The sequence below is a fragment of the Eleutherodactylus coqui genome, chromosome 5 (genome assembly GCF_035609145.1).
Source record: "Eleutherodactylus coqui strain aEleCoq1 chromosome 5, aEleCoq1.hap1, whole genome shotgun sequence".
Taxonomy (NCBI): domain Eukaryota; kingdom Metazoa; phylum Chordata; class Amphibia; order Anura; family Eleutherodactylidae; genus Eleutherodactylus; species Eleutherodactylus coqui.
Genome location: NC_089841.1, coordinates 188,446,174 through 188,590,352, shown reverse-complemented (window position 1 = coordinate 188,590,352; position 144,179 = coordinate 188,446,174).

Sequence of the window (144,179 nt, the reverse complement as noted above, 5' to 3'; positions counted from 1 at the left end):
AACACTTGGTGGATTATTCGGTCTGGCCCTGCCTCTACCCCTGGCCACCGCACTGCCTCTTGCAACCTGCCCTGCTGCTGCCCGTGCCTCCCCCTCTGAAGACCTGTCCTGTGTAGGCGTTGCACACCAGGTGGGGTCAGTCACCTCATCGTCCTGCTGCTCTTCCTCCGAATCCTCTGTGCGCTGCTCCCTCGGACTTACTGCCCTTGCTACTACCTCACTGCAAGACAACTGTGTCTCATCGTCATCGTCCTCCTCACCCACAGAAAGTTCTTGAGACAGTTGGTGGAAGTCCCCAGCCTCTTCCCCCGGACCCCGGGAACTTTCGAATGGTTGGGCATCAGTGACGATAAACTCCTCTGGTGGGAGAGGAACCACTGCTGCCCAATCTGAGCAGGGGCCCGAGAACAGTTCCTGGGAGTGTTCCCGCTCCTGAGCATGTGTCATTGTAGTGGAGTGAGGAGGCTGGGAGGAAGGAGGAGCAGCAGACAGAGGATTCGGATTTGCAGCAGTGGACAGCGCAGAACTGTGGCTGGACGATAGGTTGCTCGAAGCACTTTCTGCCATCCAGGACAGGACCTGCTCACACTGCTCATTTTCTAATAAAGGTCTCCCGCGTGGACCCATTAATTGGGCGATGAATGTGGGGACGCCAGAAACGTGCCTCTCTCCTAATCGCGCAGCAGTCGGCTGCGACACACCTGGATCAGGAGCTCGGCCTGTGCCCACACCCTGACTTGGCCTACGCGTCCTCGGCCACGTCCACGTCCACGTCCTCTAGGCTTACCCCTACCCCTCAACATGCTGTATTACCAGTGATTTGATTTCCCAGGCAGGAAATGAATTGGCGCAAGCCTGCAGGCCAAATATAATGTTTTCGCTTTTTTGCAAAGGGAAGGACCCACTGCGTATATTCAATGAACAATAACTTTTAGAACTGTAGTGTGGCCCTGAAAAAGTCACACACAACTTTAGTGTAGCAGAGTTATTAACTCTAGCAGAGCAGGTATTTGCCAGTCAGGAAAGACAATGGCGCAAGCCTGCAGTAAACCGTAGCTGGTTTCGTCTGATTTTTGTACGTTGTCCACGCAGCACACACGTACACGGAGACCTTAGGACTGACACAGGCAGGCCAAATATAATTTCTTTTCGCTTTTTTGCAAAGGGAAGGACCCACTGCGTATATTCAATGAACAATAACTGTCTTCTGGCCCTGCCTACACAATTCTGTCCCTGTAGTATCAATGGAGGGTGCAATGCTCTGCACAGACGATTTTTAGAAAAAATAAAATATGCAACACTGCTAACAGCAGCCAGCACAGTACTGCACACGCTTAAATTTGGCCCTAGAAAGGACCGTTGAGGTTCTTGAAGGCTACACTCACTCCTAACACTCTCCCTGCCTATGCACCACTTCTGTCCCTAATGCCGGGTGCAATGCTCTGCACTGCCGATTTTGAGAAAAAAAAAAAACACTGCTAGCAGCAGCCTGCACACAGGTAGATGTGGCCCTAAGAAGGACCTTTGGGGTCCTTGAAGCCTACACTGACTCCTAACGCTCTCCCTACAGCAGCACCAGCACGATAGTACTTTCCCTCAGCTAACTCACAAGGCATGTGTGGCGAGCCGCGGGAGGGGCCGACTTTTATACTCGGGTGACATCTGATCGCCCCAGCCACTCACAGCAGGGGGGTGGTATAGGGCTTGAACGTCACAGGGGGAAGTTGTAATGCCTTCCCTGTCTTTCAATTGGCCAGAAAAGCGCGCTAACGTCTCAGAGAGGAAACTGAAAGTAACCGGAACACCGCGTGGTACTCGTTACGAGTAACGAGCATCCCGAACACCCTAATATTCGCACGAATATCAAGCTCGGACGAGTACGTTCGCTCATCTCTATTGTTTTTCCATTTTTATGAAGTTCACTGTATAGGATAAATATAATAATATTATAGTACTGATCATTGCGTATGAGTTGATACCAAATTTTTCCAACAATAAATAACCTTTATTAAAAAAAATTGTGTTTTTGTAGTTTTGCTTTTTAAGGGAAGGCGTTTGTATGTGAAAATATATATTTTTATAACACAGTTGTTCTTCCCACAAGAGGACTTAAAGATGCAATTGTTTGATCATTCACGTAATATAGTGTATGATCTGTCACGTTCATCACTGATAGTCCAGCCTGTTACTGTCAATGCAGAGGTCATTATTTGACCTCTGGTTGCCATAGCAACCATCTTGCCCCTCCTGTGATCAAACTTTGTAGAAGGTGATGGGGTGAAAGAGGGGGCCCTCTCCCTTTCCATACCCTCTAGATGCTGTTGTCTGCATAGTCAGTGGCATCTAAAGGGCTGAGTTTGCCAGAATCGAAGCTAAGCTCCATCCTGGTGGTTGCAGCAGGACCATAGTTGTAACTAACAGCCGAAATTCTACTTTGATTACTGAGGGCTCAGCTTCTTGGAAAGGGTTAAAGAAAAAAAAGTATATGCAAAAACCATAATCTACATGATGCATTGTATTCTTGTCTATTTACAACATATCTGTTGATATTGTAGCTCTACCCTATCTTTAAATATTACAGGACGAGTGCTGCCCCCTAGTGAGGAAATGAGGAATCTTTCTACCAGTTTATGTCACACTCAAGCATTGTCTTCTATCAGTGTGTATCTCTTGCACAGTAATATCTGGCCATGTCCTCAGGTTTCACGTCGTTCATTTGTAGATGTAACATGTTATTACTGTTATCTCTGGAGATTGTGAATCGGCCTTTAACAGAATCATGATAGTGTGTGCCGGATCCATCCCTAAAAATTATTGCCACCCACTGTAATCTTCCGTCAGGACTCTCTCTAACCCAGTCCATATGGTTTTCACTGAACGTGTAATCAAACCCTTGACATGAGAGTTTGTGGGAAGCCCCTCGCTTTATCACCACTGGGTCTGGTGACTGGACAAGTCGCTGAGACTGGACACCTGGAAATACACAGAATAAGGTTCCATCCATATAAATATCTCATCATAGTGCTAGTAATATCTCTCTACTAATGTACTAGTAATGTCTCTAGTAATGCTCACCTGACAAGCAGGCCAGTAATATAAGGAGGAGCAGGAAATTCTTCATTGCTGCTGGTTACTTCTAGGAGGTGATGTGTGACCCATCAGCACTGTCTTTATTATGGAGGAGATGTTACAGAATAGGAAGTGACGTCACCTAATTTCCATATTGTGGGACAGATATACATTTGTGGCTGGATTATATACATCATTTGGATGATACTACAGATGGGGTAAAATATTATATTGATAACCCTAATAATCTTTTGCCTAAAGTAAAAAAAATCTTCAAATTTAGCAAATTACAAATTCTAAAATTATTTTTTCAGCAATAGGAGAAGGGCTAAAAAAGTAGAAATTGGCCTTTATAGTCATTCATCATTTTCTTTATGTATTAGCAGAGGCGTAACTTGAAGCTCCCAGGCCCAGATGCAAAACTTGTAACAGGGCCCCCAACAATAATGTTTTACTCATAGTACTGGGTTCCCTATATGGAGAAGAGAGGCCTTATGGGCCCCCTAAAACTCCTTGGCCCCGGTGCAACCGCATCCCCTGCATCCCCTATAGTTATGCCACTGTATATTAGGCTTGCCTTACTCACAGGTCTTTCTGGACTTTTTTTTTTCTTGCAGAAAGTACCATGATTTTTATATGTCAGGCGTTTTTGAGTGGCGTTTTTTTATTAGTCATACATATTTTTTTTCTATTGTACGGATGTAGCAGATTTAAACTTGTCTGTCACAATTTGTCACAGAAAGTCCGATTAAACTAATAAAAAAAAACTCTTAATCTCTTATCTAAAGAATAGCCTGTCTCACTTTTGAGCCCCATAGACTGTTTTGGTGCTCAAAGGTGATAGAACAGGAAATTCAGGGAGTGGTGTTTCATACTCACATTATGATAAGTTTCAATCAATGGGTTTAGTTGGTTTAAAGAAAACCTTTAAAACCTCATAAAGCCTTTGAGCCTCATAAACTGCATTGTAGGTCTCAAGGTGAGAGAAGGGGGAGTCCAGGGTGTGGTGTTTCGTAATCACCCGACACTGCGTGCATGCAGACACTTTACAGGAACATAAAGTAACTTTTTTCAATTGAGCTATGTGCACATGCTTTTCCATAGAAATGAATGAGAGAGCATTTGCAGACACACCACACTGTGTGCACACAGCAGCTTCACAGTGGAGAAAGGTCCCCTTCTTGTTGTGAGATTGCAGTTGCTCAACTGAGAGCAACAAATGAGCAATACTGTTGGATGTCACAGATTGGCTAATCCGAGCGCTCTTTTCGCTATTTCATGGCTGATCCTTGTTCAATCACTCTAGCAGGATTGCAAATGCGGAGTCATTAGAATACAAGTGGATTTGTACCCAGCTTTTCTAAGCTTCTGCACGCATGCTGAACGAAAGCTGAGATCACCCCCTGATCCAGTCTAACAACCTCTAGCACTCTACAATACACACACACACACACACACACACACACACAGACTCACTGCCATCACCAGCTTTTGTTTCCCAGGTAAGCTTGAAATCAGACCAGTAATTATTAACACAATCTTCAGAGTTATGGTTCATTTTAAAAAGGACAAGGTTTGACTAATAAATTGCAGATTTATTCTAAAAAAAAACTAGCAGTGCTAAATACACTGGTAAACACAATTTTTGTCACAAGAAACATTGATGGTGTTTCTAATGTAACTTTTCATGCTGAATTCAAAAATGTAATCAGACATTTTCTATCACCCATGGATTTGCGTGACAGCATTTTCATTAAATTATATTTTTTGTGTATATGTATTGGGATACACAGTAATCTCTATCAAATTTTTATTACAGATTTTGTTCACAAAATTGTGTCAATATGCTAAGGTGTTGTGTAAATATTCCAGATACCTTCTGTTACATCTGTGGGGAATTAACTTAAAAATTTTGTCTTCTGTGTGAGTGGGATAGTGGAGACAGGGAAAGGCATTACATCAAAAAGAACTGGTCGAACCGTGAAATCCTTACTCCAGGACCTAAAAATATTGCACATCCTCCACTGGCCAAGTCTGAAAATGTTTACTTACCACCATTGCATATTAAACTGGGATTAATGAAGAACTTTGTCAAGGCAATGGTTTGAAATGCTGCTAGATTTGCTTATTTAAAGCAAAAATGTCCTAGCATAAGTGATGCGAAAATTAAAGAAGGCAATTTTTCGTTGGACCACAAATTCAAGAATTGCTGCAGGATGAAAATTTTGAAGATCGCTTAAATGTAGTTAAAGCTGCAGCATGGAATTCATTTGGAAACGTTTGCAAGAACTTCTTGGGAAATGTCAGGGCTAAAAACTACAGTGACTTAGTTAATGAATAGAGATGAGCGAACGTACTCGGTAAGGCCGATTTCGCAATCGAGCACCGCGATTTTCGAGTACTTCACTACTCGGGTGAAAAGTACTCGGGGTCGCCGGGGGGCCCTGCGTGGCGTGGTGGAGCGGGGAACAAGGGTGAGCCCACTCTCTCTCCCTCTCCCCCCCCACTCCCCTCTGCAACCCCCCGCTCACCCACAGCACCCCCGAGTACTTTTCACCCGAGTAGTGAAGTATTTGAAAATCGCGGTGCTCGATTGCGAAATCAGCCTTACCGAGTACGTTCGCTCATCTCTATTAATGAACTCTTGCTTTCCTACAAAACACTGGAATGTAACATGCCTCTCAAGATCCATTTTCTCCATTCACATCTGGATTTCTTTCCGGACAATCTTGGTGCAGATAGCGATGAGCATGGTGAGAGGTTTCATCAAGATATCTCAAGCATGGAGAAGCAGTACCAAGACAAATCGAGTCCCAGTATGCTTGCTAATTACTGCTAGATACTCAAGAGGGATGTACCACAAGTAAAATATAGCAGAAAATCCTCTGTCACTATATTTTAAGAAAATAAATATATTTTTTTCATGTGGCCTATGTGTTAAAATAAACATTTTATTAAAATTTCAAGTGGATGTCACTCTTTGCGTGATAGAAAAAAACTAAAAGTATATTTTAAATCACCACAAAAAGTTACTTTAAAACAACAAATTGTTTCATTTGTGACAAACAAATCATCTAGTGGAGAAAATGTGTGCAGACATTCACAACAGACTGTACTAAAAATTTAACAAGACAGAAATAAAAGAAAGTATCACAGGGATGGAAAAAGTCTATAAAACTAAAGCTCAGCCCTTTCACAGTTACAGACTAAAATATAAATTCTTTATTGGGGATATATTAAAAGACATAAATGGGCTAACACACAAACAAAACGTATAAACCAAAAAGATCCGTAACTTTTTGGTGTAACGCTGGCCTCCACTCGAAGAACAAATGTATGTGTGGGGCCAGGTGACAACTCAGTGCTACAGACGAGTGATAGGAAGACCCTAGTCACTTCCGAAGCTGGTAGAGATCATAGAGCGTCAGAATTCGGAGGTGTAGTGCTCCTCTGACGTAATATTAAATTGCTGTAGCAATCTACCAGAATGATTGCTGTCTTAGACAGTATTCGTCATAGGGACGTATCGATGTCTGAAACTCTTTGAAGTAAATTACGAACAAAGAACAAAGGTTTTCCTATGGTAAGGATTTTTCACAATCAAGCACTCATAATCAGAGTGTTTAGATGAAGCACAGGATTGCACAACCGTATCATGTTGATAAATGGTTGCCATGGCAACTCAACCCACATTGCCAGTGACGTTCCTCTGCAAGTAAGTGGATCTCAGGCAGCCAAAGCTAAAACTCATAGAAGAACCACATAGAGCTTGGCATCTAATCAGATCAGTATTAAATGGCTATAGAGAGATCTGAAACTCGATACTTCTATAGCACTGTGTTCTCTGTAAGGATTACCACCTGTACCAGTTACCCAGTATAAGTCTCGCTCTTCAGTAAACAGAATCTGTAGTTTCTCCAAAGCGACTTGTGCCTCTGAGGATGAGGAAAACATGACTGCTTTCTTTGTGAGGGATATGATAGAAGAGATGACCTTTGAGAAGTCCTTGATAAATCTTCTGTAGAAATTAGCGAAACAAATTAGGTGCTGAACTACAGAGATCGAATGGCATAACTAAGGATTCAAAATGGCCATATCTTATTTTGAAGGCCGTCTTCCACTCGTCTCCAGGATGGATATATACCAGATTATATGCTTCTCTCAGGTCCAGTTTGGTAAATACCTTGGCTGACCAAAGCCTCTCCAGCAGTTCTGGGATTAACGAGAGAGGATAGCGATTCTCAATGATAATCTTGTTTCATTCCCAATAATCGAAGCTCCGTTTTTGCATCCAGATGTTCCCACAGGGACCCTAACTTTGGTTCTGCGAGGTTGGAGATATGCCCAAATGGAATAGAAGATCCAGGTAGGAGCTCAATAGGACTTGCTGCAAACATCCCTGAACATCTGATAGTGAACTGGTAAATTCTCTAACCTCTGTTTATCATCCTTGAGGTCTTGCAGGGGTGGATGGTGTCATCTGGCAGTTTTCCTTACAGTATACTGAAGGGGCAATGGTCCTGGTTTTCCAGATGATAGTGGGGTTATGGGTAGAAAACCAGAGGATCCCGAGAATCACTGGAAACTTGGGGGATGAGATGAGCTTGAAGTTGATTGTTTCTTGGTGGTCAGGGTTCATGTGGAGCTCCAGTTCATTTGTCTCCTGGATGACCCATCCACAGTTTCCATATCGATTGGTATGGACTTGAGTTTGGTTGCAATGTCCTTGTCACAAGAAAATGTTAAGTCCATGAAGTGTTCCCCTGTTCCTGAATCCAACATTGCTAAGCACTGTGTTTTCTGATTGCCTGTTGCAATCTCAATTGGGAGGACAAATTGGTGGAGAGGGGAAAGGCTTTCCACACCATGCTCAACTATTGGTGTGTTGGGTGGCATCCCTTTGTTTGATGATGGCTGGATTGGCTATGGACTTGAGATGAGCTAAGGCTAGAGCTTGTTTGGACAGTTTAGGGTATAATGTCCTGAGCTCCCACAATAAAGGTGCAGATTTTCAGCTTGCTTCCTTTATTTTTCAACGATAGAGATCTGTGGATGGCGTCAACCTTTATTGATTCGGGAGCCGCTTCAGTCCTTGGGTGGGGACTAAAAATGGGCTGACTGAAGGGGTACGGGGAACTGGTGCCCAAACCCCACAGTCTCTCCCTTCACCACTTGGAATGCCGCTGGTCAATCCGTGCATAAGTGGATGAAGTCTTCCAGGTTATTGGGGGTCTCCACTCTGGCAAGTTCGTCCCAGTGTTTTACTTACTCAGAAATTGGCTGTTGTGCAGCAAGATTCCACATGGTATCATTGATGAAATCAGTGGCGAAATTCTGCTGTATATTTTGTAACAGAATGCTGCCCTTGTCATAGGCTATGCAACCTCCCTTCAGCCATGGCACAGTGGTTTGGATTATCATATATTTTAGTTTCAAAATACTTTATTCAAGAAGCAATCACGTTAAGTACAGCTTTTTCGAATGTTCAAAAATAAACTTCCCCTCCCAGGGGGCAAAACAAGTCATACAACATCAATCCTGTTCATAATATGAATGTACTTTTCTCTTGACAAAACTTTTTTCTATTCCTATTACTCATTTAATTCACTATCTCCAGTTTTCACTGGAGGGTCTATATCCTAAAAGATGATTGTGATTACTAACTGTGTCGTTTCAAACAATAAAATTTTAACAAGATTTTAACATAGATCAACTGTGGTCGTCTCTCCTTCCTAGGCTGGACACTTTCATTTTTTTTTAACTATTTGTCTTGAGGGTATCGTTTTTAGGTCGTCGGAGGATATGTCTTATTCCTGGTATGTCTGACCAGGTACACAACATTGGACGAGGAACATGTGATTGTCCCGGGGATCTTATAGTCCTGCTGTGTGTTGGGGATCCGTATCCTGTCCGTGGTCAGCACATGTGAGCAGGTCTTACAGCTCCTTACATTGCAGGGATAAGTTCCTTTTTGTGTGTCAGAGGGCAATGCACTCCTGATTTTAAAGTTCTGCAAATGTGGAGGTTGTCTGTAACAGGAGGAAAGTTCTGGTAATATGGTTTTCAGATGGTCATCCTTGTGTAGGGTATGATGGTTTTCAGATGGTCATCATTGTGCAGGGTATGGTGGAGTTTCTTTGTGGTTTTCCTTAGTGCCTCTAGCTGTGAATTGCAGGTCACTACTAGAGGTACATGATCATTTCCTTCCTTATCTGTGTATCAGAGGGAAAAGCTGACACCCACCACATTGGAGGGGGGGTCCCCACTTCCCACTATGCAGTCTCAGGATGCCGATGGTTGCTGTGGCAGGCCTGGGCATAATAAATGTTGTTAGGGTTACCATATTTTAAGACTATTAAGCCCTGGCTGTTACAGAGCTTAACGGGTTTTCAGAATTATTTATTTTTGAATGGCCAAAAATGATAAGAATGAATAGTCATGTCTCCCAGGTCCCTGCATGTTCAGTACTGCAGCTCAGTTCTCCATCTGTGTTTACATGCAGTCAGCCTGTTTATGGTAATTTGCTGGCTTTTACCCACTAGCGTTTTTTTATCGCTGAGATATTGCTGCTTTTTTTTCTGCAAATGTCAATGGGACTTTCTAATGTTAAAATCGCATTGCACGGAAATTGCGGAAGTGCAAACTTTTGTGCGATGTGATTTTACCATTAGAAAGTCCCATTGACATTTGTAGTAAAAAAACACAGTGATATCGCAGCGTTAAAAAAAACGCTAGTGGGTAAAAGCCCTTAGAGACTTAGGGGGGACAAACACTAGCGATATTTTCTTTCTTGCGCTGCGAGAGCATGAGAAAACGCTCGCCTCGCAGTGCAAGAAAGAGGCCAGTATAGAACCAGCATATCGCTAGTGCTTTCAATGGGGCTAGCGACAGCAGCGCTAGCCCCATTAAAAACATAGGGAGAATGCCGCAAACTGCTGCCACAGCTGTGGCAGCTGTGGCAGGAGTTTCCTTCATCCCTACAGGGACCACGGGGATGAAGGAATCCTCTGCCACAGCTGTCGCAGCTATCACAGCTGTGGCAGAAGTCCCGGCATTCTGCTTCTCTTTTCAATGGGGCTAGCGCTGCTACCGTTGGCCCCATTGCAAAGACTGGCGATATGCCGGCGTCATGCCGATATGCCGGCGTCATGCTGACTTTTTTCTCGCACTGCGCTGCGAGACTTTAACTTTACTCTCGCAGCGCAGTGGAGAAAAAAACGCCAGTGATCGTCCACCCTTAAGGGACCTTTCATGCAGGATGGAATATTGTGCAACAGAATGTTCAGCCCCAAAATCTGCACTGCTAATGTACGGATTTTGGTGCAGAATTAAAAACAGCAGAATTCTGCCGTCAAATCAAAATCAAAATCCGCGGACAGCAGCATGGATTTGGTGCAGAATTCAGGGACGCTGCTGTGGAATATAACACCCTGCTTGAAAGGTCTCTAAGTGTTCAACCGCTATCATGGGCTGCAACAGAAGACCGATCCTCTGACAGATTCCCTTTCATACAGTCAGTATAAAAAAACAGGAATAAGATAATTATAATATATAGCATCAATAAAGCAACCATCTTCAGAACATACAACATCCTCCCCCAGAACTGGCTTATCACTATGTAGCGCCCCTTGTGGGTAACTGCAGATACCCCTAGGCCGCTTTCACATATCCAAGAAAATCATGCAAAATTTCAGCGTTTTGAGACGCACAAATCTTGCACGAATATGACCCCATTCTTCTGAATGGGGTCATACATAATGGAATTTTTTTCCACAGCGGTACACCTTTCCCATTGTTTTAAATGGGGCCAGGAAAGCATCAAACAGCGTACGAATTGCCAGACATTGCACGTTGGTGAGTGCAGTATCGAGCCGAGATTTACGGCCTAATATTGCATTCGCCCGTGTGAAATTAGCTTCAATCGGACTTCACGTCATAATAAAAGTTACACCATGTAGTTCTATGGTGATAAAAATGTTGTGGCTCCTACATGTGAGATACTTCTGAAGGTGACAACCCACTAGCATTTTTTTCCCGCTGCGAATTTGCTGCCTTTGTTTTTCCAGATGTCTATGGGAGTTTCTAATGTTAAAAGCGCAATGCAGCAAAAACATTTTTCACAGATATTGTAGAATCTGCATGTATACTTTTTTCACAATCACATTCTATGTGAAATTCTCCACAAATAAGTAATAATCATGATCTAATAGATGAATCATTGTGTTCCTGTCTTTGCATGACATTTCTATGTACTGTATATTGTAGCTCCAATGTTCTTTCTTCCCTTTCCTGTAATATAGGATATATGCTGCCCTCTAGTGGAGAAACGAGGAAACTTTCTACCAGTTTATGTCACACTCAGACATTTCTTTGTATCAGTGTGTCTTTTGCACAGTAATATCTGGCCGTGTCCTCGGGCTTCATATCATTCATTTGTAGATGTAACATGTTATTACTGTTATCTCTGGAGATTGTGCATCGGCCTTTAACAGAATCGTGATAGAATGTGCTATCCCCAACATTGTTAGCACCAGACACCCACTGAAATGTTCCATCAGAAGTCTCTCTAACCCAATGCATCCAGTAGTCTTTGAAGTTGTAATCAAACCCTTGACATGAGAGTTTGTGGGAAGTCCCGGGCTTTATCACCACTGGATCTGATGACTGGACAAGTCGCTCAGACTGGACACCTGGAAATACACAGAATAAGGTTCCATCCATATAAATATCTCATCATAGTGCTAGTAATATCTCTCTACTAATGTACTAGTAATGTCTCTAGTAATGCTCACCTGACAAGCAGGCCAGTGATATAAGGAGGGGCAGGAAAGTCTTCATTGCTGCTGGTTACTTCTAGGAGGTGATGTGTGACCCATCAGCACTGTCTTTATTATGGAGGAGATGTTACAGAATAGGAAGTGACGTCACTTAATTTCCATATCATGGGACATATATGCTTATGTGGCTTTTTTTTACATAGCATGAGTATGATGCTGTGGATTAGTATGGAGGTTATTAGAGATGAGAGAACGTACTCGTCCGAGCTTGAAGCTCGTTCGAGTATTAGCGTGTTCGAGATGCTCGTTACTCGAGGCGAGCACCACGCGATGTTCGAGTTACTTTCACTTTCATCTCTGAGACATTAGCACGCTTTTCTGGCCAAAGAAAGACAGGGAAGGCATTACAACTTCCCCCTGTGAAGTTCCAGCCCTATACCACCCCCCTGCAGTGAGTGGCTGGGGAGATCCGGTGTCACCCGAGTATTTAAATCTGCCCCGCCCGCGGCTCGCCACAGATGCATTCTGACATAGATCAGGGAAAGTGCTATAGGGAGAGTGTTAGGAGTTATTTTAGGCTTGAAGAACCCCAACGGTCCTTCTTAGGGCCACATCTGACCATGTGTAGTACTGTTGAGGCTGCTTTTAGCAGTGATGCACTTTTTTTTTTTTTTTTTTTCGGGCGTGCAGAGCGTTGTGTCCTCAGTCTGCAGTCATTGTACATAGTATAGGGCCAGTACTGGTGAGGCAGGGACAGTGGGAAAGGTGAAAGAGATATACTGTCTATATAGGCAGTGGGCTTTTTCAAACAAATTTAGGAAAAAAACTATATTTGGGCTGCCTGTGACCGTCCTCAGTGTACTGCGTGTCTGCTGGGGGTAGTAGTCCTAATTAATACGCAGCTAAGCGTTACATTAGGCTTGCGCAAAAGTGTTATCCTGGCTCTGCGGTGCCCATTACATCACCGCCGTCATTCTGTCCACATTGAAACAGTATACATATATACGCTGCCTACAGTATCTGTCTACTGTCTCAGCTCTGCCTTTCAAAAAAGAAAAGCAAAATACTTCAGGCCTACTAGTGGCGTTTGGCCACTTGACTGCTTCTGCGCTGTGAATTCCACTAGCTCAGTCATACATACCTAGGTCTCACTACAGGCGTGCGCAAAAGTGTTTCCTGGCTCTGCGGTGCCCGTTACATCACCGCCGTCATCCTGTCCACATTGAAAAAGTATACATATATACGCTGCCTACAGTATCTGTCTGCTGTCTCAGCTCTGCCTTTCAAAAAATAGAAGCAAAATACTTAAGGCCTACTAGTGGCGTTTGGCCACTTGACTGCTTCTGCGCTGTAAATTCCACTAGCTCAGTCATACGCACCCACTTCTCACTACAGGCGTGCGCAAAATTCTTTCCTGGCTCTGCTGTGCGTTCCGTAAGCGAAGTCAGCCTCCAACCACAGGCCAATAAGCGGCACATTTTATTACAGCGTTCTGTTTCTGCTCTACTCGTAATACACCATGCTGAGGGGTAGGGGTAGGCCTAGAGGACGTGGACGTGGGCGAGGACGCGGAGGCCCAGGTCAGGGTGTGGGCACAGGCCAAGCTCCTGTTCCAGGTGTTTCGCAGCCGACTGCTGCAGGATTAGGAGAGAGGCACGTTTCTGGCTTCCCCAGATTAATCTCACAATTATTGGGTCCACGCGGTAGACCTTTATTAGAAAATGAGCAGTGTGAGCAGGTCCTGTCATGGATGGCAGAAAGTGCATCCAGCAATCTATCGACCACCCAGAGTTCTGCGCCGTCCACTGCTGCAACTCTGAATCCTCTGGCTGCTGCTCCTCCTTCCTCCCAGCCTCCTCACTCTATTACATAGACACATTCTGAGGAGCAGGCAGACTCCCAGGAACTGTTCTCGGGCCCCTGCCCAGAATGGGCAGCAATGGTTCCTCTCCCACCGGAGGAGTTTGTCGTGACCAATGCCCAACCTTTGGAAAGTTCCCGGGTCCGGGGAATGAGGCTGGGGACTTCCGGCAACTGTCTCAAGAGCTTTCAGTGGGTGAGGAGGACGATGACGATGAGACACAGTTGTCTATCACTCAGGTAGTAGTAATTGCAGTAAGTCCGAGGGAGGAGCGCACAGAGGATTTGGAGGAAGAGCAGCAGGACGATGAGGTGACTGACTCCACCTGGTTTGCTAAGCCTACTGAGGACAGGTCTTCAGAAAGGGAGGCAAGTGCAGCAGCAGGGCAGGTTGGAAGAGGCAGTGCGGTGGCCAGGGGTAGAGGCCAGGCCAGACCGAATAATCCACCAACTGTTTCCCAAAGCGCCCCCTCGTGCCATGCCACCCTGCAGAGGCCGAGGTGCTCAAAGGTGTGGCAGTTTTTCACTGAGAGTGCAGACGACCGACGAACTGTGGTGTGCAAGGTTTGTCGCGCCAAGATCAGCCGTGGAGCCACCACCACCAGCCTCACCAACACCAGCATGCGCAGACATATGATGGCCAAGCACCCCACAAGGTGGGACGAAGGCCGTTCACCGCCTCCGGTTTGCACCACTGCCTCTCCCCCTGTGCCCCAACCTACCACTGAGATCCAACCCCCCTCTCAGGACACAGGCACGACTGTCTCCCGGCCTGCACCCACACCCTCACCTCCGCTGTCCTCGGCCCCATCCAGCAATGTCTCTCAGCGCAGCGTCCAGCAGTCGCTAGCGCAACTGTTTGAGCGCTTGCGCAAGTACGCTGCCACGCACCCGCACGCTCAAGCGTTAAACGTGCACATAGCCAAATTGATCAGCCTGGAGATGCTGCCGTATAGGCTTGTGGAAACGGAGTCTTTCAAAAACATGATGGCGGCGGCGGCCCCGCGCTACTCGGTTCCCAGTCGCCACTACTTTTCCCGATGTGCCGTCCCAGCCCTGCACAACCACGTCTCCCGCAACATTGTACGCGCCCTCACCAACGCGGTTACTGCCAAGGTCCACTTAACAACGGACACGTGGACAAGCACAGGCGGGCAGGGCCACTATATCTCCCTGACGGCACATTGGGTGAATTTAGTGCAGGCTGGGACCGAGTCAGCGCCTGGGACCGCTCACGTCCTACCCACCCCCAGAATTGCGGGCCCCAGCTCGGTGCTGGTATCTGCGGCGGTGTATGCTTCCTCCACTAAACCACCATCCTCCTCCTCCTACGCAACCTCTGTCTCGCAATCAAGATGTGTCAGCAGCAGCACGTCGCCAGCAGTCGGTGTTGCGCGGCGTGGCAGCACAGCGGTGGGCAAGCGTCAGCAGGCCGTGCTGAAACTACTCAGCTTAGGAGATAAGAGGCACACGGCCCACGAACTGCTGCAGGGTCTGACAGAGCAGACCGACCGCTGGCTTGCGCCACTGAGCCTCCAACCGGGCATGGTCGTGTGTGACAACGGCCGTAACCTGGTGGCGGCTCTGCAGCTCGGCAGCCTCACGGACGTGCCATGCCTGGCCTATGTCTTTAATTTGGTGGTTCAGCGCTTTCTGAAAAGCTACCCACACTTGTCAGACCTGCTCGGAAAGGTGCGCCGGGTCAGCGCACATTTCCGCAAGTCCAAGACAGACTCTGCCACCCTGCGGACCCTGCAACATCCGTTTAATCTGCCAATGCACCGACTGCTGTGCGACGTGCCCACATGGTGGAACTCTACGCTCCACATGTTGGCCAGACTCTATGAGCAGCGTAGAGCTATAGTGGAATACCAACTCCAACATGGCCGGCGTAGTGGGAGTCAGCCTCCTCAATTCTTTACAGAAGAGTGGGCCTGGTTGGCAGACATCTGCCAGGTCCTTGGAAACTTTGAGGAGTCTACCCAGATGGTGAGCGGCCATGCTGCAATCATTAGCGTCACCATTCCTCTGCTATGCCTCTTGAGAAGTTCCCTGCAAAGCATAAAGGCAGACGCTTTGCACTCGGAAACGGAGGCGGGGGAAGACAGTATGTCGCTGGATAGTCAGAGCACCCTCATGTCTATATCTCAGTGCGTTGAGGAGGAGGGGGAGGAGCATGAGGAGGACGGGGAAGAGACAGCTTGGCCCACTGCTGAGGGTACCCATGCTGCTTGCCTGTCATCCTTTCAGCGTGCATGGCCTGAGGAGGAGGAGGAGGATCCTGAAAGTGATCTTCCTAGTGAGGACAGCCATGTGTTGTGTACAGGTACCCTGGCACACATGGCTGACTTCATGTTAGGATGCCTTTCTCGTGACCCTCGCGTTACACGCATTCTGGCCACTACGGATTACTGGGTGTACACACTGCTCGACCCACGGTATAAGGAGAACCTTTCCACTCTCATACCCGAAGAGGAAAGGGGTTCGAGAGTGATGCTATACCACAGGACCCTTGCGGACAAACTGATGGTAAAATTCCCATCCGACAGCGCTAGTGGCAGAAGGCGCAGTTTCGAGGGCCAGGTAACAGGGGAGGCGCGGAGATCAGGCAGCATGTACAGCGCAGGCAGGGGAACACTCTCCAAGGCCTTTGCCAGCTTTATGGCTCCCCAGCAAGACTGTGTCACCGCTCCCCAGTCAAGGCTGAGTCGGCGGGAGCACTGTAAAAGGATGGTGAGGGAGTACGTAGCCGATCGCACGACCGTCCTCGGTGACGCCTCTGCCCCCTACAACTACTGGGTGTCGAAGCTGGACACGTGGCCTGAACTGGCGCTGTATGCCCTGGAGGTGCTTGCTTGTCCTGCGGCTAGCGTCTTGTCAGAGAGGGTGTTTAGTGCGGCTGGGGGAATCCTCACTGATAAGCGTACCCGCCTGTCAACTGACAGTGCCGACAGGCTTACGCTCATAAAAATGAACAAAGCCTGGATTTCCCCAGACTTCTCTTCTCCACCAGCGGACAGCAGCAGTACCTAAACAATACGTAGGCTGCACCCGCGGATGGAAGCATCGTTCTCTATCACCATCAAAAACGGGGACCTTTTAGCTTCATCAATCTGTGTACTATATTCATCCTCTTCCGTCTGCTCCTCCTCCTGAAACCTCACGTAATCACGCCGAACGGGCAATTTTTCTTAGGCCCACAAGTCTCAGTCATATTACTTTTGTAAACAATGTTTATACGTTTCAATTCTCATTAAAGCGTTGAAACTTGCACCTGAACCAATTTTTATTTTAACTGGGCTGCCTCCAGGCCTAGTTACAAATTAAGCCACATTAACCAAAGAGATTAATGGGTTTCACCTGCCCTCTTGGTTGGGCATGGGCAATTTTTCTGAGGTACATTAGTACTGTTGGTACACCAATTTTTTGGGGCCCTCGTCTACAGTGTAATCCTAGTAATTTTTATGGGCTTCGCCTGCACTCATGCTATAGCAAGGTGTGTGGGGTTGGCCTACAGTTTTGCTACATAAATGTAACTGGGGCCTTGTTTATACTGCAGCTACTGAAATGTGAAAGAGACTGGTATCTCCCTAAACTGCTGCAACGGGAATGTTACTGTGGCCTGTCTTCACTGCTACTACTACTGAAATGGAACGAAGACTGTGCTCCCCCTATACTGCTGCTTCGGAATTGTTACTGGGGCCTGTCTTGACTGCTACTACTACTGAAATGGAACTAATACTGTGCTCCCCCTATACTGCTGCTAGTGATATGTTACTGGGGCCTGTCTCTAATGCTACCTCTGAAATGTTACTAATTCTGGGCTCTGCCTATACCGCTGCTAATGCTATGTCACTGGGCTGTGTATACAGAGGCTTCCCAAAGACATGATGGTGGCGAGGCCATTTCCCACCAACGGGGTTACTGTTAAGGTGCATATAACCACGGACACGTGGAGAGGACACGTAGTGCCTCAAAAACATCCCCCTCATCCTCCAACAATGAAAACATTCTTGGCAAATACCTTTGCAATGGTCCGTCTGTTGGCAGTCCAAGAATTTCACCTTTACCGACACAACAAGAGAGCCCCCCCTCCATCCCCCCGCCACGACCCACTTAATCCTGGCCACATTCCGAAAACCAACTAAATAAAACTGCGCTACTAGGTCCGCAGTCGCCACCACATTCCCACCAACGCGGTTACTGTTAAGGTACATATTACCACTCTGACTGGGGCATGCACTGTGGGCCGAAGCACACCTGTATTGTATGTGACGTTAGCTCTGCTGAGCAGGGCACTGCAATGGGATACATTTATGTACCGCCGATGGGTTCCCCATGCTGTGGGTCCACAGGGACTTCACATTAGGGATTTGTACCTGCCAGTGTCTATGTATTAAAAACCCCGGTCAGGTTGGGGCATGCAGTGTGGGCCGAAGCCCACCTGCATTTAATCTGACGTTACCTCAGCTGTGCTGTGCAATGCAATGGGATATATTTATGTACCGCTGGTGGCTTCCTGGGACCCACCCATGCTGTCGGTCCACACGGAATTGTAACTGCATGTGTCTACTTATAAAGAACCCCAGTCTGACTGGGGCATGCAGTGTGGGCCGAAGCCCACCTGCATTAAACCTGACGTTACCTCAGCTGTGCTGGGCACTGCAATGGGATTTATTTATGTACCACCGGTGGGTTCCAGGGAGCCACCCATGCTGTGGGTCCACAGGGACTTCACATTGGGGATTTGTACCTGCCTGTGTCTATGTATTAAAAACCCCGGTCAGGTTGGGGCATGCAGTGTGGGCCGAAGCCCACCTGCATTTAATCTGATGTTAGCTCTGCTGTCCAGGGCACTGCAATGGGATACATTTATGTACAGCCGGTGGGTTCCAGGGAGCCACTCATCCTGTGGGTGCACACGGAATTCCCATTGCGGAGTTGTACCTGCCTGTGACTATTTATAAAAAACCCCGTCTGACTGGGGCATGCAGACACTTTGACAGAATGAATAGTGTGTGGCACATGGGTTTCCCATTGCTATGCCCACGTGTGCAGCTCCTGATGGAGGTGGCACAGGATTGGATTTCTCATTGCTTCTGTACAGTATTGTTGGCTATCGCCCCGCCCCTTTTAAAGAGGGTCGCTGCCTGGCCCTGCCAACCCTCTGCAGTGTGTGCCTCCGGTTCCTGCTCATGGCAGACGCACTTATAAATAGACATGAGGGTGGTGTGGCTATGAGGCCAGCGTGTGGCATGAGGGCAGCTGAAGGTTGCGCAGGGACACTTTGGTGTGCGCTGAGGACACTGGGTCGTGCGGGGGGGGGGGGGGGGTTGGGCAGCATGTAACCCAGAGAAGTGGCAGCGGAGTGTCATGCAGGCAGTGATTGTGCTTTGTTGGATGTAGTGTGGTGCTTAGCTAAGGTATGCCTTGCTAATGAGGGTTTTTCAGAAGTAAAAACTGTTGGGAGGGGGAGGAGCCCACTCTTGCCGCTATTGTGGCTTAATAGTGGGACCTGGGAACTTAAGATGCAGCCCAACATGTAGCCCCTCGGCTGCCCTAACCGTTTCTGTGTCGTTCCCATCACTTTCTTGAATTTCCCAGATTTTCACAAATGAAAACCTTAGCGAGCATCGGCGATATACAAAAATGCTCGGGTTACCCATTGACTTCAAGGGGGTTCGTTACTCGAAATGAACCCTCGAGCATTGCGAAAAGTTCGACTCGAGTAACGAGCACCCGAGCATTTTGGTGCTCGCTCATCTCTAATGGGCCAGGGCCAACCTACATGAATGTTACTGGATGGATTATGCATAAAATTCTTTGAAATGTCCATCCTCCTACAGTAAGGTAAGCCAACATGTTCCTTAGTGTTTAGCCCAAGTTTCAGGGTTTAGAATGGAGATCATGCTAACTGTGGGACAGTGTGACACGAGAAAATAGTCAGAAAAGAGGAGATTTGTGAGAGAAACTATAGTATCAGTTAAACACCATCTTGTCCCCCTTGTATTGCCCCAAACTTCTTACATGACACATGTATTTTGTTCAGAAGATTACAATGCTAGTAGAATAAACAAAGGTTGCAACTGACCAAATGTATAGCCAGATAGCTGACTAAATTCTTTATTAACTGTTTACTTTATTTGATCTTCTATACATTTAGACCTTGACTAACCTTAGGAGATCTTCATCACTTATAATTTACCAATTAATGATTTTAGACTGTATTTGACCAAGTAACCAAAAGACAGACATCACTGCAGGAGCTAAAAGGCTACAAGCTATGCGTATGTTAAATCAGGTGACTTTTTGTCACCTGACTTCAATGTATTTTGCCATAAAGGACTATAAATTCTTTAACTGGAAAAATAAACGGAATCATTTGCAATTTACAGAAGTGCTGTGTGGCATGTTAATGATTCTCTGAGCTGCTCGTATTAACCTTTTAATATAGAACAGCAAGAACATACATATAGTAGTATATTCTGTTAACAGGTTCACATAATTGCAGGCTGTTTGGTTTAGGTATGGGTACAAGTTCAGATGGTGGCAGGCTGTACGGTTTAGGTACAGGTACAGATGACTGCAGGTTGCATGATTTAGGTATCAGTACAGGTGTAGATAACTGCAGGATGTATGGTTTAGATATGGGTACAGGTGCAGATGACTGCAAACTGTATGGTTTAGGTATTGGTAAAGGTGCAGTTGACAGCAGGCTGTATGTTGTGGTCTTGAGGGATAATTTTGAGCTGGATGCTGATATAGAAAATAATAATAAGCAATAATAGATGTCACTAATCAAAGAAATGTCACCTATGATCACTAGAGATAAGGGCAGCTTTACATGGGATAACTATCAGCCAAAAAAATCACTCAAATGATCGACTTTCATTGATAGTTACCGATCCCAGCAATATCTTAGCTATTCATGAATTAATAGCTAAGGGCTATGTGTCATTGGCTGAGCGCTCAGACAATAGCTAAGCAGTAGCTGCTATTTGCTGAGCTCTCAGCCAATCTGCACAGCCCTTTCAGGAGGCGGGGATTTTTAAATGCCCGCCTGCTGAAAGAGCTTAATAGCAGTGCAGGGGAGCCTACAGGAGGACGCGTCTGAGCGCCGGAGAGGTGAGTAAATTTTTTCTTATTTTTTTTAACACTTTTTGCTGATTGTCGGGGAAGGGCTTATATTTCAGGCCCTTCCCCGATAATCATACCGCGGGGCTTGACAAACCAGTGCTTTCAATGGGATCGGCAGCAGTGCCGATCCCATTGAAAGCAATAGGATAGAATGTCGCGGACTTCTGCCACAGCTGTGGCAGCTGTGGCAGCTGTGGCAGAGGATTCCTTCATCTCCGTGGTCCCCGCGGGGATGAAGGAAACTCCTGCCACAGCTGTCACAGCTGTGGCAGAAGTCCGCGGCATTCTCCCTATGTTTTCAATGGGGCTAGCGCTGCTGCCGCTGGCCCCATTAAAACCACTAGCGATATGCCGGTTCTATACCGGCGTCTTTCTTGCGCTGCAAGGCGAGAGCTTTATCGTGCTCTTGCAGCGCAAGAAAGAAAAAAAAAATCGCCAATGAGCGTCCACCCTTTGAGATACATTTTAGGAATCTCAGGTCTGCAAAACTTTAGATTCTGACCGTATTGTGTCTTTTAGAGCTACACAGACATTGGAACTATCTCAGGCCACCAACATTCAAAAGGCTGCAATTCCTTCGAAAAATAGCATTAGTGATGACGATCAATAAGGCTCAAGGGCAAACACTTAAGGTAGTGGGTGTATATTTAGAAAAAACAAGTTTGTCTCAAGGGCAAATGTATGTGGTGTGTTCACGTGTATAAAGCCCACAAAACCTTTATAACCTAGTAAGAGATGACAAGACCAACAACGTACAGAACTGTGCTGACACAGAAAATTGCAGTTACATTCCTTTCACTGTTTCAACTTTTTACGTTTCAATATACAGCAAAATATACATTAGATTTAAAAAAAATATCCACGCGGATGAAGCTGCAGGTAATAAGCTAGTAAATGATATTTTTATTTGGACCTCTGGTGCCCTTGAGGACTTCTGTACTAAGCTGCAGTTCATTGGACATTCTCACAGAGCGGGTATAGTAGTACATGGCACCTGTGTAAAAGTTACAGTGAATGTTAAAGTTGGCCATGACTTTCAGTCTGTGATCAAAAATCTATCAGGCATGGATTTTTTGCACTTTTATGTCACAGTTGTATCACGTCAGATGCACAACAATCTAAAACCTGAAGCATTGTGTTCTTGTGTGTCCATGGTATTTGTATGTATTTTGTAGCTCCAATGCTATTCTTCCCTTCCCTGTAATATTATAGGACGTGTGCTGCCCCCTAGTGAGGAAATGATGACACTTTTTACCAGTTTATGTCACACTCAGACCTTGTCTTGTATCAGTGTGTATCTTGCACAGTAATATCTGGCCGTGTCCTCAGACTTCATGTTGTTCATTTGTAGATGTACCATGTGATTACTGTTATCTCTGGAGATTGTGCATCGGCCTTTAACAGAATCATGATAGTATGTGCTACCCCCAGCCCCGCTAATAGCAGACACTAACAGTAATCTTCCATCAGAGGTCTCCGTAATCCAGTGTATTTCATAGCTACTGAAGGTGAATCCAGACCCTTGACATGAGAGTTTGTGGGAAGTCCCGGGTTTTATCACCACTGGGTCTGATGACTGGACAAGTCGCTGAGACTGGACACCTGGAAATACACAGAATAAGGTTCCATCCATATAAACATCTCATCACAGTGCTAGTAATATCTCTCTACTAATGTACTAGTAATGTCTCTAGTAATGCTCACCTGACAAGCAGGCCAGTGATATAAGGAGGAGCAGGAAAGTCTTCATTGCTGCTGGTTACTTCTAGGAGGTGATGTGTGACCCATCAGCACTGTCTTTATTATGGAGGAGATGTTACAGAATAGGAAGTGACGTCACTTAATTTCCATATTGTGGGAGAGATATAATTGGTGTCTGTAATATATGCCTTGTGTATATGACAATGTGGATTTTTTATGAAAGTTATCTTTCATTTAAATCACTGATTATGTCAAAGTGATATTTCAAATTAACCCCTTAATGCCACATGATGCTAGATTGCATCAAGGACGGGTGGTACTTATGCAACAGAACTTACTTATGTTCTGTGTTTAACCACTTAAGAACCAAGGCCGTAAATATACAGCTCTTGGTCCTGAGCTTTAGGGCTTATTTACCCGAGTGTTTATTGGCCACCGTTTTCACGGCCAGCCGATATACACTACCATCAAAGCTGTCTTCTCCTTTCCCTTCCTCTCGCCGGCTCTCTGCCTCTCTGCCTCTCTCCTCCCCAATGGCTGTTTGCAATGGAAGGAGCTCAGCTCCACCTCGCCCCCTCCCATTGCTGGCTGCGGATAAAGGGCAGGGAGGGGGCGGGAGTTTATCTCCGCCACTATCCCGTCCCCTGCCATTGTAAATAGCCAGAGGGGAGGAGAGAGGCAGAGAGGCAGAGAGACGGTGAGGGGGAGGGGGGAAGACAGCTCTGATGGTAGCATATATCAGCCGACCATGAAAACAGCGGCCAATCGATGCTGCTGTGAATAAGCCCTTTATCCCAGCCAAAAGCAGAAGTACAGTGCAGGATTAAAGCTCCTACTCCTGCAATCAAGCAGGAGCAGGTCGGGTTCTCAGCTGTTAGTCACAGCTAAAGACCCGATGATCACATGACCTTTGGGTGCCCCCTGCACAGGAGAGCTGCAGAGTCCTAGCAGATCCTAATCAGCTCTGTTACTAACTATTATCACTACACGGGGAATATTTTCTGCTTTAACTGGGGCTCCTATGGATACCCTAGCTATAGTGTAAAAGCATGAAATTAAAAAAAGTAAATACAATGTAAATGATCCACAGAGATCTTTTATGATGTCCTGGGGGTCATAGATGGAAAAGAAAATTAGTTACTAAAAAAGGTAAAAGAGGGGGCGTGGCCTAACCTGCAAAACGGACGGTCGCACTGATTCAGGGCTCCTCAGCCAAAACAGAAAAAAAACTACTTAATAGGATTCTTTTGGCATTCCAAGACCCTCAGGGGACACGTCTGAGGATTGAGACACCACTCCTGCAGGCCAGGAAAGTAACAGGAGAGACCCAGCACCGGACTAATAACAGCTAAATACCGGGGCCCAGCGCCGGAGAGAAGCCGCGGCCTAGATTACCAGACAGAGAGGAGGCGCGCCGTACGGAAGAACGCCGAGCACGTCGGAAGCTCAGAGAGGAAGTGAAAAGCAGTGGATCTGTGCCCCGAAGTGAACGGAGTAAGAGGAGAGCCACACAAGAGGTACTCACCACTTCAGCGGGCATTCAGCGGCGCCGGAGCTACCAGAAGAGACGCCCGGTCGGATGAGCAGTGGAATCCATCAGAGGGGGGACCGGGCTGGAGCGGTGGAATCAGTAAGTGAGACTGAATACCCCGTTGGCCGCTGAACTGTCCACCACCAAAACAGAAAGCAAGAGGCAAAATCAATATTGCCCGCATCATCTGCCGCCCCTCCATTTTCTGCCCCCCCCCCATAGGAGTGAGTCTCCCGCCAAAGCTTCACCACCATCTTCTCCACCTGACAGAAGATAGAAGAGGGAACACCTAAGAGGCACACATTAACCCCTGAGCTCACTCAGCTCATCCCTTCATACCTTTTAAAGATGACTGCAAGAGCTCAGCTCTAATTTTTAAGGAACTTACAGAGAAAGTTCTGATCTATAATAAATTTTACTATAACGACTCTTTGTTGGAGGGTCAATCTAATACAAGCGGTCTGAGGTGAAATTGTGTGGAGAACAGAGCCGTGACACCCGAGGTAAGATTAACACACTCATACGCCAGAGCATACGGTAAGCACATAAAGTTACTTCTGCTCACATTCAAAAGAAGCCAGAGATGGTAAAAGGAAATAGGTTCCTCCCGACACCCCAGGGAGGCAAAAGAACCAAGCAGACATGCAAAAATTCTTAAGGAAAAAGAGTTCACAGTCACCGGGCTCCATAACCAAACCACAACCAATACAACAAACAGAGCAATTCCACCAAAATTCTGAAGTTGACAGTGACATAGAGGAAGAAGATGGCGAGTTGGAAGCACACATTTCTTAATCCTTTCTACAGAAAGCTCTCCTTCAAGTCACTCAGCCAATACTGACTGAATTAGCTGACATAAAGTCTGAACTCCAACATATAGGGCACAGAGTTGAAGATCTTGAAGGTTCATACTTGGTGATTATTAAACATGCGAAAGCCACTTCCCAGGTGGTTGAAGTTCACCGTTCCTACCTCGATCGAGCTCTTACTCTTATCAAGGACCAAGAAAATAGAAGCCGTAGACGTAATATATGCATCAAAGGCCTTCCTGCATCTTGGGCCGCAGAATCACTCCGAAAGGTGGCAGGTGAAATATTCGCAGAATTAAGGGGACTCCTGGAAGAACATCCCAAGATTCAAATCTCCTAAAGGCAAGAGACACCCGACAAAACCCACATCATAAACACCACAATACCAGTGTTGTGCTCAATTTGAAGACAGGAGGTCCGGGTGATGGACTTTGGGGGGCTGTGCTTGGGGATTGGGTCTGGGGGTCTGGAGGGCTGGGGGGGGACAATCCATAGCATCCTATGATGCCAAGTTGTGCTGATTAGACGAGTGAACTCCTACATTTGCTATGCTGAGTCTAGCTTGCTGTCTCGACGGTACGAGAATGGTTCTACTAAAGAGGAGGAGAGAGGGGAGACCATGGGAGTGAATACCAGCCATTGGCGGAACCCACAGACAAGGAAGCCTTAGTTACGACGTCCACATATCCGAGACGAAACGCGGCGACCAGACTGGGCAGGAGAAGCGAGATTTTGGGCCCACGGTTGCTGAAACCACCTAGGTGACTGCGGGGCGGTGTGTGGGGCATTATAGGGCTCCCGGGGGTTGATCTTGGGTCGACCCTCCGGGACCCTCTGCCTGACGCGACGCCCCATAGGTCTTATGAGCTAACTTCCTACATTGTCCACCAGCATTCTAACATTAAATAGCAGACATAAAGCAGCTGGAAAAAATGTGTTCTCGTAGAAATTGTTGTTTTCTGCATTGTGTCTAACTCACTTGTCTCCTTTTCCTCTGCCTCCTCCACCTGCTCTCTCCCCCCCTTCCCCCTCTCGCCTCGGACCAGGACACGCGGACCTCTTTCAGCCGAGAAACTCTCATCCCCCTTGGGGGGAACTGAAGTCTATCGGGGATGAACTCCGTCGGAGGGAATCCCTAATCCCCCACAACTGAAGCAAACACATCATGTGGGTAAGTCCTTGACACCCAAAACAAAAATACAACACCATACACTCAGCCGGTTAGTTCAAAGTTAAGAAGACCGCCCGCACAAACCGTCTTTTCTTGCCTTGCGACGGTGCTAAAGCGCTTACGTTCTCCACAGTTCTTTTACTTTACCCTTTAAAACAAGTTATTCACAAGTCACTATAGTTGACGGAATAGTCTGGTGGGTCAAGTGACCCATATCTGGCTACTCCCTTTATGTTAAATAGAGTTACATTTTAACACACACAGTGCCTATTGGGCACACTTTACCTCATTGTCTTTCCTCTACCCCCTCCAACAACATGACCCAGCAACAAACAAAAATACCTCCCAAAATAGAAAGAACAACTATATCCTCCTTCAACACAAAAGGTTTGAACCCGCCAAACAAACGCCATCATATGATATGGCTTATGAGAAAAACTAACACTAAAATTGCCTTTCTTCAAGAAACACATTTTAAAAGTGAAAAAGTTCCTAAGCTCCCAAAAAATTATTTCTCACAATGGTACCACAGTTGTAACCCCACCTCAGCGACAAAAGGGGTGACCATAGCTATCTACAGGGAAATCCCCTTCCAATTTGAACAGCAATACACAGACCTAGGGGCCGGTTTGTCTTTATTAGAGGCACAATAAATGGAACACACTACACTTTAGCTAACATATATGCCCCTAATGTGCAACAGACAAAATGGCTGGTCGACACGATTAACAAACTGAAATCCTTTGCTGTAGGGTACATAATACTAGGAGGTGACTTTAATGTCACTTTAAGTCCACTCCTAGACTCCTCATAAGGTAGGTCCCAGGTCTCGCAGAAAGCGCTAAAGAGGATCCAGATAGCACTACAGGAATTAAACCTAGTCGACTCCTGGAGATACAAAAACCCAACAAAAAGGGATTACACTTTTTACTCACATGTCCATGACTCACACCAAAGATTGGATTATATTTTCATCTCCACAAAATTATTGAATTCAGTTCAAAAAACACAAATTGACAATATTACAATATCAGACCATTCCCCAGTACATACTGGATTAAACATACTACCAAACAATCCAGGCGAGTGGAGATGGCGGCTAAATGAGACACTTCTGAGAGAAGAACATACTAGGAAAGAGGCAAATAAAAGCCTATCAGAATTCTTTGAAATAAATTCAAGAGAAAATACAAACTTCCCCATCGTTTGGGAAACGCATAAAGCGTATATGAGAGGGCTTTTCATCTCCATAGGGTTCTAAACTTAACAAAAACAAAAGGAAATAGATGAGTTATTAACTAAGTTCAGGTCCCTGGAACAAAAGAAAAAATTGTCAGCTTTAGAAAAAGTGCAATCTGAACTCGGTTCCCTCAGAGACCAACTCAAAAGATTAATATGCACATGGGGACAAGGGAGGCAAACTAATGTCCGCCCTCATAAAGAAGGCGAGAGAAAAAACCTCCATCAGGGAAATTAAGAAAGAAAATGGCGAAAAAACCAAATCCACACAAGATATAGCTGAAGATTTCCAAACTTATTACACTAAACTTTACAACCTTGAGGAAGGAATGTCACACTTAAACCTAGAAAACAAACAAAGAGATGAATACATTTTTGGAAAAGCTAACCCTTTCCACATTGGGCTCGGAGAACTCCGCAAAATTAGCAACACCTATTAGCCAAAAAGAACTCATAGAGGTTATAAATAGCTTCCCCAGCGGTAAGAGCCCAGGACCAGATGGTCTCTCAATAGCTTATTACAAGACGCTACAACAGACAATATTACCATATCTCATACTAACTCTAAATGCGTTATTAGAGGGTGCATCCCTTCCTAAACAAGCACAAGAAGCGCACATTACCCTAATACACAAAGAAGGGAAAGATCCTACTCAATGTAATAATTATAGACCAATTTCCCTGCTAAATTTTGATGTGAAGATCTGGGCAAAGCTTCTTGCATATAGAATCAGTAAAATTATACCCAAACTAATAATGGATGAACAATCAGGTTTTGTAAAAGGTAGAGAGGGTAAGGATAATGCAGCTATCCTGTTACACTCAATATATTATGCAAAAAAAAAATTGAATATCCCTTTGGTCTTTCTGGGAATTGATGCTGAAAAAACATTTGACAGGGTAGATTGGACTTTTATGAGAGCAGTCTTGTTCAAATTTAATTTCCCTCCTCAATTAATTGATGCAATTTTCTCTTTATATATATATAAAAAAAAAAAAAACACACGCCAGATTAAAAATAAATGACATCTTATCTAAACCATTTCACATTACAAATGGTACATGCCAAGGATGCCCGCTGTCTCCCACATTGTTTATCCTAACGCTGGAAACTTTATTGCAAGCAGTCAGACAAAATCCCGACATACAGGGACTTGAGATAGGTAGGGATCACATCCAAACGGCAGCCTTTGCAGATGACGTTCTTCTTCTGATTTCAAATCTGAAACAGGGCCTATCCAGCTTGAATCGGCTACTAGACCTCTACAGTGGTTTCTCCAATCTAAAAGTCAATAAAAATAAATCCGTGATATTAAATGTCTCCTTACCCCCACACAGAGTAGCAGAAATTAAGGGTAACACCCCGTACACGTGGGCAGAACAATCCATAGACTATCTAGGTATAAAAATAACAAACAACCTCTCAAAACTATTTGAACTCAATTTTCTACCTCTCCTAAGAGAAATAACATCTCTACTATCCTCATACAATATCCCTATCATATCTTGGTTCGGTAGGAAAAACCTCATTAAAACTTATATACTTCCCAAGATTCTGTATACATTGCAAATGCTACCAATTCACATACCAAAATCCTTTAAAATATTAAACTCGCTATTCTCGAATTTCTTCTGGAAATACAAACGACCCAGGTTAGCGTATTCACTAATGACCAGAAGAAAACAGTGGGGAGGTGTGGGATTACCAGACATCACTGAATATTACAAAGTAATACATTTAAACAGATGGCTTGACCCAATGTTCCCAATAAACAACCATAAATTGAGAGGACTAGTTCAGCTGACATATGGGAAAGACTTTCTAAAGGAAATTCTCAGAAGGGATGACAGCAGGACACTATGAAGCAACAACGTATTGTGTGTCATATTGGGCACAATACACACCCATGGCAGTACCCCCTGCCCAGTATGAGGTACCAGTACAGAGACCCCCAAGCCAGACTGCATCCTTGACTACAATAGATGCACAGGAGACATTGACCTGTCTGATCAACTATTCAGTTCATACAATGCCATGCAGAAAACAAGGGTGTGGTATAAAAACTGGCTGTACATATCATAGCGGTGGCACTGTGTAATGCCTACGTGCTACACCTATATACAGGCTAGGGGGCACCTTCCATCCATTTGTTTCCAGAATAATAGTGGGGTGCTGAGATGTAGTTAGGTGAGCTAGAGTCTCATTAAATAGGTTTGGACCCATGATTTATTTAAAAAAAAATAAAAAAAATTCTATTTTACTTATTTTTAATTTGCTTTTAGTCCCCATAGGGGACTTGAACTAGGATGATTGTGTCTTCCACATAGAGTATTCTGTAATACTATAGTATTGCATTAGGCCAGTCTCACATGACTGAATTTGAATAGCGGAATCCGGCGATCGTCACCCGCACGAACGATCAGTGATATTCCACATTCATAAACAAGAATAGAGTATTGGGATATCCGCTCACATGAGCGGACAGCAATTCCGATTTCCAGTTGCAGAAATAAAATCGCAGCATACTCTATTCCTGTCTGGATTCTGCTCGGATGGCTTCCATTAAAGTCAATGGAAGCTCTCCAACCCGTGGCCCTTCCGCAATTGACATTGTGGAAAGGTCGCAGATTCTGCGTCATCACTAGGAGATGACGTGGGAAAAGCAACGATTTTATTTTAAAAAATCTGCACTGCACATGTCCGATGGCAAGCCGTGCAGATCATCCGCAGTACAGATAATTGCGGTGCGCACGGACGTCGGTCTGAATTTGTGTGAACGAATGTTGCGTGATAATCATCCCATGTAAATGACCCTTTAGAACAGGGGTCCCCAACCACCGGTCCGCGGACCGGGGCCGGGCCATTAGGAGGTCATCGCCGGTCCGCGGAACTTTTCTTCTAAACACAAGGCCCGCGGGCCGAATCCGGCCCGCTGTCTTGTGCGATGTGGCCGCGGCGTGCCGATGCCGCTGACCACTGAGGCAATTACCAGCGGGGGCCCCGCAGTTCCTCGCTGGTAATCGCGCTGGTCCTGGCGCACACTGACGTCTGTGTGCAACCAGGAACCTCCTCCCCGAGTCCCCTGCTCATTAGTTCCGCAGGAGAGGACTCTGGGAGGAAGCGTGCCGGGCTACACACTGACGTCTGGGCAAGCAGAGAGGGACCGACGCTGACAGCGGGGAGGAGGTAAGTATATGGGTTGGGGGGGGGCTGGTTATTACTGAGGGGTGGGGGCTGTCTGTTACTGGGGGGGCTGCTTATTACTGGGGGGGGGGCTGTTTACTACTGGGGGGCGGCTGTTTACTACTGGGGGGCGGCTGTTTACTACTGGGGGGCGGCTGTTTACTACTGGGGGGCGGCTGTTTACAACTGGGGGGGCTGCTTACAACTGGGGGGGCTGCTTACAACTGGGGGAGGGGCTGCTTACAACTGGGGGAGGGGCTGCTTACAACTGGGGGAGGGGCTGCTAATTACTGGGGGGGGCTGCTAATTACTGGGGGGGGGGGCTGCTAATTACTGGGGGGGGGGGGCTGCTAATTACAGGGGGGGAGATAAATCATATGCTGCCCTATGTGTGTGCTGGGGGGGGGGGTAAATTATATGCTGCCCTATGTGTGTGCTGGGGGGGAATAGATTATATACTACCCTATGTGTGTGCTGCCAGGCGGGGGGGGGATATATTATACTGCCCTATGTGTGTATTGCCAGGACATTCTAAATGTATGAATAAGTATGCACTAAACTCCAACCCTCTTCATAACCCCGCCCCATATAACCAAAGCCCCGCCCATGTCCCGCCCAACCCTGCCGGGCCTTGTAAAAATGTTCTTGCTTGAAGCCGGTCCCTGGTGCCAAAAAGGTTGGGGACCACTGCTTTAGAGTGTACAGCAGTTCATAGTAACATAGTAAGTAACGCTGAAAAAAGGCATATGTCCATTCATTTTAGCCTGTTATCCTGCAATGTTTATCCAGAGGAAGGCAAAAAAAAAAACATGAGGTAAAAGCCAATTTTCCTCATTTTAGGGGAAAAAAAATCCTTCCCAACTCTAAATCTGGCAATCAAAATAATTCCTAAATCAACAAACCTTCTGAAGTAATCAGGCTGGGTTCACGTGGAATGTCCGCAGCAGGACCACATGGAAATTTTATGAAATTTCCGCTACGGGAAGGCCGCTTCTAAACCTGCAACATTTGTCGCAGGTTTTAAAGTGGCTTTTCAGTTTGTTTTGTTTTCCGATGCAAAAATCTCTTCTCATGGAGAGTCCACAGCGCCAAAATTGACATGTAACGGATTTGAATTCCGCTCCGTATTTCACTTTCTGCGTGGCTTGTCCGCAGCATGAGAATGAGATTTTTGCAAATCTCGTCTACATTGTTGCATGGAAATTCTGCGGCAATTCCCCCTTTGTAAACCCAGCCTTAAAAGATCCAGAACAAAAACCTAAAGACATGTTTTGCTACCTTCTCTAAAAAAAATTAAAAAAATATATACACACCAACATAAACATTGACGACATCAATATAACAACAATATAAACAATAGAGACAACATAAGCTAAGTTTTCTAACATGTTAGGGCGCATGTCCATGACTGTGTTTTCACTGTGGTGAATGGAGTCAATGAAAGTCAGTGGACTGCGTGTACATACGCAAGAGAAATAAATTGCAGCATGCTCTGTTTCGTTGCATACCATCCAGTGTGAGGCCTATACACTTGAATGGTGACCCACGCTGTTTTACACATGCAGTCGTGGAAATGAGCCCTTAGGCCACTCTCACTCACGGCATTAGCAAAATGCTGTGATTTTGATCACAGCTTTTAGCTGTAATTTTTACCGCTGTTTTCGAACGCATGTCACAGCGTTGACAGTGCTTTTTAATGCACCCCCATCATTGTGATGGGTGATGAGGTACATTAAAAAGTGTTGAAACGGCCAAAATAAAGCAAACCGCAGTCAAAAAACATGGCGTCAGAAATCACCGCTTTCGAGCTTAGGTCTGCGAAGCCCCATATAAAATCCATAGGAACATTATACCAATATAGAGCAAAAGGTCCCAACAACACATAAAATATACCACACCTGTGGTTGGATCTACTTGTTAAATGCAACAGCCACCTGGACCCAGACCAACTCCGTGATGCAATGTCAATTAGTAGTAAATGTGGTAGCATCAATGGGTGTAGCAAATAATTATACATTTATTCTCCCATAGTATGAAGAAAACAACGTTTTGGTCCCGGATTGGACCTTTGTCAAGCATATCACATATAATACAAGCACTGTTTAAATAAATAGATCAGTATATCAGCGCCTATTATTCGAATATAGATGTAGAAAAAAAACAGGTGGGTGAGTACTCACCTGGTGCTCAGTGGACTTCTCTGGATAGAGAAACTACTGTCACCTAGTCTCCATCATAGCCTTATGCACCACACTGGGTTTGTGATCCAGTCTCCTGGAGAGTCATCAAGGGAGTGCAGTCTCTCAATAGGCTGTATATTCCAATAAGATAAAATCAATGTAGCACTCAGAAACCCACGGGAGTCCGTGAAAGTATTCTTCAATTTATTATGCGACGCATTTCGGCAATAGCAACTGCCTTTCTCAAGCATAAAATTCACATATAAAACATATTACCTTGTGTGTATATATATATATATATATATATATATATATATATATATATATATATATATATAGAGAGAGAGAGAGAGAGAGAAGTACTATGTTTTATATGTGAATCTTATGCTTGAGAAAGGCAGTTGCTACTGCCGAAACGCGTTGCATGATAAATTGAAGAATACTTTCACGGATTCCCGTGGGTTTCTGAGGACGGGGTCATTTTGCTACATTGATTTTATCTTATAAGCACTGTTTAAATAGTATGCCATGTTATCCATGATCTCTTTTGGATGAAGCTAGAACAAAGGTTAGAACTTTTTCTCAACAGGATCTAATTACACCAAAACCTCGAACTAGGCTCTGTGATAGGATTCCCTTTATTTCTACGTTCAGTGACCTCAGTCCGAAAATTGCATCGATTATTCGTAGACATTGGCCATTGGTGACTGATGCCAATAAAGATGTACCGGAATTCAAAAAGAAGTCCAAATATTGGCAATAAGGTGACACGTGCATTGTTTCACAGTGTTCTGCATCCTACGCAGCAAACATTGGCAGTTACCAGGAAGGGAAATTTTCCCTGTCTGAGCTGCTCAGTCTGCAATAATCTCATTAAAGAATGCTTTACGTGTACTTCAAGTTTTGTTATATATTTAATCACATGTCCATGTGGTCTCGCATATGTAGGGGAGACCACTACAGAGGTTCGTTCTTGTATAGTCAAACACAAATCCATTATTCTGAAGGGGTATAAAGATTTACCGCTGCCTAAACATTTTAAAGATCAAAATCATGCGATATGCCAATTCAAATTTCGCATCATAGATCATGTTCCTACACCCTAAGAGGGGGCGACAGAGTGTCGCTGTTAAAAAGAAAGGAGTTATATTGGATCTATGAATTAGATACTATGTCACCGAAAGGATGGAATCAGGAATACGATTTTATGCCTTACATTTGATTGCGGTAACTGCAATACTAAACGGCACAGCATTTGTTAGGAAGGTTTTTTGTTTGCACTTGTGATCGTTAGTAGTAATGTATTGTTGTGTCCTTGTCTTGTAGATTTGGGATTACATGTCGTCGGCTGTACCTGCCTAGGCCTCTGAATTTATATTGTTGCATATTTTCCTTTTTTTTTTTGTTATTTGGATCAATAAAAATTTTTGCAGCAGTTTATTTTTTGTATTGTGTTTTATATTGTAAAAACCCTCTTTTTTGAAAGATGTGTTTTTATGCCTAATTGAGGTATTGGAGTAGGGTTGCAGTTACCATTTGTGGTCTCCCCTATACTGCCTTTGTTTAGTGGTCAGTAGAGATGAGCGAACGTACTCGTCCGAGCTTGATACTCGTTCGAGTATTAGCGTGTTCGAGATGCTCGTTACTTGTAATGAGCACCACGCGATGTTCGGGTTACTTTCACTTTCATCTCTGAGACTTTATCGCGCTTTTCTGGCCAATTGAAAGACAGGGAAGGCATTACAACTTCCCCCTGCGACGTTCAAGCCCTATACCACCCCCCTGCAGTGAGTGGCTGGCGAGATCAGGTGTCACCCGAGTATAAAAATCGGCCCATCCCGCGGCTCGCCTCAGATGCGTTGTGACATAGCTGAGGGACAGTGCTGTTGGTGCCGGAGCTGCTATAGGGAGAGTGTTAGGAGTTAGTGTAGGCTTCAAGAACCCCAACGGTCCTTCTTAGGGCCACATCTAACCGTGTGCAGTACTGTGGAGGCTGCTTTTTGCAGTGGTGCACATTTTTTTTTTTTTTTTGGTATATCGGCCGTGCAGAGCATTGCGCCCTGCAGTAATACTCCAGGGACAGAATTGTGTAGGCAGGGCCAGAAGACATATATTATTGACTGAATATACGCAGTGGTCCTTTTCAAAAAAATATTGGGCAAAAAAATCTATTTGGCCTGCCTGTCACTGTGCTCAGTGTTCTGGGTCCATGTGTGCTGGGTGTAGTAGTTCTACAAATAAATACGCAGGCAGCTAAGTGTTACAGCAGGCGTGCGCCAAATTATTTCCTGGCGTTCCGTAAGCGAAGTCAGCCTCCAACCACAGTCCAATAAGCGGCACATTTAATTACAGCGTTCTGTTTCTGCATTACTGGTAATACAGCATGCAGAGGGGTAGGGGTAGGCCTAGAGGACGTGGGCGCAGCCGAGGACGCGGAGGCCTTAGTCCGGGTGTGGGCACAGGCCGAGCTCCTGATCCAGGTGTATCGCAGCCGACTGCTGCGGGATTCGGAGAGAGGCACGTTTCTGGCGTCCCCACATTCATAGCACATTTAATGGGTCCACGCGGTAGACCTTTATTAGAAAATGAGCAGTGTGAGCAGGTCCTGTCGTGGATGGCAGAAAGTGCTTCCAGCAACCTATCGTCCGCCCACAGTTCTGCGCCGTCCACTGCTGCAACTCAGAATCCTCTGGCTGCTGCTCCTCCTTCCTCCCAGCCTCCTCACTCCATGAAAATGAGACATTCTGAGGAGCGGGCAGACTCCCAGGAACTGTTCTCATGCCCCTGCTCAGATTGGGCAGCAGTGGTTCCTCTCCCACCAGAGGAGTTTATCCTGACTGATGCCCAACCATTGGAAAGTTCCCGGGGTCCGGGGGATGAGGCTGGGGACTTCCGGCAACTGTCTCAAGACCTTTCAGTGGGTGAGGAGGCCGATGACGATGACACACAGTTGTCTATCAGTGAGGTAGTAGTAAGGGCATTAAGTCCGAGGGAGGAGCGCACCGAGGATTCTAAGGAAGAGCAGCAGGACAATGAGGTGACTGACCCCACCTGGTTTGCTACGCCTACTGAGGACAGGTCTTCAGAGGGGGAGGCAAGGGCAGCAGCAGGGCAGGTTGCAAGAGGCAGTGCGGTAGCCAGGGGTAGAGGCAGGGCCAGACCGAATAATCCACCAACTGTTCCCAAAGCGCCCCCTCGCGCCATGCCACCCTGCAGAGGCCGAGGTGCTCAAAGGTCTGGCAGTTTTTCACTGAGAGTGCAGACGACCGACGCACAGTGGTGTGCAACCTTTGTCGCGCCAAGATCAGCCGGGGAGCCACCACCACCAGCCTCACCACCACCAGCATGCGCAGACATATGACGGCCAAGCACCCCACAAGGTGGGACGAAGGCTGTTCACCGCCTCCGGTTTGCACCGCTGCCTCTCCCCCTGTGCCCCAACCTGCCACTGAGATCCAACCCCGCTCTGAGGACACAGGCACTACCGTCTCCTGGCCTGCACCCACACCCTCACCTCCGCTGTCCTCGGCCCCATCCACCAATGTCTCCCAGCGCACCGTCCAGCCGTCGCTAGCGCAAGTGTTTGAGCGCAAGCGCAAGTACGCCGCCATGCACCCGCACGCTCAAGCGTTAAACGTGCACGTAGCCAAATTTATCAGCCTGGAGATGCTGCCGTATAGGGTTGTGGAAACGGAGTGCTTCAAAAGTATGATGGCGGCGGCGGCCCCGCGCTACTCAGTTCCCAGTCGCCACTATTTTTCCCGATGTGCCGTCCCAGCCCTGCACGACCACGTCTCCCGCAACATTGTACGCGCCCTCACCAACGCGGTTACTGGCAAGGTCCACTTAACAACGAACACGTGGACAAGCACAGGCGGGCAGGGCCACTATATCTCCCTGACGGCACATTGGGTGAATTTAGTGGAAGCTGGGACAGAGTCAGAGCCTGGGACCGCTCACGTCCTACCCACCCCCAGAATTGCGGGCCCCAGCTCGGTGGTGGTATCTGCGGCGGTGTATGCTTCCTCCAGTAAACCCCCCTCCTCCTCCTCCTCCTTCTCCAACGCAATCTCTGTCTCGCAATCAAGATGTGTCAGCAGCAGCAGCACGACGCCAGCAGTCGGTGTCGCGCGTCGTGGCAGCACAGCGGTGGGCAAGCGTCAGCAGGCCGTGCTGAAACTACTCAGCTTAGGAGAGAAGAGGCACACGGCCCACGAACTGCTGCAGGGTCTGACAGACCGACCGCTGGCTTGCGCCGCTGAGCCTCCAACCGGGCATGGTCGTGTGTGACAACGGCCGTAACCTGGTGGCGGCTCTGCAGCTCGGCAGCCTCACGCACGTGCCATGCCTGGCCCACGTCTTTAATTTGGTGGTTCAGCGCTTTCTGAAAAGCTACCCACGCTTGTCAGACCTGCTCGGAAAGGTGCGCCGGCTCTGCGCACATTTCCGCAAGTCCCACACGGACGCTGCCACCCTGCGCACCCGGCAACATCGGTTTAATCTGCCAGTGCACCGACTGCTGTGCGACGTGCCCACACGGTGGAACTCTACGCTCCACATGTTGGCCAGGCTCTATGAGCAGCGTAGAGCTATAGTGGAATACCAACTCCAACATGGGCGGCGCAGTGGGAGTCAGCCTCCTCAATTATTTTCAGAAGAGTGGGCCTGGTTGGCAGACATCTGCCAGGTCCTTGGAAAGTTTGAGTTGTCTACCCAGGTGGTGAGCGGGGATGCTGCAATCATTAGCGTCACCATTCCTCTGCTATGCCTGTTGAGAAGTTCCCTGCAAAGCATAAAGGCAGACGCTTTGCGCTCGGAAACAGAGCCGGGGGAAGACAGTATGTCGCTGGATAGTCAGAGCACCTTCCTGTCTATATCTCAGCGCGTTGAAGAGGATGGGGAGGAGCATGAGGAGGAGGGGGAAGAGACAGCTTGGCCCACTGCTGAGGGTACCCATGCTGCTTGCCTGTCATCCTTTCAGCGTGTATGGCCGGAGGAGGAGGAGGAGGATCCTGAAAGTGATCTTCCTAGTGAGGACAGCCATGTGTTGCATACAGGTACCCTGGCACACATGGCTGACTTCATGTTAGGATGCCTTTCTCGAGACCCTCGCGTTACACGCATTCTGGCCACTACGGATTGCTGGGTGTACACACTGCTCGACCCACGGTATAAGGAGAACCTTTCCACTCTCATTCCCGAAGAGGAAAGGGGTTCCAGAATGATGCTATACCACAGGACCCTGGCGGACAAACTGATGCTAACATTCCCATCCGACAGCGCTAGTGGCAGAAGGTGCAGTTCCAAGGGCCAGGTAGCAGGGGAGGCACAGATCAGGTAGCATGTACAGCGCAGGCAGGGGAACATTCTCCAACGCCTTTGCCAGCTTTACAGCTCCCCAGCAAGACTGTCACCGCTCCCCAGTCAAGGCTGAGTTGGCGGGAGCACTGTAAAAGGATGGTGAGGGAGTACGTTGCCGATCGCACGACCGTCCTCGGTGACGCCTCTGCCCCCTACAACTACTGGGTGTCAAAGCTGGACACGTGGCCTGAACTCGCGCTGTATGCCCTGGAGGTGCTTGCTTGTCCTGCGGCTAGCGTCTTGTCAGAGATTATGTTTAGTGCAGCTGGGGGAATCATCACGGATAAGCGTACCCGCCCGTCAACCGACAGTGCCGACAGGCTTACACTCATCAAGATGAACAAAGCCTGGATTTCCCCAGACTTCTCTTCTCCACCAGCGGACAGCAGCGATACCTAAGCAATACGTAGGCTGCACCCGCGGATGGAAGCATCGTTCTCTATCACCATCAAAAACGTGGACCTTTTAGCTTCATCAATCTGTGTATTCTATTCATCCTCCTTCTCCTGCTCCTCCTCCTGAAACCTCATGTAATCACGCCGAACGGGCAATTTTTCTTAGGCCCACAAGGCTCAGTCATATCATTTTTGGAAACAATTTTTATACGTTTCAATGCTCATTAAAGCGTTTAAACTTGCACCTGAACCAATTTTTATTTTAACTGGGCTGCCTCCAGGCCTAGTTACCAATTAAGCCACATTAACCAAAGTGATTAATGGGTTTCACCTGCCCTCTTGGTTGGGCATGGGCAATTTTTCTGAGGTACATTAGTACTGTTGGTACACCAATTTTTTGGGGCCCTCGCCTACAGTGTAATCCAATTAATTTTTTGCCCACCTGCATTAAAGCTGACGTTACATCAGCTGTGATAGGCAATGCAATGGGATATATTTATGTACCGCCGGTGGCTTCCTGGCACCCACCCATGCTGTGGGTCCACAGGGAGTTGTAACTGCATGTGTCCACTTCTAAAGAACCCCAGTCTGACTGGGGCATGCAGTGTGGGCCGAAGCCCACCTGCATTTAATCGGACGTTACCTCAGCTGTGATGGGCACTGCAATGGGATACATTTATGTACAACCGGTGGGTTCCAGGGAGCCACCCATGCTGTGGGTGCACACGGAATTCCCATTGCGGAGTTGTACCTGCCTGTGACTAGTTATAAAAAACCGCGGTCTGACTGGGGCATGCAGACACCTTGACAGAATGAATAGTGTGTGGCACATAGGTTCCCCATTGCTATGCCCACGTGTGCAGCTCCTGATGGCGGTGGCACAGGATTATATTTCTCATGGCTTCTGTACAGCATTATGGGCTATCGCCCTGCCCCTTTTAAAGAGGGTCGCTGCCTAGCCGTGCCAACCCTCTGCAGTGTGTGCCTGCGGTTCCTCCTCATGGCAGACGCACTTATAAATAGACATGAGGGTGGTGTGGCATGAGGGCAGCTGAAGGCTGCGCAGGGACAGTTTGGTGTGCGCTGTGGACACTGGGTCGTGCGGGGGGGTTGGGCAGCATGTAACCCAGGAGAAGTGGCAGTGGAGTGTCATGCAGGCAGTGATTGTGCTTTGTTGGAGGTAGTGTGGTGCTTAGCTAAGGTATGCATTGCTAATGAGGGCTTTTCAGAAGTAAAAGTTGTTGGGAGGGGGGTGTGGCCAAGCCTGCAGAGTGTGAGGACGCACTGAAAAGTGGCTCCAGAGCCATAGCGGCTTTTAAGGCATCTTTTGGCGTTTTTCAGCCAGCAAGTGCTTCCCACACTGACAGAAAGAACCTTCCTGCAGTGTGAGGATTATTTAGAGTGGATTCCCCACGAAATCGGGACATCGGGAGTCTCGGAGCGCTGAGCCGGCACGGAGTACTGTACGGGAGCGGGGGAGAGGAGAGAGAGAGAGAGCGCGGTGCGCACAGAGGAGCCTCTAAGGAACTGTTCCCTTGTAGCGGAGGATCCCCGGTGGGCTTCTACCGGCAGCGCTGGCGGAGAGGAGCTGAGGAGAGCCCGGAGAACAAGAGCGGCTCACAGGACGCTCCCCCAGACAGCCCAGCGAGCGGGAGCCGCGGCAACAGGCAGGAAGGAGAGAAAAACAGCGATCACTAAAGCAGTGAGTACCGGAGACCCTGATAAGCCTCCCCACATACTAGGCAATCTCTCCAGGGCTAAGGGATCGTTCATTTCAACCTGAATGCCAGCTCCCCGCCAGCAAACCCATTTCCCGCCAGATTCTCCCGCCATCCCGCCCCCCCTCCATCTTCCCCCACTGTGCCTGCGGCCATTAGAGAGAGCAGAGGCTCTATCCTAAAGGAGCTGTCAGCCCAAACGGCACAAGTTACAGCAAGACAAAATCTTTTTAAAGGGCACTGCCCTAATTTTTTCGGAGCTGGTTTACCCAGCTCCATAACTTTCAATTTTTGAAGTCTTCAGACGCACGTGGCCAGCACTGCAACCCACTAAACAATTTCTCATTATTAACAAGCAAATAGCTTACAGGCTCACAGAAAAGAAAAGAAGAAACCCCTCCAAAAGCATAGTTCAAACTTTTTACGGAACTGTAACACACAGATCTGCGACAATTTTTTAGGACTATAGAAATAAGTCTGCCAAAACCGCAAAATTCAATTTTTCCTCTGTCACCTTGCAACACCATCTCTCCATGGGCTGAAACATGCCCATAAAGATGACAGGCTGAATACTAACTAGTGTGGAGGAAGTTGCACCTTGACCCGACCCATAACGCCGGGCACAATAAAATACGGCTGATTCCCGGGACCTTTCTGACCGTCAAACAAACTCCAACAAACCTCTTACAATCGCAGAAAATGTTCACCATTTTCTGCAGCAGAGATCGCAGCTGCGATCCACCAAATACACCAAGAGGACAAAAAAAATCAAGTTGACATGCAGAAATTTCTAAAAAAGAAAAGCTTACAATCTCCAAGCACCACCGCAAAATCGCTTCCCTCACAAAACACCTCTGACCAAGCAACTCCAGACTCAGAGCTAGATAGCGATATGGAAGAAGAGTGTGACCTCAGTGCCCAAATATCCAAATCTTTCCTTCAAAAAGCACTTCTGAAAGTCACCCAACCAATAATGTCAGAACTGGCAGACATCAAAACCGAGTTACAACAAATAGGCCACAGAGTGGAGGACCTGGAAGGTTCATGCTCAGCCATCATAGAACATGCACAAGCCACCACGCAAGTAGTGGGGGTCCACCGCTCATACCTCGACCGAGCGCTTACCTTAATCGAAGATCAAGAAAACCGTAGCAGGCGCTGCAACATCCGGATAAAAGGTCTCCCGGAATCTTGGGCAGCAGAATCCTTACGCAAAGTGGCTGAAGAGATTTTCACAGACTTACTGGGAGAAGAGAGAGTCACACATATCCAAATCGAAAGAATACACAGAGCAATCAGACCCAAACCAAAAAACGGAGACCCGCCAAGGGACGTCATCTGCGGCCTGCTTTCCTTCACAGACACAAGTGCCATTTTAAATGCCGCAAGAACTCGCCAGACATTTAAATATAACGATGCGACACTACTCTTCTTCCAAGACATCGCACCATCCACTCTGGCAAAAAGGCGGATACTGCGACCGCTTCTAGAAGCTCTGAAATCAAAAAGAATTCAATACTCCTGGCTGTTTCCATTTGGCCTAGCAATCAATGATGCAGGACACAGATTGACGGTCAGAACCCCGGAAGATCTCGAGGTGATTTGGCAACAACTGAAAATAGATCCAATAGATATACCTTCCTGGATGCCGACACAATACGATCTAACTATACCTCCGCTTCCGGAGGTAGAGCCTTGGAAGTTAACAAAGTTCAAATCACCCAGAAGCAAAAAACATGGCGCAAAAACTTCATCTTAGGTCACTTTAAGAGACTTTTCTTTGATGTTGGAGTGGTGACAGCCTCCCGGAGGAGTGGCGCTGTGGACCAATGAGAGTGAGACTCAGACACGAGACTTTTGCTTTCTGAGAATTAAACGGCCTTCTTCACACTGCCTTCTTCACCAGTAACGTTATTATGAAAGAGACGTTGGTGGGCTCCCCCTCGCATGACTCAAGCATGCACGAAGGAGTTCTCGTGCTTTCCTCCTCGTGCACTTCCAGACCAGCATGAGAAGAGGGTATGAGCACCGGTCGTTAAAACAAAGTATTTTAAGTGAAATCTGTTTTGGTGGAGGTATACTAGCCCTAAATGATTGGGATTGTGCATGGGGGGGGGGGGGGGGGGAAATCGAACTGGAGGAGTGGGTCCTGGGGCTGGGTGGGGCCTGGGGGTCGCACGGGGGTTGGCCCACCGGGCTCCCTCCCCGCCTGGGGTCCACAGTGCGAGAGCTATTTGATCAAGCTGGCTCACCTGCGTACTCTAGTTATAAGAAGGTTCTAGGCAGAATGTGTCATGTGGGCAACGAAGGATACAGTTGCACTTATTATTGTTTTAGGTTAACGTGCCTTTTTTTTCCCCTTCTACCTCTCATCTCTCGTCCACTTTCTGCTGCTCCGACTAGCCTTTCTCCACACCCAGGTTAAGCCAAAACACCGGGACTTTGCCGAGGGAGGTGCCCGCCCAGGGGGGCGGAGAGAAATTCTACAGACGGCACAGGCGGAACTGGGAATAACATCCAACCACGCGCCATCAGGGGAGGCCACACACGTGAGTGAACCTACCACACACAGAACTCCAACATTCGCCCTTATTCAAGGGCAGCACCGAGATGAGAAAGACACCGACAGCAGAGACCCGCAAGGGGAGGCTGTCGGGGTGCTTCTGATCCACACAAAACAACCACAGACCATACAACAGTAGACTGGACACCTATACCCCAGTCAAGAACCCAACGTTAATTGCAGACCTTCTGCTAACAGTTTAACCCGCTCTCCCTTCCACCTTCACTTTCCACGCAAATCTATTCGTATACAGAACCCAGAAATATGTCGACGAGACATCTTGACAACGCTGAGACCTCACAACACAAACAGAAAAAACAGAAATACCCCACATCTCCCCGAACAGGTAGCACAACATTCACCACCTTCAACGCTAAAGGTTTAAACTCCCCTAACAAAAGACACCACATGATATGGCTATTAAGGAAAAACAAAACCAAAATCGCATTCCTCCAAGAGATCCATTTTAAAAGTAACAAGATTCCAACCCTCCCAAAAAACTATTTTAAACAATGGTTCCACAGCTGCAACCCCTCCTCAGCCTCTAAGGGAGTTACTATTGCAATTCACAAAGATCTCCCCTTTCAGTGTGAAAAACAACTAACGGATACAGAGGGACGCTTTATATTTGTTAAAGGTAAAATAGGAGGAGTCCCATACACCCTAGCTAACATCTATGGGCCCAATACGAACCAATCTAAGTGGCTCGCGGATACTCTGCATACACTGAGAGCCTTTGCGGCGGGCCAAGTGATTCTGGGCGGGGATCTAAATGTGACATTAAACCCGTTGCTAGACACCTCGAGGGGCAAGTCCCAGGTCTCGCAGAGGGCGCTGAAAAAAATTCATTTAGCCTTGCAGGAACTAAATATAACTGACTCTTGGAGATATAGACACCCAGGAGAAAAAAAATTCACATTTTATTCGCACATTCACACCTCACATCAGAGACTCGATTACATTTTCGTGTCAAACAATCTACTAAAAGCAATACACAGTTCCCAAATAGACTGCATAACAATTTCAGATCACGCCCCAATGCACACAAGTCTAAATATATTTTCGAACAACCTAGGGGAATGGAGATGGTCTTTAAACGAGTCGATACTAAGAGAAGAGGAATATAAACAAGAGCTGATAAAAAAAATCTCTGAATTTTTTGAAATTAATTCAAAAGACAACACAAATACTCCCTTGATATGGGAAACGCACAAGGCTTACGTGAGAGGCTTATTCATCTCCCTGGGTTCGAAACTTAAGAAACAAAAACCAAAAGAAAATAGATGACCTATTAACAAAAATTGCAGTCTTAGAGCGAAAAAGAAAACTAGCACTTGTAGAAAAGGCACAAACCGAACTAAATTCCCTCAGAGATCAATTAAGGTCAATCCTTGACAAAAAGTTCACTAAATCCTCTATAAATTACAAACAAAAGATCTATGCACACGGAGACAAGGGTGGCAAGCTGATGTCAACCCTCATTAAAAAAGAGAGGGAAAACCCATATTAAAGAAATTAAAAAATCCTCGGGAGGGAAAGCTACATCATCTAAAGATATAGCGACAGAATTCCATAACTACTACACAAATCTATACAACATTGAAGGTAAACTCACACAAATAGATCTTGAAAGAAAACACAAAAACATGGAGATATTTCTTAAAAAGCTCACTCTCCCCAAAATTAACTCAGAAGAAGCCACAGATCTACTGACCCCTGTGAGTCAAGAAGAACTGACAGAAGTAATAGCCTCCCTAACGGCAAGAGCCCGGGCCCCGATGGCCTCACTACAGGCTATTATAAAACACTACTACAAAGTCTGGAACCTCATCTTAGAACTACGTTAAACGCAATTATGAACGGAGCCACATTCCCCACACAAACGCAAGAAGCCCACATCACCTTAATACATAAAGAAGGCAAAGACCCAACCCTATGTAACAACTACCGCCCAATCTCTCTTCTGAACGTAGATATAAAAATCTGGGCAAAAATAATTGCTAATCGCCTGAGCAGAATTATACCCAAACTACTCTCTAATGAACAGTCAGGATTTGTTAAAGGTAGGGAGGGAAAGGACAACGCCGCCATACTACTGCACTCGATACAATATGCTAAGAAAAAGAACATCCCCCTAATTTTCCTGGGGATTGATGCTGAAAAAGCATTTGATAGAGTAAACTGGTCATTCATGAGAGCAACTCTAGACAAATTTAATTTCCCTCGCCAACTAACCGACGCTATCTTCTCCCTCTACGCAAAACCCTACGCCAGAATAAAAATTAATGATACCCTATCCCAACCATTCAATATAACAAACGGCACGCGCCAGGGATGCCCACTTTCCCCCACACTATTCATCCTTACATTGGAAATTCTCCTCCAGGCGGTTAGACAATCCCCAGAAATTAGAGGCTTGGAGGTTGGAGGGGATTGTATACAATCTGCTGCATTTGCAGATGATGTACTATTCCTGATCACAAATCCGGCACAGGGTCTCAATAGCTTAAATCTCCTGCTAGATGAATACGGCAGCTTCTCCAACCTAAAAGTGAATATAAACAAATCGGTAATACTTAATATTTTGCTGCCCCCCCCACAGGGCAGAAGAAGTACAGAGATCATCCCCATTTATATGGGCAGATCATTCATTAGATTATTTAGGTATCAAAATTACAAATAACCTCTCCAAACTTTATGAGATCAACCTAGGACCGTTAATAACAGAAATCACATCACTTCTTACCGCATATAACTTACCCATAATTTCTTGGTTTGGGAGGAAAAATCTTATTAAAACATACATTTTACCCAAAATCCTATACAAACTACAAATGTTACCAATACACATACCCAAATCCTTCTTTAAGAAAATCAATTCACAATTTTCACGTTTCTTCTGGAAATACAAACGCCCGCGACTGGCATACTCTTTAATGTCTAGAAGAAGACAACACGGAGGAGTGGGCCTCTCTAACATATTGGAATACTACAAGGCAATAAACCTTAACAGATGGCTGGGAATGGTAGCCCCGACCAAAAGCCATAAATTAAGAAAAATTGCACAACAAACCTATGGTAACAACCTTATAAGAGATTTGTGGCTTCCCTGCCCAAAAACATACCGAGCCAAAGATTTTAGTATCCTGCTGAGGGGTATCTGCGAGACCTGGGACGCCCTATCCCACAAGTTGGCCCCCTCGCCATCACCATGCGCACCTTTAAGCCTGCTCCCCAACACCATCAAAAATCTTAAGACCTGGATTCCAGAGAACTTCTGGAACATTTTTGAAGAAAACACAATCCATGACCTTCAAAACATTATGCATGAGGAACCCACCACTATTATTAACTCTCTAGGCTTACAAAAGAAACTACAAAATCTCCACATTACGCACATTGCGAACACAATCGCTACATTTAAAAAAAGATCACCCCTCCACAAGACCAACAACGGAATTTGAAAGGTTAATAAAAATCACAAAATACAGAATCCAGGAAAATTTCCTCTCTAGTCAAAAATTTTACAACGCCTCACACATTAGGCAGACCATCTTATATCTCCTCGTGGGAGAAGGAGCTGGACATTAAGTTAGCGGAAGCAGAAATTAAAACGATATTTAAAGCTTCTTATGGCGTCTCTCCATGCGTTCGCCTCCAAGAAAACTACAAACTATTGTCCAGATGGTATAAAACCCCCGAGTGGTTGTATAACTACAAACTTGCAGAATCAAACAGGTGCTGGAGATGCCAGGAGGAGTTGGGTTCTTACTTACACATCTGGTGGAATTGCAAAATAATTAAACCCTTTTGGTCAGAGATTGAAGGTGAAATGCATAGAATCCTGGGAAAAGCAATTTTCTTAACTCCAGACCAGATAATTTTAAATAGACCAAACAAGTCATTCAATCCCCTAAAGCAGTGTTCCCCAACTCCAGTCCTCAGGGACCGCCAACAGGTCATGTCTTCAGGATTTCCTCAGTATTGCACAGCTGATGTAATTATTGTCAGTGCCTCAGACATTGCCACAGGTGTTCTTACCATAGGATATCCTGAAAACATGACCTGTTGGTGGTCCCTGAGGACTGGAGTTGGGGACCCTTGCCCTAAAGGACAAACTAGCCGCATTTATGGTGGCGGCAGCTAAAGCGTTAATCCCCCTCCACTTGAGAAGCCCAGCACCCCCCCCCCCCCCCCATTATGATGTGGAAAACAAAACTTAACCAGATATACCAGTTTGAGGAGATCCTTAGCTGGACAAACTCGACATACCCAACATTCTTGACAATATGGTCACCTTGGGTAAACTCTTGCTCTAGCACCACATCACAAGGCTGATTCCCCGGAGCGGTCCCTTCTAAGCTCGAGGCGAGTAGCTCCACCGGAGTCTCTATAATATTCTCTCGAGTTGATACAACCCAAGAGGAGACCAGACTGTGCTGAAACAGAGACAAACCCAAGTAGCGAACAAGTAAAGACACTAGCTGGAAATAATCCACCTCACACAACAAACTCAACCTTTAAATGCTATACACTAGAACAATTTTCTTACACCAACACTGAGCCATAGCATCCCACCAGACTTGAGACATGACTGATCAACCTCCTTCCGCCTGCAAGACCACAGAGCTTCAGGGTGTCTAGAGAGCTGCCATTTGGGAGATGTCGGGAGGACGTCGCTAGGGCGCTCGCGTCCCCGCACCCCCCGGTGGGGACGTGACCGCCCGCATACAGGCGTCTAAACCTGAAAATCGCCTCAAAGACTTGAGAGATATGGGGTGATAACACTGTTATCCACAAATTGATTAAAGTAGGGGTCGCGTGGGAAACAACGGTTTATGTACCACGTCCACCTAAGTGTCGTCAAGCGCAGAACTGAAGGTTGAAGTCTGAATACGGAGATTTGAGACCACCCCCCCTCCCCCTCTCCTTCCCCTCCCCCCCCCCCACTCTAACCTTTAAGTCTTACCATACTGAAAAGTTGTAAAGGTTTTATAAGTATAAGTACTTGAATGTGAGGACCTATGCCCACTCTGGCCAGATAAATAAAGCCTCTGAGCCGGGTGTCTGACCAGGCTGGGCAGTTCAGATACATGTCAGTTTGATAAAGATATAATGTTATGATGGTAACACTCGCATACAATTTTGTAAGAAACTCCTTGTACTCCATGTTATTGATGTTTAGACAAACAGTTGGTACTTATGCAAGTTTGAATACCCTGTATGAAAAACTCTTTCAATAAAAAGTGAATTAGTAAAAAAAGTTGCTGGGAGGGGGGGCCCTCTCTTGCCGCTATTGTGGCTTAATAGTGGGACCTAGGAACTTGAGATGCAGCCCAACATGTAGCCCCTCGCCTGCCCTATCCGTTGCTGTGTCGTTCCCATCACTTTCTTGAATTGCCCAGATTTTCATAAATGAAAACCTTAGCGAGCATCGGCGATATACAAAAATGCTCGGGTCACCCATTGACTTCAATGGGGTTCGTTACTCGAAACGAACCCTCGAGCATCGCGATAATTTCGTCCCGAGTAACGAGCACCCGAGCATTTTGGTGCTCGCTCATATCTAATCGTAACGCTAACTCCAGGCAGAAAAAAATGGAAGGAAGGCCGCAAACAGGCCTAGCAATGCAATAGTGATGCACCAAAACTCCCACCAGGCACCCAGTAAAATGCAGACGGTCAGAGGTAGTCCAACGAAGGAGCTTTTTGTTTTGTTTTGTTTTTTAAAAAGAAGACTGGCTATATACTGTGTATATCCCTTTCCCTCTATAAGTACCTGTGTTGGCCGTACGCTGAGCGTCAAATTCACTGCAGACACAGGCCGGTGTAAATAATCTTGGAATTATGTGCCTAGTCTTTGTCGCTGAGAGCGGTATAGTAAGGCAAACTCCAGGCATAAAAAAATAGTCAGGAAGGCCGCAAACAGGCCTAAGTGCAATAGTCATGGACTAAAACTCCCACCAGACACCCCGTAAAATTTAAACGGTCAGCGGTAGCCCTAAGAAGGAGCGTTTTGGTTTTTTTTTGGTAAAAGAATACTGGCTATATAGTGTGTATATCACTTTCCCTCTATCAGTCGCTGTGGCCGTATGCTGTGCGTCTCTAATTCACTGCAGACACAGTCCGGTGTAAATAATCTTGGAATTATGTGCATAGATTTTGTCACTGAGAGCTGTATAGTAAGGCAAACTCCAGGCAGAAAAAAATAGCCAGGAAGGCCGCAAACAGGCCTAAGTGCAATAGTGATGGACTACAACTCCCATCAGACAACCTGTAAAATGCACACGGTCACAGGTAGCCGTAAGATGGAGCTTTTATTTTAAAAATTTTTGGAAAAAGAATACCGGCTATATAGTGTGTATATGACTTTCCCTTTACCAGGGGCTGTCGCTGTACGCTGTGCGTGAAGTTGACGGCAGACACAGAGCAGTGTAAAAAATTTTGGAATGATTGGCGTACAGTTGGAGGCTGACAGCGGTTATGTAACGCTAACTGCAGTCAGAAAAAAATTATACGGAAGGCTGCAAACAGGCCTAGCTGTGCCATAGTGATGGACTACAACTCCCATCAGACAACCTGTAAAATGCACACGGTCACAGGTAGCCCTAAGAAAGACCGTTGGGTTTCTTGTACACAGAATCCTACACTACCACTTTCCCTATCTCAGCAACACTGTCCCTATACTATGTAGTACAGACTGCAGCCTCAGAACGCTATAGCTGTAATGGGGCTGCACGCCCGATATATATAAAAAAAAAAAAATTTGCAAAACTGCTCCCAGCAGCCACAACAGTAATGCAGATGGTCAGATGTGGCCCTAAGAAGGACCGTTGGGGTTCTTGAAGACAGGATCCTACACTTCCCTATAGCAGCACCAGCACTGTCCCTGATCTCTCCCAGTGTGTGACTGTGGCGAGCCGTGGGCGGCCCCACTTTAAATACTCGGGGGTCACTTGGTCTCGCCAGCAACTCACTGCAGGGGGGGGGGGGGGTGGGATAGGGCTGGAACGTCACAGGAGGAAGTTGTAATGCTTTCCCTGCGTTTCTATTGGCCAGAAAATGGCGCAAAACTTTCAGGGAAGGAAATGGAATTGACTCGAACATCGCGTGGTGCTCGCCTCGAGTAACGAGGATGTCGAGTACCCTAATACTCGAACGAGCATCAAGCTCGGACGAGTACGCTCGCTCATCTCTAGATGCTTCCCTTCATGGGATTAGAGGTCAGAACCAGTTCCTGGCAAAGGAGTTGGCGGAAGATATTATACACTCCCCTGCTCATCTATAGAGTGGAGGAGCGGCATCGACTCCGCTACCACAAATCTAGCGCAAAAGATTGCAAAGTGTATGCCTCTAGGTCAGCAAAAAACAAAGCATACTTAGTGGAAAAATACTATTTGTGTTTTCCCTCTGTGTCAGAAGTGCTCTCCCAGAAATCTTCCATCAGATAACTGTGACAGATGAAGTGTCTTTAAGTGTGTTGGAGATTGTAAAGAAAGAAATGTGTCAGAAATGTTGTACCAGAAACTGCTGAAATGCTATTCTTAGGAAATCAAAATTGGAAATATTGATTTAAAACCGCATGACTCTGATTTAAGACTACATTTTGACTGTGGACTCTTATTTGGTTCTGATGATTCATTCCTCGGAAGGGACACTGGCGTCACGTGAACAGATAAGTAAATATTTCTATTATCAAGGTTGCTAACTTTGAACCTGTGCGTAGCCAGGGCTGGCCGCGCTTTGGGACTTGACCGAGAGGAGACGGTAGAGCCATTTGTGACCAACCATCTTGTTTTCTGCTGTCTCCCCAATCCAAAGTCTTGATCCCATTTTTGTTAAGTTTCTACCTGTATTTCTCAGCATTAACCCTTAAGAGGCTGCAGAGGAGCTTTACATTAGGCTAACGTTATAGAACACATCTTTCACCATGCCATTGTCCAGCAATTACCATAATGAAATTATGCGTCCATTAGCCTCTACAGAGTTAAATCACTGCAGCTGTGTAATACATCTAGTTTATACAAATCAATAGACATTTTACGCTAATTAATTATCAAGTCTAACACAAACACACACACACCCACAGTAGCAACCTGGAGATCATTCACTCACATCACAGCTAGACACCAATGGGTTAAACTCCAAATTCTGATTTATTTTCACCATTCTCAGCACTATCACCTTGATTCAGCACATCTGTTCAGCAAATACACTTAAATGTCCTTTTGTTTCATATAGTTCAATATGCAGTCCATCTGTGTTTCTCACCCACTCTCCAGGGCAGCTTCATCGAGTTGTCTTCAGTTTAAAGTCTCACACAGCTTTTCTTTCTCAAGAATGCTTTACCCATTTTCCTGAGGCACACAGTCAGTCTCTTTGGTGTCCAGGTCCCTCTCTGGACATCTCTATGGCTTCCAGACCTCTTGCTCCCAGTCCAGGTCTCCCCCTGGATCTGTCTCAGGCTCTCACAGCCCAAGTCCCTCTCACTGGACCTGTCTCAGGCTTGCAGCCCACTTCACCACTGACTGTAGTAGGAATGAACAGCTATATCCTACTTCCTGACCACACCTGTGGGTGTTTTCCCTTGTCTCAGGCACCAGACTGCCTGTCTGTTGCCCCCTACAGGCCATTCTCAGTAGTACACCTGAGAATGGCCTGTATGCAGCGTCTGAGGAGCAGGCCCACAGCCAAGGATACAGTTTGGCAGATTTAGGCCTTGTCACAGGGCTCTACCATCTTTTCCCCAGGGGGTAGCAGGGGACCTATCCAAGTTACCGCTGGGGAAGTTTCACAGGGTAACCCAAGTAGTGGTTCACCGTAAGGTCCTTTTGTCACTCGTGATGCCACCATTCCATCTTCTGCAGTGAATCCAGACATTGTCAATAAAGAGTCCACACACAGGGATTTCCTTTTCAGAGCAGAAATGGGAATGGTCGGTTAAGCTTGTTTACTTTAAATAACAGTTAACTGTCCAAACTTTGTACATCAACCATCAGGACACTGGTGCAGACGACATTAGTGATGTGACAGGGAGGAATCATAGGATAACAGACAAGTCCACAGTGCAAGTTATCTGTTGGCTTCTGTTCTTGGCCACCCTCCTTCACTCTCTCCAGCTCTCTACCAGCCAACACTCACTTTTCGGAAGAAGGCACTTAACACAGCATGGCAGTTCCTTTCACTCTCTCAGTGCTCCAGTTCAATAGCAGGAAAGGCCTGGGTGAATTGGGCCGAGGGCACACACAAGGCAATCGCTCAGCTTCTTCCATCCTGGTGTTCCTTGTATTTCTCCTAATCATCAAAAAGTCTTCAGACTCTCAAACTTGAACAGTGAACAAGGAAAAAAACTCTCACCTTGTATGTTGTCAGTGCTGGCTTTGTTTGCAACAGTCTCAGTTGCCTAGGAAATCTTGTAGTCCATATCCACTTGATCCTCAGTGGTTTGTAGATACAGAAAAATGAAATTCGGGAGCCCGGAGTTTATGAAGAAATCCTTATGCCTTTATTCAGTGCTTGTTGCAAAGATTAAAATCCATAACGCGGAGTACGCGTTTCAGTTTATATGCAAAGCCTTGTTCACCTCATTCATCTGTTGTTACCCCCGTCCTTATAAGCATTGCTTATTAAAGGGGTTGTCCAGCGCCGAAACGGGTTTTTTTTTTCTTCAACAGCCCCCCCCGTTCGGCGCGAGACAACCCCGATGCAGGGGTTAAACAAGAAAACCGGACAGCGCTTACCTGAATCCCCGCGCTCCGGTGACTTCTTACTTACCTGCTGAAGATGGCCGCCGGGATCTTCTCCCTCGGTGGACCGCAGGGCTTCTGTGCGGTCCATTGCCGATTCCAGCCTCCTGATTGGCTGGAATCGGCACGTGACGGGGCGGAGCTACAAGGAGTCGCTCTCCGGCACGAGCGGCCCCATTGAGAAAAGAAGAAGACCCGGACTGCGCAAGCGCGTCTAATCTGGCGATTAGATGCTGAAAATTAGACGGCTCCATGGAAACGAGGACGCTAGCAACGGAACAGGTAAGTGAAAAATTTCTGATAACTTCTGTATGCCTCATAATTAATGCACAATGTACATTACAAAGTGCATTAATATGGCCATACAGAAGTGTATAGAGCCACTTTGTTTCGCGGGACAACCCCTTTAAGGGCCATCTGATCTTTAACGCCTTCTTGTTATATAACAATTTGTTCAAATGCTGTTTCACCCTTGCTCCCTATGGGGAAACTTCCTTATTGTACGTTAATAAACTTTTGCAGATTGTTCAATAGATTCATATATCTATGTCATAACATTCATTATAATAGAACTATTTTTCGTGTGTTGCAGTTATTATTAAGACAGAAGAAAATTTTAAGTTTTTTTTTTAATATTTCAGCAACAGAAACTTTTATCAAAAAATGGGTTTTGCCATCATATATAATAATGTCAGGCTCTATCTAGAGCGGGGGAAAAAAAACCTTTTTTATTTACTATATACTTTTTTACCCCTTCTCTTTCCGTACACATACAGCAAGCCCGTTTTTTGTGTTTAGACTATCGGAAAACCCTGTGCCTAAGGTCAAGATCCAATGCGCTTCTCTGTTTAGGAGTTGCGCTTGATCTACTTGAATTTTTCTTTTGTTAATGACCTTTTCAATTCCATAATAAATTAAGTTATCCAAGTTTTTTGCATGATGTTCTATAAAATGTTTAGTGGCTCCCAAATGGTTGCTGTCACAGTTTTTACATGCCTGAGGGTGCTTTCAGACGACCCTATATCAGCCGGGTATTCACGCCAGCCGATATACGGTGTCTCTCTCTGCAGGGGGTGGAGCCTGGAAGAGCCAGGAGCAGTGCTCTGAGCTCCCACCCCCTCTCTGCCAACTCTCCACCCCCTCTCCACCCCCCTGCACTATTTTCATTGAGAAGAGGCGGGACGGGGGCAGAGCTAATTCCTGGAACTTAGCCACGCCCTGTTCCGCCTCCTCTCATTGCAAATAGTGGCAAGGGGCGGAGAGGGGGTGGAGAGGAGGCAGAGACGGGGCAGAAGCTCAGAGCACTGCTCCCAGCTCTTCCAGCCTCCTCCAGCCTCCTCCCCCTGCAGAGAGAGACGCCGTATATTGGCCGGTGTGAATACCCGGCCGATACACAGTCGTCTGAATGCACCCTGATGTGCTCTGTGATCCTAGTTCTCAATTTTTGTGTTGTGCATCCTATATAGTACTGATTACACAAAGTGCAACAGATGACATATAGTATGTTCTCTGAATCGCAGTTCGTATATCTGTTTATGTGGAATTCCTTAGCTATCAGTGAACTTGGTGCATTTTTTTGCTAGATAGCACATGCTGCATCGTGTGTTGCCACATTTGGAAAAAAACTTTATGTGGCAACCATTGTGTCTTATTGGATTGGCTGGAAAAATAACTGTGAGACAATAAGTTGCCAAGGCTAGCTCCCTTTTTGGCTACCATCAATAATCCTTCATTTAAAATGCTATCCGTTACTGTACCCTGTCACAGAACTGGTATGTATTTATAAAATAATGTTTTGATTCCATCATAATTATCACTGAACCTTGTTGAAAACACTATATTCTTTCTTTGTTTGATGGAAGTTGTTTTTTTGCCTTCTATGAGTGTTTTTCTATTAATTTCCTCCACCTTTTTAACCAAATTTTTCCATATAAATTTGTTGTAGCCTCTTTCCATTAATCTCATTTTTATTTCTTCTTTGGTGTTGTTGCAATCTTTTTTGGTGCTGCATGCTCGTTTTGCTCTTATTAATTCCCCTGTGGGTATGGCATTGATCACATGTTTTGGGTGGGCGCTTTTTGCATGCAACAAAATGTTGCAAGCAGTCTTTTTCCTATATAATTTGGATTCTATGGCTCCACTGGTAGAATTCCCATGCAGCCATAGATCTAAAAACGGAAGGTCAGTTTTGTTCCACATACAAGTAAATTTTAAATTGACCTGGTTATTATTTATAAAACTAGAAAATTCTTCCATGATTATTGCACAATTTCTCTTCAGACGGTTATTTTCGCATATAATGCCAATATCATCCATATAGCGCCCATACCATATTGTTCTATCCCACAGGGGATTTTTATCATTATAAGGGTGCATTCACACGACCGTATATCGGCTGGGTTTTCACGCCCAGCCGATATACGGCGTCTCTCTCTGCAGGGGGAGGAGGCTGGAAGAGTCGGGAGCAGTGCTCTGAGCTCCCGCCCCCTCTCCACCCCTCTGCACTATTTGAAATGAGAGGAGGTGGCGGAACTGGCGCGTGGCTAAGTTTTGGGAATTAGCCCACGACCCTGCCCCGCCTCTCCTCATTTCAAATAGTGCAGGGGGTGGAGGGGGGGTGGAGAGGAGGCAGAGAGGGGGCGGGAGCTCAGAGCACTGCTCCTGACTCTTCCACCCTCCTCCCCCTGCAGAGAGAGATGCCGTATATCGGCTGGGCGTGAAAACCCAGCCGATATACGGTTATGTGAATGCACCCTAAATGTGATCTACTTCCCGCCAGCTCATTAGAAGATTCGCCAAAGCTGGTGAAAAACGGGAGCCCATCGCACGACACCTGTGCGTAATATTTTTGATTGAAAGTAAAGAAATTATGTTTCAGTAGAAATTCTATGGCTAGAACAATAAATTCTTTTAGACTATCAGTGTAGTTAATATAAAGGGTTAAATGATGTTGTACCACCAGTAATGCTATATCATGAGGAATGCTTGTGTATAGATCAATTACATCACTTGCAAAGGAATTAAGGAATTCCACATAGACAGATATATAAATTGCGAATACAGAGAATGTAGTATATGTCATCTGTTGCACTTTGTGCAATCCGTATTACATAGGATGCACAACACGAAAATTGAGAACTAGGATCACAGATCACATCAGACATATAAAAAACTCTAACAGCAACCATTCGGGACCCACTAAACATTTTATAGAACATAATGCAAAAAACCTGGCATCATTTATTATGGAATTGAAAAGGTCATTAACAAAAGAAAAATTCAAGTACATCAAATGCAACTCCTAAAGAGAGAAGCATATTGGATTTTGACCTTAGGCACATGGTTTCCCGATGGTCTAAGCAAAAAAACGGACTTGCTGTATGTGTACTGAAGGGTTTATTCAGACGACCGTATATCGGCCGGGTATTCACGCCAGCCGATATACGGCGTCCCTCTCTGCAGGGGGAGGAGGCTGGAAGAGCCTGGAGCAGTGCTCTGAGCTCTTGCCCCCTCTCCACCTCCGCCGCACCCCCTCTCTGCCCCTCTGCACTATTTGCAATGAGGGGGGCGGGTCTGGGACGGGGGTAAGTTTCAGGAATTAGCTCCGCCTCCATCCCGCCTCCTCTCATTGCAAATAGTGCAGAGGGACGGAGAGGGCGTGGGGAGTTGGCAGAGAGGGGGCGGGAGCTCAGAGCACTGCTACAGGCTCTTCCAGTCCCCCCCCCCCCCCCTGCAGAGAGGGACACCGTATATCGGTAAGCGTGAGTACGCGGCCGATATACGGTCGTCTGAATAAGCCCGAAAGGGAAGGAGTAATAAGTATATAGTAAATAAAAAGTTTTTTCTTTCCGCTCTAGATAGAGCCTAACATTATTATATATGATGGGAAAACCCGTTTTTTGATAAATGTTTCTGTTGCTGAAATATGCACATAGAAGACACTGACAATACATAAGCATAAGAGAGCTGCATTCATGCTTATGGAGGAGCCCCGTTAACTTTGGGCCACTACATATATACAGTGTGTTACAGCAGCAGAAATGCAGTCCTAAGCTCTCGCTCACGACCTGAAGGTTGTGAATTCAATCCCTGCATGGTTCAAGTAGCCAGCTCAAGGTTGACTCAGCCTTTCATCCCTCCAAGGTCCATAAAATGAGTACCCAGCTTGGTGAGTGATAATAAATAAATATTACCTAAAAGCACTGCAGGATACGTTGGTGCTATACAAATAAGATTTATTTATTACACTGTTAGGGCTCAGTCAGATGAGCGGTGATCTGCGGGTACGTCCGCGCGGAAAAACGTCCACACTGGTGCGGATGAAAATCCACACTTGTCTAAGGCCGCCTGCAGACGAGCGGGTCGGATCCGGCGGCATGGATTCTTACCGCGGGACCCGACCCCAGCGCCTGCAGGGAGGAGCGCGTAGTCACCCGCTGCCGGGCAGTCGGCGCATGCGCAGGCCGCAGCACAGAAATACGACATGCCGCGGTTTGTTTGCTGCGCGACATTTCGCGTGGCCAAACCGCGTCCGTCTGCATAGGAGTGCATATTGTAATGCACTCCTATGCAGGCTTTTAGTGGCGGAAATCCCGCGGAAAATCCCGCCGCGGGATTTCCGCCCGTGTGCAGGCGGCCTAAGAAAGAACATATGGGTGGCAATGGACGTGGTCATGCGGATTTTCGTCCGCACATGCGGTGCGTTTTTTTCGGCGCGGAAAAACACTCATATATCCGCTCGTCTGACTGAGGCCTTACTCAGCTTTAGAAAACCTCAATTTTTTAAGTTTTGCTTAACATTAATACAGTTCTAAGTCCAGCGAGCGGCGTGCAATGGATAAAAAGTGAGTTCAGACATATAGCAGGAGTATCTCCCATTTACTTCATGTAATACCAATACCACTGCATTGCGCTGTCTGTACTAAATCAGTAGATCATCAGGGATCCCGAGCGGCGAAGCCCCGCTGATTATTTATTGGTGACCCATCCTAAGGATAAGTCATCAACAGAAAACAATCACAAAAGTCCTGGACAATCCCTTTAATAAACTGACATGTTCTTCATATGAGAGCCTCCATATAAGTGTTTTTCTTTAATGTTTGGCTGCTGTTTTCAGGCATATTAACAAAATCAGACTACATTTTATTATCTGCTGCCCCCAAGTGGCTAGATGATGACATTGCTTCGGTATGTTTTTGTATGGCAGATATCCCTGATTACTCATTGTGTCTCTTGCACAGTAATATGTAGCTGAATCTTCCCCACGCAGACGGTCTATCTGTAGATGGGCTGTAGTAATGGAGTTGTCTGTTGTCATTGTGACTCTTTCTTCAAATGCTGATGAATATACAGTTTCTCCATCCTCGGGGTCAATCCATCCGATCCATTTCATTTCTTTCCCTGGAACCTGTTGAATCCAGTGTATAAAGTGGTCTGTGAATGTGAAGCCGGAGGCCTTACAGGACATCTTCACACTGTCCCCAGGCTTTCTGATTTCTGACGACGACTGAATGACCAGATTCTGTGCCAACACTCCTGCCAATGATGAATTACCAAATTAGTAGGAAGACAAAAGTTAATGACTCGATCCATTTATCGTATTGGTTTCCATCTTACCATGAAGTGAAGATGCACACAGCATACACCAGAACAGCAACATGTTGTGTAGAGTCCCTGAAGTCCAGCGGCTCACAGTCACAACCAGTGGTGGGGTCTTCTGCTTTTCAGTCTGCGGGACATAATACAGGAGGAGGGATATTTGCATATGGTGCACCACTATATAAAAGTCCCAGAACATCTATAAGATAACGCATGACTGGTAACGATCTGTACTATGCAAGTTTTATATTATTAGCGGGTTGTACCAGGACCACAAGCAGGTGCGATCCAGTAAATGCTAATAGACTGCTGAAATGTATGTTCCTGATGGTGGAATAAAGAACAGTACAGAACAATGTGTGGTGTAGCAGTGACCGCTATGTGAGCACTGCTATGCCATTATTATAAGATCACCCCTCTGGCTGGCATCATTTTATGGATTATTTTATATAGTAGCCACAATGATATGTATAGTTCAATGGAAATATTAGAAGTATAACCAGCAGTACTATTCTGTCTGCCCTTTAGAGTATAATCAGCCACATGGCAGCATGGCAAGCTTGAGGTTCAGTCACACGGGCATTTTGACACACAAATTTTTGTACGCATAACTTGTGTGTTCAAAAATACGCGTGACCGAAGTGGGCGTCATGGCAGAAAAAACGCACCTAGCAGCTTTTTTTCCGATCAAAAAGAGCACTGCCCGCTATCCCCTGCTGCGGCTGTGACAGCTGCGGCATGGGATTCTTTGGATGTGAAACCCCTGGATGCTGTCACATCCAGGGGTCTCACCTGTGGTCAATGGGGCCGATGGCAGCTGCGGCGGCCCCATTCACATACAGCAAACATTGCGCTCCTCTACTACAGCTGTAGCAGAGGATTTTCTTCATCTTTGCGGGGAATCTCATTGTCACTGGACACTGTGACAATGCTGTTGCAGTGTTCAGTGACAAACGGAACTCCCCGCGGAGATGAAGAAATCCTCTGGCACAGCTGTAGCAGAAGAGCGCGACCCCATTGACCACAGGTGAGCCCCCTGGATGTGACAGCATACAGGAGTTTCACATCCAATTAATCCCCTGCTGCAGCTGTCACAGCCACAGCAGGGGATAGCGGGCTGTGCTCTTTTTGAGCGGATAAACACTGTTAGGTGCGTATTTTCGCCGTGATGCCCTCTTCAGTCATGCAAATTTTTAAACGCATCAGTTATGCGTACAAAAAGAATCACACATAAAAACGCCTGTGTGACCAAGCCGTATATAATATTATATATATAAATATATCTGATAGCATCAACAAAGCACACATTTTTAGAACATCTTCAGTAGCTCCTTTCCCAGAACTGGCTTATCATTATGTATTGTCCATTCTGGGTGACTGCACATACCATTAGCCACTTTCACAAGGCCTGAAAAAAATCACACGAGATTTGTACATTGTGTGCAAGCAATTATTTTTTTTTTCTGTATCGCACTGAAGGGAAAAGTCACAGTGTTTCCTATCTTTTGGCATTTCCTTGAAACGCCTCAGAACACCTTGCCCGTTATTATTACTGGGGCTGGAAAAGCATCACACGACACGCAAGTGTGATGTGATGTTTCCCCTTAATAATACAGCGTCCGAGGAGTGGGCCCCAGCCCAGGAGACAGCGGGGCTTAGATGTAGGCCTTGTCACAGTGGCTCTACCGTCTGCCACCAGGAGGGTAATCAGGGACACATCCCAGGAGCTGAGAGCAGGCTATTAAATTAGGTTAACCTACTGAAAGTTTACCTTAGTCCACTTTGTCATGACGCTTCCATTTCTTCCTCCGCGGTGATCTCTCGAAGTGGGAAAAAAAAGAGTCCACACACAGGGTTGAGGTTTTAAAGGCAGAATCGGGAAAGGTCAGTAAAGCTGTTTACTTGAACACAACTTGCAGTAAAGTTCAATACAGTCCACACTTGACATCCATTAGCAGACTAGGTAGTGCAGGGGAACACGTGGTGTGACAGGGAGGAAACTCGGGAGGACAGAGTGACTTACACAGGCCAAGGTATCTGTGAACCTCTGCTTCCAGACACCTTCTCACAAACACTTCACCGACTCTCTACCGGTATACACTCATGGAATAGTACATCTGCACCCGACACTGCACAGCGGGAACTCACACTCCTTGTGGCCTTTTACTCCTCAATATAGGGGAGAAGAAGGGGGTCCACAGCACATATCTTCTATCCTCTCGGCCTTTTCCATATCCACTACACACAGACTAAAGATGTTTATGTGCAGGCCAGCTTCACTCAGGACGGACAGGTGAATAGGACCATCCAAGACAAACTCCAACACCCACTCCCTCATTCATGCACTTTGCAACCATATATATAAAACAAGGTCACATGACAAAAAAACAATACATTTCCAGACATAACCCAGACTGTAACCCATTCAGTGCTGGAGCTATGCAATACACATCGTATTCATTCACATGGAACACATTGACAATACACATAAGCACAAGATTACATAGACCATTCAGAAATGTCCAGAAGCTTTCACACTTTAACTTCTGTACACTACAAAAACAATGGGAACATTATTCAATTCTCCTCTGCAGCTAAAAGGATCGCTACTTCCCTGAAGAGATGCAAAGCGTTTTTAACACAGAAAAGCCTCTGATCCACAGTGAAATTGCATGATGGCGAGCGCGATGGCAGGCGGAGTTGTGAGAGGGTGAGACAGCCTCCAATATGTGTACATTGTTTTTGTTACTGTAAATAGTCCACTACTGTGTGTTTTATTATTTGTCCACAGGAGGTCGCTGTTCTGCAGAAAAGATTTTGGTCAAGCTGTGAGGTGACAGGACCACGGTAGCCTGTGATTGGAGCACCCGTTGCCTGGTTACAGCGTGCGCACGGGAGGAGAGAAAATTAAAAGCGTACGTACACTGTGAGGGGACAGTTGGTCGAGGAAGCCATCTGAGTGGAGCTACGGAAGAGGGAAGGAGGTCGTATCCTGAAGGGACCGGAGCTGCAGCGGATTCAGATTTTGACCAGATGCCCGCTGGATGGGAGAAGACTTGCTGCCGGGGATGTTCCTGAACAACCGAGACTGGATATTGTGTGGGCAATACTGGATGCCGTTGAGGAAGTGAGTAACGGCTCTCTGCGGTACCGCACACTTTTCTGGAGGAGCCCTTCATCTGTCTAGACTTTTTGGCTGATCAAACAGCAGACCAGTCTACGTGCATGCAAGAGCCCAAATTTTGGCGCCAAGTTACTTGGGACTGCGTTTTGGCCTGTAGTTAGAATAGGTAGGGTTATGGACCGTGTCAGGCCACACTTCAGCCATCAGTAAGAAGCTTCTGGAGAACATTCACCTGGCTATATGGCGCTGTTCTTTATACATGTCCCTTTTTGTATTGGGTTTGGGGGGATAGAGTCAGTGTGGGTAAGTCTGTAAGCTGTTGTGCTGCACCGCCGATACTCAGATCACTCTCCCTTTCCTTTGTTCTTTAGTAGCGGTACTAATAGGTAACAAGGGGCCGATTTATTTAGGCCTGCACGTTAGGTAAAAGCATAGTTTATTATAGTAGCACCCTTTGGGGAGTACAGCGCTGTACAGCACAAGGGCCTCAGCCATCTGGCTGAGTGTATGTGAGTTTTGTTGGGTTACCCATTGTTTGTGGTCACATGGGCCACAGTGCTTTAGTAAAATTTGGTATGCACCTGAACTGGTGTCAGAGACGTTTTCCTTGTCTGTGACTTCGCTGTATCCTGGGGAGCCCACCCCGGTACACGGCTTACAACTTGGCGTAGTCGGCAGGATACAGCGACCGTTATGGACGGGAACGCGGCGGAAATTAATCCAGTGGCGCCGGCCCAGGGTTCAGCTAAGGGTGCCCCAGCACTGCCAATACAGCCCACGCCTGTCACTTTAGCCCAGGTAGGATACTTGTCAGTTGGGGCATTAATGCAGCAACTGCCCAAATTCAATGGGAAAAAACATGACGTTGCCGGACTGGGACGAAAGGGTGCGAAGCGTGGTTAAAATGTGCAACTTGACCCCTGAGGTGCGTGCGGATAAAGCATTGGGGGCCTTAGAGGGTGACGTAAGACGGACTGTAATGGTGCGGCCCGAGTCAGAGAGGGACACCTTAGACAAAATATTGTCCCTGCTGGAAGGAGCTCAAGGGGGACGCACCAAGGTAGCACAATTGCGAAGCCAGTTCTTCAATCGGTCACAATGGGAGAACGAGACTTTGATGCAATATTCTAACGCCCTAGAGGAGATATTGAATGAAGTGCAGCGGCGGGACCCAGAGGCTATGAGAGCCTTCCGGGGGGTGGAACGGCTATTACGCGACCAGTTCATAATAGGGTTATCCAAAAGGTCTTGCAGGACAAGATGCAAGAGATAGCCTGGGCGACGCCTGAACTGACATTCTACCAGGTTTACCTGGCTGCAGTAGAAAGGGAAGAGGAGCCCATGCCTGTGGCTGTGAAAGCAGTAAGTAGCACCAGAATGACCAGAGGTCGACCGGGTCCGGAAGACTCGGAGTCTCTGAAGGATATAGTCCAGGCCCTGCGGACAGAGTTGAGAGAACTCCGAGTAGAAGTGTCCCAGATGAAAGCAGGGTCACCTCAGGCTCCAAAAATGGTCCCACCACCCCACCTGGCTCCATCAAGGATAAGCCAGGTGCGTGGGCCCACCAACAGAGGTCCTTCTAGTGTTCGGAGATCGCGGGGACCCCTCTGCTGGTACTACCGACAGTATGGCCATATCGCCAGAGAGTGCCCGATGCAGGTGGAGCCCGAGCCGCCGTTAAACTCCCGACCGCCGCAGTAACATAGCGAACTGCGGCGGTTCATCAAGGTCTAAGTCCTGTACGCGATGATCGCGATCTGTATGCTAACAGCCCTGTTATGGAAGCGGAGATGGAAGGCAAGAAAGTACGCTGTCTAGTTGTTACTGGGTCGGAGTGCACCCTGATGCCTCTGGAGTTCTTTGAGAGACACTTCGGCCACATGATAGAGCCGGAAGATGGGAGTGTCATCAGATTGACGGCTGCAAATAACGGGGAGATGGATGTACGAGGCATAGTCTGGATGCGGGTCCGCCTATTTGGGCAGGATATTGGCAGGAAGGGGGTCGTACTGGTGGATCACCCCTCGAGGAAAGGGTTAGATGTAACGCTGGGAATGAACGTGCTGAGAGACCTAGACCAACATCTTTATGCCAAGGAAGGGCCTAAATACTGTCAGCGGGCCACCTCACATCGGCTGACTCAGAAGGTTTTGCAGCATATGGTGAGGAGCTACAGTCTGCAAAAGAGCACCATGTCCGATAAGGCTATTGGGCGCATGAAGGTACCACTGAGGGCCCCGATGAAGATCCCTCCACGACGGGAACAAATCTTGATGCTGCCGGTAGGAGCTGGGAGGAAGCTGAATGGGCTGGAGGTTTTAATCGAGCCCGCCCCCCAAGGGGAAAGGTCAGCCCGTCCCCTGGTAGCTCGGACTCTTGCCACTGTTAAGGATGGATGTGTGCCAGTACGCTGCATCAATGTTTCGGACAGTGAGTTGACTGTTCCTGGAAATACCCTGTTGGCCAAAGTTTATGTGTCTGAGGGGGACATCCTTCGGCGGAGAGGCTTCACGCTACAGCCAGATAGAAGGTCAGCCTGGACCTTTGCAGTAGAGGTCAAGCAAAAAGAGTCCCCGATGTCGGAGTGGAACGGTCGAGTGATTATGGCCCTGATGGGGGTGGATCTCCGGGCCCTGACTCCGGGGCAAGAGACGCTTCTGGAGGAGACTGTGGGAATTCCAGGAGGCATTCTCGAGGCATGATGAGGACTTCGGGTGTGCTTCTGGTTTCGAACACGAAATCCCTACCGGCGATGCCACGCCGATCAGGGAGCAGTACAGACAGATCCCACCCAAGATTTACCAGGAAGTGAAAGAGATGGTGGCCAGCATGTTGGAAACCCGGGTGATACAGGAGAGTCAGAGCCCTTGGGCTGCCCCAGTGGTCCTGGTGCGGAAGAAAGACGGGGGTCTTCGGTTCTGTGTAGACTACCGGAAGCTAAATGCACAGACCATTCAGGATGCCTACCCTCTTCCGCGGATTGAAGAGTCGCTGTCCTCCCTAGGTCATGCCAAGTTCTTTTAACTCTCGACCTGGCCAGCGGGTATTGGCAAGTGCCTGTGCCTGAAAAGGACAAGGCGAAAACAGCCTTCATCCTACCCATGGGACTCTATGAGTTTAACAGGATGCCGTTCGGCCTGACTAATGCCCCAGGGACATTTCAGCAGTTGATGGAGCATTGTCTGGGCGACTTCAATTTTGAGTCGGTATTGATCTACTTGGACGATGTGGTAGTGTTTGGGACTTCCTTTGAAGACCATCTTCAGAAGCTGCGACAGGTCCTAGGACAGCTGTGAGACCATGGGCTTAAAGTCAAGCCCAAAAAGTGCCAACTGTTCAAGCAGCAGATAGAGTACCTTGGGCATGTGGTTACCCCAGAGGGGGTGCAGCCGACTACCAGTAAGGTGGAGGCCGTCCAACAGTGGCCCCGACCAAAGACCCTACGGGAGGTGCAGGCTTTTCTGGGGTTGGCTGGGTATTACTGAAGGTTCATACCCAAGTTTGCTCACCTGGCTAGTCCGCTAAATGAGCTGCTGAGAGGCACGGCCGGAGGACCCAAGAATCGCCCCATTGAGTGGGGGTCACTGCAACAAAAGGCTTTTGAGGCGATAAAAAAGGTTCTAACCAGTGCCCCGATCCTGGCTTATGCACGGTTTGACACCCTGTTCTTGTTGTACACTGACGGAAGCCTGCATGGTCTGGGAGCCGTGCTGTCTCAAATTCAAGACGGACATGAAAGAGTGATTGCTTATGGCAGCCGGTCTTTAAGGGAGTCGGAGCGCAATCCCGAACACTATAGCTCTTTTAAGTTGGAACTTTTAGCACTGGTGTGGGCCATGACCGAAAAGTTTGCGGAGTACCTGATGGGTGCCGAAGTGACTGTGATGACGGACAATAATCCGTTAGTGCACTTGGAGAACGCCAAGCTAGGGGCTTATGAACAGAGATGGATGGCTCGCCTCTCCAAGTACCAATATCGTATCCGGTTCCGGTCGGGGAGAGAAAATGGTAACGTGGATGCGCTTTCCCGAGTTCCCGTAGGATTGCCGACCCAGAGTGGTGATGAGGAGCTAGAGGACATCGAAATCCCGGATCTTGGCAGGGCGCCCACTTTCCAGAACATAACACATTCAAGTGGGGTGGCTTCGGGAATGCCGATGGTGTTTGGAAAGACGTTAGCAGATTGGGAGAGAGTCCAAAACAGCTGCCCGGACCTAAAGAAAGTGAAGCAGTGGGTCCAGAGCAAAATATGGCCTCGGCCTGAAGAGCGGGCCAGCTTAACTCCAGAGGGTCAAAGGCTGCTAAGACAGTGGGGTAAATTGAGCGTTGTCCAGAAGGTCCTGTGCAGGACCATATACCTACAGTCAGAGTTGCAGTACCGACAATAGATTGTCATTCCCATGTTGCTGGGGCCGGCAGCAGCCCGGGAGGCCCATGACAGGGGTGCCCATTTTGGGAGCGATAAGACATACAAATAGCTCCAGCGATTGGTGTATTGCCCTGACTTGGGAGACATGGTGACTGAGGTCTGTCTCAAGTGTCGGCCCTGTGGACTGAGTAAGGGTCCCGAAGAACGGGCTCCTATACAAACTATCAGTACATCTGCCCCCCTAGAGATTTTGATGATTGACTATGTGCAGATTGGGTACTCTACCTCAGGACATTCCTACTGTTTTGTCATGACAGACCATTTCACTAAATATGCGGTGGCCATACCCACCAGAGATCAAACGGCAGAATCGGCCGCAAAAGCAGTTTGTAAACATTTTATACAGGTGTTTGGGTGTCCACAGAGAATTCATTCCGATCAAGGGGCTTGTTTCCAGGGTACTCTGATTGGCGAGTTGTATCAGCTCTATGGGATTGAACGTTCCAGCACGATCCCATACCACCCCCAAAGGAATGGGGCGTGCAAACGGTTCAACTGCACCTTGATCCAGATGCTGCGAACTTTGAAGGATAGCCAAAAGGCTCGTTGGCCAGAGTATTTGCCCGAGCTGATGTGGTCTAATAACAACAGGGTACACAACACTACGGGTTACTCTCCACATATGCTGATGTTCGGGAGTGCAGACCAGGAGATTGAGGATCTCCACATGCCTGACCTGATGGGGCCACCCCCGAGGAATACTACTGCATGGGTACAAGAACACCGCCGTCGGTTGAGAGCGGTACACAGGGTTGTGGGAGAACGCCTGAGGCAAATGGTGCATCCAAACTCAAGACCAGTGCAGAGAGATGAGTTCACTCCGGGTGACCGAGTGTTAGTCAGGGCCAAGAGGCCATCTGGAAAGTTGGATGGGCGATGGGAGGCGGTTCCGTATATGGTGAAGCGCAGGGTAGATCCTGACATACCAGTTTATGAAGTAGAGCCAGTAGGAACAGGAGGACCCTCGCGGAGTTTGCACCGTAATATGTTAAAACGTTGTAACTTTGAAATGGCCACAGCTGAGAAGGAGGTGTCTACCCCCGCCATGAGTACTAGGGAACCTCCCTTAGAAGAGGAAAGCTGGGTCATCTCAGTCCCTATCCCGGCAGAGGTTCCAGTTCTGATAAATCCGACACCCAGGGAAGGAGCTACACAATCAGCAGTGCATCCTTCAGTGACTGCGCCGAACTCCCTCGACTCTATGACTTTGCGTAGGACGACTAGGTCCAACGCTGGCGTACCTCCACTGCGCTATGCGCAGGACGAGTTTGTTTGGGGAAGGTTGCCGAGGGCGTCAACCTCTAGTGGGGTGGCATGTGAGAGGGTGAGACAGCCTCCAATATGTGTACATTGTTCTTGTTACTGTAAATAGTCCACTACTGTGTGTTTTATTATTTGTCCACAAGAGGTCGCTGTTCTGCAGAAAAAATTTTGGTCAAGCTGTGAGGTGACAGGACCATGGTAGCCTGTGATTGGAGCACCCGTTGGCTGGTTACAGCGTGCGCACGGGAGGAGAGAAAATTAAAAGCGTACGTACACTGTGAGGGGACAGTTGGTCGAGGAAGCCATCTGAGTGGAGCTACGGAAGAGGGAAGGAGGTCGTATCCTGAAGGGACCGGAGCTGCAGCGGATTCAGATTTTGACCAGATGCCCGCTGGATGGGAGAAGACTTGCTGCCGGAGATGTTGCTGAACAACCGGAGCGAGACTGGATATTGTGTGGGCAATACTGGATGCCGCTGAGGAAGTGAGTAACGGCTCTCTGCGGTACCGCACACTTTTCTGGAGGAGCCCCTCATCCGTCTAGACTTTTTGGCCGATCAAACAGCAGACCGGTCTAAGTGCACGCAAGACACCATATTTTGGCGCCAAGTTACTTGGGACTGCGTTTTGGCCTGTAGTTAGAATAGGTAGGGTTTTGGACCGTGTCAGGCCACACTTCAGCCATCAGTAAGAAGCTTCTGGAGAACATTCACCTGGCTATATAGCCGCTGTTCCTTATACATGTTCCTTATTGTATTGGTCTGGGGGGATAGAGTCAGTGTTGTTAAGTCTGTAAGCTGTTGTGCTGCACCGCCGGTACTCAGATCACTCTCCCTTTCCTTTGTTCCTTAGTAGCGGTATTAATAGGTAACAAGGGGCCGGTTTATTTAGGCCTGCCCGTTAGGTAAAAGCATAGTCTATTATAGTAGCGCCCTTTTGGGAGTACAGCGCTGTACAGCACAAGGGCCTCAGCCATCTGGCTGAGTGTATGTGAGTTTTGTCGGGTTACCTATTGTTTGTGGTCACATGGGCCACAGGGCTTTAGTAAAATTCGTTTTGCACCTGAACTGGTGTCAGAGACGTTTTCCTTGTCTGTGACTTCGCTGTATCCTGGGGAGCCCACCCCGGTACATGGCTTACAGAGTTTCACGGCCCGATATCGCACTCGCCCGGGTGAAATTAGCTTCAATGTGGATTCATATGTCATAATTTCTGCAGCGAAAAATTTGCTGTGAAAGTTACACCATGCAGATCTATGGTGGTAAAAATGTTGTGGCTCTTACATGTAAGACACTTCTGAAACTGCTGTTTTCCTCTGCAGAAATACTTTCATAATGTTTTTCACATATGTTGTAGAATCTGGATGTAATTTCATCACAATCACATTCTATTTAAAATTCCACAAGACAATTTTGCAACTAATAAGTAATAATTAGAGATGTGAGCGTACTCACTAGGGCAAATTACTCGAGCGAGTATCGCCATTTTCGAGTACATGCCTGCTTGCCCGAAAAGATTCGGGGGGCGGCGGGGGAGAGCGGGGTGGAATGGGGGCAGATCTCTCTCCCCCCGCTTCCCCCTGCTCACTCCTGCAACTCACCTCTCACCCCCACCGGCCCACGAATCTTTTCAGATGACCAGGCATGTACTCGAAAATGGCGATACTCACTTGAGTAATTTGCCTTATGAAGCATTGTGTTCCTGTCTCTGCATGATATGTCTATGTATTTTATAGCTTCAGTGTTATTTCTTCCCTTCCCTGTAATATTATAGGACGTTTGCTGCCCCCTAGTGGGGAAATGAGGAATCTTTCTACCAGTTTATGTCACACTCAGACATTGTCTTGTATCAGTGTGTGTATCTTGCCCAGTAATATCTGGCCGTGTCCTCAGGCTTCATGTCGTTCATTTGTAGATATGCCATGTTATTACTGTTATCTTTGGAGATTGTGAATCGGCCTTTAACAGAATCATGATAGTGTATGGTACTCCCACCACAGCTAATATAAGCCAGCCACTGAAATCTTCCATCAGAAGTCTCTCTAACCCAGTTCATGCCATAGCTACTGAAGGTAAATCCAGACCCTTCACAAGATAGTTTGTAGGAAGCCCCGGGCTTTATCACCACTGGGTCTAATGACTGGACAAGTCACTCAGACTGGACACCTGGAAATACACAGAATAAGGTTCCATCCATATAAACATCTCATCATAGTGCTAGTTATATCTCTCTACTAATGTACTAGTAATGTCTCTAGTAATGCTCACCTGACAAGCAGGCCAGTGATATAAGGAGGAGCAGGAAAGTCTTCATTGCTGCTGGTTACTTCTAGGAGGTGATGTGTGACCCATCAGCACTGTCTTTATTATGGAGGAGATGTTACAGAATAGGAAGTGACGTCACTTAATTTCCATATTGTGATACAGATATAATTGATGGCTATATTATATGCTGTATGTCTATGAGGATGTGGATTGGTATGAAGGCTATCCCTTTATTACACTATGTAACACCCTTTTTGTTCTTGGCAAGTGATTGTTATTTCCTGCTTTCTTATGTCTATAAAGTTTAGAAAATGGCCATTATACCTTCCAAAGTTTGCTTTTGTGCTCAGGAGAATGAGTTTTATATTTTGCATATCCCTATATACGTAAATGGGTAACACATTTTTATTTTTATAAACAGACAACATCTAGATCAAAAGTAATGTTTATTTATTATTCAAAACAAAGACAATATTTAGAAATGTGTGGTTTTTCTAGATTTATGATTGTACTGCACACCCCTTTCCCGAATTGGTCCCCATATGTAGTCTCCCATCAAGCTCTCATTGTACTATTCTTGGTATCGACATTTAAAGACCATAATATCTTGGTGGAAGCGTTCGCTGTGCTCCTCTGAGTACTCTTCAATGTTCTGCTTGAAGTGATCCAAGTGATAATCAAGGATATGGAGTTTTAGAGACATCCTGCAACCCATCTTGCCATAGTTTTTAACCGGAGTATCAACCAGCTTCACATAGTTGTGGGTCTTGTGATTCCCAAGGAAATCTTCAACTACTGCCACAAAGCTGTTTCAAGCTGCATTGTCCTTTCTGACCAGCTTCTTTGGAAATTCAGTGCACTTGATGAGCTTCTTTATCTGCGGTCCGATGAAAACACAATGACTCTGGTTTAAAACTATATTTTGACTGTGGACTCTTTTATTTGGTTCTGAGGATTCATTCCTCAGAAGGGACACTGGCGTCACGTGAACAGATAAGTAAATATTTCTATTAACACGGTTGCTAACTGGCCATGCTTTGGAACTTTACCAAGAGGAGGCAGTAGAGCCACTTGTGACCCACCATCTTGTTTCCCGCTGTCTCCCCAATCTAAAGTCTTGACTCCATGTTTGTTAAGTATCTGCCTGTATTTCTCAGCATTAGGCTGCTTTCAAATGGGCGAGAAAATCGTGTGATTTTCTCGCGATGGGACAGTGCTACAAATCGCATGTATGTGAAGTCCATGCTTTCCTATGGGTTCCTTCACATTAGCGGTGTTTTGTAGACTGCTATGATGCGAGAAAAAAAAATCATTGCGTATTGAATATTGCCACAATTTGTGATGTTTTGTAGCTCATGTTTCCCTATGTAGTCTTCATTTCTGTTGCATTGCATGAAAGGGGGGTTTCGTGCGGTGCGATGCAACTTTTAAAGTAGGAAGTTCCACTGTTTCTCCTAAGGTAAACCCTAGCTACATTAAAAAAAAAATTATCACCTAACAGATGCTCTCCGCTCTGCTCTACTTCTCCTCCCGAAGTTCCAGCACTCGCTGAACCAATCACAGCCATCACATTGAATGGTTGTGATTGGTTCATCAAGGACTGCAGTGAATGGCTGAGCCAACCAGAGCCCTTCCTGGAGACGGGTTTTTGAAACCCCAGGCAAGGAAGCGCTGGCTGAAGGAGACCTGCGGAGGAGAAATGCGGCGGAGCAGACAGCGCCTGTTAGGTGATCTATTGTTCTTTTGTTTTTTCTTTAATGCAGCCAGGGTTTTTTGGGGGGGGTACAGCTTATGTTTAAAGACCCTACCTGTCCCACTCCCTAAAATCTCAGCTAAAGAGCGCTACAAAGTCGAGTGACACATAGAACCTAGATGCAATATCACTGTGATTTTCTCGCAGTGATATCGCTGTCACCTGTGTGAAAGAGGCCTAAAGGACATCATTAGTCCTGACTAAATCCCTACTCCATTTGCTGAAATGTTGCCCCAAACATGTAAGGAGCCTCCTCCATGCTTCACTGCTGCCTACAGACACTCATTATTGAATCGCTCGCAGAGATCAAACTGTCTTCCATTATAGCCAGATATGTAATATTTTGACTCCAGTCTAGAGCATCTGCTGCCATTTTTCATCCCCCCAGTTCCTATATTTGAGTCACTTGGCCTTGTTTTTAAATTGGTGAATGTATGCATGGCTTTTTGGCTACAATACTTCCATAAAGACCACTTTTGGTCAGACTTCTTTAACAGTAGATGGGTGTACCTGGGTCCTTCTGGTGTCTGCTGGTTCTGTGCCGATGGCACTGCTGGACATCGGCTACACTAAATCCGCCTTCACACAGGTGTTCCAGAAAGCGTGTTGAAAGTGCCGCGATTTAGCATTCCTAAACTCCTAAAAATAGACCGGCCCCCGCATGAAAAGTGCTGCAATCAAGTGGCTGTCTGAGTGGTCCTAATGAAAACAATGGGAGCGTTGTACCGTGATTAGCGTGGTGCTTTGAGCACCACACTAATCAGGGTAGAAAGTGGCTGTGTGAGAGAGGCCCAAGTTTGATTAGCTGACCACTACCTTTATGGTTCTCGACCTTACCCGTTTCTTTGAGCCTGAACAGCATATCTTGAAACCTCGGCCTGCTTTGAAATCTTTGTCTGGGACACACCTTGCTGATGCAGTAGAACTACTTTGTGTCCTGTTGCTGTGCTCAGTCTTTCCATGGTGTATGACATGTGACATGAATCTGTCTTCCACAACATCACTTTTGTAGTAGAGTTTGGCTGTCCCTCACCCAGTTTTAACCCTCCTACTCAGCTGTGGTTTGTTTCAGTTAGTGACTGTATTTGAACTTGCATATGAAAATGATGATCATTATTAGAGATGAGCGAACGTACTCGGTAAAGCACTACTCGTCCGAGTAATGTGCTTTATCCGAGTATCTCCCCGCTCGTCCTGAAAGATTCGGGGAGCACCGCGGAGCGGGGAGCTGCAGGGGAGAGCGGGGAGGAACGGAGGGGAGATCTCTCTCTCCTTCTCTCCCGCCCGCTCTCCCCTGCTCCCCGCCGCAACTCACCTGTCAGCAGCGGCGCTCCCCGAATCTTTCAGGACGAGCGGGGAGGTACTCGGATAAAGCACATTACTCGGAGGAGTAGTGCTTTATCGAGTACGTTCGCTCATCTCTAATCATTATCCCTTGTTTGATATGATTGGTTAATAATACATTTAAATATAATCATGCAAAATCCCTGACTTTGTGGAAGTGTACCTAGAGGTCAGATGCTGCTTTGAAGACAGAGAGTGATCACACCAAACATTGATTTAATTTAGATTTTTCCTTAGTTCAGTCACTTTTGCATCGTGCTAATTGACAAAATCATTAACACTTCTAAGGCTAACTTCACACGGGAGAGTGATATTGGGCCGTGAATCACAGACTGATATCGCACTCGCCAACATGTGAATTCCCCACAGATGTGAGGCGTTTTTATGTCATGCGATAAGAAAAAATAGAGCTCACCCTTTATAGCGGGGACCCCACAGCCAGGTGATGATAGTAGACGGAGCCCAAACCAGAAAAAAAAACATCAGCTACAGCGGATAACAATGCAAATGTGAAAAAAAGGTAAGTAGGCTTCTACGTGTAAAGTATTCTTTATTTTCAGGGAACAGACATCAAGACAAGTTGTCAAAGAGCTGAACGTGTTTCCGTAAGTCCTGCAGCTTTTCTCAGCAGCTAGCTCCTTGCCAACTTGTCTTCATGTCTGTTCCTTGAAAATACAGAAGATTTTAGATGCAGAAGCCTACCTACCTCGTTTTTATGTCAAAACTGCCTTCAATCACTTCGGGGAAAAAGCGTTCCTCCGCTGCAACTGTCAGATTGTGCGATGCTGCCGCCAGCCCCATTGAAAACAATGGGAGATGCGATGCAAGATCACACAGCCAGGTAGATCATACCGCGATTTGTTTCCCACATCGCATTGCAGTGCCATGCAGGGAAAACATTGTTCATGTGTATGACCCCATTCAAAAGAATTGTGTTCATACTCATGCAAGATTTCTTTCATCTCGCAACGCACAAATCTTGTGTGCTTTTCTCACCTGTGTGAAAGCATTCATACTTTACAGTACTTTTTTCATACCTGCCTAAACATTTACACAGTACTATGTGTGTGTGTGTGTATATATATATATATATATATATATATATATATATATATATATACTCTCAGTCGAGAGCTTTAGAATACCTCAATTTTTCCAGTTTTGTTTAATATTAATACAGTTCAAGTCCAACTAGCGGCGTGCAATGGTACAAAGGCTCAAAAGTAAGTTCAAACATATAGCAGGATTATCTCCCATTTATTTTATGTAATACCGATACCACTGCATTGCGGACAGTGAGATCTGCTTCCTGCGCTGTCTGTACTAAATCAGTAGATCATCAGGGATCCCGAGCGGCGAAACCACACTGATCATTTATTGGTGACCCATCCTAAGGAAAATTCATCAACAGAAAGCAATCACAAAAGTCCTGGACAACCCCTTTAATAATCTGACATGTTCTTCATATGAGAGCCTCCATATAAGTGCTTGTCTTTAATGCTTGGCTGCTGTTTTCAGGCATATTAACAAAATCACACTATATGTTATTGTCCGCTGCCCCCAAGTGGTTAGATGATGACATTGCTTCAGTATGTTTTTGTATGGCAGATATCCCTGATTACTCATGATCAGGGTAGGCCCGAGTAGCCGTTCTGTAGCCAACCGACCTTTACCTTAAAAAATGACACAACACAAAATTCTTTGGATAATTTGGCCATAGCAGCCATTTATTAATTTTTAACATTAACAAAATAAATAACCTTCCTTCTTTAACTGTCCTAAAATGGCGCTCCCGCTCAAACTACTTCCTTTTAACCCCTTCTATCACTCCCTGCCTCCTACGTCACCCCACCAATCACCTTCTTTACTAACTTAACCTTCTCCCTGCCTGGCCGCTCTGATCATAAAGGGCTTCCACTCAAGGATTGCACTCGCTTCCCCACCCCGTTCCTGCCCCATATTTTGTGTCTCTCACAGTAATATGTAGCTGAATCTTCCCCACGCAGATGGTCTATCTGTAGATGGGCTGTAGTAATGGAGTTGTCTGTTGTCATTGTGACTCTTTCTTTAACCCCTTAGTGATGAAGCCTGTTTGCGCCTTAGTGACGGAGCCAAATTTTGTAAATCTGACATGCGTCGTTCAACATAGAATAACTCCGTAAAGGTTTTTCATATCCAAATGATTCTGACACTGTTTTTTCGCCACATGTTGTACTTCATTTAGGTCGTAAAAATAGACCGATATAATTTGTGTATATTTATTAAAAGTACCAATATTGGAACAATTTTGAAAAAATTGGCATTTTTTCACATTTTCAACTGTAATATCTCAAATATGTTCAAACATACTGTACAAATTTTTCATATGATATATATTTCCTTCTGTTTACTTTATTCTGAATGCACATTTGAAAAACTTTTGTGTTTTTTTTAACCATTTAGATGATGTACAAATTTAACATTACTTTTCAGCATTTTGAGGAACACTTTGTTTTCCTGCACCAAGCCAAGTTTGCAAAGGCTCATGAGTGTCATAATAATAGATAACCCCCCATTTTAAAAACTATACCCCTTAATGTGTCCACTGAGGGGTGTCATGAGTATTTTGACCCCTCAGTTTTTTTCAGGAATTAATTCAATTTAGAGGAGAAAAAATAAAATTTCATATTTTTGCAAATATGTCATTTTAAAGACATATTTTTTTCCTATAGTGCACATGAAAATGAGGATTTACACCCCAAAATGGATACCCCTGTTTCTCCCGTGTTCAGAAATATACCCATTATGGCCCTAATCTTATGTCTGGATGCACAACGGGGCCCAAAACGAAAGGAGTAGTCAGTGTCTTTCAGAACATAAATTTAGCTTGAAGGCGTTTTAGGCCCCATAGCACTTTTGTAGAGCTCTTGAGCGGCCCAAACCAAAGAGAACCCCCACAAATGACCCCATTTTGAAAACTAGACCCCTTAACGAATTTATCTAGGGGTGTACTGACCATTTTGACCCTACAGTTTTTGAATGAATTCAAGCAAAGCAAAAGGAAAACATTGTGATTTTCTTTTTTTGGCAATTCTGTCATTTTAAAAACTGCTTTTTTGTACAGCACACACATGAATGAAGACTTGCACCCCAAAATGGATACCCCTGTTTCTCCCATGTTCAGAGACATACCCATTGTGGCCCTAATCTTATGTCTGGATGCACAACAGGGCCCAAAATGAAAGGAGTAGTCGGTGGTTTTCAGAACATAAATTTAGCTTGAAGGCTTTATAGGCCCCATAGCACTTTTGTAGAGTTCTTGAGCGGCCCAAACCAAAGAGAACCCCCACAAATGAACCCATTTTGAAAACTAGACCCCTTAACAAATGTATCTAGGGGTGTACTGTGTATTTTTACCGTACAATTTTTGAGTAAATCTAAGCAAAGCAGTAGGAAAAAATTACAATTTTCATTTTTTTGGCAGTTGTATCAATTTAAAAACTGTTTTTTTTTTGTACAGCACACATAGGAATGAAGACTTTCACCCCAAAATGGATACCCCTGTTTGCCCTGTGTTCAGAACCATACTAGAGATGAGCGAGCACCAAAATGCTCGGGTGCTCGTTACTCGAGTCGAACTTTCAGTGATGCTCGAGAGTTCGTTTCGAGTAACGAACCCCATTGAAGTCAATGGGTGACTCGAGCATTTTTGTATATCGCCGATGCTCGCTAAGGTTTCCATTTGTGAAAATTTGGGCAATTCAAGAAAGTGATGGAAACGACACAGAAACGAATAGGGCAGGCGAGGAGCTACATTTTGGGCTGCATCTCAAGTTCCCAGGTCCCACTATTAAGCCACAATAGCGGCAAGAGTGAGACCCCCCCCCACTGTCAGCGTAAAGATCGTTCTCCTCTGCCACAGCTGTGGCAGAGAAGAACGATGTTAGCCCATTGAATTCAATGGAGCCGGCAATACAGCCGACTCCATTGAAAGCAATGGGCTGCCGGCGATCGCGGGATGAATTGTCGGGAAGGGGTTAAATATATAAGCCCTTCCCTGCAATTCATCCAGAAATGTGTAAAAATAAAAAATATATATATACTTACCTGGTCCCGGCAGACGGAGTTCAGCGCGGCAGGCTGCAGTTCTCCTGAACTGCTCTGAACAGCTGTGAGTAGTATTCAGCAGCCGGGGATTTAAAATCCCCGCCTGCTGAATGAGATGCCTCTGATTGGTCACAGCCTGACCAATCAGAGGCATCCCTCACTCACACCCATTCATGAATTCATGAATGGGTGAGTGAGGGCTGCCTCTGATTGGCTCAGCGCAAGGACAGCTGAGAGCCCGCTCAACAATGTCACTGCTCCAGGCTCTCGGTGACCATTGGTCGTGGGAGCAAGGAGATTTAAAATTTCCTGGGCTCCCCGCGTCCTGCGCATGTGTCCGGTGTTTTGCCGGCGGTCGCATGTGCAGAATCCGGGAAAGTTCACGGAGGAAGATCGCGTCGGGGTGCAAATACGGAGGCCTCCGGTAAAAAGTTTCATCTCATCTCACCGATCGCATCGGTGAGGGGAGATGAAACTTCACCTTTTTTAAATTTTTACGTGATCGCCATTATCCGTTGGATAATGGCGAACACGTGATCAGGAACCGCTCACCGCGGCCCCCGGTGAAATCTCCATGCTCTCGACTAAGTTTTGTAGCCAGGAGTAGGGAGATTTTAAATTACCCTGGCAATCCACCGCTTTTGCGCATGTGCCTGCCATTTTGTCGACGAGTGTGCGCAGAAGCTGGGGTAAGGTCTGCGGATAAATCCGCGGGCTTTAGGTACGTTATTTCATCCTCCCTCACGGAAATGATCCGTGGGGGGAGATGAAACGTAAGCTTTTCTAACTTTTTTTTTACTTTTTAAAACTTTTTTATTTTTTTACTGTTTACACTACATCTTTACACTTGAAATTATCACTGTTATCCATAGGATCACCCTGGTGAAATCTCTCTGCTCCTGGGTACACATGGCCGCCAGGAGCAGAGGGATTTTAAATTTCCCTGGGCTCGAGCCGCTCTGTGCACGTGCGCGATGATTGACATCGGGCGCGCATGCGCAGAGGAGGACTTCGGGTCCCAGAAGACCAGGACATGGCGGAGGACCCGAGGTGAGTATTGTACTTTTTTGAACTTTTTCTTTATCGCCGTTATCCACTGGATCCACCGATCCATCAGGGCAGCTGAATATGTAACTTTTTTCACTGTTTTATTTACTTTATCGCGATCGGTGCTATCCGTTGGATAGCGCCGATCGCAATGCCCGGGGGGGCTGCCCGCAGCCCTGGATGACAGCTCCATGTCACGTCCTCAGCCAAGTGGGCATTAATCCTAAGAGGACACATGTTTCTACGTCCTCTAGGATTAAAGCCCACTTAGTGAGGACGTAGAATCTCGATGGGGCAGTCACTAAGGGGTTAAATGATGATGAATATTGTGTTTCTCCATCCTCGGGGTCAATCCTTCCGATCCATTTTATTTCTTCCCCTGGAACCTGTTGAATCCAGTGTATATAGTAGTCTGTGAATGTAAAGCCAGAGGCCTTACAGGACATCTTTACACTGTCTCCAGGCTTTCTGATTTCTGAGGACGACTTAATGACCAGATTCTGCGGTAAATTATGATTTTGCGCGATCACGATTTTAACATTACAAGTCCCATAGACCCCTGCAGAAAACAAAATGCTGTGAATTTCGCAGTGAAAAAAAAACTGTAGTGGGTGACAAAAGTTAATGACTCGATCCATTTATCGTATTGGTTTCTGTCTTACCATGCAGTGAAGATGCACACAGCATACACCAGAACATCAACATGTTGTGTAAAGTCCCTGACGTCCAGCGGCTCACAGTCACAAACAGTGGTGGGGTCTTCTGCTTTTCAGTCTGGGGGACATAATACAGGATGAGGAATATTTGCATATGGTGCGCCAATATTTAAAAGTCCCAGAACATCTATAAGATAACATATGACTGGTAACGATTAGAGATGAGCGACCACCAAAATGCTCGGGTGCTCGTTGCTCGAGTCGAGCTTTCCGCGATGCTCGAGGGTTCGTTTCGAGTAATGAACCCCATTGAAGTCAATGGGCGACTCGAGCATTTTTGTATATCACCCATGCTTCGCTAAGGTTTTCATTGGTGAAAATCTGCAAAACCCAAGAAAATGATGGAAATGACACAGAAACGGATAGGGTACGCGAGGGGCAACATGGTGGGCTGCATTTCAGGTTCCCAGGTCCCACTATTAAGCCACAATAGGGGCAAGAGTGCCCCACCCCCATTAACAATTTTTACTTCGGACAAACCCTCATTAGCAAGGCACACCTTAGCTAAGCACCACACTACCTCCAACTAAGCACAATCACTGCCTGCGGGACACACCGCTGCCTCTTCTTCTGGGTTAGATGCTGCCCAACCCCCCGTACAACCCAGCGTCCACAGCGCACACAAAAGTGTCCCTGCGCAGCCTTCAGCTGCCCTCATGCCACATGCTCGCTTCATAGCTACACCACCCTCATGTCTATTTCTCAGTATATCTGCGATGAGGAGGAACAGGAGGCACACACTGCAGAGGGTTGGCAGGGCGAGGCAGCGACCCTCTTTAAAAGGGGCGGGGCGATAGCCCACAATGCTGCTCAGAAGCAATGAGAAATCCAAATCTGTGCCACCTCCGTCAGGAGCTGCAAACGTGGGCATAGCAATGGGGAATCCATGTGCCCACACAGTATTCATTCTGTCAAGGTGTCGCATAGCTCAATCGACACCGCAAGGGGAAAGCCATCTGCACTCTGCCCCCTACCCAAGTCAGTCAGTGTCTTTGTGCCAGACAGGTCAAACACCGCGATGGGAACTAAGTGGGCCCCAACAGCATAGGTGGGTCCTAGGCAACCCAAGACATGAACAAAAAATAAATCTGAGCGGCCAAACATGGCAGACTTGCACCGCGATGATGACATAGGCCTCGGCCCACAGCTTCAGCAATCGTAGGCAGGAAGCGGACTTTCACTGCGGCCAGGAAATAGGCCTCTGCACAAGCCCTCAGCAATCACGGGCCTACAGCGGATTTCAATGCTAGCGTAGCTGTGCACGTCTCATTAGCGCTGTATCGCTCCTGTAGTTTGTCCCAATGCAGTGCCCCGGATAGTAGAGCTAACGTCAGATTAAATACAGGTGGGCTTCGGCCCACACTGCATGCCCCAGTCAGACTGGCGTTTTTTATAAATAGACACAGGCAGGTACAACTCCGCAATGGGAATTCCGTGTGCACCCACAGCATGGGAGGCTCTCTGGAACCCAGGGGCGGTACATAAATAAATCCCATTGCAGTGTCCTGCACAGCTGAGCTAACGTCAGATTAAATACAGGTGGGCTTTGGCCCACACTGCATGCCCCAATCAGACTGGCGTTTTTTATAAATAGACACAGGCAGGTACAACTCTGCAATGGGAATTCAGTGTGCACCCACAGCATGGGTGTGTCCCAGGAAGCCACCGGCGGTACATAAATAAATTCCATTGCATTGCCCAGCACAGCTGAGGTAACGTTAGATAAAATGCAGGTGGGCTTTGGCCCACACTGCATGCCCCAGTCAGACTGGGTTATTTTATAAATAGTCATAGGCAGGTACAACTCCGCAATGGGAATTCCGTGTGCACCCACAGCATGGGAGGCTCCCTGGAACCCACCGGCGGTACATAAATAAATCCCCTTGCAGTGCCCTGCACAGCTGAGCTAACGTTAGATAAGATGCAGGTGGGCTTCGGCCCACACTGCATGCCCCAGTCAGACTGTTTTTTTTTTTAAAATAGACACAGGCAGGTACAACTCCCCTACGGGAAGTCTGTGTGGACCCATAGCATGGGTGGGTCCCAGGAAGCCACCGGCGGTACATAGATAAATCCCATTGCAGTGCCCTGCACAGCTGAGCTAACGTTAGCTTAAATACAGGTGGGCTTTGGCCCACACTGCATGCCCCAGTCAGACTGGGTTCTTTTATAAATAGACACAGGCAGGTACAACTCCCCTATGGGAAGTCTGTGTGGACCCACAGCATGGGTGGGTCCCCGGAACCCACCGGCGGTACATAAATAAATTCCATTGCAGTGCTCTGGACAGCACAGCTAACGTCAGATTAAATACAGGTGGGCTTCGGCCCACACTGCATGCCCCAGTTAGACTGGGGATTTTTATAAATAGACACAGGCAGGTACAACTCCCCTATGGGAAGTCTGTGTGGACCCACAGCATGGGTGGGTCCCCGGTACCCACCGGCGGTACATAAAGAAATCCCATTGCAGTGCCCTGTATAGCTGGACTAACGTCAGATAAAATACAGTTGGGCTTCGGTCCACACTGCATGCCCCAGTCAGACTGTTTTTTTGTTTTATTAATAGTCACAGGCAGGTACAATTCAGCTATGGGAATTCTGTGTGCACCCACAGCATGGGTGGCTCCCTGGAACCCACCGACTGTACATTACTATATCCCATTGCAGTGCCCCGGATAGCAGAGCTAACGTCACATAAAATACAGGTGGGCTTCCGGCCACACAGTATGCCCCAGTCACACTGTTTTTCTTATTTTTTGGGGGGGCCGGATACGTAGAGCACCGCTCTGTGAGAACTTAGTGCAGCCATACTATGCACAGAACCCTGTAGTATTCCTGTAGCAAACGTATAAGCTGACCCCAATAACAGTTATGTTGCAGAAGTGCAGCTAGACCCCAGTAACATTTCTGTAGTTACAGTATAGACAGACCCCAGTAACATTTTAGTCGCAGCAGTTCTGACCACAAAGCGTCAGCCTTTATGCTTTGCAGGGCACTTCTCAAGAGGCATAGCAGAGGAATGGTGACGCTAATGATTGCCGCATCGCCGCTCACCATCTGGGTAGACTCCTCAAAGTTTCCAAGGACCTGGCAGATATCTGCCATCCAGGCCCACTCCTCTGTAAAGAATTGAAGAGGCTGACCTCCACTACGCCACCCATGCTGGAGTTGGTATTCCACTATAGCTCTACGCTGCTCATACAGCCTGGCCAACATGTGCAGCGTAGAGTTCCACCGTGTGGGCACGTCACACAGCAGTCGGCGCACTGACAGATTAAACCGATGTTACAGGGTCCGCAGGGTGGCAGCGTCCGTGTTGGACTTGCGGAAATGTGCGCTGACCTGACAAAACCTTGCCGAGGAGGTCTGACAAGTGTGGGTAGTTTTTCAGAAACTGCTGAAACACCAAATTAAAGACGTGGGCCAGGCATGGCACGTGCGTGAGGCTGCCGAGCTGCAGAGCCGCCACAAGGTTACGGCCGTTGTCACACACGACCATGCCTGATTGCAGGCTCAGCGGCAAAAGCCAGAGGTCGGTCTGCTCTGTCAGACCATGCAACAGTTCGTGGGCCGTGTGCCTCTTCTCTCCTAAGCTGATTAGTTTCAGCACGACCTGCTGATGCTTGCCCACCGCTGTAGTGGCGCGCCGCGCCACACCGACTGCTGTCGACGTGCTGCTGACACATCTTAGAAGAGGTTGAGCAGGAGGAGGAGGACGGGGATGGTTTAGTGGAGGTGGCATACACCACCGCAGATACCTGCACTGAGCTGGGGCCCGCAATTCTGGGGGTGGGTAGAACATGAGCGGTCCCAGGCTCTGACTCGGTCCCAGCTTCCACTAAATTCACCCAATGTGCCGTCAGGGAGATATAGTGGCCCTGCTCGCCTGTGCTTGTCCACGTGTCCATTGTTAAGTGGACCTTGCCAGTAACCACGTTGGTGAGGGCGCATACAATGTTGCGGGAGACGTGGTCGTGCAGGGCTGGGACGGCACACCGTGAAAAATAGTGGCGACTGAAAGCCTCCGATTCTACAAGCCTGTACGGCAGCATCTCCAGGGTGATCGATTTGGCGATGTGCACGTTTAAAGCTTGAGCATGCGGCTGCGTGGCGGCGTACTTGCGCTTTCGCTCCAACGCTTGTGCTAGCAACAGCTGGAAGCTGCGCTGAGAGACATTGCTGGATGGGGCCGAGGAAAGCGGAGGTGAGGGTGTGAATGCAGGCCGGGAGACGCTCATGCCTGTGTCCTGAAAGGGGAGTTGGATCTGAGTGGCTGGTTGCGGCACAGGGGGAGAGGCAGTGGTGCAACCCAGAGGCGGTGAGCAGCCTTCGTCCCACATTGTGGGGTGCTTGGCTATCATATGCCTGTGCATGCTGGTAGTGGTGAGGCTGGTAGTGGTGGCTCCCCGGCTGATCTTGGCGCGACAAAGGTTGCACACCACTGTTCGTCGGTCGTCCGCGCTCTCAGTGAAAAACTGCCACACCTTTGAACACTTTGGCCTCTGCACGGTGGCTTGGCGCAAGTGGGTGCTTTGGGAATCCGTTGGGGGATTATTCGCTCTGGGCCTGCCTCTAGGGGGAAGAGACAGCTTGGCCCACTACTGAGGGTACCCATGCTGCTTGCCTGTCATCCTTTCAGCGTGTATGGCCTGAGGAGGAGGAGGATCCTGAAAGTGATCTTCCTAGTGAGGACAGCCATGTGTTGCGTACAGGTACCCTGGCACACATGGCAGACTTCATGTTAGGATGCCTTTCTCGTGACCCTCGAGTTACACGCATTCTGGCCACTACGGATTACTGGGTGTACACACTGCTTGACCCACGGTATAAGGAGAACCTTTCCACTCTCATACCCAAAGAGGAAAGGGGTTCGAGAGTGATGCTATACCACAGGACCCTGGCGGACAAGTTGATGGTAAAATTCCCATCCGACGGCGCTAGTGGCAGAAGGCGCAGTTCTGAGGGCCAGGTAGCAGGGGAGGCGCGGAGATCAGGCAGCATGTACAGCACAGGCAGGGGAACACTCTCTAAGGCCTTTGCCAGCTTTCTGGCTCCCCAGCAAGACTGTGTCACCGCTCCCCAGTCAAGGCTGAGTCGGCGGGAGCACTGTAAAAGGATAGTGAGGGAGTACGTAGCCGATCGCACGACCGTCCTCCGTGACGCCTCTGCCCCCTACAACTACTGAGTGTCGAAGCTGGACACGTGGCCTGAACTCGCGCTGTATGCCCTGGAGGTGCTTGCTTGTCCTGCGGCTAGCGTCTTGTCAGAGAGGGTGTTTAGTGTGGCTGGGGGAATCATCACGGATAAGCGTACCCGCCTGTCAACCGACAGTGCCGACAGGCTTACACTCATAAAGATGAACAAAGCTTGGATTTCCCCAGACTTCTCTTCTCCACCAGCGGACAGCAGCGGTACCTAAACAATACGTAGGCTGCACCCACAGATGGAAGCATCGTTCTCTATCACCATAAAAAACGGGGACCTTTTAGCTTCATCAATCTGTGTATTATATTCCTCCTCCTCCTCCTCCTCCTCCTGAAACCTCACTTAATCAAGTTGAACGGGCAATTTTTCTTAGGCCCACAAGTCTCAGTCATATAATTTTTGTAAACAATTTTTATACGTTTCAATGCTCATTAAAGCGTTGAAACTTGCACCTGAACCAATTTTTATTTTAACTGGGCTGCCTCCAGGCCTAGTTACAAATTAAGCCACATTAACCAAAGCGATTAATGGGTTTCACCTGCCCTCTTGGTTGGGCATGGGCAATTTTATTGAGGTACATTAGTACTGTTGGTACACTAATTTTTTGGGGCCCTCGCCTACAGTGCAATCCAATTAATTTTTTGCCCACCTGCATTAAAGCTGACGTTACATCAGCTGTGCTGGGCACTGCAATGGGATACATTTATGTACCGCCGGTGGCTTCCTGGCACCCACCCATGCTGTCGGTCCACACGGAGTTGTAACTGCATGTGTCCACTTCTAAAGAACCCCAGTCTGACTGGGGCATGCAGTGTGGGCCGAAGCCCACCTGCATTAAACCTGACGTTACCTCAGCTGTGCTGGGCACTGCAATGGGATTTATTTATGTACCGCCGGTGGGTTCCAGGGAGCCACCCATGCTGTCGGTCCACACGGAGTTGTAACTGCATGTGTCCACTTCTAAAGAACCCCAGTCTGACTGGGGCATGCAGTGTGGGCCGAAGCCCACCTGCTTTAAACCTGACGCTACCTCAGCTGTGCTGGGCACTGCAATGGGATATATTTATGTACCGCTGGTGGGTTCCAGGGAGCCACCCATGCTGTGGGTCCACAGGGACTTCACAATAGGGAGTTGTACCTGCCTGTGTCTATGAATTAAAAACCCCGGTCAGGTTGGGGCATGCAGTGTGGGCCGAAGCCCACCTGCATTTAATCTGACGTTAGCTCTGCTGTCCAGGGCACTGCAATGGGATACATTTATGTACAGCCGGTGGGTTCCAGGGAGCCACCAATGCTGTGGGTGCACACGGAATTCCCATTGCGGAGTTGTACCTGCCTGTGACTATTTATAAAAAAACGCGGTCTGACTGGAGCATGCAGACACCTTGACAGAATGAATAGTTTGTGGCACATAGGTTCCCCAGTGCTATGCCCACGTGTGCAGCTCCTGATGGAGGTGGCACAGGATTGGATTTCTCATTGCTTCTGTACAGCATTGTTGGCTATCGCCCTCCCCTTTTTAAAGAGGGTCGCTGCCTAGCCGTGCCAACCCTCTGCAGTGTGTGCCTGCGGTTCCTCCTCATGGCAGACGCACTTATAAATAGACATGAGGGTGGTGTGGCATGAGGGCAGCTGAAGGCTGCGCAGGGACAATTTGATGTGCGCTGTGGACACTGGGTTGTGCAGGGGGGGGGGGGGGGTTGGGCAGCATGTAACCCAGGAGAAGTGGCAGCGGAGTGTCATGCAGGCAGTGATTGTGCTTTGTTGGAGGTAGTGTGGTGCTTAGCTAAGGTATGCATTGCTAATGAGGGCTTTTTAGAAGTAAAAAATTATTGGGGGGGGGGGGCACTCTTGCCGCTATTGTGGCTTAATAGTGGGACCTGGGAACTTGAGATGCAGCCCAACATGTAGCCCCTCGCCTGCCCTATCCGTTGCTGTGTCGTTCCCATCACTTTCTTGAATTGCCCAAATTTTCACAAATGGAAACCTTAGCGAGCATCGGCGATATACAAAAATGCTCGAGTCGCCCATTGACTTCAATGGGGTTCGTTACTCAAAACGAACCTTCGAGCATCGTGAAATTTTTGTCCCGAGTAACGAGCACCCGAGCATTTTGGTGCTCGCTCATCTCTAGTCACGACAAACTCCTCAGGTGGGAGAGGAACCATTTTTTCCTAATCAGCGCAGGGGCCCAAAAACAGCTCCTGGGAGTCGGCCTGCCCATCCGAATGTGTCATTATCATGGAGTGAGGAGGCTGGGAGGAAGGAGGAGCAGCAGTGAGAGGATTCAGAGTTGCAGCAGTAGACGGCGTAGAAGACAGGTTGCTGGAAACATTGCTGGATGTACTTTCTGCCATCCACGACAGGACCTGCTCACACTGCTCATTTTGTAATAAGGGTCTACGACGTGGACCCAAAAATTGTGATATGAAGCTGGATACTGCAGAAACTTTCCTCTCTCCTAATCCCGCAGCAGCCAGCTGTGATTGACCTGGACCAGGAACTCGGCCTATACCCACACCCTCACTTGGAACTCCGCGTCCTCGCCCGCGTCCACGCCCTCTAGCCCTACCCCTACCCCTCAGCATGGTGGATTACGAATAGAGCAGACACAGAGCGGTGTTAAAAATTTTTGAATTGTTATTGGCATGCAGTTGCAGTGAGACAGCGCTTATGTAATGCAAAACTGTAGCCAGGAAAAAAATAATTGGGAAGACTGCAAGCACGCCTAGCTGTGCAATATGCAATACTGATACACCTGAGCTCACAGCAGCCACGCAGTGAAATGCAGAGAGTCACAGCTATCCGTAAGGATTTTCTGGGTTTTTTTGGTAATTTTTGTGCAATGCAATGCAGGCTATATTGCGCCAATGTGAGTTTCCCTGTATGGGGGTCTGTCACCGTGCGTGCAGTTTACAGCAGACACAGCGGTGTAAAAAATGTTTGAATTCTTATTGGCGTGCAGTTGGAGTGAGACAGCGCTTATGTAACGCAAAACTGTAGCCAGGAAAAAAATTATTCAGAAGACTGCAAGCACGCCTAGCTGTGCAATATGCAATACTGATACACCTGAGCTAAAAGCAGCCACACAGTGAAATGCAGAGAGTCACAGCTATCCGTAAGGATTTTCTGTTTTTTTTGGTAATTTTTGTGCAATGCAATGCAGGCTATATTGCGCCAATGTGAGTTTCCCTGTATGGGGGTCTGTCACCGTGCGTGCAGTTTACAGTAGACACACAGCGGTGTAAACAATTTTTGAATTCTTATTGGCCTGCAGTTGGAGTGAGACAGCGCTTATGTAACACAAACTGCATCCAGGAAAAAAAATATTCGGAAGACTGCAAGCACGCCTAGCTGTGCAATAATGAGGTACTACAACTACCAGCAGCCATGGAGTTAAATCCACACGGTCACAGATAGCCCTAAACAGGTGCTTTTTTGGGGTACTTGTTGACAGGATTCTACAGTAGCACTGTCCCTGCCTCACCAATACTGACCCTATACTCTGTATAATTGGCTGCAGACTGAGAACGCAATAGTCTGCAGAGCCCAAGATGAAAGAAAAAATTTGGTGCAAAGCTGCTCCTAGCAGAAACAATAGTAATTCCCACGGTAAGATGTGGCCGTAAGAAGGACCGTTGGGGTTCTTCTAGACAGGACTCCACACTATCACTGTCCCTACCTCACCAATACCGCCCCTATATTACGTAGTGCAGACTGCAGCCTGAGAACGCTATAGCCTGCACGTCCGATATCAAAAAAAAAAAAAAATGTGCAAAACTGCTCCCTGCAGCCACAACACTAATGCACATGGTGAGATGTGGCCCTAAGAAGGACCGTTGGGGCTCTTGAAGATGCCAACACTCTAACTATAGCAGCAACACCCTCCCTAATCTCTGCCAGCGTGTGTCTGAGGCGAGCAGCAGGCGGGAAAGATTTAAATACTCGGCGGTCACCTGATCTCGCCAGCCACTCACTGTAGGGGGGTGGGATAGGGCTGGAACCTCACTGGAGGAAGTTGCAATGCCTTCCCTGCATGTGTATTGCCCAGAAAATGGCACTAACATTTCAGGGAAGTAAATGTTATTGGCTCGAGTAACGCATGGTGCTCGTCACGAGTAACGAGCATCTCGAACACCCTAATACTCGAGCAAGCATCAAGCTTGGACGAGTATGCTCGCTCATCTCTAATGCTGTTTAATAATTTGTTTAAAGATCTTACCCGGTATACAAGTCAGGCTCACTGGCCTGTAGTTTACTGGATTCACCTTCTTGTCCAAGACAACCCACTCATCTAATCCACCACCTGATGGCCAATCACAGATGACCGGAGGATGGAAGAATTGCAAGATGCTTGTCCAATAATTAAACAATACGTTGTATCTATGTAATCTTTTGACCTGCCCATATGTTAAACTCTTTTAAAAGAGGGTACGCGCCCAACAACAAAGTAGAATTGAGGAAGCTTATACATGCTGAACCTGAGTCAGTGTGGAAACTTCTTATGTGCATATAATCAATTCAGAATTGATCTGGAAGGATGTGAACATTCCTAATTGAGTAAGTTGTGGACAAAAAGCATATCCACGACAGCTGGTGGCCCGTACGGGGAGTGATCGACAGGTTCCATAGAGCTCGGACAGAAGACACGGACATATGCGACCTTGGACTTGGAGGGCCCAATAAAATCATCAGAACACGGTAAGATAAATTAATTATCTATACCTGTGTGGCTAACTCCAGGCTCGCCTATGTGCCGTGTCAAGGCCGAACGATTTGGAATCGCACGACAGGTATTTTTAAGTCTCGATCACTCGATAAGAACCTGTCATAAGATATAAAAGGAATGTTTACATGCCTGTTGTCTTGAGAGTACTGGTCAAGTGGCGAGGTCAATAAGCTGCCCTAAGGGGGGGGGGGTGACCCTGCACACGCGTCCCTACTTGGGTCAGGTTTGGTTACAAAACCTAAAAGTAAGGGACCTGGCAGGGTAGTTTGACTAGGTGTTCCTGCTCTGGTCTGGTTTGGTTACAAAACCTAAGAGTCAGGGAGCGGTCAAACGTCTGGACAGGTATCGCTACTTCGGTAAAGTCTGGTAAAAGGCTTTGGGAGAAAGGGAACTGCCAGACCGGATCCCGAGGGGCAGTAAGACTAAAACCAGCCGTACTGGTGCTCTGTCTATTTGTCTGTCTAGTTGTGTGGGTACACTACCCATGTCTTGCCCAAATTGCCAAAAAGTATTGTTATTGACGATAAGTACCCTCGGATGGGAGATCTGTAGTCAGAATAATCCCTATCCCCCACCCACCGGTGTGGTTATGGTCCACTGCTTGAGGGTGACAATCCACAAAAAATGTGTTTATCATTTGAACGTTCATGAGTAGATCCCTCCGTCTGAGGGTAGATTACTAAACTGTGTAGCGACAGAAATGGTAGAGACTCTAGGGCGGGACATACTGTGTCCGGCGTCTGAAGAGACTTCTATAATCATAAGCCAGCCATGACTGAAATTGAAAGGCAACAAATACTCTACCAAGGTCAATTCTTACACCCTTCAGAAAAGTGTGGAAGGGGTGGAGAGTCAAGTTATCATTGATTAATCAAGCAATCTTTCTGTGTGTCCTACCTGTCTTTTATATAAAGTTAGTGTGCTTGTCTGTTGTGTAGAGCTAATCCTGCTGAGTTGTTATATAGAATTAGTTTGTTTGTCTGTCATATAGAATTAGTATCAGTCCTGCTCAACTGTAAGAAGGGATTGTCGGCAGTGAGAACGCATTGGCTGGGTTATAGCCAAGGTTAATGCACCGTACACAGCGGCGCGCTGTGAGTTGGGACTTTATAGGTTAGATGTTCATTATTGGATCCCTTCTAGTAAGGCAGACTACTAAACTGTGTTGCTTTTGAATTGTTAAACGTTAAAAGAATAGGCTTGTGCCCGTAAGTGAAAGTATAATTGTTTAGGGGGAAAAAAAAGGCTGCTAACTTCATTTAAAAAGAGGAAGTGTGTAACACTGAATAGAAGCGAAGCAATTCATGTGCTGTGACAATAACTACTGTTCATATGTTTTGTTATGTAATCTAATCTTTGTTATACGCCCGTCACACAAATGTAAAAAGTTATATGCCACTCACATCCTGAGGGGGCTCTTAAGAATACAAACTGTAACAAACTGCGTAGCCCACCATGCCCACAAGAAAATACATCTATGTTTGCCATTCCCCAACTGGTGCTGATAATGCCAATTGTAACCACATACAATGTTAGGTGGTCACTGCTGTGAAAAGTTACAACATATTAGTTATACATTAGACGTTAGAATTTCCCCAAATGTCAGTAAGAGGAAGAGAGAAGGTGGGCTGAAATGGCATCTGTATCAACACATGCCAAAGACACCAGCGTTCAATATAATAATTCAGTAAATAAGGAGATAGAATAATATCTCGGTCACTCAGCAACCTGGGACAAAACTGTTGTAAAAGTAAAATTAGCCATATTCTACCGTATAATCCTCCTAGGAGCCCGTACATTCTAGTCTTATAATCCTGTCTCGGTGTCCGTCCATTCTGTGTTAGAGAAAGGAGGGCCTGTCACAGGAGCGAGAGATTTTAAAAAGAGGAAGTTACTGATGCTGCAGTCCCAGGGAAGTTAAATTTAGATAGTTTAAACTGGTTTGAATAGTTAAATTTAATAAACGTTAAAATAAAGTACAGTGAGGTGTAAAGGAAGTACGTTGCTGCAGAGAAGCCGAAGAATGGGAAACAAAAAGGTAACGATAAGGCCAGGTATCCACAGGAGAAACGGGCAGATTGACCCGTAATTTGTAAAATGTAAATTGTGTGATGCATAAGACTTTATCTTTATTTGGTTGTGATGTGTATCCGAGGACTGCCAACGTTGAATGAGAAAATAAGGAAGTAGGTATACAGCCACACTCAGAGGGGTGGAGCTAGATTATGCAAGTATATGTAATGGGACATCCCTTTTATAAGGGAAAAAGTTTTGTTTTTTCTCCTGTCTCAAACTCAGCTTTCCACGGTTCCTGACACCCTCAAGACAGGCATAGGGAAATTGAATATACCCACCATGATAATATATACGAGACCCAGATACACACTCCTGGGTCAAACAGTATCCCCCTAGTAAAAAAAAAAAAAAAGGGGTGAAGGGTCAGCCACACATGTTAGGTGCTGTGTGCTGATGCTTTGGAAAAACTGCCGACCAGCCACAATTTCACTGTTAATTTCCCTTGTAGAAGGCCTGGAGGCCTCCCAAGACTAACCAAGTTCTGCAAGAAAGGTTGTTCTCCTGGCCAGGCCATACCTGTACCTACACCTGTTGCCAAATTCCACACCTTTCTGGGCCTTGTTTCATACTGCCGCCCATACGACAGTATTGACACAAAAGCACGGAGGACAACCATGGCCACTGAGATACTACTCCATGAGGGTGGGTCCAGTGACTCGAGGAGCTCCCTCATGTGTTTGTGCGGTGGCAGCAGTACAGACAATGGCTGACAAATCTTCTAAGTTGGTATTGGACTACCCCCTAGTGGTCCACACCCCAAATGACATCCAGAACATACTCATGCAAGTGCAACCCAAGCACTTATCTCTGGCCTATTAGATCCGGCTACAATGTGCTCTTTCCATGCCTCCCCCAATATTTCTTCCCAATGTTGTACTACCTTGAACCCGGCTACTCTTCTTTTAATCAGGTATTCCGGTTCAAACTGGGGAAGGGAGGCATAGGTGATCTGAGTATGGCAGATCAGCTATTTTTTGGGGGGAAAAAAATAAAAAATTCTGTGCAACAAGATTCTGACAAAAACTGTTATTAGAATCCACTGTTAATGATGCATATTTTGAGTTTTCTTTTGTAGATGGTACCAGGGTGAGGATTGATGATTCCGAACCAGATATGTAGAGGTCACACAACAAGATGTCCTAAACGCAGAAGCTCTGCCTCCGCATGCCCCAGTGCAAGAAGCGGAACCGAAGGCCCTCACTGAGGCGTGTAGAGTGGTAGAAGGTAAGACGGCAACTCTTTACACTGACTCCTGGAATGCATTTGGCATAGCTCATGATTACGGCCCAATATGGAAGGCCAGACAGCTTGTTATCTCAGTAGGACAGCCAATTAAGAATGGTGCAGCGGTGCAGAGTCTCATGGAAGCCCTACTACTACTACTACCTGGCAATGGAGAGCTCATACCGATTTCTACAATGGAGAAGCGAGAGACGACACCCTCGCCAAGAGCACAGCAAAGGCAGCGGCCCTCAAGCCGTGGAAGAAAGAAGAATAGATACTGTCAGCATGAGTCAGTGGCAAAAACTTTGGACTTTGACACAAACTTTGGACTTTGACAAAGACTTTGGACTTTGATAAAGACTTTGGACTTTGATATGTCAAGGACTTTACAGTTACAAGTCAACGAGGAAGGAAAGCAAATGGGCTAAAAGACGGGAGCAACAGAACAGGACGGCGTATGGCGAATAATCAACAGAACTTGCCTACAGAGGTCCCTGTCCCCCATGATGGCCTAACTGGTACACAGAATCAAAAGCAGCGATGACGTCGACACTGAACAAGAATGGGTGACACCTAGGTTCTCTGTAGCTGCTGCATCATTTGTCCAGTTAGCATGATCTTTGCCATATGCGAGTCCGGACAGAAGTAAGGTGGCCATATAACACTTGCCTTGACCACTCTACCCATTTCAGAGATTGCCAATTTGACCACATTCAGCTCACACCTGTTGGGGAGTATGAATATGTGCTTGTTGTTGCTCGAGTCTTTTTCAGGTTGGAGGTCCACCCTGATACTAAGGTAAATGAGCAGATAACCACACAGAAGCTCATGAATGAGGTAATCTGCAGATACAGGGTACCGGAAGTGAATGAGGTAAACGTAGGTACACACTTCATAGGTGGGATAATGTGACATCATGTCTGGAAAGTAATTGGACAGGGGAGTGTGCCTTAGTAAAGCCCTTATGCTCCTCCACATCCTGTCAGACAGCATTGAAGATAATGAGGTTACCCCCCATAGTTACTCTATCTTGATCCAACTCTGCTGTGTTCTGTAGTTATCCTGTCATGTTGGTCTACCCTTGTTTTCTGCATATGTATGATGGCTCTTTCCAGTCTTGTCACTAGGTAGTGTAGGGTCAGGGTAGGCGGCCTGGACGTGTTCACCATCAGGACTATCTCCAGGAGGGACATTGGTGTGGGTGAAGATCAGGGAGTCCCAATCCGTGCGTACCTGTGCATACTACTAGTATTGTAACAGCACATTAGAGTGAGAAGAGAGGCTCCTGGTGATAGTTTTGATCTACACGTGTACGTTGACGTCATAAGACAGCCAAGGGGGGTACCTGACGAGTTTTTAAAAAATTAGAGACCACGTTAAAGCTAGTTTCGAGTCCATTTTCCTGATCATTATGGTAAATAAAATGTTGACCAGATTAATTATGTTTATTATAATTAGAAGCGATTTATAATTTATACTAGAGATGCCTTATAGGGACTAGTCGACCAATAGGACCTACCTCGACTATGACTTTTCAAAGTAGAATGGCACTGGGTACGATTTTAACCAAAAAAAGGGAATGTCTGTAAGATGATAGGGGAGACTTTTACCTACATTCCAGACAAAACGTGACCCGCAGGTAAAGACGCAGTTGCCATTAAGAAGCTGACCACACTAACTAAAAAGAGCTAACCTTAGTCTGTTTTCCTCAGTAAGGTACCTAAGAGGAGAAGGGAAAGATATAGAAAAAATAAGTTTTGAAACATTGAGTATTTAGAACACTGTGATAAGTTTTCGCTAAGATTTTGCTTTATTTTATCTGCAGTGCACTCTGCTTATGTCCACGCAACATACCGGTGTTACAACGCCCCTGGTCCTGTTACCTTGCCGCCTCTGGAAAAGGGAAGTGGGAATAATCACCTTGTAGCTCTTTTCTTCCAGACTGATATATATGATCATGCACTTACTAATGAAACAAAGGTTCAGTCATGTTGATCAGTCATTAGATAGTCCCAATTTTGCACTCTTTGTCGATGAATCAAGGTAGCGTCAAGAAGGCGGGTTCTACACAAGTTATGCAGTGTTTACCTGAAATAGTAAAAGCCGCACCTCTCCTAACCTAATGCCTCGAGATCCCAGGTGATAGCCTAGACCTCCACATGTACCAAAGACCCGATTGCCATGAACCCACAACCTTTGAATTAGAACCCACACCTAGGTATCAGGGGGGCATTTACAGCCTAGGCGACAGTTGTGAAAGACCGCCACTCTACTGAGTTTTCAAAAACATTCTACATTAGATCTTATCCTGATAAAGAAGTTATTAATTATATTTGTCACCTTTATAGTCATCCTAATTTCTGTTTGTTGTTGCATACAGTGTATTCCGACCCTGATGACTACCTGGTCCACCTGTCTCACTATGATGTCTAACAAAAAGCCCACTGTCAGCAAAAACGTTGTCATCATGGATCCAGAATATGATGCTGTCGAACCATCCTATACCCCCATGGCAGTGGTAGCCCCAGTCGTCTACAACATAATGCGAGTCTAGGGACAGCGGTGGGGGATTGGGGTGGGACGGAGTAGGGTGAGTTTAGTGAAACAGATAGTTTCAAGGGGGGTCTGTAGTGGAAACCCAATATATCTATATTCTGGACTGTGGGCCTTTGGTAATGGACAATGAACCTGTTTTAATTCTGTATACTAAATGCCAGTACTTTTCCATTACTGTTACAAATATAGATATGCCTTCTTTCATGTATCCAATGTATCTACTTCCTCTAGTGAAACTTCTGTTCTCAAAACGCTGACAAGATAATATATAGTATAGACACGCTATATTTTTCCATCTGTTTTGCAACTTTAGAAGACAGACATAGATAACCGCAGTCTGAAACAGCTACCACAATAATTACCCAAGCAATTTTACTGGAAACGTATGCAATAACATGGGAGGTTTGTGCAATTTATAGTTCATGATGTAACGTCCAATCATATCGAAGGAACCACACGTGGGTCCAAGACAACCCACTCATCTGATCCACCACCTGATGGCCAATCACAGATGACCGGAGGATGGAAGAATTGCAAGATGCTTGTCCAATAATTAAACAATACGTTGTATCTATGTAATCTTTTGACCTGCCCATATGTTAAACTCTTTTAAAAGAGGCTACGCGCCCAACAATAAAGTAGAATTGAGGAAGCTTATACATGCAGAACCTGAGTCAGTGTGGAAACTTCTTATGCGCATATAATCAACTCAGAATTGATCTGGAAGGATGTGAACATTCCTAATTAAGTAAGTTGTGGACAAAAAGCATATCCACGACATAAGCACCACACTACCTCCAACAAAGCACTGCCTGCATGACACTCCGCTGCCACTTCTCCTGGGTTACATGCTGCCCAACCCTCCCCCCCCCCCGCACGACCCAGTGTCCACAGCGCACGCCAAAGTGTCCCTGCGCAGCCTTCAGCTGCACTCATGCCACACGCTGGCCTCATAGCCACACCACCCTCATGTCTATTTATAAGTGCATCTGCCATGAGGAGGAACCGCAGGCACACACTGCAGAGGGTTGGCACGGCCAGGCAGCGACCCTCTTTAAAAGGGGCGGGGCAATAGCCAACAATGCTGTACAGAAGCAATGAGAAATATAATCCTGTGCCACCTCCATCAGGAGCTGCACACGTGGGCATAGCAATGGGGAACCCATGTGCCACACACTATTCATTCTATCAATGTGTCTGCATGCCCCAGTCAGACCGGGGTTTTTTATAAATAGTCACAGGCAGGTACAACAATGGGAATTCCGTGTGCACCCACAGCATGGGTGGCTCCCTGGAACCCACCGGCTGTACATAAATGTATCCCATTGCAGTGCCCTGGACAGCAGAGCTAATGTCAGATTAAATGCAGGTGGGCTTCGTCCCACACTGCATGCCCCAGTCAGACTGGGGTTTTTTATAAGTAGACACAGGCAGGTACAACTCCCTATTGTGAAGTCCGTGTGGACTGACAGCATGGGTGGCTCCCTGGAACCCACTGGCGGTACATAAATAAATCCCATTGCAGTGCCCAGCACAGCTGAGGTAACATTAGGTTTAATGCAGGTGGGCTTCGGCCCACACTGCATGCCCCAGTCAGACTGGGGTTCTTTAGAAGTGGACACATGCAGTTACAACTCCGTGTGGACCGACAGCATGAGTGGGTCCCAGGAACCCACCGGCAGTGCATAAATTAATCCCATTGCAGTGCCCAGCACAGCTGAGGTAACGTCAGGTTTAATGCAGGTGGGCTTCGGCCCACAATGCATGCCCCAGTCAGACTGGAGTTCTTTAGAAGCGGACACATGCAGTTACAACTCCGTGTGGACCCACAGCATGGGTGGGTCCCAGGAAGCCACCTGCGGTACATAAATAGATCCCATTGCAGTGCCCAGCACAGCTGAGGTAACGTCAGGTTTAATGCAGGTGGGCTTCTGCCCACACTGCATGCCCCAGTCAGACTGCGGTTCTTTAGAAGTGGACACATGCAGTTACAACTCCGTGTGGACCGACAGCATGGGTGGGTCCCAGGAAGCCACCGGCGGTACATAAATATATCCCATTGCAGTACCCAGCACAGCTGAGGTAACGTCAGGTTTAATGCAGGTGGGCTTCGGCCCACACTGCATGCCCCAGTCAGACTGGGGTTCTTTAGAAGTGGACACATGCAGTTACAACTCCGTGTGGACCCAGAGCATGGGTGACTCCCAGGAAGCCACCGGTGGTGCATAAATGTATCCCATTGCAGTACCCAGCACAGCTGAGGTAACGTCAGGTTTAATGCAGGTGGGCTTCGGCCCACACTGCATGCCCCAGTTAGACTGGGGTTCTTTAGAAGTGGTCACATGCAGTTACAACTCCGTGTGGACCCACAGCATGGGTGGGTCCCAGGAAGCCACCGGCGGTACATAAATATATCCCATTGCAGTACCCAGCACAGCTGAGGTAACGTCAGGTTTAATGCAGGTGGGCTTCTGCCCACACTACATGCCCCAGTCAGACTGCGGTTCTTTAGAAGTGGTCACATGCAGTTACAACTCCGTGTGGACCCACAGCATGGGTGGGTCACAGGAAGCCACCGGCGGTACATAAAAATATCCCATTGCAGTACCCAGCACAGCTGAGGTAATGTCAGGTTTAATGCAGGTGGGCTTCGGCCCACACTGCATGCCCCAGTCAGACTGGGGTTCTTTAGAAGTGGACACATGCAGTTACAACTCCGTGTCTACTGACAGCATGGGTGACTCCCAGGAAGCCACCGGTGGTGCATAAATTTATCCCATTGCAGTACCCTGCACAGCTGAGGTAACGTAAGGTTTTATGCAGGTGGGCTTCTGCCCACTCTGCATGCCCCAGTCAGACTGGGGTTCTTTAGAAGTGGACACATGCAGTTACAACTCCGTGTGGACCGACAGCATGGGTGGGTCCCAGGAAGCCACCGGCGGTACATAAATATATCCCATTGCAGTACCCAGCATAGCTGAGGTAACGTCAGGTTTAATGCAGGTGGGCTTCAGCCCACACTGCATGCCTAAGTTAGACTGGGGTTCTTTAGAAGTGGTCACATGCAGTTACAACTCCGTGTGGACTGACGGCATGGGTGGCTCCCTGGAACCCACCGGCACTACATAAATAAATCCCATTGCAGTGCCCAGCACAGCTGAGGTAACGTCAGGTTTAAGGCAGGTGGGCTTTGGCCCACACTGCATGCCCCAGTCAGACTGGGGTTCTTTAGAAGTGGACACATGCAGTTACAACTCTGTGTGGACCGACAGCATGAGTGGGTCGCAGGAAGCCACCGGCGATACATAAAAACATCCCATTGCAGTACCCATCACAGCTGAGGTAACGTCAGGTTTAATGCAGGTGGGCTTCGGCCCCCACACATGCCCCAGTTAGACTGGGGTACTTTAGAAGTGGACACATGCAGTTTCAACTCTGTGTGGACCGAAAGCATGGGTGGCTCCCTGGAACCCACGGGCGGCACATAAATAAATCCCATTGCAGTGCCCAGCACAGCTGAGGTAATGTCAGGTTTAATGCAGGTGGGCTTCTGCCCACACTGCATGCCCCAGTCAGACTGGGGTTCTTTAGAAGTGGACACATGCAGTTACAACTCCGTGTGGACCCACAGCATGGGTGGGTCCCAGGAAGCCACCGGCGGTACATAAATAGATCCCATTGCAGTACCCAGCACAGCTGAGGTAACATTAGGTTTAATGCAGGTGGGCTTCGGCCCACATTGCATGCCCCAGTCAGACTGGGGTTCTTTAGAAGTGGTCACATGCAGTTACAACTCCGTGTTGACCGACAGCATGGGTGGCTCCCTGGAACCCACCGGCACTACATAAATAAATCCCATTGCAGTGCCCAGCACAGCTGAGGTAATGTCAGGTTTAAGGCATGTGGGCTTTGGCCCACACTGCATGCCCCAGTCAGACTGGGTTTCTTTAGAAGTGGACACATGCAGTTACAACTCAGTGTGGACCGACAGCATGAGTGGGTCCCAGGAAGCCACCGGCGGTACATAAAAATATCCCATTGCATTGCCCAGCACAGCTGAGGTAACGTCAGGTTTAATGCAGGTGGGCTTCGGCCCACACACATGCCCCAGTCATACTGGGGTTCTTTAGAAGTGGACACATGCAGTTACAACTCCGTGAGGACCAACAGCATGGGTGGCTCCCTGGAACCCACGGGCGGTACATAAATTAATCCCATTGCAGTGCCCAGCACAGCTGAGGTAATGTCAGGTTTAATGCAGGTGGGCTTCGGCCCACACTGCATGCCCCAGTCAGACTGGGGTTCTTTAGAAGTGGACACATGCAGTTACTACTCCGTGTGGACCGACAACATGGGTGGCTCCCTGGAACCCACCAGCGGTACATAAATAAATCCCATTGCAGTGCCCAGCACAGCTGAGGTAATGTCAGGTTTAATGCAGGTGGGCTTCGGCCCACACTGCATGCCCCAGTCAGACTGGGGTTCTTTAGAAGTGGACACATGCAGTTAAAACTTTGTGTGGACCGACAGCATGGGTGGGTCCCAGGATGCCACCGGCGGTACATAAATATATCCCATTGCAGTGCCTAGCACAGCTGAGGTAACGTCAGGTTTAATGCAGGTGGGCTTCGGCCCACACTGCATGCCCCAGTCAGACTGGAGTTCTTTAGAATTGGACACATGCAGTTACAACTCCGTGTGGACCGACAGCATGGGTGGCTCCCTGGAACCCACCGGCGGTACATAAATATATCCCATTGCAGTGCCCAGCACAGCTGAGGTAATTTTAGGTTTAATGCAGGTGGGCTAAAAATTACTAGGATTACAATGTAGGCGAGGGCCCAAAAAAATTGGTTTACCAACAGTACTAATGTACCTCAGAAAAATTGCCCATGCCCAACCAAGAGGGCAGGTGAAACCCATTAATCGCTTTGGTTAATGTGGCTTAATTTGTAACTAGGCCTGTAGGCAGCCCAGTTAAAATAACAATTGGTTCAGGTGCTAGTTTCAACGCTTTATTGAATTGAGAATTGAAACGTATAAACATTGTTTACAAAAGTTATATGACTGAGCCTTGTGGGCCTAAGAAAAATTGCCCGTTCGGCGTGATTACGTGAGGTTTCAGGAGGAGGAGCAGGAGGAGGAGGATGAATATAATACACAGATTGATGAAGCTAAAAGGTCCCTGTTTTTGATGGTGATAGAGAACGATGCTTCCATCCGCGGGTGCAGCCTACGTATTGTTTAGGTATCGCTGCTGTCCGCTGGTGGAGAAGAGAAGTCTGGGGAAATCCAGGCTTTGTTCATCTTTATGATGGTAAGCCTGTCGGCACTGTCGGTTGACCGGCGGGTACGCTTATCCGTGATGATTCCCCCAGCCGCACTAAACACCCTCTCTGACAAGACGCTAGCCGCAGGACAAGCAAGCACCTCCAGGGCATACAGCGCGAGTTCAGGCCACGTGTCCAGCTTCGACACCCAGTAGTTGTAGGGGGCAGAGGCGTCACGGAGGACGGTCGTGCGATCGGCTACGAACTCCCTCACCATCCTTTTACAGTGCTCCCGCCGACTCAGCCTTGACTGGAGAGCGGTGACACAGTCTTGCTGGGGAACCATAAAGCTGTCAAAGGCCTTGGGGAGTGTTCCCCTGCCTGTGCTGTACATGCTGCCCGATCTCCGCGCCTCCCCTGCTACCTGGCCCTCGGAACTGCGCCTTCTGCCACTAGCGCTGTCGGATGGGAATTTTACCATCAGTTTGTCCGCCAGGGTCCCGTGGTATAGCATCACTCTCGAACCCCTTTCCTCTTCGGGTATGAGAGTGGAAAGGTTCTCCTTATACCTTGGGTCGAGCAGTGTGTACACCCAGTAATCCGTAGTGGCCAGAATGCGGGTAACGCGATGGTCACGAGAAAGGCATCCTAACATGAAGTCAGCCATGTGTGCCAGGGTACCTGTACGCAACACATGGCTGTCCTCACTAGGAAGATCACTTTCAGGATCCTCCTCAGGCCATACACGCTGAAAGGATGACAGGCAAGCAGCATGGGTACCCTCAGCAGTGGGCCAAGCTGTCTCTTCCCCCTCCTCCTCATGCTCCTCCCCCTCCTCCTCAACGTGCTGAGATATAGACATGAGGGTGCTCTGACTATCCAGCGACATACTGTCTTCCCCCGCCTCCGTTTCCGAGCGCAAAGCGTCTGCCTTTATGCTTTGCAGGGAACTTCTCAAGAGGCATAGCAGTGGAATGGGGACGCTAATGATTGCAGCATCGCTGCTCACCATCTGGGTAGACTCCTCAAAGTTTCCAAGGACCTGGCAGATGTCTGCCAACCAGGCCCACTCTTCTGTAAAGAATTGAGGAGGCTGACTCCCACTATGCCGCCCATGTTGGAGTTGGTATTCCACTATAGCTCTACGCTGCTCATAGAGCCTGGCCAACATGTGGAGCGTAGAGTTCCACTGTGTGGGCACGTCGCACAGTAGTCGGTGCACTGGCAGATTAAACCGATGTTGTAGGGTGTGCAGGGTGGCAGAATCCGTCTTGGACTTGCGGAAATGTGCGCTGAGCCGGCGCACCTTTCCGAGCAGGTCTGACAAGCGTGGGTAGCTTTTCAGAAAGCGCTGAATCACCAAATTAAAGACGTGGGTCAGGCATGGCACGTGCGTGAGGCTGCCGAGCTGCCGAGCTGCCACCAGGTTACGGCCGTTGTCACACACGACCATGCCCGGTTGGAGGCTCAGCGGGGAAAGCCAGCGGTCGTTCTGCTCTGTCAGACCCTGCAGCAGTTCGTGGGCCGTGCGCCTCTTCTCTCCTAAGCTGAGTAGTTTCAGCACGGCCTGCTGACGCTTGCCCACCGCTGTGCTGCCACGCCGCGCAACACCGACTGCTGGCGACGTGCTGCTGCTGACACATCTTGATTGCGAGATAGAGGTCGTGTAGGAGGAGGAGGATGGTGGTTTAGTGGAGGAAGCATACACCGCCGCAGATACCAGCACCGAGCTGTGGTCAGCAAACCTGGGGGTGGGTAGGACGTGAGCGGTCCCAGGCTCTGACTCGGTCCCAGCCTCCACTACATTCACCCAATGTGCCGTCAGGGAGATATAGTGGCCCTGCCCGCCTGTTCTTGTCCACGTCTCCGTTGTTAAGAGGACCTTGGCAGTAACTGCGTTGGTGAGGGCGCGTACAATGTTGCGGGAGACGTGGTCGAGCAGGGCTGGGACGGCACATCGGAAAAAGTAGTGGCGACTGGGAACCGAGTAGACATAGACATCTGGAAAAAAAGAATGCAGCGAATTTGCAGCTGAAAAAAAACCCTAGCGTTTGCTACTCCAGGTGTCTATGGGGCTTTCTAATGTTAAAAACGCTTCGCGGCAAAATTGCAACTTACCACGAAATCGCGATTTTGCGCTATGCGATTTTAACATTAACAAGTCCCAAGACCCCGGATGAAAAGAAAAAAACGCTGTGAATTTCACAGTGAAAAAGAACTGTAGTGGGTAATCACCCTTAAAATGCAGCATTTCAAAAGGGGAAATTATGCTCTAGGCATGAGGAGGCAAAACACTCCTGGTCATAAATGGCTAAAAGGAGAAACATATAAAAAAGCACCTTAACCTAATACCCGACACATTGTGTTCCTGTTTCTTCTGGGTATTTCTATTTATATTGAAGCTCCAATGTTATTTCTTCCCTACTCTGTTATATTATAGGACATGTGCTGCCCCCTAGTGGGGAAATGATGAATCTTTCTACCAGTTTATGTCACACTCATACATTGTCTTGTATCAGTGTGTTTCTTGCACAGTAATATCTGGCCGTGTCCTCAGGCTTCACGTTGTTCATTTGTAGATGTAACATGTTATTACTGTTATCTCTGGAGATTGTGCATCGGCCTTTAACGGAATCATGATAAGCTATGTTACCCCCATCACCTCTGATCCAAGCCACCCACTGTAATCTTCCATCAGAAGTCTCTCTAACCCAGTGCATATAGTTGTCTTTGAAGGTGAATCCAGACCCTTCACATGAGAGTTTGTGGGAAGTCCCGGGCTTTATCACCACTGGGTCCAATGACTGGACAAGTCGCTGAGACTGGACACCTGGAAATACACAGAATAAGGTTCCATCCATATAAACATCTCATCATAGTGCTAGTAATATCTCTCTACTAATGTACTAGTAATGTCTCTAGTAATGCTCACCTGACAAGCAGGCCAGTGATATAAGGAGGAGCAGAAAAGTCTTCATTGCTGCTGGTTACTTCTAGGAGGTGATGTGTGACCCATCAGCACTGTCTTTATTATAGAGGAGATGTTACAGAATAGGAAATGGTGTCACGTAATTTCCATATTGTGGGTCAGATATAATTGGTGGCTGTAATCTATATATATAAAGCTGAAAGCCCTCACTGACTCACTGACTGACTCGCCAAAAGTTCTCCAACTTCCCAATGTCGTAGAAACATGAAATTTGGTGCAAGCATAGATTATCTACAAAATAGGAAAATAAATTGGGTCCCAACTCGATTATTCAATTCTAGCGCAAAAGAATTGGCGTTGAAATTTAACGTACATAATCTAAATCACTCACTTCCCAATGTCATAGAAACGTGAAATTTGGCACGAGCATTGATTATGTCATAAATAGGAAAAGTTCATAGGTCCCAACTCGATTATTCAATTCTATGCGCAAAAGAATTAGCGTCCAAATTTTACGTACGGAATCTAATTTTCTCACTTTCCGGTGTCATAGAAACGGGAAATTTGGCACGAGCATTGATTATGTCATAAATAGGAAAAGTTCATAGGTCCCAACTCGATTATTCAATTCTATGCGCAACAGAATTGGCGTCAAAATTTTACGTACATAATCTAAATCTCTCACTTCCCAATGTCATAGAAACGTGAAATTTGGCAGGAGCATTGATTATGTCATAAAAAGGAAAAGCTAATGGGTCCCAACTCGATTATTCAATTCTAGCGCAAAAGAATTGGCGTCGAAATTTTACGTGCGGAATGTAATTTCTTCACTTTCCAGTGTCATAGAAACAAGAAATTTGGCACGAGCATTGATTATGTCATAAAAAGGAAAAGCTAATGGGTCCCAACTCCATTATTCAATTCTATGCGCAAAAGAATTAGCGTCCAAATTTTACGTACGGAATCTAATTTTCTCACTTTCCGGTGTCATAGAAACGGGAAATTTGGCACGAAGATTGATTATGTCATAAATAGGAAAAGTTCATAGGTCCCAACTCGATTATTCAATTCTATGCGCAAAAGAATTAGCTTCCAAATTTTACGTACGGAATGTAATTTCTTCCCTTTCCGGTGTCATAGAAACAGGAAATTTGGCACGAGCATTGATTATGTCATAAATAAGAAAAGCTAATGGGTCCCAATTCCATTATTCAATTCTATGCGCAAAAGAATTAGCGTCCAAATATTACGTGCGGAATGTAATTTTTTCACTTTCCGGTGTCATAGAAACGGGAAATTTGGCACGAGCATTGATTATGTCATAAATAGGAAAAGCTAATGAATCCCAACTTGATTATTCAATTCTAGCGCAAAAGAATTGGCGTCGAAATTTTAAGTATGGAATGTAATTTTTTCACTTTCCGGTGTCATAGAAACGGGAAATTTGGCACGAGCATTGATTATGTCATAAATAGGAAAAGCTAATGGGTCCCAACACAATTATTCAATTCTATGCGCAAAAGAATTAGCGTCCAAATTTTACGTACGGAATGTAATTTTTTCCCTTTCCGGTGTCATAGAAACAGGAAATTTGGCACGAGCATTGATTATGTCATAAATAGGAAAAGCTAATGGGTCCCAACTCAATTATTCAATTCTATGCGCAAATGAATTAGCGTCCAAATTTTACGTGCAGAATGTAATTTTTTCACTTTCTGGTGTCATAGAAACGTTAAATTTGGCACGAGCATTGATTATGTCATAAATAGGAAAAGCTAATGGGTCCCAACTCCATTATTCAATTCTAGCGCAAAAGAATTGGCGTTGAAATTTTACGTGCGGAAGGTAATTTTTTCACTTTCCGGTGTCATAGAAACAGGAAATTTGGCACAAGCATTGATTATGTCATAAATAGGAAAAGCTAATGGGTCTCAACTCCATTATTCAATTCTATGCGCAAAAGAATTAGCGTCCAAATTTTATGTGCGGAATGTAATTTTTTCACTTTCTGGTATCATAGAAACGTGAAATTTGGCACGAGCATTGATTATGTCATAAATAGGAAAAGCTAATGTATCCCAACTCCATTATTCAATTCTATGCGCCAAAGAATTAGCGTCCAAATTTTACATGCGGAATGTAATTTCTTCACTTTCCGGTGTCATAGAAACGGGAAATTTGCCACGAGCATTGATTATGTCATAATTAGGAAACGCTAATGAGTCTCAACTCGATTATTCAATTCTAGCGCAAAAGAATTAGCGTCCAAATTTTACGTGCGGAATGTAATTTTCTCACTTTCCGGTGTCATAGAAACGGGGCATTTGGCACGAGCATTGATTATGTCATAAATAGGAAAAGCTAATGGGTCCCAACTCCATTATTCAATTCTATGCGCAAAAGAATTAGCGTCCAAATTTTACGTGCGGAATGTAATTTCTTCATTTTCCGGTGTCATAGAAACGGAAAAATTGGCACGAGCATTGATTATGTCATAAATAGGAAAAGCTAATGGGTCCCAACTCCATTATTCAATTCTATGCGCAAAAGAATTAGCGTCCAAATTTTACGTACATAATCTAAATCTCTCACTTCCCAATGTCAAAGAAACATGAAATTTGGCACGAGCATTGATTGTGTCATAAATATGAAAAGTTAATGGGTCCCAACTCGATTATTCAATTCTAAGCACAAAAGAATTAGTGTCCAAATTTTATGTATGTAATCTAATTCTCTCACTTCCTGATGTCATTTTATAAAAAGGAAACGTCGCATGGTTACCTCCACGTGGTGTTTTCTGGGTAACGCAGAGAACTGTGCAAAATGGTGAACATATCTTTTTCCTCAGTATCTCTAAAGTAACCATGACTTCATAAGATTTTCCATGTGAACACCAGATAAACACCAGTACCAAATTAACTCGGGCGAAGCCGGGTATATCAGCTAGTCTATATATATGAGGGTGCGTTCACACGAACGTATATCCGCTCGGTTTTCACGCCGAGCCGATATACGTTGTCCTCATGTGCAGGGGGGGGGGGGAGGCTGGAAGAGCCCAGGAGCAGAAACTCAGCTCCCGCCCCCTCTCTGCCTCCTCTCCACCCCTCTGCACTATTTGCAATGGGGAGAGGCGGAACGGGGGCGGGGCTAATTCCCGTAACTTAGCAAAAGATTTAGCGTCCAAATTTTACCTGCGGAATGTAATTTTCCCATTTTCCGGTGTCATAGAAACGGGAAATTTGGCACGAGCATTGATTATGTCATATATAGGAAAAGCGAATGGGTCCCAACTCGATTATTCAATTGTAGCGCAAAAGAATTGGCGTCGAAATTTTACGTGCGGAATGTAATTTTCTCACTTTCCGGTGTCATAGAAACGGGAAATTTGGCACGAGCATTGATTATGTCATAAATAGGAAAAGTTAAAAGGTCCCAACTCCATTATTCAATTCTAGCGCAAAAGAATTGGCGTCGAAATTTTACGTGCGGAATGTAATTTTTTCACTTTCCGGTGTCATAGAAACAGTAAAATTTGGCACGAGCATTGATTATGTCATATATAGAAAAAGCTAATGAGTCCCAACTCGATTATTCAATTCTAGCGCAAAAAATTAGCGTCCAAATTTTACGTACGGAATCTAATTTTCTCACTTTCCGGTGTCATAGAAACGGGAAATTTGGCACGAGCATTGATTATGTCATAAATAGTAAAAGCTAATGGATCCCAACTCCATTATTCAATTCTATGCGCCAAAGAATTAGCGTCCAAATTTTACATGCGGAATGTAATTTCTTCACTTTCCGGTGTCATAGAAACGGGAAATTTGCCACGAGCATTGATTATGTCATAATTAGGAAACGCTAATGAGTCTCAACTCGATTATTCAATTCTAGCGCAAAAGAATTAGCGTCCAAATTTTACGTGCGGAATGTAATTTTCTCACTTTCCGGTGTCATAGAAACGGGGCATTTGGCACGAGCATTGATTATGTCATAAATAGGAAAAGCTAATGGGTCCCAACTCCATTATTCAATTCTATGCGCAAAAGAATTAGCGTCCAAATTTTACGTACATAATCTAAATCTCTCACTTCCCAATGTCATAGAAACATGAAATTTGGCACGAGCATTGATTGTGTCATAAATATGAAAAGTTAATGGGTCCCAACTCGATTATTCAATTCTAAGCACAAAAGAATTAGTGTCCAAATTTTATGTATGTAATCTAATTCTCTCACTTCCTGATGTCATTTTATAAAAAGGAAACGTCGCATGGTTACCTCCACGTGGTGTTTTCTGGGTAACGCAGAGAACTGTGCAAAATGGTGAACATATCTTTTTCCTCAGTATCTCTAAAGTAACCATGACTTCATAAGATTTTCCATGTGAACACCAGATAAACACCAGTACCAAATTAACTCGGGCGAAGCCGGGTATATCAGCTAGTCTATATATATGAGGGTGCGTTCACACGAACGTATATCCGCTCGGTTTTCACGCCGAGCCGATATACGTTGTCCTCATGTGCAGGGGGGGGGGGGGGGGAGGCTGGAAGAGCCCAGGAGCAGAAACTCAGCTCCCGCCCCCTCTCTGCCTCCTCTCCACCCCTCTGCACTATTTGCAATGGGGAGAGGCGGAACGGGGGCGGGGCTAATTCCCGTAACTTAGCAAAAGATTTAGCGTCCAAATTTTACCTGCGGAATGTAATTTTCCCATTTTCCGGTGTCATAGAAACGGGAAATTTGGCACGAGCATTGATTATGTCATATATAGGAAAAGCGAATGGGTCCCAACTCGATTATTCAATTGTAGCGCAAAAGAATTGGCGTCGAAATTTTACGTGCGGAATGTAATTTTCTCACTTTCCGGTGTCATAGAAACGGGAAATTTGGCACGAGCATTGATTATGTCATAAATAGGAAAAGTTAAAAGGTCCCAACTCCATTATTCAATTCTAGCGCAAAAGAATTGGCGTCGAAATTTTACGTGCGGAATGTAATTTTTTCACTTTCCGGTGTCATAGAAACAGTAAAATTTGGCACGAGCATTGATTATGTCATATATAGAAAAAGCTAATGAGTCCCAACTCGATTATTCAATTCTAGCGCAAAAAATTAGCGTCCAAATTTTACGTACGGAATCTAATTTTCTCACTTTCCGGTGTCATAGAAACGGGAAATTTGGCACGAGCATTGATTATGTCATAAATAGTAAAAGCTAATGGATCCCAACTCCATTATTCTATTCTATGCACAAAAGAATTAGCGTCCAAATTTTACGTACGGAATCTAATTTTCTCACTTTCCGGTGTCATAGAAACGGAAAATTTGGCATGAGCATTGATTATGTCATAAATAGGAAAAGCTAATTGGTCCCAACTCCATTATTCAATTCTATGCGCAAAAGAATTAGCGTCCAAATTTTACGTACATAATCTAAATCTCTCACTTCCCAATGTCATAGAAACATGAAATTTGGCACGAGCATTGATTGTGTCATAAATATGAAAAGTTAATAGGTCCCAACACAATTATTCAATTCTATGCGCAAAAGAATTAGCGTCCAAATTTTACGTGCAGAATGTAATTTTCTCACTTTCCGGTGTCATAGAAACGGGAAATTTGGCACGAGCATTGATTATGTCATAAATAGGAAAAGCTATTGGGTCCCAACTCGATTATTCAATTCTATGCGCAAAAGAATTAGCGTCCAAATTTTACGTGCGGAATGTAATTTTCTCACTTTCCGGTGTCATAGAAACGGGAAATTTGGCACGAGCATTGATTATGTCATAAATAGGAAAAGCTAATGGGTCCCAACTCCATTATTCAATTCTATGCGCAAAAGAATTAGCGTCCAAATTTTATGTACATAATCTAAATCTCTCACTTTCCAATGTCATAGAAACATGAAATTTGGCACAAGCATTGATTGTGTCATAAATAGGAAAAGTTAATGGGTCCCAACTCGATTATTCAATTCTAAGCGCAAAAGAATTAGTGTCCAAATTTTATGTACGTAATCTAATTCTCTCACTTCCTGATGTCATTTTATATGAAGGAAACGTCGCATGGTTACCTCCACGTGGTGTTTCCTGGGTAACGCAGAGAACTATGCAAAATGGTGAACATATGTTTTTCCTCAGTATCTCTAAAGTAACCACGACTTCATAAGATTTTCCGTGTGAACACCAGATAAACACCAGTACCAAATTAACTCGGGCGAAGCCGGGTATATCAGCTAGTATATGCCATATGTATATGATGATGTGGATTGGTATGAAAGTTATCCATTTCTTTTTATCACTGATTATTAGAGATGAGCGAGCACCAAAATGCTCGGGTGCTCGTTACTCGAGACGAACTTTTCGCGATGCTCGAGGGTTCGTTTCGAGTAACGAACCCCATTGAAGTCAATGGGCGACCCGAGCATTTTTGTATATCGCCGATGCTCGCTAAGGTTTTCCTTTGTGAAAATCGGGGCAATTCAAGAAAGTGATGGGAACGACACAGCAACGGATAGGGCAGGCGAGGGGCTACATGTTGGGCTGCATCTCAAGTTCACAGGTCCCACTATTAAGCCACAATAGCGGCAAGAGTGCCCCCCCCCTCCCAACAACTTTTACTTCTGAAAAGCCCTCATTAGCAATGCATACCTTAGCTAAGCACCACACTACCTCCAACAAAGCACAATCACTGCCTGCATGACACTCCGCTGCCACTTCTCCTGGGTTACATGCTGCCCAACCCCCCCCCCCACGACCCAATGTCCACAGCGCACACCAAACTGTCCCTGCCCAGCCTTCAGCTGCCCTCATGCCACGCCACCCTCATGTCTATTTATAAGTGCGTCTGCCAGAGGAAAAGCAGGCACACACTGCAGAGGGTTGGCACGGCTAGGCAGCGACCGTCTTTAAAAGGGACGGGGCGATAGTCCACAATGCTGTACAGAAGCAATGAGAAATCCAATCCTGTGCCACCTCCATCTGGAGCTGCACACGTGGGCATAGCAATGGGGAACCTATGTGCCACACACTATTCATTCTGTCAAGGTGTCTGCATGCCCCAGTCAGACCGCGTTTTTTTATAAATAGTCACAGGCAGGTACAACTGGGAATCCCCAACTCCGCAATGGGAATTCCGTGTGCACCTACAGCATGGGTGGCTCCCTGGAACCCACCGGCTGTACATAAATGTATCCCACTGCAGTGCCCTGGACAGCAGAGCTAACGTCAGATTAAATGCAGGTGGGCTTCGGCCCACACTGCATGCCCCAACCTGACCGGGGTTTTTAATTCATAGACACAGGCAGGTACAACTCCCTATTGTGAAGTCCCTGTGGACCGACAGCATGCGTGGGTGCCAGGAAGCCATCGGCGGTACATAAATATATCCCATTGCATTGCCCATCACAGCTGAGGTAATGTCATGTTTAATGCAGGTGGGCTTCGGCCCACACTGCATGCCCCAGTCAGACTGGGGTTCTTTAGAAGTGGTCACGTGCAGTTACAACTCCCTGTGGACCCACAGCATGGGTGGGTGCCAGGAAGCCACCGGCGGTACATAAATATATCCAATGGCATTGCCCATCACAGCTGAGGTAATGTCATGTTTAATGCAGGTGGGCTTCGGCCCACACTGCATGCCCCAGTCAGACTGGGGTTCTTTATAAGTGGACACATGCAGTTACAACTCCCTGTGGACCCACAGCATGGGTGGCTCCCTGGAACCCACCGGCGGTACATAAATATATCCCATTACATTGCCCATCACAGCTGAGGTAATGTCATGTTTAATGCAGGTGGGCTTCGGCCCACACTGCATGTCCCAGTCAGACTGGGGTTCTTTAGAAGTGGACACATGCAGTTAAAACTTTGTGTGGACCCACAGCATGGGTGGCTCTCTGGAACCCAGCGGCGGTACATAAATATATCCCATTGCATTGCCCATCACAGCTGAGGTAATGTCATGTTTAATGCAGGTGGGCTTCGGCCCACACTGCATGCCCCAGTCAGACTGGGGTTCTTTAGAAGTGGACACAGGCAGTTACAACTCCCTGTGGACCCACAGCATGGGTGGCTCCCTGGAACCCACCGGCGGTACATAAATATATCCCATTGCATTGCCCATCACAGCTGAGGTAATAATGTCATATTTAATGCAGGTGGGCTTCGGCCCACACTGCATGCCCCAGTTAGACTGGGGTTCTTTAGAAGTGGACACATGCAGTTACAACTCCCTGTTGACCGACAGCATGGGTGGCTCCCTGGAACCCACCGGCAGTACATAAATACATCCCATTGCAGTGCCCAACACAGCTGATGTAACGTCAGCTGTAATGCAGGTGGGCTAAAAATTAATTTGATTACACTGTAGGCGAGGGCCCCCAAAAATTGGTGTACCAACAGTACTAATGTACCTGAGAAAAATTGCCCATGCCCAAGAGGGCAGGTGAAACCCATTAATCGCTTTGGTTAATGTGGCTTAATTGGTAACTAGGCCTGGAGGCAGCCCAGTTAAAATAAAAATTGGTTCAGGTGAAAGTTTCAACGCTTTAATGAGCATTGAAACGTATAAAAATTGTTTAGAAAAATTATATGACTGAGCCTTGTGGGCCTAAGAAAAATTGCCCGTTCGGCGTGATTACGTCAGGAGGAGGAATATTATACACAGATTGATGAAGCAAAAAGGTCCCCGTTTTTGATGGTGATAGAGAACGATGCTTCCATCCGCGGGTGCAGCCTACGTATTGCTTAGGTATCGCTGCTGTCCGCTGGTGGAGAAGAGAAGTCTGGGGAAATCCAGGCTTTGTTCATCTTGATGAGTGTTAGCCTGTCGGCACTGTCGGTTGACAGGCGGGTACGCTTATCTGTGATGATTCCCATAGCCGCACTAAACACCCTCTCTGACAAGACGCTAGCCGCAGGACAAGCAAGCACCTCCAGGGCATACAGCGCGAGTTCAGGCCACGTGTCCAGCTTCGACACCCAGTAGTTGTAGGGGGCAGAGGCGTCACGGAGGATGGTCGTGCGATCGGCTACGTACTCCCTCACCATCCTTTTACAGTGCTCCCGCCGACTCAGCCTTGACTGGGGAGCGGTGACACAGTCTTGCTGGGAGCCATAAAGCTGTCAAGGGCCCTAGAGAGTGTTGCCCTGCCTGTGCTGTACATGCTGCCTGATCTCCGCTCCTCCCCTGCTACCTGCTACCTGGCCCTCGTAACTGCGCCTTCTGCCACTAGCGCTGTCGGATGGGAATTTTACCATCAGTTTGTCCGCCAGGGTCCTGTGGTATAGCATCACTCTCGAACCCCTTTCCTCTTCGGGTATGAGAGTGGAAAGGTTCTCCTTATACCGTGGGTCAAGCAGTGTGTACACCCAGTAATCCGTAGTGGCCAGAATGCGTGTAACGTGAGGGTCACGAGAAAGGCATCCTAACATGAAGTCAGCCATGTGTGCCAGGGTACCTGTATGCAACACATGGCTGTCCTCACTAGGAAGATCACTTTCAGGATCCTCCTCCTCCTCCTCAGGCCATACACGCTGAAAGGATGACAGGCAAACAGCATGTGTACCCTCAGCTGTGGGACAAGCTGTCTCTTCCCCCTCCTCCTCTTCTTCCTGCTCCTCCTCACCGCGCTGAGATATAGACAGGAGGGTGCTGTGACTATCCAGCGACATACTGTCTTCCCCCGGCTCTGTTTCCGAGCGCAAAGCGTCTGCCTTTATGCTTTGCAGGGAACTTCTCAAGAGGCAAAGCAGAGGAATGGTGACGCTAATGATTGCAGCATCGCCGCTCACCACCTGGGTAAACTCCTCAAACTTTCCAAGGACCTGGCAGATGTCTGCCAACCAGGCCCACTCTTCTGTAAAGAATTGAGGAGGCTGACTCCCACTGCGCCGCCCATGTTGGAGTTGGTATTCCACTATAGCTCTACGCTGCTCATAGAGCCTGGCCAACATGTGGAGTGTAGAGTTCCACCGTGTAGGCACGTCGCACAGCAGTCGGTGCACTGGCAGATTAAACCGATGTTGCAGGGTGCGCAGGGTGGCAGCGTCCGTGTGGGACTTGAGGAAATGTGCGCAGAGCTGGCGCACCTTTCCGAGCAGGTCTGACAAGCGTAGGTAGCTTTTCAGAAAGCGCTGAACCACCAAATTAAAGACGTGGGCCAGGCATGGCACGTGCGTGAAGCTGCCGAGCTGCAGAGCCGCCACCAGGTTACGGCCGTTGTCACACACGACCATGCCCGGTTGGAGGCTCAGCGGCGCAAGCCAGCAGTCGGTCTGCTCTGTCAGACCCTGCAGCAGTTCATCGGCCGTGTGCCTCTTATCTCCTAAGCTGAGTAGTTTCAGCACAGCCTGCTGACGCTTGCCCACCGCTGTGCTGCCACGCCGCGCGACACCGACTGCTGGCGACGTGCTGCTGCTGCTGACACATCTTGATTGCGAGACAGAGATTGCGTTGGAGAAGGAGGAGGAGGAGGAGGGTGGTTAAGTGAAGGAAGCATACACCGCTGCAGATACCAGCACCGAGCTGGGGCCCGCAATTCTGGGGGTGGGTAGGACGTGAGCGGTCCCAGGCTCTGACTCGGTCCCAGCCTCCACTAAATTCACCCAATGTGCCGTCAGGGAGAAATAGTGGCCCTGCCCGCCTGTGCTTGTCCACGTGTCCGTTGTTAAGTGGACCTTGGCAGTAACCGCGTTGGTGAGGGCGCGTACAATGTTGCGGGAGACGTGGTCGTGCAGGGCTGGGACGGCACATCGGGAAAAGTAGTGGCGACTGGGAACTGAGTAGCACGGGGCCACCGCTGCCATCATACTTTTGAAGGACTCCGTTTCCACAACCCTATACGGCAGCATCTCCAGGCTGATAAATTTGGCTATGTGCACGTTTAACGCTTGAGCGTGCGGGTGCGTGGAGGCGCACTTGCGCTTGCGCTCAAACACTTGCGCTAGCGACGGCTGGACGGTGCGCTGAGAGACATTGGTGGATGGGGCCGAGGACAGCGGAGGTGAGGGTGTGGGTGCAGGCCAGGAGACGGTAGTGCCTGTGTCCTCAGAGCGGGGTTGGATCTCAGTGGAAGGTTGGGGCACAGGGGGAGAGGCAGCCGTGCAAACCTGAGGCGGTGAACGGCCTTCGTCCCACCTTGTGGGGTGCTTGGCCATCATATGTCTGCGTATGGTGGTGGTGAGGCTGGTGGTGGTGGCTCCCCGGCTGATCTTGGCACGACAAAGGTTGCACACCACTGTTCGTCGGTCGTCTGCACTCTCAGTGAAAAACTGCCAGACCTTTGAGCACCTCGGCCTCTGCAGGGTGGCATGGCGCGAGGGGGCGCTTTGGGAAACAGTTGGTGGATTATTTGGTCTGGCCCTGCCTCTACCCCTGGACACCGCACTGCCTCTTGCAACCTGCCCTGCTGCTGCCCTTGCCTCCCCCTCTGAAGACCTGTCCTCAGTAGGCGTAGCAAACCAGGTGGGGTCAGTCACCTCATTGTCCTGCTGCTCTTCCTCCGAATCCTCTGTGCGCTCCTCCCTCGGACTTACTGCCCATACTACTACCTCACTGATAGACAACTGTGTCTCAACGTCATCGTCCTCCTCACCCACTGAAAGGTCTTGAGACAGTTGCCGGAAGTCCCCAGCCTCATCCCCCGGACCCCGGGAACTTTCCAATGGTTGGGCATCAGTCACGATAAACTCCTCTGGTAGGAGAGGAACCACTGCTGCCCAATCTGAGCAGGGGCCCGAGAACAGTTCCTGGGAGTCTGCCCGCTCCTCAGAATGTCTCATTGTAATGGAGTGAGGAGGCTGGGAGGAAGGAGGAGCAGCATCCAGAGGATTCTGAGTTGCAGCAGTGGACGGCGCAGAACTCTGGGTGGACGATAGATTGCTGGAAGCACTTTCTGCCATCCACGACAGGACCTGCTCACACTGCTCATTTTCTAATAAAGGTCTACCGCGTGGACCCATTAATTGTGCGATGAATGTGGGGACGCCAGAAACGTGCCTCTCTCCTAATCCCGCAGCAGTCGTCTGTGATACACCTGGATCAGGAGCTCGGCCTGTATCCACACCCTGACTTGGGCCTCCGCGTCCTCGGCCGCGTCCACGTCCTCTAGGAGTACCCCTACCCCTCAGCATGCTGTATTACCAGTAATGCAGAAACAGAATGCTGTAATTAAATGTGCCGCTTATTGGCCTGTGGTTGGAGGGTGACTTCGCTTACGGAACGCCAGGAAATAATTTTGCGCAAGCCTGCTGTAACACTTAGCTGGCTGCGTATGAATTTGGAGAACTACTACACCCAGCACAGACCCAGAACACTGAGGACACTCACAGGTAGCCCAAATAGATTTTTTTCCACAAATTTTTTTGCATAGGCCCACTGCCTATATTCAATCAATATGTCTTCTCTCTTCTGTCCCTGCCTAAGCGCTTCTGGCCCTGGGGTATGTCACAGAACTGCAGAGTGTTGCACTGTGAACTGCAATACAGCGGTGATTTCAGAGCATAGACAGAGCCAGGAAATAATGTTGCGCAAGCCTGCTGTAACACTTAGCTGGCTGCGTATAAATTTAGAGAACTACTACACCCAGCACAGACCAGAACACTGAGGACAGTCACAGGCAGCCCAAATAGATTTTTTTCCACAATTTTTTTTGCATAGGCCCACTGCCTATATTCAACAATATGTCTTCTCTCTTCTGTCCCTGCCTAAGTGCTTCTGGCCCTGGGGTATGTCACAGAACTGCAGAGTGTTGCACTGTGAACTGCAATACAGCGGTGATTCCAGAGCCCAGACAGTACCAGGAAATAATTTTGCGCAAGCCTGCTGTAACACTTAGCTGGCTGCGTATGAATTTGGAGAACTACTACACTCAGCACAGACCCAGAACACTGAGGACACTCACAGGCAGCCCAAATAGATTTTTTCCACAAATTTTTTTGCATAGGCCCACTGCCTATATTCAATCAATATGTCTTCTCTCTTCTGTCCCTGCCTAAGTGCTTCTGGCCCAGGGGTATGTCACAGAACTGCAGAGTGTTGCACTGTGAACTGCAATACAGCAGTGATTTCAGAGCCCAGACAGAGCCAGGAAATAATGTTGCGCAAGCCTGCTGTAACACTTAGCTGGCTGCGTATGAATTTGGAGAACTACTACACCCAGCACAGACCCAGAACACTGAGGACACTCACAGGCAGCCCAAATAGATTTTTTTCCACAATTTTTTTTGCAAAGGCCCACTGCCTATATTCAATCAATATGTCTTCTGTCCCTGCCTAAGCACTTCTGTCCCTGGAGTATTACTGCAGGGCGCAATGCTCTGCACGGCCGATATACCAAAAAAAAAAATGTGCAACACTGCAAAAAGCAGCCTCCACAGTACTGCACATGGTTAGATTTGGCCCTAAGAAGGACCGTTGGGGTTCTTGAAGCCTAAAATACTCCTAACACTCTCCCTATAGCAGCTCCGGCACCAACAACACTTTCCCTCCTCTATGTCAGAACGCATCTGTGGTGAGCCACGGGAGGGGCCGAATTTTATACTCGGGTGACACCTGATCTCGCCAGCCACTCACTGCAGGGGGGTGGTATAGGGCTTGAACGTCGCAGGGGGAAGTTGTAATGCCTTCCCTGTCTTTCAATTGGCCAGAAAAGCGCGCTAACGTCTCAGAGATGAAAGTGAAAGTAACCCGAACATCGCGTGGTACTCGTTACGAGTAACGAGCATCTCGAACACGCTAATACTCGAACGAGTATCAAGCTCGGACGAGTACGTTCGCTCATCTCTACTGATTATGTCAAATGGATTTTTCAGATTAACCCCTTAATGCCACAGGATGTTAGTTTCAATCAAGGGTGGGTGGTAATTGCCCAAATAGACTTAAACTTACGTTCTGTGTTTAACCTATTAGAAACTAAGCACAATAAAAATACGGCACTTGGTCCTGAGCTTTTATCCTAGCCAATAGCATAAGTATTGTGCAGGATTAAAGCTTTTGCTGCTGCAATCAAGCACGAACAGGCTGGATCCTCAGCTGTTGGTCACAGCTGGAGGGTGCATTCAGACGACTGTATGTCGGCTGGGTTTTCACGCCCAGCCAATATACGGTGTCCCTCTCTGCAGGGGGTGGAGGCTGGAAGAGCCGGGAGCAGTGCTCTGAGCTCCTGCCCCCTATCTGCCTCCTCTCCACCCCCCTGCATTATTTTCAATGAGGAGAGGAGGGACAGGAGCAAAGCTTATTCCCAGGACTTAGCCCCACCCCATCCCGCCTCCTCTCATTGCAAATAGTGCAGAGGGGCGGAGGCAGAGAGGGGGCGGGAGCTTAGTGCACTACTCCTGGCTCTTCCAGCCTCCTCCCCCTGCAGAGAGAGACGCCGTATATCGTAATACCCGGACGATATACGGTCGTCTGAATGCACCCGAATACCCAGGGGAGAAGGGAGAGGTGTCTTTTAACCACTTTTGCCTTTTGCTTTCCATGCTACATAGCGCTCAATGAGCATTATGTCCTAAAAAGTACAAATATCACTTCACTATGTGACCCGGCAATCACGTGACCACTTTGTAGCAGACCCTGATCAACTCTGTTGTTGTCACTACAGGGGAATAATTTTCCCTGTAACTGGGGCCCCTATGGATTCCCGGTCAGCTACAGTGGAGAAGTATGAAATAAAAAAAAACTATGAAAGAAATACAATGTGAATGATCCCAAAGGTCGTATATGATGTATTGGGGTTCATAGATGGTAAAACAAATAGTTACAAAAGTAAGAAAAAAAATTACTGAATAAAATAAAAATATAAACATAAAAAAGGAAACGACTCACAACTGGTGCCAACCCAAAGCTTTGCCGCATGCGCCCTGAAATTCTAAACTATACAAATTAAATATCAAAATGTATGAAACAAAATGAGGATCTCATCCCATACTTAATACTAGCGTAAATATACTTTATATTAAAAAAAGACAACTATAAATTAAAAAAAAAAATTGTTTTTTAGCTTTTTACCCTCAATAAAACAGAAAGAAGTCAGTGAAAAAAAATATAAAAAATAGCCCTATAAGTCACAGAAAAACTGCTAGTCCGTTAGGGCCAAAATACCCTGGTCCCTAAAGAGTTAAAGTGTCACAATGGTGGCAATCATAGCAACACTGTAGCGATGGCTGCTAACAGAGTTAGCAGCCTATCACTACTTGCCGCTATGAAGCAAATCACAGTGGTTCTGCCCCAGCGATCTCTGTGATTGGTCAATCAGCAATGAGTGACCAATCAGAGTGCAGCAGCTCAAGTTTGCGCTATTTACAATGTGAGATCTCTCTCCAACCAGCGCAGTGTGTTATCAGTGGTTGGAAAGAGATTTGAGAAAACATGTTATGAAAAAAGGAGAAATTAGTGATCATCATTAGTGTAGTGTAAGGCCTCCTGTCCACGGATAATTCTTCATTGTTTTATCTGTGGCAATAATCCGCACACAGGTAACACATGAAACGTTTACCATAAGATAATTATGGAAAGCGCAGCCCGAAGTACACGAGCGGAAATCCGCCGCTACTTTCCGTTTGCTTATAAAAATCGTGGCATGCCGCGATTCTCTGTGATGATAGGTTCATCGAAAATTGCAGTGACGTTAAGTGTTCTCCAGCTGCAGAAATCCACTTGCGTTAAAACACAACGCCCGTGGACAGGCGCCTAAGTGTAGTGTGGTCATTATAGTATTGTAGTGTGTGAGGTCAGTATATTTGTGTAGTGTAAGTGTAGTGCTAGTGAGTGTGGTCAGAATATTTGTGTAGTGTAGTGTGGTCAGTATTTTAGTGTAGTGTATGTGTGGTCAGCATATTTGTGCGGTGTGGTCAGTATATTAGTGTAGTGTAAGTGTAGTGTTAGTGAGTGTGGTCAGTATATGTGTGTAACGTGGTCAGTAAATTAGTGTAGTGTGGTCAGTATATTAGTGTAGTGTAGTGTGGTCAGTATATTTGTATAGTGTGGTCAGTATATTAGTGTAATGTAGTGTGGTCAGTATATTTGTATAGTGTGGACAGTATATTAGTGTAGTGTAGTGTATTGTGGTCAGTATATTAGTGTAGTGTGGTCAGTATTTTTGTTTGGGGTGGTTAGTAAATTAGTGTAGTGTGGTCAGTATATTAGTTTAGTGTGGTCAGTATATTAGTGTACTGTGGTCAGTATATTAGTGTAGTGTAGTGTTGTCAGTATATCTGTGTAGTGTGATCAGTATATTAGTGTATTGTAGTGTGGTCAGTATATTAGTGTAGTGTGATCAGTATACTAGTGTATTGTAGTGTGCTCAATATATTTGTGTAGTGTGGTCAGTATATTTGTGTAGTGTGGTCAATATATTAGTGTAGTGTAGTTTGGTCAGTATATTAGTGTAGTGTAGTGTGGTCAGTACATTTCTTCAGTGTGGTCAGTATAGCTGTGTAGTGTAGTGTGGTCAGTATATTTGTGTAGTGTTGTCAGTATATTAGTGTAGTGTGGTCAGTACATTTCTGTAGTGTGGTCGGTATATCCGTGTAGCGTAGTTTGGTTAGTATATTAGCGTAGTGAAGTGTGGTCAGTATATTAGTGTACTGTGGTCAGTATATTAGTGTAGTGTAAATGTGGTCAGTATATTAGTGTAGTGTGGTCAGTATATTAGTGCAGAGTAGTGTGGTCAGTACATTTATGTAGTGTGGTCAGTATATTTGTGTAGTGTAGTGTGGTCAGTATATTAGTGTAGTGTAAGTGTAGTGTCAGTGAGTGTGGTCAGTATATTTGTGTAGTGTGGTCAGTATATTAGTGTAGTGTAGTGTGGTCAGTATATTTGTGTAGTTTGGTCAGTATAGTAGTGTAGTGTAGTGTGGTCAGTATATTCGTGTAGTGTTGTCAGTACATTTTTGTAGTGTGGTCAGTAAATGTGTGTAGTGTAGTGTGGTCAGTATATTAGTGTAGTGTTAGTGAGTATGGTTAGTATGTTAGTGTAGTGTTAGTGAGTGTGGTCAGTATATTTGTGTAGTGTGGTCAGTATATTAGTGTGGTGTATTGTGGTCAATATATTAGTGTAGTGTGGTCAGTATATTTGTGTAGTGTAGTCAGTATATTAGTGTAGTGTTAGTGAGTATGGTTAGTATGTTAGTGTAGTGTTAGTGAGTGTGGTCAGTATATTTGTGTAGTGTGGTCAGTATATTAGTGTGGTGTATTGTGGTCAATATATTTGTGTAATGTAGTGTGGTCAGTATATTTGTGTAGTGTGGTCAGTATATTTGTGTAGTGTGGTCAGTATATTAGTGTAGTGTAAGTGTAGTGTTAGTGAGTGTGGTCAGTGTATCTGTGTAGTGTATGTGTGCTCAGTATATTAGTGTAGTGTAATTTGGTCAGCATATTTGTGTAGTGTGGTCAGTATATTAGTGTAGTGTAGTGTGGTCGGTATATTTGTGTAGTGTTGTCAGTATATTTGTGTAGTGCTGTCAGTATATTAGTGTAGCATATTGTGGTCAATATATTTGTGTAGTGTAGTGTAATGTGGTCAGTATATTAGTGTAGTGTAGTGTGGTCAGTATATGTGTGTAGTGTGGTCAGTATATTAGTGTAGTGTAAATGTGGTCAGTATATTAGTGTATTGTAGTGTGGTCAGTATATTTGTGTAGTTTGGTCAGTATATTAGTGTAGTGTAGTGTGGTCAGTATATTTGTGTAGTTTGGTCAGTATATTAGTGTAGTGTAGTGTGGTCAGTATATTAGTGTAGTGTAGTGTGGTCAGTATATTAGTGTAGTGTATTGTGGTCAATATATTTGTGTAGTGTGGTCAGTATATTACTGTAGTGCAGTGTAGTGTGGTCAGTATATTTGTGTAGTGTGGTCAGTATGTTAGTGTGGTGTTAGTGAGTGCGGTCAGTGTTTCTGTGTAGTGTATGTGTGTTCAGTATATTAGTGTAGTGTAATTTGGTCAGTATATTTGTGTAGTGTGGTCAGTATATTAGTATAGTGTAAGTGTGGTCAGTATATTAGTGTAGTGTAGTGTGGTCGGTATATTTGTGTAGTGTGGTCAGTATATTTGTGTAGTGTAGTGTGGTCAGTATATTACTGTAGTGTATGTGTGGTCAGTATATTAGTGTGGTGTAGTGTGGTCAGTATATTTGTGTAGTGTGGTCAGTATATTAGTGTAGTGTATGCGTGGTCAGTATATTAGTGTATTGTCGTCAGTATATTAGTGTACTGTATGTGTGGTCAGTATATTAGTATAATGTAGTGTGGTCAGTATATTAATGTAGTGTGGTTAGTATATTTGTGTAGTGCGGTCAGTATATTAGTGTAGCATATTGTGGTCAATATATTTGTGTAGTGTAGTGTGGTCAGTATATTTGTGTAGTGTGGTCAGTATATTTGTGTAGTGTAGTCAGTATATTAGTGTAGTGTTAGTGAGTATGGTTAGTATGTTAGTGTAGTGTTACTGAGTGTGGTCAGTATATTTGTGTAGTGTGGTCAGTATATTAGTGTGGTGTACTGTGGTCAATATATTTGTGTAATGTAGTGTGGTCAGTATATTAGTGTAGTGTAGTGTGGTCAGTATATTTGTGTAGTGTGGTCAGTATATTTGTGTAGTGTGGTCAGTATATTAGTGTAGTGTAAGTGTAGTGTTAGTGAGTGTGGTCAGTGTATCTGTGTAGTGTATGTGTGCTCAGTATATTAGTGTAGTGTAATTTGGTCAGCATATTTGTGTAGTGTGGTCAGTATATTAGTGTAGTGTAGTGTGGTCGGTATATTTGTGTAGTGTTGTCAGTATATTTGTGTAGTGCGGTCAGTATATTAGTGTAGCATATTGTGGTCAATATATTTGTGTAGTGTAGTGTAATGTGGTCAGTATATTAGTGTAGTGTAGTGTGGTCAGTATATGTGTGTAGTGTGGTCAGTATATTAGTGTAGTGTAAATGTGGTCAGTATATTAGTGTATTGTAGCGTGGTCAGTATATTTGTGTAGTTTGGTCAGTATATTAGTGTAGTGTAGTGTGGTCAGTATATTTGTGTAGTTTGGTCAGTATATTAGTGTAGTGTAGTGTGGTCAGTATATTAGTGCAGTGTATGGCTGGTCAGTATATTAGTGTAGTGTAGCGTGGTCAGTATATTAGTGTAGTGTATTGTGGTCAATATATTTGTGTAGTGTGGTCAGTATATTACTGTAGTGCAGTGTAGTGTGGTCAGTATATTTGTGTAGTGTGGTCAGTATGTTAGTGTGGTGTTAGTGAGTGTGGTCAGTGTTTCTGTGTAGTGTATGTGTGCTCAGTATATTAGTGTAGTGTAATTTGGTCAGTATATTTGTGTAGTGTGGTCAGTATATTAGTATAGTGTAAGTGTGGTCAGTATATTAGTGTAGTGTAGTGTGGTCGGTATATTTGTGTAGTGTGGTCAGTATATTTGTGTAGTGTAGTGTGGTCAGTATATTACTGTAGTGTATGTGTGGTCAGTATATTAGTGTGGTGTAGTGTGGTCAGTATATTTGTGTAGTGTGGTCAGTATATTAGTGTAGTGTATGCGTGGTCAGTATATTAGTGTATTGTCGTCAGTATATTAGTGTAGTGTTTGTGTGGTCAGTATATTAGTATAATGTAGTGTGGTCAGTATATTAATGTAGTGTGGTTAGTATATTTGTGTAGTGCGGTCAGTATATTAGTGTAGCATTTTGTGGTCAATATATTTGTGTAGTGTAGTGTGGTCAGTATATTAGTGTAGTGTAGTGTGGTTAGTATATGTGTGTAGTGTGGTCAGTATATTAGTGTAGTGTAAATGTGGTCAGTATATTAGTGTATTGTAGTTTGGTCAGTATATTTGTGTAGTTTGGTCAGTATATTAGTGTAGTGTAGTGTGGTCAGTATATTTGTGTAGTTTGGTCAGTATATTAGTGTAGTGTAGTGTGGTCAGTATATTAGTGCAGTGTATGGCTGGTCAGTATATTAGTGTAGTGTAGTGTGGTCAGTATATTTGTGTAGTTTGGTCAGTATATTAGTGTAGTGTAGTGTGGTCAGTATATTTGTGTAGTGTTGTCCCTATATTAGTGTAGTGTGGTCAGTATATTTGTGCAGTGTGGTCAATATATTAGTGTACTGTGGTCAGTATATTAGTGTAGTGTAAATGTGCTCAGTATATTAGTGTAGTGTGGTCAGTATATTAGTGCAGAGCAGTGTGGTCAGTACATTTATGTAGTGTGGTCAGTATATTTGTGTAGTGTAGTGTGGTCAGTATATTAGTGTAGTGTAAGTGTAGTGTTAGTGAGTGTGGTCAGTATATTTGTGTAGTGTGGTCAGTATATTAGTGTAGTGTAGTGTGGTCAGTATATTTGTGTAGTTTGGTCAGTATAGTAGTGTAGTGTAGTGTGGTCAGTATATTCGTGTAGTGTTGTCAGTACATTTCTGTAGTGTGGTCAGTAAATCTGTGTAGTGTAGTGTGGTCAGTATATTAGTGTAGTGTAGTCAGTATATTAGTGTAGTGTTAGTGAGTATGGTTAGTATGTTAGTGTAGTGTTAGTGAGTGTGGTCAGTATATTTGTGTAGTGTGGTCAGTATATTAGTGTGGTGTATTGTGGTCAATATATTAGTGTAGTGTAGTGTGGTCAGTATATTTGTGTAGTGTAGTCAGTATATTAGTGTAGTGTTAGTGAGTATGGTTAGTATGTTAGTGTAGTGTTAGTGAGTGTGGTCAGTATATTTGTGTAGTGTGGTCAGTATATTAGTGTGGTGTATTGTGGTCAATATATTTGTGTAATGTAGTGTGGTCAGTATATTAGTGTAGTGTAGTGTGGTCAGTATATTTGTGTAGTGTGGTCAGTATATTTGTGTAGTGTGGTCAGTATATTAGTGTAGTGTAAGTGTAGTGTTAGTGAGTGTGGTCAGTGTATCTGTATAGTGTATGTGTGCTCAGTATATTAGTGTAGTGTAATTTGGTCAGCATATTTGTGTAGTGTGGTCAGTATATTAGTGTAGTGTAGTGTGGTCGGTATATTTGTGTAGTGTTGTCAGTATATTTGTGTAGTGCTGTCAGTATATTAGTGTAGCATATTGTGGTCAATATATTTGTGTAGTGTAGTGTAATGTGGTCAGTATATTAGTGTAGTGTAGTGTGGTCAGTATATGTGTGTAGTGTGGTCAGTATATTAGTGTAGTGTAAATGTGGTCAGTATATTAGTGTATTGTAGTGTGGTCAGTATATTTGCGTAGTTTGGTCAGTATATTAGTGTAGTGTAGTGTGGTCAGTATATTTGTGTAGTTTGGTCAGTATATTAGTGTAGTGTAGTGTGGTCAGTATATTAGTGCAGTGTATGGCTGGTCAGTATATTAGTGTAGTGTAGTGTGGTCAGTATATTAGTGTAGTGTATTGTGGTCAATATATTTGTGTAGTGTGGTCAGTATATTACTGTAGTGCAGTGTAGTGTGGTCAGTATATTTGTGTAGTGTGGTCAGTATGTTAGTGTGGTGTTAGTGAGTGTGGTCAGTGTTTCTGTGTAGTGTATGTGTGCTCAGTATATTAGTGTAGTGTAATTTGGTCAGTATATTTGTGTAGTGTGGTCAGTATATTAGTATAGTGTAAGTGTGGTCAGTATATTAGTGTAGTGTAGTGTGGTCGGTATATTTGTGTCGTGTGGTCAGTATATTAGTGTAGTGTATGCGTGGTCAGTATATTAGTGTATTGTCGTCAGTATATTAGTGTAGTGTATGTGTGGTCAGTATATTAGTATAATGTAGTGTGGTCAGTATATTAATGTAGTGTGGTTAGTATATTTGTGTAGTGCGGTCAGTATATTAGTGTAGCATATTGTGGTCAATATATTTGTGTAGTGTAGTGTGGTCAGTATATTAGTGTAGTGTAGTGTGGTCAGTATATTAGTGTAGTGTAAATGTGGTCAGTATATTAGTGTATTGTAGTTTGGTCAGTATATTTGTGTAGTTTGGTCAGTCTATTAGTGTAGTGTAGTGTGGTCAGTATATTTGTGTAGTTTGGTCAGTATATTAGTGTAGTGTAGTGTGGTCAGTATATTAGTGCAGTGTGTGGCTGGTCAGTATATTAGTGTAGTGTAGTGTGGTCAGTATATTTGTGTAGTTTGGTCAGTTTATTAGTGTAGTGTAGTGTGGTCAGTATATTTGTGTAGTGCTGTCCCTATATTAGTGTAGTGTGGTCAGTACATTTCTGTAGTGTGGTCAGTATATCTGTGTAGTGTAGTGTGGTCAGTATATTTGTGTAGTTTGGTCAGAATATTAGTGTAGTGTAGTGTGGTCAGTATATTTGTGTAGTTTGGTCAGTATATTAGTGTAATGTAGTGTGGTCAGTATATTTGTGTAGTTTGGTCAGTTTATTAGTGTAGTGTAGTGTGGTCAGTATATTAGTGCAGTTTATGGCTGGTCAGTATATTAGTGTAGTGTAGTGTGGTCAGTATATTAGTGTAGTTTGGTTAGTATATTTGTGTAGTGTAGTGTTAACAGTATATTTGTGTAGTGTTGTCAGTATATTAGTGTAGTGTGGTCAGTACATTTCTGTAGTGTGGTCAGTATATCTGTGTAGTGTAGTGTGGTCAGTATATTAGTGTTGTGTAGTGTGGTCAGTATATGTGTGTAGTGTGGTCAGTATATTAGTGTGGTGTATTGTGGTCAATATATTTGTGTAGTGCGGTCAGTATATTAGTGTAGTGTAGTGTAGTGTGGTCAGTATATTTGTGTAGTGTGGTCAGTATGTTAGTGTGGTGTTAGTGAGTGTGGTCAGTGTATCTGTGTAGTGTATGTGTGCTCAGTATATTAGTGTAGTGTAAGTGTGGTCAGTATATTAGTGTAGTGTAGTGTGGTCGGTATATTTGTGTAGTGTTGTCTGTATATTTGTGTAGTGTAGTGTGGTCAGTATATTACTGTAGTGTATGTGTGGTCAGTATATTAGTGTGGTGTAGTGTGGTCAGTATATTAGTGTAGCGTGGTGTGTTCAGTATATTTGTGTAGTGTGGTCAGTATATTAGTGTAGTGTAGTGTGGTCAGTATATTTGTGTAGTGTTGTCAATATATTAGTGTAGTGTAAGTGTGGTCAGTATATTAGTGTATTGTATTGTGCTCAGTATATTAGTGTAGTGTATGTGTGTTCAGTATATTAGTGTAGTGTGGTCAGTATATTAGTGTAGTGTAGTGTGGTCGGTATATTTGTGTAGTGTTGTCAGTATATTTGTGTAGTGTAGTGTGGTCAGTATATTACTGTAGTGTATGTGTGGTCAGTATATTAGTGTGGTGTAGTGTGGTCAGTATATTAGTGTAGCGTGGTGTGTTCAGTATATTTGTGTAGTGTGGTCAGTATATTAGTGTAGTGTAGTGTGGTCAGTATATTTGTGTAGTGTTGTCAATATATTAGTGTAGTGTAAGTGTGGTCAGTATATTAGTGCATTGTATTGTGCTCAGTATATTAGTGTAGTGTATGTGTGTTCAGTATATTAGTGTAGTGTGGTCAGTATATTAGTGTAGTGTGGTCAGTATATTTGTGTAGTGTGGTCAGTATATTTGTGTAGTGTGGTCAGTATATTAGTGTAGTCAGTATATTAGTGTAGTGTAGTGTGGTCAGTATATTAGAGTAGTGTAAGGGTGACTACTAGAGATGAGCGAACCTACTCGGCCACGCCCCTTTTTCGCCCAAGCACCGCAATTTTCGAGTACTACCGTACTCGAGCAAAAAAAGATTCGGGGGGCGCCGTGGGTGAGTGTGGGGGTTGCAGCGGGGAGTGGGGGGGGGAGAGAGAGGGCTCCCCCCTGTTCCCCGCTGCTACCCCCCCGCTTCGCCACGCCTCCCCCCGCCCCCCGGCACCCCCCGAATCTTTTCACCCGAGTACGGAAGTACTCGAAAATCGTGGTGCTCTATCGAGTAATTACTCCAAACGAGTAGGTTCGCTCATCTCTAGTGACTACCCACTAGCGGGTTTTTTTTTTTGCGCTGCAAATTCACTTCCTTTTTTTTTTCCCAATGTCAAAGGGACTTTCTAATGTTAAAATTGCAACACAGCAAAAACGGCAACGTCCTGTTGTGTTAAGTACCCTTCTGCCAGGACGTACATTTCTATTCTGTGCCGGAAAGAGGATAATGTTGCAAAGTGTATATCATGTATTATTCACTATATGTGTTACAGAAAATTACCCCATCTCCATGCCTTATTGAATGATAACATTGTGTTTACAAGTTAAGCAAACTATCTGACTCTGTGTTTTATTCAGCACCTTTACTACTCACTACTACAAATTGCACCCAAGGACACTGGCGTCCGAACTAAAAAAACAAAAAAAACAAATCACAATTAATCGCCCACTATATAATTATCACTCACCACAGTGGCTTAAATTCCGCCAGTAAGAGGGCACAGTATGGCATGAAAATGCGAAAGCTGTGTGAGAGTACATCCGGGGACACGTGGTGGTTTAGCGCAGACCTTTGTGGGGAGACAGCGGGGGATAAGATGGTTGTCAACGGTGGCTCTATTGTCCCTCCCTTATTGAAACATTCTGGTAGCGATGAAATGAAGAGTCCAAATCAGATTTCAGAAAGTAAACGAAAGGTACGATGTTTATTTCATGTTTGCAAGATTAACAGTTCACACTTTGCAGAATTTTCAATGAGCATTAAATTCAACAGTTTTGCTGTGAGTGAAGAATACATGTACTTATTGCTTAGCTTCTCCTCTGTTCAGGAAGATGAGCCCACCAGACTATATTACCCAGGGGTTCTTCCAGATGGTTATTTGGGAAGGAATTAAGGGAATCGAGCCAGCTTTCTCCGGATTAGTTAGACTCACTGTTGCGTCTTATGAACGCGCAACCTGAATAACATAAATGGAAGGCACAACCGTGCAAAGAAAACACAAAAATAAATGGGGGAATTCTCTCCCTATACTCCCCTAGCCCGGGAGGGGGCCCTACCTGCTCGGCAGACCGACCGCGCTGATAAGTGCGAGCCTGCACTCGTGCCTGGGCCACTGACCAGTCCCTATCTGGGAGCCCTAGCACAAAACAAAAGGAGAAACAAAACCAAACCAAAACAGCAAAAGAACTTAGCTTATAATGGAGAGCTTCCACCACTCTGTGTTGCTCCGCCGCTGTCCAACATAGGACTGAAGTGATGACCACCACAGGGGTCAATGCTAGCACAGTTTAAATAGCAGCTGAGCTAGTCAGCACCAGCTGCTGAATGACGTCACTCTTGCCACTACCACACCCCTCAGCTCCAGGAGAAGTAGGAATGCTGCTAAACCCTGGTCTGGCCTGAAAGCAAGGTGGGAACCTCAGAACGGCTGCAACACTGACACTTGATAATGGCCTCTCTTTTCTGACTTCCAAGGAGTCTACCATGGTTGTAATTCCTTTCTCTAGCAGGGATGAAAAAGACTCCTTCCACTCTGGCCTCCTGTACTGAGCTTGACTGGATTCTCTATGGCCCAACCTCTTTTGACGTGAGCCCAACTTGCTAAAGCTCTACTTCCTTACTCTTCACTTCTCTCTTCTCAACCTTTTTCTCCAACCACACCCCAAAACCTGACTTCTCTTAGTTTCACCTACAGTTATAGGGTGATCTGCTTAGTCAATCCCAGGGCTGCTCAAGATGACTGACAAGACACACTGGATTATGGTGTGTTCTGCACATCCACTCAGGGTTAGACTACATTGACACCAGACGTTGAACCCATATTGACCCAGACAAGGCCAATACACATAACAATACACAGTCTACCACACTTAAAAAGTACAAACACATATACAGCACAGGAGGTAGGTGCTGGAGGGTCCCTACTTTGGGACACTACACACATATAAGTTCAGAATTTATGAAGGGAAGGACAACAGAATTGAACCCCCCAGAATGCCCCCTTCCTGGAAGTTGCAAGAAAAACTGAATGGGAATTGGTGCCCCAACTACTGGACCAGAATTAAGTTCCATATCTGGATAATGTATACATCATTGTTCCCTTATTCAAGAGCCTCTCTAACAGAAGAACTGTGGCATGTGGCACTGTTATAATAAAACAGAAAAGCTTCTATAAGTCACTGCTTGGGCAAATTCTCAGAAGGGATGAGAGCAGGCACTATGTAGCGACAAAGTATTGTGTGTCAAGTATAAGGACAAGAGGGATGTCCTTATATTGAGCACAATATACGCTAATGGCAGTACCCCCTGTGCAGCGCAAGGTGCCAGTTTAGAGACCCCAAAATCAGACTGCATCTTTGACTACTATAGGTACAAGGGGCGGTTGACTTGCGTGATCAAATACTCGGGCCTACAATGCTATGTCGAAAACAAGGGTGTTGTATAAAGAACTGACCATGCAAATCATACAGGTGGCACTATATAATGCTTAAGTGCTATATGGATGTGCAGGCCAGAGGGGCACCTTTCTTGAATTCAAGGAGGAGGTCATCATGGCCCTAATATTTGGGTACCAGGTAGGATGGGGGGAGCCAGTAGTTCTGGAAGTGAAGCCACGCATATCATATCAGGGCAAGGCTTTCTATTGAAATTCCTTCCACTGGTAAGACAAATAGGACCCAAAAAAGGTGCAGAGTCTGTTACAAACAAGACTTTGTCAATAAAGAGTTCACACAGGGATTACGCTTTCAGAGCAGAAATGGGAACGGTCGGTTAAGCTTGTTTACTTGAAATAACAGTTAAGTGTCCAAACTTTGTACATCAAAGATCAGGACACTGGTGCAGACAACATTAGTGATTTGACAGGGAGGAACCACAGGATGACAGACAAGTCCACAGTCCAAGTTTATCTGGTGGCTTCTGTTCCTGGCCACTCTCCTTCACATTCTACAGCTCTCTACCAGTCAATACTCACTTTTCGGAAGAAAGCAGTCTGCACTGCATGGTGGTTTCTTTCACTCTATCAGTCCTCCAGGTCAATAGCAGTAAAGGCCAGAGTAAATTGGGCACAGGGCACACGCAAGGCAATCGCTCAGCCTCTTCCATCCTGGGGTCCCTTGTAAGACAAGGCACAATTTCTCCTAATCACCAAAAGGCTCCACCCTCTCTAACTTGAGGGCTAACTTTTGCAAGAAGACCCTTGCACTACACCTTGCATACTCATATATAAAACATGATCACGTGACACACAACAAGATACATTTTCCAGACATCAGCCAGACGTTAACGTATTCAGTGCTGCAGAGGTGCAATACACATCAAATTCATGCACATAGAAGACACTGAAAATACATAAGCACAAGATAACTGCATTCATACTTATGGAGAAGCCACATTAACTTTGGGCTTCTACTTATATACACTCTTGTGCAGTGTGTTACAGCTGCAGAATGCAGTCCTAAGTAGAGATGAGCGAGCACCAAAATGCTCGGGTGCTTGTTACTCGGGACGAAATTATCGCGATGCTCGAGGGTTCGTTTCGAGTAACGAACCCCATTGAAGTCAATGGGCGACCCGAGCATTTTTGTATTTCGCCGATGCTCGCTAAGGTTTTCATGTGTGAAAATCAGGGCAATTCAAGAAAGTGATGGGAACGACACAGCAACGGATAGGGCAGGCGAGGGGCTACATGTTGGGCTGCATCTCAAGTTCCCAGGTCCCACTATTAAGCCACAATAGCGGCAGGAGTGGACCCCCCCCTCCCAACAACTTTTACTTCTGAAAAGCCCTCATTAGCAATGCATACCTTAGCTAAGCACCACACTACCTCCAACAAAGCACAATCACTGCCTGCATGACACTCCGCTGCCACTTCTCCTGGGTTACATGCTGACCAACCCCCCCACAGCGCACACCAAAGTGTCCCTGCGCAGCCTTCAGCTGCCCTCATGCCACACCACCCTCATGTCTATTTATAAGTGCGTCTGCCATGACGAGGAACCGCAGGCACACACTGCAGAGGGTTGGCACGGCTAGGCAGCGACCCTCTTTAAAAGGGGCCGGGCGATAGCCCACAATGCTGTACAGAAGCAATGAGAAATATAATCCTGTGCCACCGCCATCAGGAGCTGCACACGTGGGCATAGCAATGGGGAACCTATGTGCCACACACTATTCATTCTGTCAAGGTGTCTGCATGCCCCAGTCAGACCAGGCTTTTTAATTCATAGACACAGGCAGGTACAACCCCCTATTGTGAAGTCCCTATGGACCGACAGCATGGGTGGCTCCCTGGAACCCACCGGCGGTACATAAAAATATCCCATTGCATTGCCCAACACAGTTGAGGTAGTAATGTTGTGCTTAATGCAGGTGGGTTTCGGCCCACACTGCATGCCCCAGTCAGACTGGGGTTCTTTAGAAGTGGAAACAGATGCATTTACAAGTCCCTGTGGACCGACAGCATGGGTGGGTGCCAGGAAGCCACCGGCGGTACATAAAAATATCCCATTGCATTGCCCAACACAGCTGAGGTAGTAATGTCGTGCTTAATGCAGGTGGGCTTCGGCTCACACTGCATGCCCCAGTCAGACTGGGGTTCTTTACAAGTGGACACATGTAGGTTAAACTCCGTGTGCACCTACAGCATGGGTGGCTCCCTGGAACCCACCGGCGGTACATAAAAATATCCCATTGCATTGCCCAACACAGCTGAGGTAGTAATGTCGTGCTTAATGCAGGTGGGCTTCGGCCCACACTGCATGCCCCAGTCTGACTGGGGTTCTTTAGATGTGCTTTCAGATGCATTTATAATTCTCTGTGGACCCACAGCATGGGTGGGTGCCAGGAAGCCACATGCGGTACATAAATATATCCCATTGCATTGCCCAACACAGCTGAGGTAGTAATGTCGTGCTTAATGCAGGTGGGCTTCGGCCCACACTGCATGCCCCAGTCAGACTGGGGTTCTTTAGAAGTGGACAGATGCAGTTACAACTCCCTGTGGACCCACAGCATGGGTGGCTCCCTGGAACCCACCGGCGGTACATAAATATATCCCATTGCATTGCCCAACACAGCTGAGGTAGTAATGTCGTGCTTAATGCAGGTGGGCTTCGGCCCACACTGCATGCCCCAGTCAGACTGGGGTTCTTTAGAAGTGGATAGATGCAGTTACAACTCCCTGTGGACCCACAGCATGGGTGGCTCCCTGGAACCCACCGGCGGTACATAAATATATCCCATTGCATTGCCCAACACAGCTGAGGTAGTAATGTAGTGCTTAATGCAGGTGGGCTTCGGCCCACACTGCATGCCCCAGTCAGACTGGGGTTCTTTAGAAGTGGAAACAGATGCATTTACAAGTCCCTGTGGACCGACAGCATGGGTGGGTGCCAGGAAGCCACCGGCGGTACATAAAAATATCCCATTGCATTGCCCAACACAGCTGAGGTAGTAATGTCGTGCTTAATGCAGGTGGGCTTCGGCCCACACTGCATGCCCCAGTCAGACTGGTAATATGTACCTTAACAGTAACCGCGTTGGTGGTAATGTGGTGGTTACTGCGGACCTAGTAGCGCGGTTTTATTTTGTTGGTTTTCGGAATGTGGCCAGGATTAAGTGGGCTGTGGCGGGGGATGTTTTTGAGGCACTACGTGTCCTCTCCACGTGTCCGTGGTTATATGCACCTTAACAGTAACAGCGTTGGTGGGAAATGGCCTCGCCGCCATCATGTCTTTGGGAAGCCTCTGTTTCCACACCCCAGAGACATACCATTAGCAGCGGTTAGGCAGAGCCCATAATTAGTAACATTTCAGCCGTAGCATTAGGACAGGCCCCACTAACATATCACTAGCAGCATTATAGGGGGAGCACAGTATGCGTTCCATTTCAGTAATAGTAGCACTCAAGACAGGCCCCAGTAACAATTCCGAAGCAGCAGTATAGTGGGAGCGCAGTCTTCGTTCCATTTCAGTAGCTGCAGTATAGACAAGGCACAAGTTACATTTATGTAGCTAAAGTGTAGGCCAACCCCACACACCTTTCTGTACCATGAGTGCAGGCGAAGAACATAGAAATTGCTATGATTACACTGTAGGCGAGGGGCCACAAAAATTGCAGTATCAACAGTACTAATGTACATCCAAAAAATTGGCCATGGCCAACCAAGAGGGCAGGTGAAACCTATTAATCACTTTGGTTAATGTGGCTTAAGTGGTAACTAGGCCTGGAGGCAGCCCAGTTGAACGAAAAATTGGTTCAAGTTAAAGTTTCAACGCTTTTAAGAGCATTGAAACGTATTAAAATTGTTTCGAAAAATTATATGAGTGAGCCTTGTGGCCCTAAGAAAAATTGCCCGTTCGGCGTGATTACGTCAGGTTTCAGGAGGAGGAGCAGGAGGAGGAGGAGGAGGAATATTATACACAGATTGATGAAGCAGAAATGTCCCCGTTTTGGATGGTGAGAGAGAACGATGCTTCCATCCGCGGGTGCAGAATACGTATTGCTTAGGTATCGCTGTTGTCCGCTGGTGCAGAAGAGAAGTCTGGGGAAATCCAGGCTTTGTTCATCTTGATGAGTGTAAGCCTGTCGGCACTGTCGGTTGACAGGTGGGTACGCTTATCCGTGATGATTCCCCCAGCCACACTAAACACACTCTCTGACAAGACGCTAGCCGCAGGACAAGCAAGCACCTCCAGGGCATACAGCGCGAGTTCAGGCCACGTGTCCAGCTTCGACACCCAGTAGTTGTAGGTGGCAGAGGCGTCACGGAGGACGGTTGAGCGATCGGCTACGTACTCCCTCACCATCCTTTTACAGTGCTCCCGCAGACTCAGCCTTGACTGGGGACCGGTGACACAGTCTTGCTGGGGAGCCATAAAGCTGGCAAAGGCCTTGGAGAATGTTCCCCTGCCTGCGCTGTACATGCTGCATGATCTCTGCGCCTCCCCTGCTACCTGGCCCTCGGAACTGCGCCTTCTGCCACTACCGCTGTCGGATGGGAAGTTTACCATCAGTTTGTCCACCAGCGCCCTGTGGTATAGCATCATTCTCGAACCCCTTTCTTCTTCGGGAATGAGAGTGCAAAGGCTCTCCTTATACCGTGGGTCGAGCAGTGTGTACACCCAGTAATCCGTAGTGGCCAGAATGCGTGTAACGCGAGGGTCACGAGAAAGGCATCCTAACATGAAGTCAGCCATGTGTGCCAGGGTACCTGTACGCAACACATGGCTGTCTTCACTAGGAAGATCACTTTCAGGATCCTCCTCCTCCTCTGCCTCCTCCTCCTCAGGCCATACACGCTGAAAGGATGACAGGCAAGCCGCATGGGTACCGTCAGCAGTGGGCCAAGCTGTCTCTTCCCCCTCCTCTTCATCCTCCTCATGCTCCTCCTCCTCCTCCTGAACGCGCTGAGATATAGACAGGAGGGTGCTGTGACTATCCAGCGACATACTGTCTTCCCCCGGCTCTGTTTCCGAGCGCAAAGCGTCTGCCTTTATGCTTTGCAGGGAACTTCTCAAGATGCATAGCAGAGGAATGGTGACGCTAATGATTGCAGCATCGCCGCTCACCACCTGGGTAGACTCCTCAAATTTTCCAAGGACCTGGCAGATGGCTGCCAACCAGGGCCACTCTTCTGTAAATAATTGAGGAGGCTGACTCCCACTGCGCCACGCAAGTTGGAGTTGGTATTCCACTATAGCTCTACGCTGCTCATAGAGTCTGGCCAACATGTGGAGCGTAGAGTTCCACTGTGTGGGCACGTCGCACAGCAGTCGGTGCACTGGCAGATTAAACCGATGTTGCAGTGTCCGCAGGGTGGCAGCGTGCGTGTGGGATTTGCGGAAATATGCGCAGAGCTGGCGCACCTTTCCGAGCAGGTATGACAAGTGGGGGTAGCTTTTCAGAAAGCGCTGAACCACCAAATTAAAGACATGGGCCAGGCATGGCACGTGCGTGAGGCTGCCGAGCTGCAGAGCCGCCACCAGCTTACGGCCGTTGTCACACACGACCATGCCCGGTTGGAGGCTCAGCGGCGCAAGCCAGCGGTCGGTCTGCTCTGTCAGACCCTGCAGCAGTTCGTGGGCCGTGTGCCTCTTCTCTCCTAAGCTGAGTAGTTTCAGCACGGCCTGCTGACGCTTGCCCACCGCTGTGCTGCCACGCCGCGTGACACCGACTGCTGGCGACGTGCTGCTGACACATCTTGATTGCGAGACAGAGGTTGCGTTGGAGGAGGAGGAGGAGGAGGAAGGTGCTTTAGTGGAGGAAGCATACACCGCCGCAGATACCACCACCGAGCTGTGGCCCGCAATTCTGGGGGTGGGTAGGACGTGAGCGGTCCCAGGCTCTGACTCTATCCCAGCCTCCACTAAATTCACCCAATGTGCCGTCAGGGAGATATAGTGGTCCTGCCCGCCTGTGCTTGTCCACGTGTCCGTTGTTAAGTGGACCTTGGCAGTAACCGCGTTGGTGAGGGCGCGTACAATGTTGCGGGAGACGTGGTCGTGCAGGCCTGGGACGGCACATCGGGAAAAGTAGTGGCGACTGGGAACCGAGTAGCGCGGGGCAGCCGCCGCCATCATGCTTTTGAAAGCCTCCGTTTCAACAAGCCTATACGGCAGCATCTCTAGGCTGATCAATTTTGCAATGTGCACGTTTAACGCTTGTGCGTGCGGGTGCGTGGCGTCGTACTTGCGCCTGCGCTCAAACTGTGGCGCTAGCGACGTCTGGACGCTACGCTGAGAGACATTGCTGGATGGGGCCGAGGACAGCGGAGGTGAGGGTGTGGGTGCAGGCCAGGAGACGGTAGTGCCTGTGTCCTCAGAGGGGGGTTGGATCTCAGTGGCAGGTTGGGGCACAGGGGGAGAGGCAGTGGTGCAAACCGGAGGCGGTGAACGGGCATCGTCCCACCTTGTGGGGTGCTTGGCCATCATATGCCTGCGCATGCTGTTGGTGGTGCCTCCCCAGCTGATCTTGGCGCGACAAAGGTTGCACACCACTGTTCGTCGGTCGTCAGGCGTCTCTGTGAAAAACTGCCACACCGTAGAGCACCTTGACCTGTGCAGGGTGGCATGGCGCGAGGGGGCGCTTTGGGAAACAGTTGGTGGATTATTCGGTCTGGCCCTGCCTCTACCCCTGGACACCGCACTGGCTCGGCCTGTGCCCACAGCCTGACCTGGGCCTCCGCGTCCTCGCCCGCGTCCACGTCCTATAGGCCTACCCCTACCCCTCAGCATGGTGTATTACCAGTGATTTGATTTCCCAGGCAGGAAAGAAAGTGGCGCAAGCCTGCTGTAAAACGTAGCTGGTTGCGTCTGATTTTTTAACGTTCTCCACGCAGCACACACGTACCCAGAGCCCCGAGGACTGTCAGAGGCAGGCCAAATATACTTTTTTCCCTTTTTTGTAAAAGGAAAGGCCCACTGCGTCTATTCACTGAATAATAAGTTTAATAACTGTGTTGTGCCCCTGCAAATGTGTCAGAGAACTGCAGTGATGCAAAGTTATTCGCTACAGCAGATCAGGGATTTCCCATGCAGGAAAAAAATTGGCGCAAGCCTGCAGCCAAAATAGAATTATTTCCCTTGTTTTTCAAAGGACAAGCCACACTGCGTGTATTCAATAAATACTACTAAGTTTAATAACTGTGTTGTGGCCCTGCAAATGTGTCAGAGAACTGCAGTGATGCAAAGTTATTCGCTACAGCAGATCAGGGATTTCCCATGCAGGAAAAAAATTGGCGCAAGCCTGCAGCCACAATAGAATTTTTTCCCTTGTTTTTCAAAGGACAAGCCACACTGCGTGTATTCAATGAATACTACTAAGTTTAATAACTGTGTTGTGGCCCTGCAAATGTGTCAGAGAACTGCAGTGATGCAAAGTTATTCGCTACAGCAGATCAGGGATTTCCCATGGAGGAAAAAAATTGGCGCAAGCCTGCAGCCAAAATAGAATTTTTTCCCTTGTTTTTCAAAGGACAAGCCACACTGCGTGTATTCAATAAATACTACTAAGTTTAATAACTGTGTTGTGGCCCTGCAAATGTGTCAGAGAACTGCAGTGATGCAAAGTTATTCGCTACAGCAGATCAGGGATTTCCCATGCATGAAAAAAATTGGCGCAAGCCTGCAGCCAAAATAGAATTTTTTTCTTGTTTTTCAAAGGACAAGCCACACTGCGTGTATTCAATGAATACTACTAAGTTTAATAACTGTGTTGTGGCCCTGCAAATGTGTCAGAGAACTGCAGTGATGCAAAGTTATTCGCTACAGCAGATCAGGGATTTCCCATGCAGGAAAAAAATTGGCGCAAGCCTGCAGCCCTGCAAATGTGTCAGAGAACTGCAGTGATGCAAAGTTATTCGCTACAGCAGATCAGGGATTTCCCATGCAGGAAAAAAATTGGCGCAAGCCTGCAGTAAAACGTAGCTGGCTGCATCTGATTTTTTTTAACGTTCTGCACACAGCACACACGTACCCAGAGCCCTGAGGACTGTCAGAGGCAGGCGAAATAGAATTTTTTCCCTTGTTTTTCAAAGGAAAAGCCACACTGCGTCTATTCAATGAATAATGTATGTCTTCTGGCCCTGCCTACACAATTCTATCCCTGTAGTATTAATGCCGGGTGCAATGGTCTGCACAGCCGGTTTTGAGAAAAAAAAAATAAAAATGCAACACTGCTAACAGCAGCCTGGACAGTACTGCACATGGATAGATGTGGCCCTAGAAAGGACCGTTGGGGTTCTTGAAGCCTACACTCACTGCTAACACTCTCCCTGCCTAACCACCACTTCTGTCCCTATTGCAGGCCGCAATGCTCTGCAGATCCAATTTTGAAAAAAAAAAAAAAAAAATACAGTGCTAACACAGAACTGCACACTATTAGATGTGGCCCTGAGAAGGACCGTTGGGGTTCTTGAAGCCTACACTAACTCCTAACGCTCTCCCTACAGCAGCTCCGGCACGATAGCACTTTCCCTCAGCTAACTCACAAGGCATCTGAGCCGAGCCGCGGGAGGGGCCGATTTTTATACTCGGGTGACATCAGATCTCCCCAGCCACTCACAGCAGGGGGGTGGTATAGGGCTTGAACGTCACAGGGGGAAGTTGTAATGCCTTCCCTGTCTTTCAATTGGCCAGAAAAGCGCGCTAACGTCTCAGAGAGGAAACTGAAAGTAACCGGAACATCGCGTGGTACTCGTTACGAGTACCGAGCATCCCGAACACGCTAATATCCGCCCGAGTATCAAGCTCGGACGAGTACGTTCGCTCATCTCTAGCGCTAACGTCTCAGAGAGGAAACTGAAAGTAACCGGAACATCGCGTGGTACTCGTTACGAGTAACGAGCATCCCGAACACGCTAATATTCGCCCGAGCATCAAGCTCGGACGAGTACGTTCGCTCATCTCTAGTCCTAAGCTCTTGCTAACGACCTGAAGGTTGTGAATTCAATCTCCGCGTAGTTCAAGTAGCCGGCTCAAGGTGGACTCAGCCTTTCATCCTTCCAAGGTCCATAAAATGAGTACCTTAGCTGCAGAATAAGATTTATGTATTTATTACACTGTTACTCAGTTTTAGAAAACCTCAAATTTTCAAGTTTTGTTTAACATTAATACAGTTCAAGTCCAGCGAGCGGCGTGCAATGGTTCAAAAGTAAGTTCAAACATATAGCAGGATTATCTCCCATTTATTTAATGTAATATCAATACCACTGTATTGCGGACAGTGAGATCTGCGTCCTGCGCAGTCTGTACTGAATCAGTAGATCATCAGGAATCCCGAGCGGCGAAGCCCCGCTGATCATTTATTGCCAGCCACCCTAAGGATAAGTTATCAACAGAAAACAATCACAAAACTCCTGGACAACCCCTTTAATAAACTGACATGTTCTTCATATGAGAGCCTCCATATAAGTGTTTGTCTTTAATGTTTGGCTGCTGTTTTCAGGCGTATTAACAAAATCAGACTACATTTTATTATCTGCTGCCCCCAAGTGGCTAGATGATGACATTACTTCAGTATGTTTTTGTATGGCAGATATCCCTGATTACTTATTGTGTCTCGCACAGTAATATGTAGCTGAATCTTCCTCACGCAGACGGTCTATCTGTAGATGGGCTGTAGTAATGGAGTTGTCTGTTGTCATCGTGACTCTTTCTTCAAATGCTGATGAATATACAGTTTATCCATCCTCGGGGTCAATCCATCCGATCCATTTCATTTCTTTCCCTGGAACCTGTTGAATCCAGTGTATGAAGTAGTCTGTGAATGTGAAGCCGGAGGCCTTACAGGACATCTTCACACTGTCCCCAGGCTTTCTGATTTCTGAGGACGACTGAATGACCAGATTCTGTGCCAACACTCCTGCCAATGATGAATTACCAAATTAGTAGGAAGACAAAAGTTAATGACTCGATCCATTTATCGTATTGGTTTCCGTCTTACCATGCAGTGAAGATGCACACAGCATACACCAGAACAGCAACATGTTGTGTAGAGTCCCTGAAGTCCAGCGGCTCACAGTCACAACCAGTGGTGGGGTCTTCTGCTTTTTAGCCTGCGGGACATAATACAGGAGGAGGGATATTTGCATATGGTGCACCAGTATATAAAAGTCACAGAGCATCTATAAGATAACGCATGACTGGTAACGATCTGTACTATGCAAGTTTTATATTATTAGCGGGTTGTACCAGGACCACAAGCAGGTGCCATCCAGTAGGTGCTAATAGACTGCTGAAATGTATGTTCCTGATGGTGCAATAAAGAACAGTACAGAACAATGTGTGGTGTAGCAGTAACCGCTATGTGAGCACTGATATGCCATTATTATAAGATCACCTCTTTGGCTGGCATCATTTTATGGATTATTTTATATAATAGCCACAATGATATGTATAGTTCAATTGGAATATTAAAAGAATAAGCAGCAGTACTATTTGGTCTGCACTGCTATATGTGCCCTTTAGAGTAAAATCAGCCACATGACAGCATTGTGTAGGTACTGGCTGCAGCCCTGCAGTGCAGACAGTCTGATCTAAGGCCCGCTGTCAATGGGCGTTGCGGTATCCTGCGGCAGATCTCACCCGCAGGAGCTGCCGCCCGGGAGCAGGAGCCAGCAGACAGTTCGTCAAGGGTCAGCCTATCTGACAGATGGGCTGACCGTGGAGAATCGGGGCAATTTGCAGCATGCTGCGAATTGCCGGTCGAGAGCGGAGAATCGCAATGATTCTCCACTTGTGGACAGGGGGCCGGTGCTTTCCATAGCAATGCTATAGAAAGCTTCAGCCTGCGTGATTCGCCTGCGTGATTATATATAGTAAGAAAGTCGTTGAGAGGTTGGGGCGGCAAAGACACTGTGGACCTGAAAGTAAAATTAAACTTGCTTCAGTTTTCTCTTTCAAGCACAGCAAAACAGAAAAGTCCTTTCAAAAATAGCAGATGCACCACGCAGGGTGCTCAGGTCCATGGAATATCACAGATGATGTGCTGCACCACGCAGGGTGCTCAGAGGGTGTCCTCCTCAGGCTGTCAGGCCCTGACTCCCTGCGAGCTGCAGCCCTTTATGCCCCAGTAACGGGGTCAGTGCCTACAGCCGAGCTTCCTAAGAATCAGGGTGAAGTTGTGGACTGGACCGCCACCCTGTCCAGAATAAGAGCCTGGGATGGAGATATACCCCATCCACAACTTCACCCTTTAACTGCCTACAATATATATATAATTTGTTCTAGTGTCTGGGTCTGGATAGTGGCATCATTTAAGTGAAATTGTTGAGTAGTGAGAGAACAGCAGGAGCGGAAAAAGCAGCAACAACTGACAACAGCAAAGAGAGCAAAAGAAGAAACTTGACAGAAGAACGGTGACACAAATGAAGAGAAATAGAGGAATGACTGAATAGACAAGGAGGCGGCAATGAGAGAAAAGGACGATGGGGGGAGAAGAGGGCGACATGTGGGAGAAGCGGAGCGACGTGGGAGAAGAGGGGTGACGTATGAAGAGGGGTGACGTGTGAGAAGAGGGGTGACGTGTGAGAAGAGGGGTGACATGTTGGAAGAGAGGATAATGTGAAAGAAGAGGGCGACATGTGGGAGTAGAGGGAGCTCAGCATCTTACAGACGGTAAGACAAGAGTGGAGGCTAATAGGAGAAGCGACAGTAGGCATGTATAAATCCATGGCCACATTACACGGAATATAAATTCTATAATTCTATATTCAGAGGTCTATAACACCACCGACCACAGCAAGCACTATCTATGGCTCACCACAGGAACAACATTCGTGAGCTGCAGGAACATTCAAATATTCACTGTGGACTGCATAGACTGTTAGTCACTGGGGAGGACCCAAAGGAAGACTAACTCCTACCTAACTCTTCATCTCCCAAATGTCAGCTACTGTATGATGGTATAATTACTGAGACACTAATGCTAGAGAATAGTGACAGTCCATGCATGGTGCTGCTGAAGAACAGAACCTGGTATTAGTGTTTCTTGACGCCACCAGCAATAGCTGGTGGAGTCAAGATTGACAGGGGGTTGACATCCCCTATAGCTAACTGGCTGTGCAGCTTCTTGTCCGCAAGGTCCTGGAAGGCCACTAAGCACAACTTTAAAAGGAACACAGGGGCTGCCGTGGGGGCATACACAGCTACAAGTAGTTTCCCCGGAGGCGCCCCAGAAGTGGGAACCCCCCGTACAGTGTAACGTTAGCCAAAAGTTATTTAATTTCCAGTTGTCATCATGGGTGGAGGCGGCCGGCTGGCACGGAAGTCGCAGCAGCTGGCCGCCATGGGACTCACAGCCGCAACAGAGGTCAAAACCGCCGTCGCAACGCAGCTAACAATCGGTGGCCAGCATGGAGTCCACAGCCGTCGCCCGATACAGCCGGCGGCAGAGACAGACGTCACAGCAGCGCCAGGGACGGAGGTGTCAGGCCGGCAGCGGGGTGGCATGCATGGCACAAATGCCACTTAGCCACGGGTTTTGGAGCAGCATGGCTGCACGCTTTTCTGTTGTGGTCGGCGCTCCCATAGATGAGAGGACGGACGAAACAGAAACAAAAAAGAATGGACATGCTGTGGCTGGCGAATCCACGCCGCAACGTGGGCTTCTGATGGCTTTGCCGCAAAGGATTCGCCGTCCCATGTGGACGAGGTTTCTGAGAAATCTCTTGCACAAGGCTGGCTAATCCTGGGATTAGCAGCCACAGGCGGATTTGCTGCGGCAAAATTCCGGACTCAGCCATAGATTAATGTTATTATTAGAAAAGACTTGAAAACAAGAATGCAAGAATTGCATTTTTTTCCCACTGCATTTCAAAAGTTTTAATAAGAAGGTATTAACAGTAATAACCCCAAACTCGTTACCCCCACAATAATAGTGACCTTTTCGTGACCCTGCACTAATAATTCTTACTTTGTGGTTACCCCTCCCTCCCAATTATGGTATTTGTTTTATGGCCCCACAGTAATAGTACTCCCTTTGTGGCCCTCACAATAATAGTTATCTTCTTGGCCCCACAGTAATAGTGCCCCCTTTGTGCTCCCTCTGACCGCACTGTGAATATTTACCTTAATGATGCCCTCAGATAGCTCCTGATCTGTCCACCATTGTGCTGGCCAGCATTGTGTGCATCTTCCACCCTACTCCCCTATCTCCAGCGCCTCAGAGCATGAGGAACCAGACAACAGGTGACAGGAGAACAGGCCGGATGATGGGCGCAGCGTCGGCTGTACAGCGAGGTGTAAGACGGGAGCTGCTGTATGAGAGGCGGCCATTACAGGCATTGCTAGCAGAGGATAACAGTGGCGGCAGGGAAGGAATGAGTGGACTGTAAGACCAGCGGAGAAGTGGCACTGTGGAAGCTCTGCTGCCCCTTTTACTACGCCACTTAATGGAAACCGCGTGTATAACCCCTTCATATAGCTGGCAGGTTCATGTGTATACTATGTGTGCTCTTCTTTTTTGGTCAGAAAAAGGAGCTGCATTGTAGAAATGTCACAATTTTTGGATGATATGAAAAAATGCTAATTATATTGGAACCCCTGGCACCCTGCATTACTTCAGTATTCAGCTGCAGTTCTGTGGAAGGTCTCATCACGTAAAGCGAGGAGTGGCCAAAGTAGTGCATGTCACCTGTGTACAAGTTACACCAAGCGTTAGGATGAACACCCACTTGCGTTCTTTAATGCAGCGATATCGCTGCATTTTTTGGCCGCGATTGTCAATGGGACTTTCTAATGTTAAAAACACATCACACAAAAATTGCAAAGCACAAACTAGGGATGCGTTTTAACATTAGAAAGTCACATTGACAATCGTGTTAAAAAAATACATTAGCTGGGTTTCTGTTCCCGTTTAACCCTTTTAAATAGCTGTCAGCTTTTTCAAAGGTTCTGTGTGGTCAAAATGTCACAATTTTTAAGATGATATGAATAAATGCTGTTTTTACAATAATCTCTGGTGCTTTTGGATTGCTTCCGTATCTTTGAAGATTCCACTATGTAAAGGAAGGAGTGGACAAAGTGCTGCATGGTACCTGTGTGCGAGTTACACTGAACTTTATGCTGGAAGAGGCGCTTATAACTTGCAGTCTATAATCACAGATCCTTCAGGCTTGGATTGTTTGCACTTTTATTTCACAATCACATGAGGTCACGTGTAGTAATGTGACAACATTTACCTTTACTTGTTGTATCCCAATGTGACTTTAGGATCTGGTTGTAACTCACACAAAGTCAATGTATAGTCCTAGTCTTAATATTAGCCGTAGCATAAGGTTATTGATTCTTCAGGAATCCAAATATCACCTGTACTCCCCGAAGCAACAAGTAAATATTATTATAATAATTCACCAAACCTGAATACATGAAACATTGCGTTCCTGTCTCTCCATGATAATTCTATGTACTGTATATTGTAGCTCCAATGTTATTTCTTCCCTTCGCTGTAATATTATAGGATGTGTGCTGCCCCCTAGTGGGGAAGTGATGGATCTTTCTACCAGTTTATGTCACACTCATACATTGTCTTGTATCAGTGTGAGCCTCTTGCACAGTAATATTTGGCCTTGTCCTCAGGCTTCATGTCGCTCATTTGTAGATGTAACGTTATTACTGTTATCTCTGGAGATTGTGAATCGGCCTTTAACGGAATCATGATAGTATGTGCCACCCCCATTGCTTATATCAGACACCCACTGTAATCTTTCATCAGAAGTCTCTCTAACCCAGTGCATCCAGTGGTCACTGAAGGTGAATCCAGACCCTTGACATGATAGTTTGTAGGAAGTCCCGGGCTTTATCACCACTGGGTCTAATGACTGGACAAGTCGCTCAGACTGGACACCTGGAAATACACAGAATAAGGTTCCATCCATATAAACATCTCATCATAGTGCTAGTAATATCTCTCTACTAATGCACTAGTAATGTCTCTAGTAATGCTCACCTGACAAGCAGGCCAGTGATATAAGGAGGAGCAGGAAAGTCTTCATTGCTGCTGGTTACTTCTAGGAGGTGATGTGTGACCCATCAGCACTGTCTTTATTATGGAGGAGATGTTACAGAATAGGAAGTGACATCACGTAGTTTCCATATTGTGGGACGTATATACAACTCCTGTATACTATGTACATAATGCCGTACTGTAGATGATGTCAGTTGTCGATAAATAAGATCTAATTATGATAAATAAAATGAAAAAATATTGTTTGAAATAAAAAGGATTTAAAAGCAAGTAGTCCAAATACCTTGCTCTGGTATTGCCCACATATTTATGTCCATATTACAGCGGCCCAGGTTGGCACTGTAGGTGCCTCACCCATTTAATTAAGTGGGAACTGTATCTACAGAACCAACTGGGGCCACTGCAATGCTTACAGAACTATCTGCACTAACAGCTTCCAGGCAAACAGCTGATCAGTGGGGATCCTGAGCAGCAGATCCTGAGGGTATGTCATCATTAGTAAAAGTGCTAGACAACCCCTTTAAGCATTATCTGTCGTCTATATGTGCTATCCTATGTAGAAGCAACATATTACAGGGATAGGTCTTTTCTTCTACAGTTGTGGTTAATATTATTGTCTCTCCTGAATATTAAGTACACCATGTAAAATATCTCCTGAAATAAAATGTTTAGTAGTGAAGCTTCTTGGTATTTGATACAGAAAAGCTCAAGACATAAAAATAACAAAATAAAAACTTTACAAGAATAAAGGATACAAAATGAAAACAATGCCAGGACACGATTAATGGCACAAAT